The following is a 136,992-nucleotide window of genomic DNA, read 5'->3' as shown; positions in this document are numbered from 1 at the left end:
AATATATAATAATTTAAGTGCGGAAGCGAAATAAAAGTTTAAGGTTTACATTCCTTATACAGTAACTTAAAAGTACTGAACAGCATTACGGAATTAATTTTTTGAAAGAAACACCAAAAATAAGGAAACAAATAAAAAATAAAAAATATTTAACATCTACTTCTAATTTTCTTGCGGATTGAGCTCTGAAACCCGATTCTCTTGATTTAAAATGGTTAAATAAATTATGAGCTACACTAATCTAGTAAAAATATCACACTATATCACCGGCACTGAAGCAAATGTTGGTATAAAATAGAAAACCACTAATAGAGCATTAAATTTAGTAAATTTATTTATCAATTATAAAATTATTTATTATTCACTTACCATAGGAGAATTTATGAAAACAACCTATAAAAACAATAATACCATACAGATAATAATTTCATGAATAATCAGTAACATAGAACATATTATAAATCCATATCCATTAATAATGAATCAAACCATAACTGTTTTTCTTTTCACCAGTCTACTAGTATCCATGGGGGTTCATAGGGATGTCCCCGCTACATGTGAACTCTTTTCTTTAACAATCTCAATTACAAGGTCGTCCTCATACCCCGTTCAGTATGAGCGTCAAATTATTAAATCTCAATACCTCGTCTGGTATGAGGGTGAAACGGGTCGTCTCCATACCCCATTTGGTATGAGCGCTAAATTATTCAGTTTTTATACCCCGTCCGGTATGAGACAACGTTCACGGTATGAATCCCTATGTACCCGGTCCGTCCACCATCTCCCAGGATATCTGGTAAGGTTGTCGTTCTATCTGTTTATTTAATCACACCACTTTCTTGTTTTTCTTTAGTCTCTATTTCCAAATCAAATATAATCACATAAGCAAATAAACATGCATCAGGTAATACAATCATGTCTTAAATACCAAATCAAACAATAGTCACGTAAGGTAGTAATTCATACATTCAAACCATAAAATAAATCGATAAAAAACTATCATACTTTTAGACTGTGAAATATATCAACAGAGAACAATTTCCGGTTCGGGTTCTATAAACAATCAGTAATTAATTATGTATGTTTACTAAAATCGCACAAAATACCACATTATTATTTATTTAGACTTCAATTTTATTATAGGGAATAGGATGAGGGATCCTTACTCGATTTAACGCCGAAAAGCTAAATAGTTTACTGTGCCTATAGGCGGTCCCTAAGTTATTTGAATTTTTTATCCGGGAACTGAAACGCGCTTATAGTACCTACAAATGTTCCAAATAAACCCAAAATTAGTCCCACGACCCACTCGACCAATTTTAAAAATCCGACACGGCGGCTCCGCCGTACTCCAGGGACGGCGCGACGGCGGTCCGCCTCGAGTAAGCTGTTTTGGCCATTTTTGGCCGAATTCAGCCAATTTTGCATCAATCCCTACGATAAAACACACTTAAGGACCTCGGTTGGTAAAAAAAATACAAAAAATCGAAACTCACCAGCGGCGGGGCGCTCCGATGCGGCAGCTCCTTCGGCTCACGTTGCAATTGGGTGTTTTGCTCTGGTCAACCTGTAGAGAAAAGAACGATGATCACAACGGTAAAAAAATTACGTCAAACGAGAATCAGGAAGGGTCTCATCGGAGGCGTTTTGTGAAATTTTCCACTGTGGCGCCGCCGAACTTCGCAGGTATTTTCTGACCAATTGGCAAGTCTTTTCGCTTCGATTTGTCCATGGGTGAGCTTAAAGTTGAATTTCGTACAAAAGGGGAAGCTTTTACCTTTTTTAGTAATCGAAAAGGGTTCTGGTGTAGCGGCGAGTAGCGGCAGTCAGCTCCTCGGCGGCTGGATCGTCTTCTCTGGCGAGGGGTTCTAGCTACTAGGGTTAGGGTTTGGTGCGGATGGGGGTTATTTATATCCATCAGCTTTTGATATGGATCGTCCATCGCGTTTGATCTTGACCATCCGATCGCAATTAAATAGAAAGTGAATTTGGACCGTTTATCGTGATCCAATCTGGACCATCCATCACGATTCACTATTGGTCGTCCGATCACGTTTAGGAGGGAGTGCATCCAAGCCGTCCGTGAGCGCAGAACGGACCTCCACCGTTCGATCGCGGGCACGTGGATCGCCCACATGCCCCCCCCCCCCGGTGGCCTCCTACGTCAACGTCTCTGTCACTTGGCGCGTCTTGTTTGGTCAGGGCTGCTGACCTGGCGTTTGACGTGGTAAAATGTCTCAAAATTGCATTTTGGCCTCTGTTTTTCGATTTTTATTTCAAAAATAACTCCAGAACTCAAATTTTCACCCTTTTGTCCCAAAATTATTTTTAATTTAATCCTCCATCAATTTTACTCCATTTTTTTCATTAAATTAAAATAAAAAAACTACAAAAATTATATCTACAATTTAATTCAATATTTGAATAAATTTGGGTGTTACAACTCTTCCTCCTTAAAGAAATTTGGTCACTCAAATTTGTCTATCTCCCTCTCAATCAAACAGTTGAGAATATTGGATTATAAAGTCTGATTCTAACTCCTATGTAGCCTCTCTCGGTTTGTGACTCTACCATATGACTTTTATAAAGAGAATTTTTCGGTTGTGGAGTAATATACTTTTTCGATCCACAATGCCGACTGGTACTTCCTCGTATGATAGATCCTCTTAGAGTAGGAGAGGCTCGTGGGCCAAGACATTAGAGGGGTTCGGGTTGTACTTGCGTAGCATGGATACATGAAACACATTGTGGACTTTGGAAAGTTATAGAAGCAGTGCTAGTCTATAGGCGGCGGTACCAATTCTGTCTAAGACTTCAAATGGTCCAATAAATCAGGGATTCAGTTTTTCCCTTTTGCCGAACCTACTGATCCTCCTGAAAGGAGTGACCTTAAAGAACACCCGATCGCCTTTCTCTAATTCTAAATATCACTTTTGGGTGTCCGCATAACTCTTATACTTGCTCTGAGCTGTCTGAATATTCTTCCTAATCTTAACTATTTTGGATGTAGTCTCCTCTACCAGATTTGGACCAAACAGTTTTTTATCGCCTACTTCTTCCCAACAAATCGGCGATTTGCATGGGCGCCTATATAACGCCTCATACGGAGTGATGTCAATACTCGTTTGGTACCTGTTGCTGTATGAAAACTCTATCAGGGGTAGATGGTCATCCCAATGGCCCATGGAGTCAAGGACACAAGCTCGGAGCATATCCTCAAGTGTACAGATTGTTCTCTCTGACTGTCTATCGGTTTGAGGGTGGAATGCAGTACTCAGGGAGCTGAAAGCTATTCCAAAACTGAGAAGTGAACTTGGAGTTCCTATCGGACACTGCTATCACTGGTACTCCATGTAATCTGACTATTTTTTGGATATACAATCTTGCTAACTTATCCAAGGAATCGGTCATCCCGATGGCCAAGAAGTGGGAAGACTTGGTAAGCTAGTCAACAATTACCCAGATGGCATTATGTCCTGAGCGTGCCTTACGTAATCCTATCACGATGTCCATGGTGATATGTTTTCACTTTCATTATGGGATCGATAATGAGTGAAGTAGCCCGCCTGGACGTTGGTACTTTGTCTTGACTTGCTGATATACCAAATACTTAGAAAAAAAATCAGTTATATCTCTTTTTATCCCGTTCCACAAAAATCAGGGTCGCATACTTTGGTACATTTTAGTGCTTTTAGGATGCATGACAAATTTTGAGCTATGGATCTCTATTATGATGTCCTTCTTTAACTCACTGTCACCTTGAACACACACCATGTCCTAGAATATGAGCAACAAATTAGTGGAGATTTAAAATTATGAGCTAACTCCCTGTTCTGCATCTCTCTTGAGAGCTACTAGGGTGGAATCGGTAGACTGAGCTTTCCTTATTTTCTGGATTAACTCAGGCTGAACAGTCAGGTAACCCAAACATGTGACTCTTCTCAAGTCCTGAAGTCGTACCTGTTGTGCGACCCAATCTGTCTGCATTCTAAAATAATCAAATGGGCTAATGTACCTGCATTTTTTCTGCTGAGTGCATCGGCAACCACGTTGCCCTTACCCGATACAAGATGTCGCAATTATAGTTCTTAAGAAATTCTATCCATATTCTCTTATGCATGTTGAGATTTTTTTTGAGTGAATATGTATTTCAAACTCTTCTGATCGGTGTAGATCTGAAATACCTCTCCATATAAATAATGACGTCAAGTCTTCAAAGCGTGTATGATTGCGGCAAGCTCTAAGTCATGAGTGAGATAGTTTTTCTCATGAATTTTCAACTATCTGGACTCATAGGTTATGACCTTCCCATGCTGTATTAAAATACAACTCAAGCCTAGATAGATGGCATCACTGTAAATTGTATATCCCCCCGATCCACTCGGTAAGGGCAACATATGTGCAGTAGTCAGCCGCTTCTTTAGCTCTGAGAAACTTCTTTCACAATTCTCATTCCACTCAAACTTGATATTCTTCTTTGTGAGCCGAGTAAGGTGAGAAGCTAAACTAGAAAACTCTTCCACAAACATGTGGTAATAACATGTCATCCCTATAAAGCTACGGATCTCCTTAACTGATATCAATTTTTTCCAGCCGAGCACTGCTTCAACCTTTTCAAGGTTCACTGACACTCCATCCTCTGATATAATGTGTCTTAGGAAGGTGGTCTACTCAAGCCACAATTCACACTTACTCAACTTTGCATACAAGTCATTTTCTCTGAGAACCTACAAAATCTGAGCTAAATGGTGAGCATGTTCCTTTTTGCTATTTGAATAAATTAAGATGTCATCGATGGACACAATAATAAACTGCTCAAAGAATTGTCTGAAGATCCTGTTCATCAAGTCTATGAAGATGGTTGGGGCATTGGTTAGTCCAAATGGGGTGACCAAGAACTCCTAGTGTCCGTACCTGGTCCGAAAGACTGTCTTGGAGATGTCTTCTGTCCTGATTTTTACCTGATGGTAACCTGAATGCAGGTCTATTTTTGAGAATACTTGGGCACCCTGCAACTGATCAAAGAGGTCATCAATCCTGAGAAGGGAAACTTGTTTTTGATTGTGACTATGTTCAACCCTCTATAATTAATACATAACTTCAAAGTTCAATCTCTCTTTATGGAAAAGGTGACTCTAGCACCCCAAGGGGACACATTATGTCAGATAAAACCATTGTCCTACAATTCAGTGATATGTTTTCTCAGTTCCTTCATCTCAACACGGCTCATGCGGTAAGGAGCAACAAAAATAGGCTGGGTGCCTGGCTGGAGGTCTATGCTGAATTCAACTTCCTTGTCAACTAGCAGACCGTGTATTTCATCCGAAAACACATATGAAAAGTCTCAGACTATCGAAATCTCTTGAATATAAATCTCTTTCCTAGGTTTGCGTTGTTAGAGAAAACAGTAGGGTTAAAATACTTGACGAATAATAAAATTTATCATGAAGGAATAAATACTAAATAATTTTATTAATTTGTAAATGGCTCCTCATTAGGAGGATTGAATACAACCTTCTTGTTAAAACAATCTACGGTGGTGTGATACACCGCTAGCCAATTTATTTTTAAAATTACATCAAAATCTCCCGTGTCTAATTCTATCAGGTTCACACTCAATTTTTTATTTACTATATCTACGACACAAACCATGTAGATAACTTCTCCCAATAGTGTCATACTCCCAGCAGTAGACACAAATAACATAGAATCAAGTTTATCAGATAATACATTAAATTTTGATGCAAAAACAGATGAAACAAATGAATGCGATGCACCAGTATCAATCAAAATATGAACAAAGTAGTTACAGATAGTGTACATACCCTGTACCACGTCCGGGTTGGCTTCTGCATCCTACTGGGTGAGATTGTAAGTTTTGCCCTGGATATGAGGTCTGCTCTGATTCTAGTTCCTTAGGCACTCTCTCGTATAATGTTGGGCACTACCATATATGCGACAAGTATTGTTGAGATGGTAACTCGGTTGGTCCTCATGATCTCTGCCACAATGTTGACAGATCTTACCGCGTCCTGCCACTGAAGCCTGAGGGGCAGCTTGGATCACCGGCCTATGCCTCTTGTTTTGTTGAACAGGCATAGTAGGTGCTGGTCTGTGGGGTGGAGCTGAGGGTCTGAGGTTCCCTGTTGCCTAAGAGAGGGTGCGGAAGCTCCTCTCCACTGGTTGTGCCTTGGCCATAAAGGCCGAATAAGTCATACGCTCCAGTACAAATAAATGTTATTTGATCTTTTGGCAAATACCCTACTCGAACCTCCTAGCATTCCTGCCTTTATCCAACAACGTCTTAGGGGAGTATTAGCCCAACTCCAGAAACTTGCGGGGATATTCTGACACAGTCATGTTCTCCTAGACCAACTGTACAAACTCTATCTCTTTCAGATGTCGGAGATGCTCTGGAAGGTACTCTGCATGAAAGGCTATTAGAAACTGTTCATAAGTAATTGGAACAGGTAAAGTCGTCTGTTTGAGTTCCCACCAGTGGTCTACTTCTCCCACTAGCTTGTAGGTAGCAAGGGTGACTTTCTGTTCGGGAGCCACTCCCAAAGTCTCGAAGGTCTTCTCTGTCTTTGCTAACTAGTACTCGACATCTTCAAAAAATGATCTCTCTGCAAAAGTAGATGGGTTTAGTCTTTTGTACCATTCTATGTAGTTTGGGTCAATCATGGGATTAACTGGGTCCCGTGGAAGAGGGACTGGGCCATACTGAGGATAAACTAAGGGGCCATGTGGTGGTATTTGCTGATACAGTGGGGGCACCAGATTGTACGGTGGTGGTGCCAGGTGGTACTGTGGCTAGGGCACTGATTCATACTGTGGTGGTGTCAGGTAGTACTGTGGAGGAGCAGGGTCGTACCGGGGTGGCTCGGGATCCTCTCGCTATAGGGCTGACTCAACCTGTAGCAAGGGGGGAGGGTTATATAGCTTTCTCCTCTCCTCTATGCCCTACTGGGCAGTAATGAGTCTCTCAAGCATTTCAAATATCCGGTCAACATCTTTCCTAAGTGAACCATCCTGGGCTATTCGGTTTAGTGGGGGTTTTCCTCTCCTAATCTCTTTGTACTTGCGTTTCACAATGAATGATTGAGTGATAATTCATTGTTTTGGTGTTTTCCTAAGGATTATTGTGTAAGAAATGGGTCCGAGGAATGCGGATCGGATATCAACTGTAACAACCCCGGATATCCAAAAGGAAATATATAATAACTTAAGTGCAGAAGCGAAATAAAAAGTTAAGGTTTACATTCCTTACACAGTAACTTAAAAGTACTTAACAATATTACGAAATTAATTATTTGAAAGAAATATGACAAATAAGGAAGCAAATAGAAAATAAAAAATATCTAACATCTACTCAAAATTTTCTTGCGGATCGGGCTCTGGAACCTGATCCTCTTGATCTGAAATAGTTAAATAAAGGACGAGTTACATTAATCCAGTAAGAATATCACACTATATCACCGGTACTGAAGTAAATGTTGATATAAAATCGAAAACTACTAATGGAGCATTAAATTTAGTAAATTCATTTATCATTCATAAAATCATTTCTCGTTCACTTACCATAGTGGAATTTATGAAAACAACCTATAAAAATAATAATACCATACAGATAATAATTTCATGAACAATCAGTAACATAAAATATATTATAAATACATATCCATTAACAATAAATCAAACCATAATTGTTTCTCTTTTCACCAGCTTACTAGTACCCATGGGGGTTCATAGGGATGTCCCCGCTATACGTGAACTATTTCCTTTAATAATCTCAATAACAGGGCGTCCCCATACCCCGTCCGGAATGAGCGTTAAATCATTAAACCTCAATATCCCGTCCGGTATGAGGGTAAAGCGGGTCATCCCCATACTCCGTTCGGTATGAACGCCAAATTATTTAATCTCCATACCTCGTCTAGTATGAGACAACGTTCACAGTAGGGTTCTCTATATACCTGGTCCGTCCACCATCTCCCAAAATATCTAGTAAGGCTGCCGTTTCATCTGTTTATTTAATCACACAACTTTTCCGTTTTTTTTTTAGTCTCCATTTCTAAATCAAATATAATCACATAAGCAAATAAACATGCATCAAGTAATACAATCATGTCTCAAATCTCAAATCAAACAGTAGTCATGTAAGACAGCAATTCATGAATTCAAACTATAAAATAAATCGATAAGATACTATCATGTTTTTAGACTGCAAAATATATAAAAAGAGATTAACAGAGAACAATTTTAGGTTCGAGCTTCATTAGCAATCAGTAATTAATTATGCATGTTTATTAAAATCGCACAAAATACCACATTATTATTTATTTATACTTCATTTCTATGATAGAGAATAGGGTGAGGGATCCTTACTCGATTTAACTCCGAAGAGCTAAACGGTTTACTGCACCTACGGGCGGTCTCTGAGTTCCCTAAATTTTTTCTTCATGAACTGAAACATGCTTATAGTACTTACAAATGTTTCAAATAAACTCAAAATCAGTCTCAGGGTCCACTCGGCCAATTTCAAAAATTCGGCACGGCGGCTCCGCCGTGCTTCAGCGACGGCGTCACTGCCTGTGGCGGCAGTCTGCCTCGGGTTGGCTATTTTTTGCTGTTTTCGACAAAATTCAGCCGATGTTGGATCAATCTCTATGAGAAAACATACTTAGGTGTCTCGGTTGGCAAAAGAAAAATAGAAAACCAAAACTCACCTTCGGCGGGGCATTCCGGTGCGATGGCTCTTTCGGCTCACGTTGTAGTTGGGTGTTTTACTTCGGTCAAGCTGTAGAGAAAATAACGGTGATCAAAACGGTTACGCTGAACGGGAATTGGGAATGGCCTCATCAGAGGCGTTTTGTGAAATTCTTCGTTGTGGCGCTGCCGGGCTTCGTCGGTAATTTTTGGCCAATTGACCGATCTTTTCACTATGATTTAGCCATGAGTGAGCTTAAAATTGAATTTCGTGCAAAAGAGGAAGTTTTTACCTTTTTTAGCGGTCAGAAAGGGTTCCGATACGGCGGCAGGTGGCGTCAGTCGGCTCCCAGGCGGTTGGGTCATCTTCTCCGGTGAGGGGTTCTGGTGGCTAGGATTAGGGTTTAGTGCAGATAGAGGTTATTTATATTCATCCGCTTTTGATCTGGACCATTCATCGCGTTTGATCTAGATTGTCCGATCGCGATTAAATAAGAAGTGAATCTGGACCGTTCATCGCGATCCAATCTGGACGGTCTATCGTGATTTACTCTTTGCCGTCTGATCATGTTTGAATATTGTCGTTTGATTGCGTTTGGGAGGGAGCGCATCCAGGCTGTCCATGCGTGCGGGAATGGACCTCAGCCGTCGATCGCGGAGACGCGGATCGCCCTCGTGGTCCCCCCGCGTGGCCTCCCGCGTCAGTGTCTCTGTCATTTAGTGCGTCCTGGTTGGTCAGGGCTGCTGATCCGACGTCTGACGTGGTGAAACTTTCTAAAATTACGTTTTGGCCCATATTTTTTTATTTTTGTTTCAAAAATACTCACAGAACCCAAGATTTCACCTATTTTCTCCAAAATTATTTTCAATTTAATCTTCCATCAATTTTACTCCATTTTTTTCATTAAATTAAAATAATAAAAAAAACTACAAAAATTATATTTACAATTTAATTCAATATTTGAATAAATTTGAGTGTTACATAAACAACTTTTTAAACTCTTTTTATTAAGTATTTGTAGGATAAGCGCTATTTTTATTTTTCTTATCTATTTCGTTCTCGTATTTTTTTATTAGTTTTTTAATTTTTTTTTTATCTAACTTATCTTGTATATGAAATATTATGGTAAAATAACAATTATTAATTTACTAACTCATAATTACTATTTTTAATTACAAACTTTAGGTGTGTAATCGAAGTATATTCAATGTTAATATTAACAAGAGCATGGACACTCATTTTTTATGTTAAATATAGTTTCTATCGTAATTTATAAAAATATATAACGATAGTTTAATAAATATATGTAAATAGTATCAAATAAATGTAAGTATCATTAAAAATAAAAAATTAAATTCAAGACGATGAATAAATAATTTACAATTAGTAGATATTTAAATAATTTGATGAAGTATAAATCTTGTTTTATAAATTCAACATACAAATGTGAGAAAATTTATGAGGATAAAATTAATTGCACAACTGATTATTTAAACAAAATAATTTTTATTATCTGACATACTGTCTTGTTTTATTTTTATAAAATTGTATGTTTATATTAAATTAAAAATAATATTACTTTATAATTTAAAAATGAATATCATTATTTGAAGTTTGAGAAACAAGAAAAATTATCTAATGAAGAGTTGTGAAGTTCTTAAAATTGTATACTTATATTAACATAATTTTTAATATTTATGTTATTTTTTATTCTTTGATATTAATTGTAATAATGTTTAATGTAAGAAGGTGTTTAAGATTGTTGAAAAAAAAAAATGCTTAAAGAGTATAATGTCTTTATATAACAAAGCAATTATGCATTTTAATAAAGTATTAATAACAAAAAATGAGTTTTTAAAAAAAATATATTTACCATAATTATTTTTATAAGTTACATTGTTTTATATATTTGTAATATTAAAACAAATATAAATCAAAGATAAATATAATGTTTATATTTCAACTTCTCACTTTTAGGAATTTAATATCAATTATTTAAAATATATATATTGAAACATTGTGTGTAAACATATAAATATAAAATAAACAATGCTCAACACTATATAAGACCTCTTTTAACTCAACTTTTTTTACTTTTACTTTAGCATTTCGAAAGTAATTTTTTAATTATATTAACTAAATAAGTTATACTTTTTGAAGTATATTTTAATATATGTCAAATCTGTTATAAATAATAGTCAAAATTTAAATTTTTATTTAACATAGCTTGAACAGGGGATAGTTTGCATTTTGAATTATGCCAAAATAAGCGAAGGGGTTTTAGGTGTCGCCATTACCAATTCGTAAACCCCCGAACTGACCTTGGATCAACCCTCAACTGCCACAGACAACACAGAGCATCATGTTCTCTCACCTTAAATCTTCCCGAAAGTTTTCTGTTCTCTTCAACAATCGCCATGGTTATTTCTCTCTCTCTCTCTCTGTTCCTTCTCTCTGTCTGACACATTAACGTATAACTAACACAGCTTTCCTGCAGTTGCTCCACGCGATTCCTCCACTCTTCAAGCACAAGCACTCTACTCGACACACATTGTTGGGGATAAACCAGTTCTTGTAAGACGTTCTATTTATTTGTGCCGTGTATTTTAGGTTTTTCTTATCCTTCAAAATTACTATGTACTCCCTCTATTGCTCTATGGAGTTCCGTTCGCTATCTTCACTTTCTCTAATATCTTCTCCCCGGTTTTCGTCACCTGAGTAATGTTGTACTTACTACATGCAAACTATTTTTCATTTTTACATTACGCTGCTTACTTTTGAATGTTACGTTTTTGGAACAAATGGATTTTAGAAAAATTGTGAAGTTTACTCCTAATCTCGATTTTAGATAGAAGGTTTCAAACATAAAAATTGATTTTCGAATAAATTCTATCTGGAAATTAAATAATAAATCTTAAATTATATAAATATGCCAATTTGGTAATAAGTTGTGGTGTTTTTAAAAGAGGACGAAATAGGAGTTTAGAACACATTTGTTAAATATAATTACATAAAATATTGAATTTCATAAAATTACAACCTCGGTTTTTTTTTGTTGAATCCTAAGAATTTATTTACAAACGAATTCTTTGTAAAATTGGTTTGAAAACAAGATGAATTTTATTGTTCATTTGTCTCAAACATAGCCTAGTGTTTGCCACCTTGTCCTGTAGTTTGGCAATTTGATCGATGGGTTTGAGTTGCAATACCCGCAAAGAGTAATTTTCTCTATAAATTTGCAGTGTTGAACTTGGCCTTTGCAATCTGATTTGGGTTTTGGTGGATTAATTTTCTTTGTCATACTTTGTCAATCACATTCACTCTCAAGATTTTTTTTTTGCTGTCATTTCCATGGCTTTTTAAATCCTCATTAACGAGTCTTTTGTAAATCACGTTACCAGTTGAATTATATATATGCCCTTTACATTAACTCTAGTTTCCACCTGTCATTGTGCGGTTCTGTTGATTGGCTTCTAGCAATTGTTATTCTGTTTGAGCAGGTTCGTGACTTCATTCATTCGTCATTGTATGATCCAAAACATGGATACTTTTCACAAAGATCAGGGTCAGTTGGAGTGCTTGAGAGGAGCATTAAGTTCAATCAGCTTGCAGGTCATTAATTAGATTTCAGTTTTGGCTGCTTGTGACCTCTGGAATTTGTTTTTTCCATGTTTCTTTCTATCATGCAATTTGTAGTCTTGTTTTGTGTTATTTGATGCATGAAATTGAAATTTGGATTGCTAATTTTAAGCATTCAAATTCTAGATAAGTTGTTAAACAGTGATGTGGAGTATAGGTCTTCCTTGGTTGCTTTTGGCAGAATAGGAGTTTTGTGTGATATTAACTTTATTAGTTTCTCATTCTCCTTATGTGCATAATCAGATTAAGTGTTTGTCTTCCATTTAGTTTGGTTGTATGTGATCCTTGTTTGTGGCATTTGGAATGTGTGAATTATTTATGTTGCTCTTCTGCATTAGGTGTCCTGTTATCTAAGGTTAGCTCTTCAGAACATTGTCCGCTAGAGTATATTTCCTTTTACTTCATTGGATGTTTCTGATCATTCTTGAAATCATTGACATGTACTTTTGTAATAAATTTAAGTAGTTTTCTTCTGGAACTTTGTCCTTCATGGCTATAGAAAAATTTGTTGAAACAGTTTTCTAAGTTTGTCATTCAGTTTTTGTCTTGTGGATAGTGTGCTGACTATGCATTCTTTATGATCCAGTTTATGATAGAGATAGAATGCATATTCAATATGATCCTACTCTGGATATAGATGGACTATGTTGTTCTGACTTAATAATCTTGTGAACAGTTTATTAACACTTTGTCATATTCTAGGCAGGAATGCATATATGAATTACTTGGATAAAATCTACAAACAAAGTGACATAGCATGGTTCACTCCTGTGGAGCTTTTCAAGGTGATGCTTCTCTCTCTCAATTCTCTTGTGTTTCTGTTTGTTAAATAGTTTAGATATTATCAAGTTGATATGCTCCTGAAACCAGTGGTTGGATTTTCTTCTCTTTGTTTCCTTTTATGTTGAAAGATAAAGCAAGCGAAACCTTTCATGATAATCGCTCTCTCTCATATGCTTCATGCAGCGTGTGTATTAAGAGGTGTAGGAAATAACATATTGATATAGTTTTAGAAAATTTTGGTTAGTTTCTCTAATTTGTGTATAACTTTAAACACGTAATCTAGCTCTTCATATCATAGCCATTTTAAATCTTGACAAATTAAATTCAGTTACTTTTTCATGTTGTCATCTAGAAAAAATGAACTAGTATCTTTCATTTGAAGCAAGGTTTAAACAAATTTTTGTTAGCATTCCACCAGTATTGTAAATCTTGCAGTTCATACTTTACCTTCTATAGTTAATTTTCCTCTCCATTAGTGCTTTCTATTTCTGATTTCTAACTACCAAGAAAAAGTGGAAGAATGAGTTTCCTATAAAATGTTATGTTTGAATTTCAGTGGCAAGCATCTTATAAAAACAGTTAATAATAAAACAGTTAAGTTACTATTTATCCATAAATTCTTTGAAAGTGATGATTGATGATAAAACAAATATAAAATGCTCTAAAAATGTGAATTCACTTAGAAGAACCATAAAAGATTATCAAACAATTTATTTTTTAGAAATTGACACAACTTTGTAAATTTTATGCTATCTTTTTGAAAATGTTGTAATCCTGTCAATGACTTCTGATGTTTCCTTAAAAACTAACAAATACTATACACTTTGTAATTTCAAACAAGCACGATATTAAACTTATTTGGTGATTGCCCTTAGTTATCATGATTTGTGGCTATACCACTGTTCTCTCTCTCTCTCTCTGTATGGTCCCACCTGCACTGTGCCGTGGATAGATTAACCATTTTATGCAATCTTCAATTTTTGGTAAAAGATTCACATAAACCATTGTTCACTTTTGCTCTATAGTTATCAAAGCAATCTGGCAATCTTCTCTGTTAAAATAGCTTTAATGATTTCTTTTCAGTCTTTTTCCTCCATTCTTTTTCTCACTAAGGAGAGCAGTCACTATAGTCGAGCCTAGGCTGCTTACTAGCTGAGCCCTGACTTAATCACTCCCCTACGTTTCTGGGGGTTTCTGGGTACTGTCTTCTTTCATATGCTTTGCTGATTTCAACTTTCTCTCGTAGCCTTGGTATGCTCATGGAATTGCTGAAGCAATACTTCGCACTGCTAACCTCTCAGTTCCACTAAAAGTAAGCTATCTTTACTAATTTTATCTCATGGTCCATTGTATTCCTATTATTGGATTTCATAAGCTGATTGTATTTTCTTTTGTCTTATTAAATCTTTCTAGTTTAAATTTCCAACTTTCCATGGGAAAACTTGATTCTACATGCACACTTCATCTTAGATTTATGTCTTTTGGAAATTTGGAAATATTCTGCAGATGATTATGGTATATATATTTTGTTTTGTGCTAACTATATTTGTACTGATGATGTGCACAAGCACCTTGTGTATGTGGGCCACAATTCAAATTTATAGATTTCTGGTTTATGTTAAGCTGTCCAAATTCTTGTATTCTAACTGTTCCAGTAATTGGAAATAGCGATAAAAAAAGTGTTAAAAATAAAGGATCGAATAATTTTCTGTATGCTGATTAGCACCATTTTGTTCTTCCTCTATTGTCAATTTTCTATTTTGGATTTTCACTTATTTTGATGACTATTTGCTCTCTTTATTTCTGGATTTGTACCAACAGTGGCAAAAGCTGGTTCAACTGTATTCAATTCTTCAGACACTCTTCAATCTGGCAATCCAGTGACTTTTATATCTTCTCACTGCAATTTGAAAAACTTCACCAGACAAGTTATAAATTCTTGTCAAATTTCTAGAAAATAGTAGTTTCATAAAATCCCAAGTGCCGGTACAAGTATCCAAGTCGTTTAGCTATGTGGGACTGCACGGACCATAACAAATAAACAATTCGAGTCTTTTTAGATTCGTATCTTGGCATTTGTCTCATCAGCGGGGGTTGCTTAAGTTGGAGCCATTGTCTTCCTTGCCCTAGTAAATAGCTCTTTAGTAGCTTTGGATCATTGTAATAGTTATTCAGGTCGGTCAATAGTTGATCTCAGTGCTCACACTTTCTGTTAGAATCAGACTTCACCACTTTCAAAGGGAACTGTTATGAAGAATGAAGTAAGAATTTTATTGAATAGTAAGCGCTATATATATGTGTTTTATGAACAATAAAAAAGAAACACTATTAATTAAATGAGAAGAGTATAATACTAATATTACCCTTTACCTACTTACAATACAAATACACTTTCCACAACTCCTGCTCAACCTGGTGAATAGATGTTATCCATTCCTAGTTGCCCGCACACTTGCTTATGATTCCGGCTCGTCTAGTAGAGAGAGAGAGATTTTTATCATTAAAATGACATTTTTATTATTGTGTCTGTTTTTCCTATTTTACCCCTGTTCATTTATTCTTCTTTTACCCTTCTCCTGCATTACACCTTTAGAAGCTTTGTTATAATACCCTTCCCTTGAACAATTTTTAACCTTCTCCGAGTTGGAAATTGATGTCGAATATACTCACAGTCTTCCCATGTAAATTCTTCAACTGGAGCTCCTTCCCATTAGATAAGAACCTGATCCACATGCTGGTTGTTAGAGAGTGTGGTTTATAGTTGTAGGACTTGTTGAAGTTGCACTCTGACTAAGTCTTCATAAGTATTGGGAGGTAAATCTTACTTGATCACTTTTTTGCTCAAGATACATGAAATACGGGATGGATTTGTAAGGTTGTTGGCAACCTGAGCTTATATCCTACATTCCTAATCTTCTATACAACTTGAAAAGGTCTGTAGTAGCGAGGAGATAATTTAGATTCCCTTCTTTGTCTTACTGATTTTTGTTTAAATGATTGTACTTTGAGCAATACCCAGTCTTGAACTTTAGAACTTCTTTCACTATGATAGTTGTCCGCTTATTTTTTTTGCCAAGGATTTTGTCTTTAAAAGCTGTTGTTTAATAGTCTTATTAGTTTTTTCTCTTTCTGAAAGAGCATCTCCATTGAAGGTAAAACTGAATAAAGGTCTATAGTGTTTGAAAAATGCGGAGGAGCGCATCCATGAAGTGCTTGAAATGATGTCATTTTAGGCTTGTGTGGTAGGAGGTATTGTACCACCATTCGGCAATGATCGACCATTTAGCTCAAGTTTTTGGTTGTTGATTTGCCATGCAACGGAGATACATAATAAAATATTGCTTCAATGGTTCAGTCTGGCAGTCCGTCTGCAGATGATATGTAGAACTGAAGTGCAAGTTCGCTCCCACTATTGTCATCAGTTCCTTCCAAAATAGACTGGTGGACATTTTATCTCTGTCGGATGCTATAACTTGCAAAATATTATGTAATTTATGCACAGTTTTCATATAAAATCAGGCAACTCTAGCAGAAGTGAATGAGCAGTGCAGTGGCATGAAATGCCCATATTTGGCGAAGTAATCTATTACCACTAGTTATCTTTAAAAAAATCTACTACCACTAGTATGGTATCTTTTCTTTTAAATTTTAGTAACTGTTCGATGAAGTCGAGGGATATATAAGTCTAAACATTTGAGGGTGTGGATAAAGGCTGCAACAGATTCGGTATATTTGCAATGTTGGCAAATATCACATTGTTGGACCCATTGCATGATATAATTCTTCATGTTAGTCCAATAGAAATGTTGTTTGGCCCGCTTGTAGATGGTCCTGGATCCTGATTGTCCTCCCACAACTAAGTTGTGACAGTGTTGTAATAGTTGATTATGTAGTTTTTCTTTGTATCTAATGAAGGCTTGTTGCAGTCTCCCTTCTGTGAGTAATTGTTGAGTAAAGGGATCACTGGTGTAGCTATTGACCACTTCATCATCCAAGCAGGGGTAAAAGTGGGTACAATGTATACTACTTCCGTCGTAGGATCTTTCAGTTCTCTTATTGAGAGAGCATTGATTTAGTGTTCGATGATCCTTATTTGTGCTTGATAGTATAATTAACCCCAATAATTTTATGATTCCCTTCTGTTGTATCATCGATGACATTCTTTGATCTAATAGATACTTCAAGCTGCATTGATCGGTTCTAATGATAAAAGGGACTCCTTTCAAATAATGCTGGCATTAATTTACTGTATAAAGAACTGCTATGAGTTCTTTCTCATGCATTGATTTGGCTTGATTTCTGGGACTCAGAGCCTTGCTTAGGATAGGTTGATTGTCTTATATAAGAATTGCACCAATTCCTTTTTCATTGGCATAAGCTTTTGTAGTGAATGGGTCCCCGAATTTCGGCAGATTAGAGGTTACGGTTGTTTTTAAATGTTGAAAGGCTTGATCGGCCTCTGTGTTCCACCAAAAAGTATCCTTCTTCAACAAGTTAGTGGGTGGCTTGGCTATGACTCCATGATTTTGTATCAATTTGTGGGCTAGAAATCCTCTAAGGGGCTTTAATGTTTGTGGAGTCGACCAATTTATCATGACTTCAATTTTTTGGGGATATGTTTTTGCTCATTTTCTGGAGATAATGTGTCCTAAATATTCTACTGCGGTTTTAAAAAAATAACATTTGGACTGCTTGACATACAACTTATTACTTCTGAGTAGCTTTAGGATTTTTTCTAGTTGCTTGAGGTGTTCTTGCTTGGAGGTACTATAAATTAATATGTTATCAAAGAAAAGAAGGACAAATTTTTGCAGGAAAGTTATGAAAATGTGATTCATGATGGCTTGGAGTACAATTGGAGTATTGATGAGGCCGTATGACGTCACTCTGAATTCATTGTGACCTTAATGTTTCCTTAAGGTTGTTTTGTGGATATTTTCTTTCTTTACCCAAATATAATATACCTCGCTCGAAAATAAACTATAGATAATATAATTGCTTCGTGTAATTCACCAAGAAGATAATCAATAATAGGTATTGAAAACTTATCTTTTACAGTCAAAGAATTAAGTTCTCTATAGTCAACACAAAACCTCAGGTGCCATCCTTCTTCTTAACCAATAAGATGGGCAAGTAGAAAGGTTTGCAATTGGGCTTGATGAGCAAGTTGTACAACATTTTTGTATTTACTTCTCTATTCATTATTTTGATAGGACAAATATTTGAGGATATATATTTACTGTAGCATTCTCCTACGTTAGTGTGATGGCATGGTCGAAAACTCCAATAAGAGGCAACTCTCAGGTCCCTCAAAAACATCCTTATATTGGTTGAGTAATCCTCCTAGTGCCTTTTGGAGATATCCGGAGTTTGTATCTCCTTTGCTTTCCACTATTAAGAATAGGTTCTGCCCTCCATGGCTTGCTTTTGCTTGGTCTACTTCCTTGCTTTAGTTTTTTTTTAGTGGTTGACTTCTCATATGGGTTGTCTCCATTAAACACTATGAGTAAATTTAATGGTGGTTGGAGTGAAGTTGAATATCACTGGACTGAATTACGTCATCTAATCGACCCCCAATATTATATCATATATGCTAATGGAATTATGCAGAAGTCGTAAACAAACTTGTATTCTATGACACTTTCGGGCATTTAATGTGGCTAGATATTTTTGTCTCTTGGCTACCATCACCATTAATGATTTATTGCTAACCACGTGGTTTTTGATCTATTTGGCCACTCCCTCGTTTAAGAATGAATGCAAATTTCCACTGTCTTAAAGGACCAAGGTGTCATGCCCTTCCAATTTCCCTCGCATTTAAAGAGTACTCCCTATAGTGTATGGACAAGGTGCTTGTGAGGTTTTTCTTCATTCACTGGACTTTCAGGGATCTTTTCTTCGCAGATTTCTTCGTTAGCAACCTCTTCCATTGCCATTACCATTTTGCTTTGGCAGCAATGTCCTGGTAAATATCGATTCCCACATTTGTAATATGTTGTTGTTTTTCTAGGCTCCATTTTCCTTCTCATGGCTCTAGAAGTTCGTTCGTAACTTTTTGCTTTATAACCCTTCAACATATGGACAGTTTTGCCAGTGAAATACGAACTCCGAGATATTTCTATTATGGACTGTTCTTGGAGTAAGGTTTGTTTGAAAGTTTGGTTGAGTGAGTGTGGTTTAAGCAGTCTTATCATTGACTGTAATTCTAGTTTAAGTCGGCTAATGAAACTGGAAATTTTTTTTTTTTTGAAAGAGTAGGATTTTCTGCGTTCATTAAGGTGCAAATATGCTTGAAACGGTTTTAGTATTCTAGAACAGTTTTGGTTTGCATCAGCTTATTGAACTCTTCTATCTAATATTTCTCGAAGTACCGCCGAATCTGCATCACAACTCCACAAAATATTCCCATTCAAGCTCTTCATTTTTCAGCAACTGCCCTTGATACTATACATCTACTTTATATTCTTCTTCTCTTGGCCTACATGTGCCTCTCCTTGATTCTTATTGTATTCCCAATCTTTGTTAGAGGTGGTCAGCTTTCTATGAAAATTCCAACAATTTTATCTGGTGTGTCTTGGTTTCTTGTAGAAGGTACACCAAAGATTTTCCTTGTTCTCACCCCCGGTAGTTGAAGTCTCACTGTGATTTGATTCCTTCCTAGTTGACATGGTTTAAAACCTTTAGTTACCATTGCTAAGCCATCAATTGTGCGAGATTCAAGCATAACTATTCTTTTTCTTTCCTTTGCATTAGTTAAGGATATCACCTTAGGGATGATATCTCTTTATTCCCTAGGATTTAGACTCTCACCTGATATACTCCTCATTGAGTCCTACCATAAATTGGTATGACCTATCTTCCTAACAAATCTTTTCAAGAGTGCCACGTCTTTACTATTCTTCATAGCGACACTCTGACATTGATCAAGCTCCTGCCATAAGCCTTTTAGAAGGTTGGAATATTCTGTGATTGTTTTGTTGTCCTATTTAGTTGTCCAAGTTTTGACGATCATATCATACATCTAAGCTACATTTTTTCCCTCGGAATGAGTTTATCGTATTGAATCTTAAATTTCCCTTGTTGTAGGCAGATAACTGATTTATTAATCTCTGGTGCTATAGAGTTCTAGTGCTAGACTATAATCATAGAATCCTCCTCATCCCAAGCATCAAATATGGGCTCTTCCGACTTTGATCCAGTGCTGAGATGATGACTTAGTTTTCCTTTTCCCTTGAGAGTGGTTGAATCAATTGTGACTAACTCAAGTAATTTTTGTCATTGAAGTGGTAGGTAGCTTGGATTACCTGAAATTCGCCATTGTTATGTGTTGAGTTCTCCATTGCAAAATTTGTGCCGGTAGATTCAGATTTAATTTCCAACATCTTTCAAGTGAATAATTAGGACAATTAAGGCCAAGTGAAAAGTAATAGGAGCGAAGATTACCGGCTAGAACTTCCAAAGGCTGAGCACAGATGGCTGTGCGCTTTGGAGGTTGGGTGTGGAAGGTGGCACGACTGTGCAGGGAGCAGCAACTATGGACAGAAGGGCGGCCAGGGACAGGCGTGCAAGATGGAGGGCTGCGGGTGTGCTGTGCAGGTTGTGGGGCGCGCAAAGAGAGCTGCCTGTGCAACTGAGGTGTGACTAGCCGGACAAAGGCCGTGCAGGTGCAGACATTCTGTTCTGGTGGCTGGTGGCTGAGCGGCTGCGTCTGGTTTCTTCTAGCTGTGCGGTTTGGGAGCTAGTGCTGGCTATGAAGCCTGCCTTATAGGAAAATAGACGGTCTTGTGGTGGCGGGCGGTTGGAGTTTAGCAGCTGGCTATGAAGGCTGGTCCTCCTTCGGGTTTTCTTATTTTGGCAATAAAGATCAAATATGATTTTTAAAAAATGTTTAGGATTTTCAACCAAGAGGTCTAATACCATATGGAAAATGAAGTATAAATTTTATTAAATAATAGGACCTTGTATTTACAGGTTTTATGAATAATAAAAAAGAAACACTATTAAATATCTGAGAGTGGTGTACTACTACTATGTCTTTTACCCTGCTTACTAGATAAATACACTTCTTAACAGTTTTTATATGAATCTTACTGAACTGTACAGATGATACAGACACACTGGTTAGATTTGAGTTATTTGACTGGATTTGCAACGAAACTGCTGGCTTCTGATTTCTAGTAGCTCTGTTGTGATGGAAGGGAAAGTTACTGTTTTTTGTTGTCTTTTTTTTTGGGAGAAGAAAGAGGCACTGGGGTTTTTAGTTAAGGAGGGTTAAAGGTTAGGATTGGCTATGATACTCAATGAACATAATAATTTTACAAGTAAACAGAATGAGTTTTTTTATTCTCTTATCACTGCATTATGGATGCTGATCTACATAATGCCTTGTGACTCGTGATACCTTACATATGTGGGACTATTAGACTGTTATGTAATAGTCTAGGAAATGGAATAGACAAACACCCTTAACCATTTTGATCAAGAATTGCTCTTTGAATTTGTCAATATGTGTATGTGAATGTGGAGATGTTATGCTATTTTGCTTATTGAATTGTGTGGGGTCTTGGGATCACTTGTTGATTAGGATTTTAAATCTACTTGCTGAAAACATTGACTTGAACTTGGTTCTTTCTAATATGTGATCAGATATATGAAATTGGTGGTGGTTCAGGAACTTGTGCCAAGGGAATAATGGATTATATAAAGTTGAATGCTCCCACAAAAGTTTACAACAATATGTCTTACACGTATGTATGTCTTTGTCTACTATTTTCTCATTTAAATGCTTTCTCCAAATCTTGCATGAGTACTAAACCTAAAAGAAGGGACTCTTGAGTTATGAAAAGATTGGTTTTCTATATTATTCTGTCACTATCAATATCCTTTCTAAACATTATGATATGCTTTGTACACTGTGACTGGTAGAATTTCCCATCTATGTGACACATAGGAAGATTGAATGAAAGGTACAGAATGAGCAATTAGAATTTTTCTAACTGATAATGCTTTGGTTCTGATAACATACTTCGTTAATGTTATTCTTATAGATAAATTTCTTATGTAACATATATCTGTCCATTTGTCTACTATTCTCTCATTTACATGCTTTTTCCAAATCATGCATGAGTAACTGGTAGAATTTCCATATCCTCTCTAAACATCATCACATGCTTTGTACATGTAACTGGTAGAATTTCCAGCTATTTGACACATGGGAAAATTGAATGAAGGATACAGAGTAAGCATATTTCTTTGTAACTGATCGCATTTTGGATCTGGTAAGACACTTCATTGATGTTATTCTTACAGATAAAGTTCTTATGGAAAGGCAGTATCTCTGACTTAGCCCTTAGGCTGCCTAACAAGTCTTCATGGTTTTATGTCAAACACTCTCTATGCATAATCTTTTCTGTTATTTAATTGGTGGTTATCGATATTGGAGCAGATAAATGTGACATGTCAAAGCCCATTAAAACAGAACTAGGTTTGATTGCTATTATTCTGTTGCTTAGAAATTTGAAATTTTCATGATAATTTGATAATAAAATTCAATTAGTTTGGATGGAGCAGAATAATAGGATATTTTATGGCACTACCTTTCATATTCAAGTTCTATGGGAGCGAATGACATTTCTGGCCTCTTGTGGGCTAAGGCCAGCTGGCATTTTACTGATTTTTCTATTTCTGCGCTACACAAAAATTTTTGGTTGGGGGGATAATATACTGATTTTTGTTGGTTTCAGTTGTAACTACAAGTTGGGGTTCTTTTACTAGAATGCTATAGGAGAATATCTTGTCCTCAGATATTGTACTTCATCTTTTTCGGCCCTTAATAATATTTCTTTTCCTATTGAGAAAATAATCTCAACTAGTTCAAATCTCTTGTTGTCGTTGAAAGTTCAATCCAACGGTAGTTTGATTGCCATTTTTTCTGTTGCTTAGATATTTGACAATTTTATGATAATTTGGTAAGAAGCTTTAAATAGTTCTAATCACTCATTGTCCTTAAAAGCTTAATCCGATGCACAAACATTTCCCTTTATCCTTATGGATGATTTCCTAGTTGAATCTTCGTTCAAATTATCATAAAAAATCTGACTTCCATTTGGTATGTATACGCTTAAAGTTTGTTTACGTTGAAGAGTCTATCATGAAAATTTCCTCTTCTTTATAATTCTCCAACTCATTAATATTACTATTGTTATCATTATTAGTTAGAAAACCAGAACGAAAACAATATTGAAATTTGTAGAATTGGTAGGATAATTAAGTAATCATTATTCTTACTAATTCTACTTCTAAGGTCGTAGTATATTTATGTCAGGTTACAGAGTTGATTATGTAGTCTTAAAATTGGCAATGTCCTTATTAGACTATAATTCCTTTTTCTGTTTCCATTTCCTAGATAACAATTTCCTCCTCTATATATAGGTGTAATCTTTTGGTTTCAATATGAAATAGCATGATAATTTTTACTATAAACAAACAAAACCAGTTAAGAAGCAGTGTCACTACTTGAAAATAGTCAGAGATTCCCACTGTGCAAGGGATTTTACAGCTTTATCTGCCGCACTTAAAAGAAATTCCTGTGCAAGGATCAGTTAGAACATGAAATAGGGTAGTTGCTTCAAAGGGAATTCCATCTTTTATTCCCAGCAAGCTAAGTGTTGACCATACAGCCAATAGATTCAGGAGCCAAAAAGCCAAGAGTATCAGGAGCAGTTATAGGAATAGACATATGTTCAAATTGATTTTTTTTTAAAAAAATAACAGAACGAAAAAGATATTAAAACCGTCTAAGAGGTGTGATCTCCTTCTTAAAAGTAGTTGGAGCTTCCTACTGTGCAAAGGATTTAACAATTCTATCTCTGGAATTCAACTTGGCTTGGTTGACTCACTGTTATCATTTATTTATATATATATATTAAAGCATTAGATACTTGGGGACCATTAAAGTATAATGTTCAAACTAGATTCCGCAGTTATCTTGCTTTCCACTAGTTGATTATTTTCCCCTGAATATCATCTTAGATGCACATAATGAGCTCTGCCCTTTCTTGTTCAACAATTTGTGGTATAGATAATGATGAGTCATGTGACTAAATTAAACTAATTTATTTGTTGCAGCTCAGTTGAAATCAGTTCTTCACTTGCTGAAATTCAGAAAGAAACCGTTGGAGAAGTTCATAGTCATTTATCAAAATTCAGTTTAGAATGCCGTGATGCTGCTGACCAGGGTGGATGGGGTGCGGTATCTTTAACAACATTTGTTGTAGTTTTCTTCTTTAATTTCTGATTGCATAATATATGCTCTACATTATAAAACATTTCCAGTCTGATAAACTGCAGTTAATTTGAGTTTTCTTGTGAATAGGGATGAGAAATATTGGGCATCAATTATATTGCCTTTTCAGAAACACAAACTTGTTTAAAAATTAGGGTTCCAGATCTGACCTTATCGTATAGACCCAATCTAACCTAAAGCCACTGTCATTCAGCAGTGGGCTTGACCTGGTCTTGCTTTCCCTGAAACCTGACACAAATGAACCAGTACTTTGGGAAAGAAAAGGGGCAAGTAAATTAAAAAGGAAAAAGGGAAAACACAAAGGTTGATTGAGCATTTCTACTATTACGTAGATTATTCCCTACTTGGACACAAAGAATGCACGTGTAACAGATGTTCCAGGGGTACTATTGATGATTACATGACAATAATGCCTTTTCGCATCCCATTTGAAAGGCTTTGAATATTCATCTCCATACCTTGTGCTCACCAGGGAATTGAAAAGTAAGAAGTGCATGAAATTTAGAGTTTATCACTCTTGGTTACAAAAGTTAATCATGTACAACACTTTTTCTTCTAAAGAAAAAGTTAATCATGTCCAACAGGACTACTAACAATAAGAAAACAATAATAAGTACATGAAAGGGAAAAAGCAGAAAAATTACAATGAACAAGAAGACATGCTGGCATAAGTAAACTCACCAAAAATAACTTTCTGTAGGATCTCTGTCAACTGTAATAATAAAAATATAAACTATTAAGGAGGTCTCCTGATCCAATGGCATATATTACAGTATAAAAGCATGGTGTATCGGTCCAGTGCAGAGCTTATGGGGGCTGGCATGATGAGAACTGAGATGTAAGTTGATTGTTTTTTTTGGCATTAGCAATCAAAAGAAGAGAGAACTGAGATGGGTTGGGACAATGAATTACTGGTGTTTCAGTAATGAGCAGCAGATCAGAGATGATTGAGAGTGGTTGAGAGCAAGAGAAAGCTGAGAGCAGAAGGAAGGTAAGAGAAGAAAGATTGATAATTAGGTCTTAGTGGATACTCTAAGAGGGTAAAAATCCAAATCTTTAGCAGACAAGTTGAACTTGTCTTTTAAAATTGTGGGATATGACACTGGACTTCCAACTCCTGACATGGATGAATATGAGCTTTTATGGATAAATGCATGAGCTTGCAGATATTCATGCATCAGGATTTCAATAAGACTGAGAAAGACAGTCTGTCAGACTTAAAATACTGAAAGATGCATAATCTTTGGTAGATGGGAGGGGAGCTTTAAATCATTTACTTATATGCTTTTTTAAGTGTTAAAATTCAGTTTAACTGCTAATCCATCAAACTAGAGGTTAACATGATAATGCAACTAGGGGTGGAGTGTGATGGGACCAAGTTCTTGACTGAAAAGTTATCCTGTTGTCTTTAATCTAGTAATATTTGTGCTCTCATGTTCGTAAGATTTAAAAGACAGATTGTTCTAAATACTGTATACTGTCTCATTCTATAAGTTGCTTGTCAATGGTTCTACTACTGTTGTCCTGTCCAAACTCCTTCCCCATCAAATGGAGAGAGGGGGAAAAAAGAATGTCATTCGGCTTATTCTTCTTCTAATTTATCATGCTTCTGAAATCGTCCATCATGAATCAGAAATTTAAGCAGCTTTTGCATTTTTGATCAGGAGATGTGAAGGAACAACCTTGTTGGGTGATAATGCTTGAGGTATGTATTGGAGCAATCATATTGTTATCCAGAAGTACTCAAAACTCTATTGACATAACCTTGTTATTTGCTTGATTTTGTTGGTTTGCCAATCATAAGTGCCATCTAATGCCCGAACTATTATATCTTTCTGCTTACCCATATATCCATCTTTGCAGACAAACAAGCAGCTTTCCAGTAAAATGTTATTCCTTGACCTCTCTATACGCACACACATGCAAGCACGCATAATGGTCATAACAATAATTATTACCTTTTGATTCCTGAGCTTGGGATCGGGTCATGGGATGACCAAGGCTGAAATCTTGAGGCAAGTTAGCTGCTTGTTTTGTAGATTTCCACCCTTTATGACCTATATTGATAGGATTTAGGGGTTGGAGATAAACCTATGATGTATAGAGTTAAAGTACTCTAAAACCCTTTCTTTTTTGATAAACTTTTAACTGATTATTTTACTGCTGAAATTTTGGTGAAAATAAGTAGGAAAGCATCTTCTTCCTAAAACCTAAAATCTAATCACCATTACTTTAGCCGCGGAATAATAAAAAACTTTAAGATAAAAGATATCTAATCCTAACCTATTCTGAGTGCAAAAGTCTTCTTCCACAACCAAATAATTTCAAAATAAAAAAGAAAAGACTTCTGTTTAAACGGGAAAAAATTTCTGCAGTTTTTCCTTTAATAATATTTGTTGTCTCAATCTATTTCTAATGTCATGCTAGAAACCTGGTTGATTGTTTTGTGTTCTGCACAACAAATATATTTATTCCTCAGGTGCTTGATAATCTTCCACACGATCTAATTTATTCAGAAAATCAAGTTGCTCCCTGGATGGAAGTCTGGGTTGAGAAGCAAGCTGAGAGGTAGGCTGTGCAAACTCTACTTGTGCTAGTTTTCTTGTCAACATTTTATTGAGAAGGTTTATCTGTTGTCATTCTAAAACCATATAATTAAGAATTTCAACTTAGCAATCATTGCAATTGCCATACAACCTATGCACATCTGTCATTAAATCTATCCATATGCCTATACTTGTAAATCCTTATAAGATATAATGTTTCGTAATGTACAAGGATGAGGTAGATTAGTTGCAGTCTTCGTTGGTGTAATTATTTGGATGTTCCCATATATTTTTGATGCAGAACATAGGATTAACGCTATAATTCAGAACTCATACAATGTTCATTAGGACACCAAAAACTTAAATTTTATAAAATCCTCCTTACTTAACTCGCTATCAATAGAGTGATAGAAACTAAGATGATTGGGAAATTAAAAGAATGGAAAAACGTCACAAGAATATCTTGATAAATTGATCCATATTTTGCTCAACAAGAAGGTTGAAGACACCTTACTTAGTTGAGAGTAAATTCTCTAATTTTATTGATGAAAACTTGAATTCATACAATTGTGAATTGATGACCAATTTATAATGTAAACCATGTAAATAATAAGAAAAAACAATATCTTAAATTAATGGTAAAATTATATAGGAAAATAAATTTAAAATAGAATAGGAAACTTGTAACAATTAAGATGATTTCTATCTAAAATAGAATATATATGATTTCTTTTTTTAAATAGCGAAAATCTTAATTAATGGTGGCTGATTTAGGGGAAGTAATTGTGGAAAATTATGACCCCCATAATCTTCCCAAAATCCATGAGATTCAATCTCCCATTAAGGCATGAGATTTGTTTTCCTATTTCTCTTGATTTCCTATGAGGTTTTGGAAGGAAATTAAAGTGTTGGCAGATTCTTTCCTTAAATGGATGGATTGAATTATGTTTGGGATGACTTATGCTGTCCATGCTCACATCAGTTTTATTTGGAAATCCTGTTTCTATTGCTAAATGCATCTCTATATAATTGCAACTGGATCTCAATTTAGAGGTTCTTATCTTGCTGGATTTCTGTCTCCTCAATTGACAACTAACACTCTACTTCCTTTAAATTTTCAACTTGGGATTCCTCTGTTCATAGTGGAACGTTTTCTGAGCTGTATAAGCCTTTGCAAGATCCGTTAATCATGCGTTGTCTTGAACTTATTGAATCGGGGGGAAATCCTGCCACTCATAACAGTGCGAAGTTAAAGGCAAAAAGCATTTGGTCTAACTTCTTTCCAAAACCTAGAAGATGTTGGCTCCCAACGGGTTGCCTGGTAAGAAAATCTCCTAAATAGTTTTTTCATATAAATCTATCCATGGGAATAATATTGTCTTTGAATGTGCAGAAACTGCTGGAGGTTTTACATGCTACACTCCCGAAGATGTCTTTAATTGCTTCAGACTTCAGCTACCTACCTGATGTTAGGATACCTGGTGAAAGGGCTCCACTGGTTTCAACCAAGGTCTGTTGAGTTTCAAATTGGCTTAAATTAAATCTTGAAGGGTGCTTTTGTGTTATCGTTCCTACTTAGGATCTTCTTACGTAATTTTGATTTATATCTTAGGCTTGTTAAGAGAGAATCCAAAGATCTCTTCAGGTTAAAGAACTTAAGACATTCTAAGAGAAAATTTCTGCATATATATATATATATTTTTTCTTGAGATTGTTGTTCTGCTTTATACAATAAATCTCTCAGAAGAATAAAAACTTCTCCGGTTGGAAGCAGCTATCCTGTATCCTAGAAATCACTTTCACATTTATCCTAATAAATAATTGTATCACTAAATAGAACTAAACTACCAAATAAAATAATGAGACTGTTCCTGCAGGCATTATATATCTCCAGCCATCATGAGTCACTCAAGTAGCCATGTATTACTCACTTCAGTAGCCATGTGTCATCACTTTTAGCAATGCACCCACTCTATGTTTAAAAGCTGCTTGTCCTCAAGCACCCAAACTAGATCCTTACAAAGGAGTTGCTGCAAGGAATTACAAAATCCATTTGGAGAGGCAAGCAACTGAAATGGCAAATCCTTGAGTTTTTTTTTTTTTGGGAAAATCTTTGGCTTCTCTATCCAACGTGTTCAATAATAGATAAAACCCTTGGTGGACCCACTTGACTTCCTTTAGTTGCTGCCAACTTTTAATAGCACTTGCACAAATGAAATCACTATCTAGAGCTGTCAAACTTGACACCTAGAAGCTTCAAGACAAATAAAACAATAATTCCCAGATGTGCATTGTTAGTGAAGATTGAATTCTCTTGATAGGATGTATATTGTTTTCAGCTTCCTTTGCATCAGTTGGGACCAATTCCATATCTCTTTCTTCACCATCAAACTGATCAGCCGTCATCTCCAGCCACTATACAGACTAGATTTGGGGCAAAAATTCATCATTGTTAAAGAAATTGGAAAAGATACGGCAATCTAAGAGGGGGCACATGGGCATATCTGGATGGTCTTTTCAAAACCGGAATGATGCCTGATTCTAAGACAATGCATCTGGTTACTTCTGGGCCTATTGATTGCTCAAAATAATTCACAATGGGTTATGATTTCAGGTAACTTGGCAAGAAGCACACGTGCTAGTTTTCCTCCATGAAATTGGCACCCTCTGTAGTGGCTTTCATCTCCAACCACAGTTATGCATCACTTTCCACCTTTACCCCTTGCTCATTCCATTTTCTTCTATCATTACTTTCAATAGAAACATTTCATGTGGACTAGATTTGGGGAAAAATTCATTATCACAAAAGAAATTGAAAAAGGTACGAGGATCTAAGAAGAGGCACATGGGTATATCCGGACGGTCTCATCACAACCGGAATGACGCCCGATTCTAAGACAATTTATCTGGTTACATTAGATTCAATCGAGTCGTTAGGATAATTCTACTGGTTTGTAATGTTTTCTATTACTTCTGGGTCTATTTATTGCTCAACAAATGGGTGAAAATTTCAGGTAAGTTGGCACCTATGTGCTCTTCTTCATCCATGAAATTGGCACTCTCTGGAGTGGCTTTCATCTCCAGACACAGCTGTGCATGACTTTCCACTTTTACCCGTGCTCATTCATCTTCTTCTGTTGTTGCGTACAATACCAGCATCTTGGTGTTCTGAATGATCAGCATGCTGCTAATTAAATCTTTCCCTACAAACACTACCTTCTTAACTTGTCTAAAATCTGGCCTGGCATTTGAAAATTTTCTGGAAATTCTTCCAACTTTGTTGCTACTGCTTGTTGTTTGCCTTGTCTTGCTCCCATGCAAGGTGTCCTTTTGCTCAATCCTCTTGGTACCATTTGAGAAAATTCTCAATATTTTTTGGAGAGATCACAAGTCTCCCATAGCCTCTGATACCAAAAGTTATTATTCCCGCTTTTGTTCTTGTTATATGATTTTGAATAATAGTATGAGTTTGTTCAGAGAAAACCAAAGATGTCCACAACTTAAAAGCACTTAAGAAACTTAAGAGACCAAGTTTCTGCATATTTTTATTCAGATTGCTAGTTTGTTTTCATACAGTAAGACACAACTGCTCTTAAGAAAAATATCTCTGATTGGAAGTAACTATCCCGCATCCTAGAAACTGCATTCAGACTTATTAACTAGATAACTGAACAAAATAGTAACAACACTGTTCCAGAAGCCATGTTCATCCCAAGAGCCATGTGTCACTCATCCCAGTCGCCATCTAACTACATAGATGTAGTATAACTTTATGTTGTGAAATCATTGGGCAGAACATGGAAGTTATTAGGTTAGTTCTGACAAGTGAGACCTTATAATATCTTGCAGTCTTAAGTTTCAGTATCCCAACATGAAGTAGCGGGTCTTAAGATAAATATTGCACTTGTACTTGCCAGCATTGTACATTTGCTACTGCAAGGACATGCTTTATTATGAGTAATATGAGAGGATATATTTCAGTTATTATGAAATGTAGCGAGTCATATAATTTGAGAATATTGGCATTTATCTGTCAAAATCTGTCTATTTTCTAATTCCAGAAGATGCCTGGGAAAGGCATGTCAAAAGAATTTAAAACTTCAGAATTTTTATTTCACCTCTTTGATGTTTGATCTGCAGAAAGATGGGCGGAGCTCGGATTATAACAGTCATCTAGATGCAAAGGTTTTTCTTCCTTCATCTTTCTTCCACATATCTGACAGTCGTTCCTGCATAACTATGCTTAACAAACTTGATTCAATGAACTCATAAAATATCATGCCATGAAGGGATTAATTTAGTGGAGAATGAAAGATATCTGAAAGTGATGGCTCACATTTTAGAGATCACTGACTGATAATTTGTTGTAGTAATGTTGGGGACATTATAAACACTTTTGATAGACACTTTCTTGTCTTTTTAGTTGTCGACGGCATAATCTTGTCTCCTTATGTGGACGAATTCGTCTTTTCTTCTTTTAAAGGAAAAATAAAACAAAATTCGTTTAGTGATGTTTGATATCTCAGATTTCAAATCCAGACAGAATGCTAAAGAAAATTGCAATTTTTCCCGCTGCAGGGGGATGCTGATATTTTTTTCCCTACTGACTTTTGGCTTTTGGAACGTATTGACCATTATTGTTCTGGGTGGCTGAAACTCCAAAAAGATAATTCACCTAAAAAGGGGAAGGGGAGGCGAACAATTACTGTGAGTTCATTTTTTAGTAAGATCATATTCTATACTGGTTGATTTTTTGGAAAAAGCACGAGATGGATCTTTCATAAAGGAAAATGGATTCAGTCTTGTGATCAACTATACTCATTTTTTTGTTTTTTTTGCAAACCAATTTATCTAAATAAACTGGACTTGATGTCAAAAATGTGTGTCAATGCCAAGCAGAATAAATTTTGTTCGTTTCAATGAATAATAGATTTTGAATGAGGAAATAATTTAGTACTATAAGAAAAAAGCATGAGCTCAACATATATTGGCACAACTTTGGTTGTAAAGCTATAATGTTTTATAGCTTCAAATTAGCTATACTGTTGTTATACCTTCAAATTTGAGATGAGTATGATGTGATAGGCTTGAACCCATAAGCTTATCTTCGGAGGATCTTTGTATATGGTTTTGATAAGTCTGTAGGATCGTCAAATGAGAAGAATACCCTCAAATAGAAAGTGAATGGCAAAAGAAACAAAAATATTCCTTACTGTCTTCCTTTCAAGTAACCCACAAAATTGATAGGAGAATTAGGGAAGTCCACTTCTTTCAACCTTATGTGGAGCGCTGTCTCTCTCATGAAAATTCTATTGAAGCAAAATTTGACCAAAGAAAAGTAGAGCTACCTAATGCTATTGGCTTTATTTATTTATTTTTTCAAGTGTTTAATAGCACAGAATTATTTTGTTGACTGCTATGTTTTCATTAGGACTGTCTATATATGGTGATGTAGTCTAAGAATCAAAATACTTGGTGGAATGTCTATGTATAGTTTTTCATATTCCTGTATTCACAAGTATTGTAGACTCTTTTGGTGACTTCTGCATGTTTTATTGAAATTTATCTCTTTCTGCAGCTTGACACTTCTTCATTCATGGAAGAGTTTGGCTTGCCGTCCAAAACAAGAACAAAGGATGGATACAACCCACTTCTTGATGACTTTAAGAACACCAAATTCTATCTTAGTGTTCCAACACATAATATAAAATAGTTTTGATTCTAAATCTTTGAACAGCATGGTCATTTTATTTGTTGTCAGGGATATACATCAAATCTAAAGATGCATCACCCAAGCCGAAATAAATCTCATATATCAAAGTTCAAATGTCGATGTTCCCATGCTATAGAATATAAAGCAAAAGATTTGAAGATGAGAGGTTCATATCCTTGAGAATGATAAGCACGCACACAACGAGAAGCAAGAGTTGCCTGAGTGTACATCCAGGGGGGTTTCAGAATCTGGAAAATTTTTGTTCTTTATATAGTTAATTGTCTCAATTATGAGCCTGTTCAAGTTATGGTTCGGTGAACATTTCATTTTTTTAAATAGAGATTTAGGAATGGATTAGTTTCCTGCTAAGAGAAAGAAATATGATAAGTAATATGTTGTCTTTCAAGTTTTGCACGTCACCCATTGGAAACTTGAGGAGTTTCATCTCAGGGAGTTCCCAGTATTTATCATTCATTCAGATTAGTCAACATTTATGAATACACAAATTATATTCCTGAAAAGGTTGCCATTGCAGCGTTTTCTTACCCTGTTATAAGCTATATATAACTTGTTTGAGTTTCACATCTTTGTATAATTGATTTGATGACCAAGTGTCTGCTTCTTGTCACTTTACCCTTCATTAGATTAGTTTATATAATTAAGGCTGTAAGTGATTTTGGAAAGTAAATGAGATAAAGAAGATCATGGATTTAATCCAAGTGTTGTATAGTAGTAAATGTTATTTGGACATAATAACATTTCTTAATTGTCAATCTATCTGGTCAAGTCCATTCCCAAATCAATTTTAGTAGGGTTGGCGCTTAAGCCAGCCCTCTTTGTCGATGTAACTGATCCTTGTTAGCTGCTGCACGGTCTGAGGATTAAGCTTCTTTTCCCACCTAACTCGCCTTGAAGTGTCTGAACCAGATCCGAAACAACCATTCTCTGCAAAGGTTACCTGGCCTCTGTCAATTCAACCAAAGTATTGGTTACAAGACTAAAACGACAAAAGTTGGCAGTTCAACGAAATAAAACTGTGTTAGATTGTTCACAGAGAGAATTTATTCTTGAGAAAAATGGAGGGTTTATAATGAAGATATGATGAAAAATGAAAATCAGTAGCGGAACTAGGACTCTTCATAAATATTTGGTGTTGAAAATAAAATCAATCTGAAATTGGATCTTATTTGGGAAACGACTTACTCATGTCCAGCGAAGTGCCAAGCATCCCATCCTCTAGGATCTATAACACTGGTTAAATCTGATTTGTAGAAAATGACCCTAGCGTACTGTCTCCATGGTCTTCCCAAGAAATTGTTGCCAGTGCCAGTTATAACACAATATTTGAATACGAACCCAGTCTGATCATTAGGGTTAGTTCTTCCTTGTGCTGTGATAAATCCTGAAACTCCAGGCCCTAATGCGTTTCCATTTGTATTGATAACACAACTCTGAAACACAAACCCACTGGTTATATTCTCAATTATATGTATATTAATGGTTATGTGTATGTATAGATATATACATATATATATGTATGTGCTTGTACCTCATAAATGGATTGAGCACTACCAAAAATAAAATCAACAGCACCCTGAATGGTGCAACGATAAAAATAGTGACGACCTTGCTCATCCCACAAAGTGTCCTGCACACCTGAGAATTTACATCTATAGAAAGCAGATTTATCCCCTGCTATCAATGCCGCCACTGCTGGTACTCTTGGATTCTTGTTTGTCCCTCCCGGATTGTTATATGAATTCTGTTCCAATATAATCCAAGTATTTTGTTAGACACCATTTCAAACATAAAATCATCACTCCCTTTTTCTTTTTTTGTGGACTTGTATGAGCTTTCCAACAATCAGTTTACTGGCCCAAAAAGAATAACGTACCAATCCCACATCGGTAATTTAAGCTATATTTTAACTCTTTATTAAAACGACTACGTTTCATGCGTGCAACTTCCGGGGGTGTGGGTTTTGGAAATTGTGACGTGCTTTGATTAAACCCTAAACCGACTCTCGCTAGTAGAGAGTTTTTCTGCAAGGGTCTTTTTCCCGTGTTTCCCCGTGTGGTTAAAAAGAAACATGTGCCCCGCACGTGCGATTTCCAACGTGGACCGTACGACCTACGGGAGGTGAGCGGTGCCGCCTACACGCGACACGTGTCTCGCTGCCCGACAATGCTCTCACCTCTCGAGCACCCTTCTTTTAACCTTTTCTTATTCAATTTTTTTTACCACTGAAGTAAATTTAAAAAAACAATAAGAAATTAAATTTAAAGTATACTTAAAAAATAATAAAATAAATAATACTTCTCGAGTCACTAAATTACTAATCAAACTCATGTGGGAAGGCTCACTATATTAAAAAATAATAATAATAACATTTAATTACAATATGAATTTTAAAAATTACTTCAACAGTAAAAAATTGAGCCGAACATTTAAATAATAAAAAAGTAAAAACAATAAAGTTACCATAAAATGGATGCTTTTGACAACAATATTATCTGCCATGGAAGTAAAAGTAGGGCTCTGTGCAATCGACTGATGATCGTCCCAAGCCACAATAGTTCTCTTTCTCCCTTGTCCTTTCATAACTACGTATGGTTTATCGTAAGGAATCTTAACCTTCTCCCTACACACACATGCATTCACAATATTACCCATCTCAAAAACATATATATATATATATATATATATATATACACACACACATATATTTATATAGTATATAATAATAATACCAGTACCTGTACGTTCCAGTCTTGACAAGAATGATAACCCACTTCTTATTATTTGATGGAACAGAATCAATGGCGGCTTGTATTGTTGTAAAATCACCATGTCCTTTTTGATCAACTCTAATCACTCTCTGTCCTTCTACTCCAATATTCAAAATCACCAATTGAATTATACATAAAATGCAAATACAGTATTCAACCAAAACCCTCATTTCTTTGTTAAAGATGAACAGAAAGTCGTTAGCTTTAAATAAAATCATAATTGATTAATACTTAGAATCCTGTATATGTGTATTACAAATCCAGCATTAACTCTAAATAGCGTATCAAATTAGGAAATAAATAGTTTTTGTAATGGTGTTTTTTAAGAAAATTTAATTGGGTCAATCGAAATTTTCATGGGTATATTTTACATGTGATTTGTTTCCTTTGAACATATATTTTTTTTATATGGAGAAATTTTCATTTTCTTGTTTTCATTTTCCAACGAAATTTTAGTTTATTAATGGAATTTTTGCAATTGATTTTTATTATATTATTAATAGAAATCTTATATAATTTCTCTTTTAATAAGATTATGCTTTCTTATTGTACAATTAATTTTAAAAATTAAATTGAGAGAGAGAGAGAGAGAAAAAAAAAAATTGCATTAAGGGTTCTGCTGTTCTTATCAGATTATTAATACGAGAAACGACTTCAAATATTCTTAATTTCCAAAACAACAGAAAACATGCATCGAGGAAATTTCGTTCACTAATTTGTAATTGTAAGTAGAGGGAATTTTCTTCCTCGATCTCTCATTCATCGAATACCTACTGAATTTCGATCAAAGGGATTTGAGCCGCTACACAAGTTTTATACATGCACAAATATGTATGAAGTTATTTTGCTTTAAGAGTAGTATTAGACCTACAAAACCCAGTTATAAACTTATATGAGCTAATATAGATAAATAGTCCACATCAAGCGAACAACTTTGTGCATTTAGTATTTAATTTCTCTATGTTTTTCTCAAATGGGTTTGTGATAAATATGCAGGATGAAGAAATTCCTAATTTGTAAAATTGGTATACGTTTGATTTTTAGTATTTTTTTTTTATTATTAGTAAATTTATAAATTATTCAATAAATTTTACTATTAAATACATTTTTAAGTAATTATGAAAAAAGAAATATTATACCATATTACTGTATATTCACAAAATAATTTCTATAACGTCATTCTTGCGAAATTATTTTATTTTTTTGTTTTAATGGTAATGAAATCTATTATGTAATTATATAAAATTATTTCCTACAATTGAATAATGAATAGGCACTAATAATGCTTTTCTATTCATAACATGTTGATACGCTAACTATATAAAAACTTCCCATAAGGTTTTTTACAAATGGCTTTAGATGGAATATTGAATATCGAATGTCTCAATTTTAATGAATTGATTCTCTAACATTCTTTAAACCTATAAAATCACATCATCCTAAGTACTTTTTTTGTATAATCATATGCATAATAATTTTTTTTAATTAAAATGAGAAAATAAAAATTAAATATGACCACATAATATCACAAATAGGTTATCGGGTAATTGATTAACACCTGTGTTGCCAACTCGACGCAGTTAATTCCATTTGGATATCCCATATCATTAGATCGAGACCATATTCTTGGCCAATCAATAATAAAAATATTTTACATACAAAGAGTCAGACTTCAATAATTAAAAAAAAAAAAAATTCTACTCTTTTATTTCGTATACGTTTCAAACCCTTCAAAACATTTGAATCTACTAAATTATAGTTAATTAATTTCTAAATTTTAACATAAAATATATGACTTATTATTCTCATTGACATCGGATAAGTTCGTCAGTCGATATTTATCTTCGATCCTCTTTTGATGATTTTTTTTTTTAAACCATTCTGTTGATATGATTTTATATTCAAATTCTAAACATCTTGATGAATTTATTCATGTACGTAAATTATTTTGAGTCATATGCTCGGTATATCATTGATAAATAAATTTTTAATTAAATTAACAGACCAAAACTTGTGATATGTTACACTTTTGAAGTCTCGGGGTCACATTAATATATAAAAATAATAATTGGAACGCATGTAGCCGCCCATGGATGGTGGCATTTTCTTACTCTTGGAAAGTCGTACACACGTGAAAACAAGAATAAAAAAATTTAACTGGATTTACATATATAAATGCAATACGTGTATATATACATCGGCAGTTACAAGTATTAATTTCTGAATTGTATTTTATTTGAAAAAAATCTTCTAAAAAATTACAATTTGTAATTAGACAATCAAATCACATGACCTATTAATGCAAAAGTTTTTTTATTTTTATTAAAAAAAAAAAAAAAGAACGGTGCTCACAAGATACAAGTGATTTTTGGTAACCAAATTTTTGCCTTCATGGCATGTTATAACTTGACCACTTCTTTTTCTTTTCTTTTCTTTTATTATTAATTTTTGCAGTTATCCCCAAAAATAAAGATAATATAATTAAATTCAAATATATCACTTTGGTAATAATTCATACACTTTTTTTATATTAAAAAAAAAATTAAAATTAACTAACACTGTCATACAGCAGAACTAATAAGTTAAATTAAGAGTTGTTTATATCATCACTTTGAAAAATATTCTATTTTTCGTGATCTTGTTAATTACTATCGTAAAATTTTGAAGGTAAATATAAAATTTAGCACCAAAATTTATAGATTAAGTTATTGAAAAATTATAATAATATAATGATTTAAAAGTTACAAGATCGAACCTTATTAAGAATTTCGAACTTATTATGATGTTTGATTAAATGGATTTAAAAACTTAGTTTATTAATGTTTTGATTGTAATAAACAAATCGGTTATCTCTCAACGATCTTATTTGCATTTTTGGATGAAAAATTCAATCTATCTTTTTTTTAATTGAAAAAAAAAATTAGCAATACATAAACATTTCATTTGAGCTCAGTCCAATTCTAACAGTTTAATACAATATCACCATCTTAAACTAATTCACTTATGTATTGGAATTTTAAAATCAATGCAATACATAACCAAAATATCTTTAGTGGCTGAAAATTTAAAAATTCAAAGCTCCCATAAGTTGGACATCCTGTCCAAATTATGCAATCTACCGAAAGCTTATGATGTATATATTATGAATGAATTGGTTTAGTTGTTGAAAATTAGCCAATAAAAAGTATAAGATGGTCGAAAACCACCCTATTGCTATTTAGTTTGCAGTCTCTTATAATTCTAGGTTTTCAAAATTCATGTAAATCTTAGTGTTTATGTAAAACTTATGAAGTGTAGATCATAAATAATATAGTTCAGTGGCTAAAATTTGGCCCAAAAAATAGAAAACATAGTTGAAATCTCGATTTTAGTCTATTCACGTTTTCTTTGCAATCATCGACTTCAAAATTCATAATTTTCTCAATTTTAATCCAAATCATATAATTGAAATGTTTATGCAAATCTCAAGATTTATAGATTATAGATAAAATAGCTTGGTTATAAAAGATTGACCCAAAAAAAAATTAAAAGAAGATGGCCAAAAGACTATTGCCATAATAATTCTTTCATTCCTTGTATATATACATGTTTTTCGTTTGGATTCTCTGTTTAAATGTAATGTAATAAAGTTCTAGTTTAGAGTTTTAGAGACTTACATTCTTAGACCCATAATTCAATAATGATTACTTATTTTATGAAATAGCCCCACAAATTTTATGAAATAATAATATAATTTATTTTAGACCCGTAATTCAATAATAATTACTTATTTTATTAGGTTGGTTATCATAATAACTGTATAATAATTTTTTATTATCATATTCTGTAGTTTGAAGATTTAAACTTAGATAGAAAATTTGTTGATTCAAAATTTTAGAGGGAAGACATATCATGGCAATCCATATTACCAGGATTCTTGGTTAACGAGTACTAGACTTGATGTGAACATGGATAAACTCCTTGAAAGCACATAGTACAAGTGTGTTAGGGCAGTTAAGCACACCATTAGGCCTTAAAAAAAAGCATACTTCAAGTGCATTTTAATGGTAACTCTGGTAGTCAAGATTTTCAAATTTGATACTATTGTATTTAAATTTTACGTTATTGGTTTTGAGGTTTTGAAATTAGATTTAAAATAATTATATATTATATAAGAGAAAGAGAGAGAGAGACAGAGAGAGAGAAACTTGAAGAATAGATTGTACTGTGCTATTTCTATTGATTTAGTGTGTATTTATACATAATGGTCCTATTAGAATCTAAATAAAATTCAGCATAAAAATTGAGTTACAAACAATCTAAAGCAAATTGATTTTAACCTAAAGTATGCAATTTTTGTTTTTTCTCATCAGTTTAAAGTGTCGGGAAAACCATAGTTGTTAGCTGGTAAGAGTCCTTGCGCGCGCATGCGCATACATTGCGTTGTGCGGTGGAGGGACTCTTCCCCATGCACCTTGCGTATGTGTGTTGGAGAGATTCAACTCAAATTTTGTCTTATAAACGAAATGTGTCCTTTATAATAAATACATATATAATAAAAAATATGAAACCCTCCAATTTAGCTATAAGTGTTATCATTTCTAAGAAAAAAATAAAATGATAGTAATAAAATATTATATTGCTATAGTAATATTGTATCACTATATTATAATAACACAATATTACTATAGCAATACAATACCTATTACTATCATTTTAGTTTTTCTTGGAACAGGTGTTCCTTCATTTAGTCACAAATTAGAAGACTTTTTCAAGAAAAAATAAAACAACAGTAATACGATATTATATTGCTATAGTAACATAATTTTACTATAGCAATATAATATTGTATTATTATCATTTTTTTTTATAAATAATCAATTTAATGTGAAAGTTAATGCTTATTACAATTTAATTCTTAATATTTAGTAAATACAATAATAAAGATAATAGAGATGGTAGTAATAGTAATAGCATGATATTAACGTCAGTAGGAGAGGCAACATAACAATTATAATATTTTTATTAAGAAATACATGTAAGTTATAGTGTATTTATTAACTTCTTAAGGGATGAATAATACAACCAACCATAAGTTGAGTTGAGTAGTGTTTTATTATAACAATTAAAAATTATTTCTCAAACTCTTGTAGGGCAACTTATTTAATCTATTCTATCTATCATACCAAACATAATCTTTTCTTTAAATAAAAAGTACGAATAGTTCAATTAATCAATGTAGAAGAAACACAAGCATTAGAACTAGGTATTAAGATGAAATAAAGAACATAAACATCACAACCTCAAATTTACATCGAAAAGTTACATAACATAGATTCAAGAACCAACTAGAATAAATAGCTTTCTTAACTAAGGTCCTTGGATAAAAATTGGCATGTTTGATATTCTTCATGTTCTTTAACTCATGTTACTTTGAGACATCTAGTGTAATATGATGGTAGTGGTTAGATACATCATATCCAATTATAACATATTATATGTACTAATTTTACTGTACATGTAAATGTTACGAGTTAGAATTTAGCTTTATAATATTGAGAAAACGTGCATTATAAGTTAACTGTGACCAACTTATAATGTCTAATTTAGTGAGGCTGAGAATTTAACTCATTAATATATTAATAGGTGTGTACTAATTAAATTTGATCAAGTTTTAGTGAGTTTATTATTTTAATAGAAAAAATATTTTATAATGATTAAATTTTTTTATTTGAAATAATTATAGTATATTAAAAATTCGATATTAGTATATACATAATATATATGTCATTTCTTGACTCTACCAAAGCTTAATTGGTCTATTTTTCTTCTCACACAAGCATGCATGCATACTTTATATATACTAGAGTTTTGATATAACTTGAAAATTTTCCATACTCATGTATGCAGCTTTTCGTTGAAAATTAATTAAAGTTTATAAAAACAGTAATTAATTAGATATATGGTCTTCATATTCTTTAAATTTTGTTATTGAAGTAATAGAAGCAAATTAGAAATCCATTAGAAAAGCTTCTTTCAAAATTTAAAAGAACAAAAAAAAAAGGAAGTAAATTAAAAATGTTGCATGGTGAGAAATTGAATGATGTAAATTTTGAAAAAGTCCAAAGTTTCAAATGATAAAATGTTCGAGTGTTTAATTAGGTTCATGAAAAGAGTGGTAAAAAGCAAAGGGCAGAGCGTAGCAGCTTGTGACATCCATTAATAAACATGGTGAAAGTGAGGTGACGTCTTGAGGTGCACATTAATCCACTCAGGCTCCTCTCTCTCTTTCTGGTGATCTGGAGTCAAACCAAGAGACCTGCAGGCATGGACCCATTATATATATACATATGCGTGTGTGTGTGTATATACATATGTATATATATAAGACACAACTCACTTTCCCATCACACATATTTTTAGTCCCACAAATATCATCAACCCCATTTTTGATGGTGGTACCCCATATGCCTCTGTTCTTGACTTTATCATTTCCAGATTACGATCTTGTCTTCTTTTGTTCTCTCTCTCTCTCTCTCTCTCTCACTTTCCTATCTGGTTAGTCATGCTACCCTTAATTTGCCAATAACTGTTTATATATCTTATTTACCTGTTATTAACAATATCATTTCATCAATTAATTTTTACCATATGGGTTTGAATTCTACAAGGCTTCATAATTATTCCTGACTACTGTTTTCAGGTTCTGATTCCATGCCGAAAAATTCATTGCCAGTTTCTCTTCATATATGGAAGTGATGAGCTGATCAAGAGTATTCTTCCATTAAAGTAGCTCACACACACACACACATATATATATACAGACACACACACATATATATATAAGAATGGAGAAGGAAGAAACCTACTCGGTACAACTTTGCTTATTGTCTCCACTGCTGTTTGCATGTTTTTTTTTTGTTGACAGATCTTTTCATCTCACCATCTTGTTTTGTTTCTCCAAACCTCATAATTTTTCGCAGGCCAGTTTTACAGGCCTTGTAGATTACTCTCTAGATCACAACAACCAGCAACTCCACCACCATCATCATCATCATCAACAACAACAGTTCATAAAGCCGCAAATAATCGGGGAAACATCTGGTGATCATAACGACGGCGGAATGATTGATTATATGCTGATGAACAATCTCCATACACAACAACAACAACAACAACAACAACAACAACAGCAACAATTATCTCATGGGTTTTGTACTTCGATTTCTTTCGATAAACTAAGCTTCGCTGATGTGATGCAGTTTGCAGATTTTGGACCCAAGTTAGGGTTGAGTCCAACCAAGGTCCCTGAAGAAGAAACTGGGATTGACCCAGTTTACTTCCTCAAGTTTCCAGTCTTGAACGATAAGTTAGAAAATCATCAGTTGTTAATGGCGGCTGGCCCATCTGGAGGAGATACTGAAGAGAATAAGTTTAAAGGAGCGGGAAGTACTGGAAATAGGGCAGGAGTAGTGCTGTTACCCCATGAAGATAACAAAGAAGGTAGAGAAGATCAGGAGGAAGAAGCTAGGGTCTCTAAGAAAAATTCGGTGCAACAACTCCAGTTTCTTGGAGATCAAGATCATGATAATATCCAAAACAAGAACACTGTAAATGAAGGGAAGAATAAGAGAAAAAGACCAAGAACTATCAAGACGAGCGAGGAAGTTGAGAGCCAGAGAATGACTCATATAGCAGTTGAAAGAAATCGAAGGAAGCAGATGAATGAACATCTTCGTGTTTTAAGGTCTCTAATGCCAGGCTCTTACGTTCAAAGGGTATGCATATCCTTACTCACATATGCATATATATATATATATATGTGTGTGTACATTAAATCGATATATCTATTAATTAGATCATAGATAACACATTATAAAATAATAAAGTACGAGGAAAACACATGAGAACATAGTTCGACAGCTACAAAATAATTAAACAAAACAAATCAATCTTCTTCTTGTGATGAAGCGAAGAAAAGATTCAGATAGATTTGATGTGAGTTGCATTGGAAAATAAGAACAGACCAGCAAAATAGTTTAAATCACGTAAGAATTTTTGTATAATACTGAAGAGATTTTTCTGGATATTAATCAACAAACGGAAAGTGGCTATTTGTACACTTACACATAAACTGCACCTGCTAAAAATCAGTTCATAAATTCTACCACTATGTCCGCTACTTAACTAAGAGATACATGTCTAACAAATAGGAAAAGCCTAATCACAACTAACCAAACCAAGTAAAAGATACTTGACTGTAATTTTGAATCATTCTTCAACAAACTATAATTACAGGGAGATCAAGCATCGATTATTGGAGGAGCAATAGAGTTTGTGAGAGAACTAGAACAACTTCTCCAATGTCTAGAATCTCAGAAACGCAGAAGACTCCTTGGAGAAGCTCAAGTAAGACAAATGGGGGATTCGAGCTCCATGACCGGCGTCCAACAGCCGCCATTGATCTTCCCAGCTCCTTTACCTCAGCTCCCTACTGATCAAATCTTTGATGCTGGAATCCGGGAGGAGACGGCCGAAAACAAATCTTGCTTAGCAGATGTGGAGGTCAAAGTTTTAGGGTTTGATGCCATGATCAAGATCCTCTCAAGAAGAAGACCAGGCCAGTTAATTAAAATCATAGCAGCATTAGAGGATTTACAGCTCAACATCCTCCACACCAACATCACAACTATTGAACAAACCGTTCTCTATTCCTTTAATGTCAAGGTACATGTACATAGATATATATATATATATATACACCCGATAACTCTCCATATGCCTTTTACTGCTACATGGACTATTTGTATATATGTATAGTTTAAAATCTATATATATCAATGGTATATATAAATTATGTGCAGGTTGGAAGTGAAACGAGGTTTACAGCAGAAGATATAGCGAGCTCGGTTCAACAGATATTCAGTTTTATTCATGCAAACAGTGGAATGTGAAAGTGTAATTTTTTTCAGTTGATCGTTACACACATATATATATACATATTATTTATTAGATAAGATTATATCAATTATTTGTGTCAAGATAAGGCGATGATATTTTTTTCACTATATTGATTTGGTATCTTTTTTCTTTCTGTTGGGTTTGGATTGATGTACTGACATTTTTTTTTCTTGCAAAAACATATGTATAATAAGATAAATAAATACATGTCATATGTGACATTGTACAATTACAGCTCATATAAGTGGACATTAGTCATATTTATCAGTGAAATTAATTAATATTGTGAGACAATCTCATTGATGAATCAGTACTCTATGCTCTGACATTGATACATATAGAAACATACAGAAATTTTCCCGGAAAGACAATGATGCTGACTTGAAGGACCCATCTCTAATTTCATATATATACACATGCTAGACATAAATATTATACAGCCCATAATATATTATATATATTGAACATGTATACATGTATGTATATGACAGATCACTAGCTAGGGTGAAATGGACGAGGGAAAAGAGACATATATATACACACACACACATGAAAGGAGACAGGAGAAGATTTTCTTTGAATTACAACGAAATATTTGGAAGGTACAAACTGGAATAATGAGAAGAAAGTCAACGGAAGCTCGTACTTTGTTGACGTGGAATGACTTGGTCAGAATAGAAAATATAATTATTTGGTGGCATTATCAGGCTGGTGCCTTGGACATATAATTTTTATGGTGGGTCATAATTTGTTCTTCATTAAACTCGTCCTTATTACCTTCGTAGCACTTTTACATTCTCACCTTGACCACATTCTTCATCTAAAGATTGTTTTTTAAGCCCGCCCTGTTCATTTGAATCATTTTCTCAAAGTCTACAAATCGCATTAATTGTTTTAGCATTTTATGATGATATATGTACACATTAGTCCAGAAAGGTTAATAGCATGAGAAAGTGATGGAAAGAAATGAAAAGCTATATATATATATATATATGTATGTATGAAGAAGGAGAGATAAATCAGGTTACCAAGAAGCCTCTATTACCTTCGCTAATAGTGCCCATAATGATGTTATCGGAATAACCTTCTGCATATCATATTTTGAAGCAAAAGTTTAAATTTCTTGTTGGTAACTCGAAAAACATTATATATATATATATATAATCTTTCAATAAGATGAATTCAAATAAAAATTTATTTAGATCATTAGATCTATTGGTAGACTTTAATTGTTTGATGGTTAAACTAAAATGAGATTTTTTTTATAGTAAAATCTTATTCTAAGCAAATGATCATCTTAATTAAGTTAGCAAAGTAAAAATACCAAGTTCATGTCGAGCAACCATGAGAATATCAATATAAATGTTTAAGAACTAACAGTTTTAATTATATTTTTGAAAGAAAATTTTTTCACTCGTTATAATATTGTTTAAATATAAATTGGTTAACAGATATTTAGGGAGCTCTACTAAGATAAGGTCAAGTACAAAATCTTAATTATAACGAATACGATAACTACGAGCATATCTTACTTATTTTAGTTCAAAATTAGATATTTTTGTCACTTAAAAAGAGAATAGCATAAAGAGAAAATTAAGATAAAGGTGAAACTACCAGAAGAACTTTGTACAAATATCACTAAGCTCCCCCAAAGTACACAAATATTTTCGCATAACACATTTTTATATATCCCAATAGTTGATTTTCAGATCATTATTCATAAATGATTTTAAAAGATAAATAAATTTTATCCTGAGGACATTGCAAAGAAAGTTAACAAGCTTTTATTAAACAAGTATGATATCCCAATGGACATCAAACATTGTGATGGTGTACGACTTTTGTCATAAATTTGGTAAGGATAATAAGTTAGCCCCCAATTAAAAAAAATGTCTATCTTTGTTGTTATTATACTTATTATTATTATTATTATTATTATTAGTCTTACCCTAATTTTGGGCCATTGAAAATACAAACTTTCGTGAATTTTAATTTGACATCGTCATAATTTAGTTTTATTATATTTTTATTTTATTTTATCATGATGAAGAAGAAAGAAAAAAAAAAGAAAAAGATACAGAGAAAGAAAAATTCAAAGCAGAAGAAAAAGGACAGAGAAATATTTTTTATAAAAAAAAATACAAGGGAAGAGATTTTTAGAAGGGAGAAGGAGCCAGACCAGACCAGACTAGACCAGATATGCCCTTCGTTTTATCCCATTCGTACTTTAACCCGAGCACACCTCGTTTTCTTTTAATTGAAACGACGTTGTTTTAAGGAAGCTCATGGTCACAAGAAGACACTAAAACGGCTTCGTTTAACGGGAGACTTTGGAGGTTCCAAAACGAAGCCGTTCAAGCGTCGCTTAAAAAACTTTTTCTCGTTCTTTTATTATTGGGCAAACCTGACAGCTTGTGCTCGTTGCCCACATGACCAAAAAACCAGTGGAAAATGGGTGTAATGTATTATTCTCTAGCTGATACATATTCACGTTCTTGAATTGAAGTTTGAGTTTACTTCTGCTAGAATAAAAATACGAGTGATGGACAATGTTATTTTTGTGCATATATAAATCCAGCATGGACAGACATGATTAATGTAACGGCTCCGGAAATTTAGAATGAAATATGTGTATTAAAAATGTCAAATGCGGAAGCGTAATAAAAGTTTTGATCAACATCTCTTACACTAAAACTAAAAACGTGCTCAAAGTATAAAAAAACAAACTAACTAAAAGAGAAACTCGAAAATAAAAACTATAAATATAACTACGGAGTCTTTAGGCGTCCCCTTCGCCGTCTTCCTACGGAACGGGCTCGGGAACAATGTCTTCCTGATCTGAAATGGTTAAATAAGGAGTGAGCTACACCAGCCCAGTAAAGACATCACACTATCTCACCGCTACGGAGGTAAAGGTGGGTAGAAAACACAAAAAATCAATTGAGCATAATTTATAACAAATTCTTTTATCAATAATAAAATCATTTACTGTCCAGTTACCTCGGTGAGATCCATAAAACAACATACGAAAGCAATAATATTATCATCATCATGAAATCATATGAACTGTATAACATAATACTTATCACATTTTTACATTTCGATCATCATAAAACAGATTTCCTCTTTTACCAGCCTACTAGTATCTCTGGGGATCCATAGGGGGTTCCCTCTACACGTGAATCTTTAATATTTACCACCTGATTCCAGGGTCGTCCCCATAACCCCGTCCGGTATGGGCACCAAAGCCATGAACCTCAATACCCCGTCCGGTATGAGGGTGAAACGGGCCGTCCCCATACCCCGTCCGGTATGGACGCCAAAACACATAAGGTCTACATACCCCGTCCGGTATGAGAGTTCACGTTCCCGGTAGGGTTCCCTACGGACCCGGTCCGTCCACCATCTCCCAGGATATCCAGTTAGACTGTCCGCATTATCCATTTATCAATGCACGTAACCTTTTATTCTTTTTTCCTCAGTCACCAGCATCAAATCACACACAAACATGCAAACCAGTAGTTTATGCCAAACAAGACAACACACAACATCGGGTTCTCAATCATTCAACCTATAATCAATAAAACAGTGATATATGCACACGAAACTATGAAATGAAAACACCAGACATCATACTGCATTTAGAACTGTGAAATAGAACAAACAACGACTGACCGACAAATACACCAGACTCGGTCTCCATTAGCGACCTTAAACAATTTCACACATCTATTGATTCATGAAATACCGTTTTATCATTTATTGAACTTTAATACCATGATAGAAAATAGGGTGAGGGGTCCTTACCTGTTTTCGAGACCCGAAATAGGCTTTTCCGAGCGCCTGCGGGTTATTCCTAAATTTCTTAAATTTTTTTTGAAAAACTGAAACACGCTACCGGTACCTGCACGTGTCCCAAAAATCTCAGAATCAGACCTGGGCCCCTTTCGGCCAATATCGCAATTCCGGCACGGCAGCTCCGCCGTGCTCCGGCGACGGCGATTCGCCTCGGGTTGGCCGTTTTTGGCCGAATTCGGCCACACTTGCATCCATCCCTGCGATAAAACAACCTTAGGGCCCTCGGGGGGCCAAAAAATTACGAAAAACCGAAGCTTACCAGCGGCGGTGCTCTCGGGTGCGGCGGCTCTCCGGCGTGGTTCGTGTTTTGGTGATTTGGCTCCGATCAACCTGTAGAAAAAAGAATGGTGATCACGGTGATATAAAAATTGTATCAAACGGAGGCCGGGAAGGGCCTCATCGGAGGCAAAAATCGAGGAGGGGCGCGGTGGCGCCGCTGGGTTTTGGCCGTGTTTTTCGGCCGTTTGGCCGGGAGTTTGGCTCCGATTTGACCACAGGGGAACTCAGCATTGAAAAACGAGCCGAGGTATGAAATTTACCTCGATCGGCGGTCGGAAAACTCCCCGGTGCGGCGGCGGGTGGCGGCGGCTGGCTCCTCCAGCGTCTGGTTCGTCTTCTCCAGCGAGGGCTGGCGGCTAGGGTTTTGTGGTCAGGTGTGGGGGGGTTTATTTATACCCTTTGCCTTTTAATCACAGCCGTCCATCTTGATTTAATCTGGGTCATTCGATCGCGATTTAATTTAGATTAAATCTGGGCCGTCCGTACTTGATTGAATCTGGGCCGTCCGTGCGCGTGCATTTGGGTCGTCCGTGCGCGTGCATCTGGGTCGTTCGATCGCGATTTAATTTGGATTAAATCTGGGCCGTCCGTACTTGATTGAATCTGGACCGTCCATGCGCGTGCATCTGGGCCGTCGTGCGCGCGGGGACGCATCTGGACCGTCCGATCGCGCGCACGCGGATCGCCCACGTGGTCCGTTCCCGGGTCGGCGTGGCCTTGCCACGCAACAGGTCCTGGTTGGCCAGGGCTGCTGACTGGGCCACTGACGTGGCTGCTGACGTGGCGCTGACGGGGTACAATTTTTCTAAATTGCGGTTTGACCCCTGATTTCTGAATTTCTTTTCAAAAATACTCCCAAAATCCAAATTTTCACCTTTTTTTTCCAAAATCAATTTCAATTAAATCCAAATAATATTTTTACCCAATTTTATCATTATTAATATTTTTATATTCACAAAAATTAATTTAAATTAAATTAAATCAAAAAAAATAAAATAAAAAAAAAATTATTTTGGGTGTTACAGTTAATGAAAGGGGGAGATAAACACCAGAGAAGGTAAAGATTCATGATTTTTCTTTTTGTTCTTTACGTGTAAGTCATATGATTGTTGTTTGAATTTGGAGTGAATGATGTCTTGCTTAAATCTGGAGGATATTTGAGTGCTGTTGATTTTCATCTTATTTAGAGTATGGGTGTTTATACATTAGCTTCAAGCTGTAGTGAAGGACAGGAGATGAATCTAGTAATAATAATAATAATGATAATGCATGTGAATATGGGTGTGCCAAATTTGGGGTTGATAATCATACTTCAAACGAAATCAGAAAAAATAAATGAAGGAAGAACAAAATGGAGGCAAGATCTTTTGAACTACATCAATTTTCAAGTTTGGTATGTTTTAATCTCTCGCTCCCTTTTAATTTGTAATTTTATATAAATAACAAATTATGAACCGATAAATTATAGTTACACACGTCAATAGAGTCGGTAAAAGTAATAAATAAATCAATAAATAAAAATAATAATAATAGTTATAATATCGATTATACACGAAAGTATGTTAATCATAACTTATTAAGATAATTCGAAAGAAGGGTTCGTAACATTTTTTTCCACCCTTTAAACTTTTCAAAACTTGAAATTTCTAAAACCGTAAAAAACAGTTGATTTTATTTTATAACGTCTGATCTTATTTCTAATAAAATGTACGGCCACTCCAAAATCTTTAATTTTATAATCAAATAAGTACTGAAATTTGGGCATACAGAATAAAACAAATGTAAGGAAGTAATTTCACTTGGTCAACCTCACAAAAATATTTATCAATAGTTATCTACTATATACTTTTTTACTTTACTCTAATTTTAATATGTTACTTTATAATAAATAAGAAAGAGGTATCTCTATAGATTTTATATACTGAGAATGGTTTGAACATCATATTACCTCTAAAATTATATTGAAAGAAGTTGCTAAAGAAGAACCCTAAGAATCTTCACCAAAAATAAGGGATCTAATTAATGAAATTATCCCAATAAACTATTTGACAAAAAAAAAAAACCTCTTAATATCCAACGACAAGTCTGATATTAAAGACTTAATCTCTATAGTTATTGTAATAAATATTAAAGTTGATAAATAAATTTTCCTTAATTAAATTATAATCACACTAATCAAGCAAGCATTTAATTTTCATTTTAGCATTAAATTCTTATATTAAAAATATTATTATTATTATTATTTATATATTTATTATGCCAGTCCAATTTTGCTCACCTTAGCCAGTGAGCTCTTTGGCAGTATATCAAAGCTTAGAGGATATTTCAGCTGTATAATGTAAATATTGTGAGATGATAATTTAATAATTTAAAATTTTAATTTCTATATTTGATGATTATATAATTTGATATACTTTTATTTAAAATAATAATAATTATTTGATGTATATATGTATAGAAAATAATCATTTGATGCATAATTAAATTAACTTTCTTATAATTCTAAATTTTATAGTAATGAATTTTGTTCTTTAACCTGTCCAAGAATGAATCACAAAAATATTTTAATTGAAATCAAAATAAAATTTACTTTAAAAAATTAGACAACTATTTTAATTTAAATTTCTGCCATATTTTAATTATATTTTTGTTTTTATTCTGCGGAAATGAAATTTGAATTAAATTCAATTTTAAATAAAACCATTAAATTCATAAAAATACAAAGATCTCAGGAGTTACAGATTTCCCGCTGCCATATGAGTAACCACCGATATATATATATATACATACCTTTAAGTTTGACTATAAAAAAAAAAAGAGATACATACACACACACACACACACACATATATATATATATATGTGACCAGTAATATCGAACATCTGAAAATGAAGAAGAACAACAGAAACAGTACTAGGTTTAAACAGATGATAATGGTGGTGTGGGTGATGATGATGGGAAACATGGTGTTCGTTGTGAAATCATGGCCATGGCTACCTCAACCATTTAAGAAGTACCATGTGAACATCACCAATCAACTCGCCAACAACAAAGTATTAGACGTGCACTGTAAATCCGCCGACGACGATCTTCATCCGCACTCGCTCGCCGGCGGCCGGAGCTACCAGTTCGGCTTCCGCATTAACTACGTCACGACAACGCTCTTCTGGTGCAACTTCTGGTACGACAATTACCGTCACCATGCCGTTTTCAATGTGTTTGATGCTGAAGCCAAGTTCGTTTATCTACAGTGCAGAGATTACTGGTGCAATTGGGAATCAAGAGATGATGGGTTTTATTTGTTTGATGGCGAAACCAAATCTTTCAAGTTAACACACAAATGGGATGAAAAACATATATAATAATAATAATAATAATATTCACCTGTATATATATATATTATATATGTATGTATGTATGTATGACGTGAAAATATACATGTATCGGTGTACGTCTCTACTTTTATAGAAGGAATGAGGTGAGAACTGAGAGACTTGAAGGTATGAACAGTTTGAAATAATAAAATATGGTGATCTAATAATTGTTTTTTTTTTTTTTTTTTTTTTTTTGATGTACTTCAGAGGAGTTAAAGCATTGACTTTTTATGGAACAAAATATACTTAAATTTCAAATCTTTGATAGTACAAGATTAATATATATTTTATATTATATTATACAATACAGAATTAATATACACACATTTATCAGGTATTAAGCACATAGATTGTACTTCAGAAAAAATAAAAAGGGTTTTTGGAACGATACCAACCTCGACCTACCCATATTTTATATTTAATTTAAAACGTTTTATATATTTGATGTAAATATAATATTGTAAGTGTAAAAGATGATCATGCCATTACTACAATTTAATCAAATCTATTTGCTAATACAAACAATAATTTTTCTGAGCCTTCATCTATCTCTTCCTGGAACAGAATTTGTTTGAACAAAAAAAAAAAAAAGAAAAAGAGATTTACAAGATGGAGGACCCAACAACATAAAAACATGTATGTCATGACTTTGAAGAACATATAAAGATTGGAACATAATTTCATTCGAGACAGGAAGCATTTCAGTCCAAAAACAGTGACAAAACAAGGGCTGCTTCCGTCCCTGTATTTTTTTTAAACCCGGGGTAAAAAGAAATTTTAAGAAAAAAAAAAAAAAATTACTGCTACTAACCTAGAAAGGTACCCTCCGGAGGGAGGGTTCCTGTGCCAGAAATGTATCTCGTTACATCTTAACTAAATCCTGCATGCAGATCAGTGGCACATTCAAACTTCCCCATCCTCAACATCAAGTGTGAAAAAATACAAAGTACAAGCTAAAACAATTTGGCGATAACCACTAGTGACCAGCCACCCCAGGGAGTAGAACCGCACCGCACTTTGACGTGCCAATACAGATCGTTTCAGCATTAGCCGAGGCATTAGTAGGGTGCTACCACACCAGTTTGTTCTCCATTGAGCACAAGAATTTCTCCGACATTAATAAACCACATGTAATACCTACTGACAATCAAGCTGCATACTCGAAAGGCTGAGGAGGTTGAGGTTCTTCATCAACAGCCATGGCTGAGCCAGAGCCCTGCTGTCCTGTCGCTGATCCACCAGCAGGTGATGCAGTGGATGTAGGTGTGTCAGTCAGAGAAAGAACCTCAGGCTCAGCAGGACGCAAGTCCCTCAGGAGAACAAATCCAGAAGGTGCTAACTTCACCGGCATGTATCTGGTGTCTTCTAGAAATTTAATGAATTTCTCCTGTGAAGGCACCACCCTAGCCGGGTTTGTCAAAAATTCAAAAGAAGGCTCTGGCTCTGCCTTCTTCTCAGGTAGGCCATCAACCTGCCAGCCACATAAAATTTGGTCATTTTAAATATTAGAACATATAGCAAAAACCCATTTTCTGCTGCATTGTCACCAGATTTTAACAACTCTACAGAGATCAGCAGAATACATAGGATAATATATATTTTCTGGCTGACCTTCATTTGATAAAAGAAAATACAAAACCTGATATAAGCACAGACAGAAAGAATCAAGATGAACTAATGTACCTGCATAGAGTCACCATCCTTTTCACTAGATGATTTTCCTTTTCCAGTTGCACTAGGATATGAAGTCTCTGCAACAGCTGCCTTTTCCGCAATAGCCTTCTGCTCTGCCTCTTTCTTAGCCCTTGCTTTGGCCTTTGCTGATGTTGACAGAACAGCTGTAGGAAGTTTCACGGCTGATGTAGTGGTGGGGACGGTAGTTGGTTTTGGATACTCAAACAGCGACGGTTTTGCATGTGATAAGAATTCAAACCTCGGGACTTTCAAGTCATAGTTCAAACCAATAAAAGCTGTGGGGGAGAAAGACAAGCTTATGAAATAAATGAGGGGATACCAGTACCAAAATTGGCTGAAAACAGCAAGACCAACAACTGCCGTGACTTTATCATGCTTTGTCTTAGAAAGCAATCTTATTGTCACATTCCTTCCACCGGCATCAAGGATTCCAGAAGCCAAAATTGCTCCCATCTTGCTCATTGTGTCTTCATGCTTATCAAGAATTATCTTTTCTAACTGCCGCCTATAAGGCAAGTGACCCATGAAAATTAGCTTTATAAAAAGACAGAAAATAAACACAGAATATTATCTCAAAAAACGGAGGGAGGAAGTCAATTAAGTATTAGCCTAACAAGAAGACTTCGCAGCTGGGGATGGAGATCTTTTGGTCTATTCGCAATGTGATTAGAAACAAAAACACAAAAAAGGGGATGCACAAAGCATAATAGTACAGTACCTAAATGTGCCGACACGAGAATCACTGGCTTCATTAATCTGGACCATTACCATAGCCATTGCAATCAGAGCACCTTGACGAACAAAATCAACAACATCGGACGTAAGTGGCTCCAGCAATGATATAGCCTCGCTTAGACCTGTACCCGCACAAGAAATACCGACAGCAAGTGCTGCACCGTACCGAACATGCGGATTGTATGACTCAGATAGCAGGGAGACAATCCTAGGAGTCTGCAGATTAATAGTTTGGTGAGGCGACAGTACTATAGAGTTCCGCACCCAATACCACTATTCAGGTTTTTGGGGGCAGGGGGAAGCACATTGGAATAAAGATCCAAAACACTAAAGACTGATAGAAAGAATATTGGCATAAAAAATTACAAACAAAGGCATCAAGCAAAATCACATTGTGGAAATCTAGCAAGATGAACCCCAAATAATACAAACCTGCTCTGGCTCAGAGTACAAGACAAACCCAAGGGCCAGAACAGCAGTCCTCCTGACATCATCACTAACATCTGATACAGCAAAATGCAATAGCTGGCGGATAGCCTTGTTGTTTGCTGTTCCACTGTAGGCCAATGCCAGCGCATACATACCACCATAACGAAGGATGGGATCTTGATCTCGAGTCATCTGCTCAATTAATGTGTCTGCCTCCTCTTCTCTTCCATAAACTGTAAGGGCTATACCCAGTGCCAAACCCCTGCAACATATGAAGACTATTATTTCAGGAACAAGAATATAGCAAATGACCTCAGCACAAAACCAAAATAAAAAACCTTGATATTACCTAATAATCTTCTCATGCTGTGTCTCATGGGCATAGGCAAGCATCTCGCTTGCCTTCTCACTTGCAGTTCCAACCATTAGTAAACCCATACTGATGCCAGCAGCTTCACCAGCAACAGCGCTGTCAGTATAAAGAACACTTTTGATGTCATCATATATCTCTTCATCAGCAGTTCCTAAGGCCGCCAAACCTAGACCTAAGCATGCTCCATGCTGAATAACCTGCAATAAGAGTTGCCTACATGAATTTCCCAGTTGCTTTAAGAACATTAGGATCCGAAACCAAGCTAGCCAGGATGAGGAAAATAATCACCTCCACATTAGTACTGCGAAGACTATCACGAAGGAATTGTTTGATGCCCTCACCATGGTTGGCATGGATGAGTCCTAGGGCATATAGAGCACCACCTTCTGAATATGGACTACCGCCACTGCCAGCCCCACCCTGGGGCAGGTAAGGTGCCATCAATGACCTTCCTTGCTGTAGGTGGCCTCTGTGAATAACACCTAACCCAGCTGTCGCACTAAACTTGGCCCAATTGGTGGCCCTGCTCAACCAGTCCTGCCAATTGATAGACACAAATAGCGATACGCATGAACCAAGTCTAAGGGCTATGCCTACAACATGCACACATAGAATATCATAGAAGTAAAATTTTACCAGATTCTCCCTGAGAAATGTATCTACAGTTGTTCCAGCGTGCATTATTGCATTAGCATAAATAGTGGCACTATGGCATACACTATTTCTCATTTCAACAGACTGCTTAATTGTCTTCAAAATTAGAAGATCAGACCTATAAACAATCCACATTCATCTGAAGTCAATAACTTTTAACTATTTATTTCGACATGGAAACATTTTGTTAAAAAATAAACAGCTTTAAAAGCTCAAGTTCAATACTGAGTCGTCGTCAGTCTCACTTGTTATGGCTGTATAAGAACTGCAGAGTCAATTGTATTGATGTCTCTCCAGATAAGATTCCCTTGATTTTTGTCAGCCTTTCGGCATAAATTGTTCCTTTTGGATCTGCTTCACGCACAATTGTTGAAGTAGCTGTTCCATCAGTCATTTGGACATCTCCTGAAGCAGTGGAATTTTCATTTTGAGCAGAAGTTGTATCTACTGCCTGGACTGCCTCTGCAGGTTGAATCTTTGGCGTAGAAAGCCGATCTCTCACATTTAAGAGAAAAGCCTGGTGCTCATTCTCCACAAGATCAAACGCAATTTGAAATGCCAATAAAGCATCATCCTTATTTTCCGAATGAAGAAGCTTTTCCAATATGGTTGCAACATCTTCAGGTTTATCCAAGAACATAAGACACTGGCAAATGCTTAAATAATCTGGAGAAGCCATCTTTTGATATACTTTAACAAGAAGACAGAGCACCTGCACAGATAAACAAGTGCATACAATTGTATGCCAGGCATCCACTGTTCAGGACTTTAACAACCAACCATCACAACAGTGTCAGACAATATCAAACAAGTATTCTACCTACAGACATTTCAATACATATCAAAGGACTGAGGAAATATCGGTCTGTCAATAACTCAAAGCTTTCTCAAATTAGCAATAATCTACTTTCAGTCTACATTCGGAACAAATAATCTTCATTTGTGGATTTCATCTAAAATTTATATATTTTAGCTACTAGAGAATTGGAATCTCTTCATAGAAGTCAATATCTTACTTCCGAGTGGAATTGAGATAATATATTTCAAATTCAGACTGAACTCCACTAGAAATTCCATAGAATCTCAATTTTTATCATTTTGTAAGGGATTTTCATCACCTCATGGTTAAAAAATGTGTGGATTTCCAAATTAGTTCCATAAATAAAGTTCATTTATCCCGAACATAACCTGAGTTATAATCCCATAATCATGCTATTAGGTGGAGGAAAAAAGAATTCATGAAATCAGTATCTCTACCATTACTTCATGTTTGTTAAAGTACCAAGCAGGGAAAGCAAATTCTCAAAATATATATATATAGAACAAAAGCGCTCAAAATATATATATATATAGAACAAAAGTGCTCAAGAAATATATAATAGAACAAAGACTTCCTCCACTAAGTAATTGTCCAAAAAATAATTGTAGATCATTTTTCTTTACAAGCTTTAAAGAGGAGTAAATTACATATATTCTCCAATACTAATATCATCTAAAATATACAGTAAACTACAATATTAACTGCCTTACCTCGTGTCTATATTCTCTACGATTAACGAAGGAATGAGACACATTTATGCAATATGATAAAGTTCCCTGGACATTGTCACTCTTAACAATTGCTTCCTCAAGTTTATCCAATCTTCGGCACTCAATTGCAATTCCCATTGCTTGTTGGTATTTCCCATCAACAATACACCTAAAGAACAGAAAGCCAAGAGACTATTTGAGCTAAGAAGATAAAATTGATACAAATATATATATATATATATCAGCATACATACTTATCAAGCATTCTCTCCACAATCGCCTCCAACCGAGGGTCCACTTTGGCTGCCTCATCATTTGATTCCAATGCCTTTGACCTAAGACTGGCATATTCATCTATAGCCTTAGCTGTAAACAAGAACAGACACCTTTTAATGGCATTAAAATGATAGTTCTATTCCCCTATTCGCAAAAAAATGAGATCGTCCTATTACAACCTATAGATAAATTATCTCCCTCAAATTGCTTTTATCCCACAACTTTCTCCACATTTGAGTTATTATATATGTCATAAGTCATTTCTCATATGAACACAAAGTCCAATATCTTTTCAAACTGTTGGACAACCATTTTGAAGTTGTCCAATAACCCCCAGTCCATAAATCTGCTATTTATGATTTTTATCAATCCAATAAGGCCAGCTACTCAAGGTTTGTCTTTTAAGTAGAGTACGCTACCTTTTCTTCCTAAAATCAACAATTACCCCCTCTCACTTTATTGGAAACAAAAATATGCATTCTCGTACACGTAGTTCATAATAAAAAAAAGTTCAACTTAATACGTTCAACTAATATCCCACCTCCATGGCCCAAAGAAAAAGTATCCAATAATCCCAAATGATCTAGTGCGCACACACACACACAAAGCATATTCACACAAGACAAGAAACTAGAGCCTAATATCATTCTTACCAAGAAGGGTGTGAATGTAATCAGAATCCTCTGAAACATCAAATAGGGAGCCAGCTCCAAGGGCATAAGACAATGAATCATTAAGTTCACCTAAGTAGTAAAAAACCTGCAAAAGAAGCAATTATTGTGAACACAATAAATATTTCAAGAATCAAAAAAAAGAAAAGCCACTGTTCTTTATTTTTGTTTTTAGGTGCTAACAAAGAGATACTAATCCATTATAAAGCAGAAGACATGCAAATTCAAAACTCTGCAAGAGAATTACAGCAGACACATCTAACGAAGGCCAATCATCAAACCATATTACCTTCAATAAAAAGAAAATATGGAAAAAATGATGCTGGGGATATCAAACAAATTTGCTTTTAAAGAGAGATTAAGTTTAAACCAAAAATTGCATTCTTCATAGGAAAACTAATCTAAGAACCCAGAATTCTAATTCCTAAAAGAGAGTTGAAAATTCAGGATATAAAATTCCCAACAATGTATTTGATGAGTTGTTATCGTGTATTGAATTTTTCATACTTAGATAGCAGTCCCTCAGTACCTTGTGAATAATCTTCATAGAAAACGTATTTCTAAGACAAATTCCTCATCTAGAAGGACAGCATGCATTACCCAAACCTTATAAATCTATAACACAGTTAATATTCCAAATTTGCATAAAGGCATGCCAGAAAATTTTGCTTACGACTTAAATTGTCATCAGAACATAATCTACAGAAGGACCAACGTAAGTGCAAAATAGACCGCCTATACCTATAAAGAACCATTCATGCATAACTAAAATGATTCATAAAATTTTATTATTCAGCAATCATGAATAAGAAACCCTTAACAGAAATTTTCTGCACATACTTGATGAACCTACCATATATCCATTTGCAAGCATTTTGATCTGACTAATTCTTACAAGACGAACATTCGAAAAATAAAACAATATTTTTAAAGTAAATACATTTTGGCACACTTCAACGACTCCTAGTAATCTCTTCTTTAATTTTCCATCGACACGGTTATGTTGTCTCCTTCCTTTTCAATTTCTATGAATTTATATACTTCTATTTTTATCTTCTTTTGAGGATGGAATTTAACAAGTTGTAAAGACCTAAAACTTACCTTTGAAACAAGCAAAGCAGCAAGTTGTCTCTGATGCTGATCAAACTCTTCATCTTCATATAAACTTTCTCTGAATCACAAAAGTAAAATAAATTGATTAAGTGAGGTAACTTTACATCTTAATATCAGATCTCAAATAGCCGGGCCACATTAAAATAGGAGAAATTTTGAGGTCTGGCAAATTTATATGCATGAAATGACAAGTACATCAAATTTTATAGTAAAAAATTAAATATAAATGAACTGAAACAAAAAATATGCTGCCCCCAAAACCAAAAAAGAAAAAGAACAAGAAGAAGAAGAAGATACAAGTGGAATCAAATGAAAAAGAAACACAGATAGGAGGAAGAAATGTACTCCTCAACCTAATAGAAACTTTTAATTTCAGGAGTGCACTGGCCAGATCGTGCATCCATTTTTACTGCAAACATTTCAACTTCAAACCATAGGAAACTAGAAATCCAAAAGCAGATAAAATTATAACACTGGATTCTTCATGTACTAACTATCAGAGATAGCTGGAAGTACCAAAAAGTTCTTTGGATGATCTGAATCCTCCAATAAGAGCTAGTTATTACATGAAGAATAACACCATTTCACATTTCACCTCCCCGACATTCAAAAGCACAACCACAACAAGCTCCATCTTTCACTAAACATTACAAACTAATCAAGTATCGGCGTGGACTCACATTTCGAAGCTTAAAACCCAAAAATTCAAATCTTTTTCGCACCCTATTCAATAAAGTCCAGTATCGAAATTACTCGTCTTTAACGAGGACAAAACGGCACTAGATACAGAAAGTTTCAAGGTTTAACTTCTCCCTACCGAACCAAACAGATCAAAAGACACTTTCTAGGAGATAACCATCAAAATTCAGAAGATGATAAGACGAAAAGAGAGAGAGAGAGAGAGAGAGAGAGAGAGAGAGAGAATACATGATGGGGACGCTAGTGGAGATCTCCGGCCAGAACTGGTCAACGAAGCTGTTGAGATTTGAGAGTGCGTGCAGCTTTAACGAGGGATGGGGCTCGTTGAGCATCGCCAGCAGTCCTCCCGCTGAGCTCACCATCGTCGCCGCCATTGTTCTATCCTTAAAAGCCCCTATAAAATTTCGATTCAAAGATCTCTCTAAGATTAATTGCACGAGTTATGGTGTTCCGAATTTAGGAGAAGAAGAAATTCGAAACCCTAGCACAGAAGAGTGATATCAGTCTCGTGCACAGAAAAAGAAAGGGACCTGAAATGTTAATACTTGGTTTCTTTATGTGATGGGTTTACGAATCATTTGCAAACTTACCCAACAAGTCAAAAATAAATAAATATAAATATAAATATATATATATATATATATATATATAGAACTGCTACGCAACCATGGCGTCATTACGTCAATCCGGTCCGGTTCACGTTTCGCACCGGTTTGATTTTTTTGTTTTTTATTTTGGTTTTATTCTTTCTCCAGCACTTTTTTTTATGTCATCTAATTCACCCTTCACATTTTTTTGTGATTTTATAAATTTTTGGTGTATAGAAATACTTTTTATTTTCAAACATGTATTTAAAAATATTTTAATAGTTAAATATAAAATAATATTCATTATATTTTTATCACTTAAAATTATATCTGTCGTTTAATTATTTCAATAATATTTTTTATTCACGTTTAATCGAAAATAAATATCATTCTCGTTATGTAATAAAAAAATTCAAAAAATTAAATGTTCTCCGCTTTAAATTTAATCAGAGTGTTTTAGTACTTCTTCAAACTTGTTTATTCATTTCAACCATAAATGTTTAAATTTTTTTAATGGCTTCGAATTTAGATTCATCAAGTCTATATAATTAAATTTAACAAAATTATTTATAAAAATTACAAAGTAAGATTATTTACTCAGCTAGTATATTTTGTAAATATATAGTTATGAATATTTATATCAATCAAATACAACAATCATAACACGGTTTCTCTCTTTTTTTTTATTAAAATGATTCTCAATTGTATTTCTAATTAAATTTGCAAGTACTAAAATATTTAGAAGATATTGATTATATTAGATTTTTTAAATTTACCGTGTAAGTTTATATGTATAAATTATTGCGCATGAAATGCTATTAAGTTAATTGTGTATAGTTATAAGTGATCTGATACAGTTAATAACATATTAAGTCTTAATGTATAAAATTAAAGTATAAACTTTATTTTATATATAAATATTGAATATGTAATTCATAATTTTGTGATCGGTCAATTATGAATATAAAAAATTTACAAGCAAAAATTGTTTATAAATAAACGGTTATGGTCCTCAAATTATAAGTATAATTTGTTTTTTTATTATGATGTATTATCACCATAAATAGAAAGAGTATAATAACTTAAAAGATTACATGTTAATTTGAAAGATCTATCGCATGATGATTAGATTTATTCTATTATAGATTCAAATACACTTATATGTTTATTCTCTTTTATTCAGTACGAAATTTATTTACAGTTTTATTTTTAAATTTAGTTAATTTAATTCTAACATATTAATTTATTTTTAATAACTCATAAGTCATATTTTTATTGATATAATATAATCTATAGTGCCGTATGTAATTTTATTTTCACGAATAGATTTTTATATTTAAGTGAAAGAATTAAAGATTCAAGACTAAAGAAATATAAACTATTTATAGTTGAATAGTGTAATATTTATTTCTTAAATAAATGTTGATTCTATTATTGAAAGAAAAGTAATATCTTCTTCATCTAATACACAAATTAATTTAATTATTCATAACACGTGAAGCATAATACACTTTGTTTAATTTTGAAATTTATATTTTAGTAGACCTACATCTTGAAAATCTATAATTAATGCGATAATTTCAGCTTCATCATTCGCTCGTAAATTTATCTTACTTTAATTTATGCTCTTCAATTTGTTTTCAGCTACAAATCTATAAAAATGTATAAAACATATGGTATATATAATATCAAATATATTTTTTCAACTAATAAACTAAATCAATTAAAAACACACTAATATGTATTTTTAACTTATAAATCTTTTAAATATATCTAATATATTTACGAGCCAGGAATAAAGCATATATTATTGAATGACGTGTGTTACATAAAATACATATATTTATTTCTTATAAGTTGATTAATATTAAATTATATTGTATATAATTATTAAAATAATTTTGTATTAAGAATATAATCAATTGAGCTTTATCATTTAGTTAAATAAATTTCATAACTTTTATGTGCTTAAAAATAAAGTTATTCATCTCAGCTAAATTAGTAAGCACGTGAAAATATGATAAAAAATTTCAAAAGATAAAAAGTTATTAGATTTGGTATTTTATGTTTACTAAATCATTGATAGTTTTTTTTTTAAATTTTTTTTTAAAGAGTCTCTTTCATATTAACTGACATTTTGTTTATTTTTTTTTTTAATTTGAACAAAATTAAATCATAAATATTTCGATTCATACCATATTAGACCAAATTATTTAGTGTAATTTTTTATTGAAACTTAAGTGATGTTCGATCTTACTTCAATCTAATTTCGATCTCGATCCGAAATGATTTGATCTGATCGAGTTTGGTACGTTTATACATTTCAAAACAAAAGTAACAACCATAGTGTTATCCAATGATAATATGCAGAACAAACTAATTGTTTGCATATTTTTCAAGTGTTTTAGGTGATAAGCAAACATATCCAAATATTGATATAATATGTATTTAAAATAATTAAAAAATATGATTTTCATAATAATGTGTAAAAATATAGTAATATATAAAATATAATATGTTTTATATAATTTTAAAATTAAATATTTCTTTATAAGTAAACTTGAATACATCAAATATGATAATTTACGATAATTAAGTTAAATTTAATATCGATAAGTTTACTTTATTTATAAAAAATAATATATTTTTTCTTAATTAAAGTAAGCAAAACGGTATACTACGATTATCTAATGTTTTGATGCTCAATAAAAAAATAAAACTCTTTCATTTTTAACATCAACCTAAAGATTCTAATAAACACATGAAAATGTAAAAAGAACCTCGAGAGGAATTAGTAGGCAGCCATTAATGAAGATCCAAGTGTCAATTCGTGGCAACAAATTCCCAGAAAGTAGAGAGAAAAACCCAACAAATGCAGCACCTACCCATCACCCATCACCCATCACCCATCACCCTATTCAACACAATCATCTCTCTCCCATTTACTCATACTTAATTATCTCCGTCACCCTCATTTATTACCAGTTGCTTTCACCCTGTCATCACCCCCTTCCATAGCCCATAGACTTCTCATCTTCCCTTTCAGTTACCCTTTTCTCCACTTTCCTGATTCAGCACGCAGAAACAAATGGGTGGTGATGGCAAGATCTTCACTCTGGCTCAAGTCTCCGAGCACAACAACCCCAAGGACTGTTGGCTCATCATCAGTGGCAAGGTTCTCTTTTTTAGTTTTCCGGTTTCATTCTTGTTGTGTGTTTTTTTTTAAAAACAAATTTCTTATATGGGTGTGGTTAATGAATCACTACTGTTAAATTCAACTGAGTGAACTGGTGGGTTTGTGCGCTTTTCTAGATTTGGTTGCTTTGTGTTGGTGTATCAGATCGGTCATTTGGTTGATTCATTTTCCGGTTTCGTTCTGCCATTTTAATCGTTTAATTTAATTTGATCAATCTTTGACGTGTTAAGGAAAGCATGTGATCGAGTTCGAGTCTTAGTTATGTCTTCAGTCGTGTGATCTTCTTCCGGTCTCTTGCATGGGCATTGCCGTGATTCAAATTTGAAGTGCTGGCCAGAGTTACCAACTTACTACGTGTATAAATCACAAAGCCCTTATTTTGAGTTTAGATGGAAACCATTTATACGTTCTTCTAGTTTAAAATTAGTCTTTATATACATGTTCCCCTTACATTTGTTTGGGATGTAACTTATGGATTGAATTCTGACTTTTAAGCTATTCAAGTTACATGGTAACAAAACTGCCATAATAACATATAAAAAGTTTACAGAAACTAAGTGAAAGAAAGGGAAACTTAAGTAGAAACAGACATGATTGAATTGGAGAGCAAAGATATTTCCTGTCCTCAGTTTAACCTTACCAAGTTAAAATTGTTTTTTCTGTATACAGTTGTATTCTAGAGGTGCAAGTATAGGTTTTCCAAACAAGAAGATGCGATCGTCCTTTTCAACTAACTCCACAAATCGTTTTTTTGGCTTTACCTCGTGTCTAAATTTAGTTGCTTACTGGAGTCATTGTAGGTGTTCTTTGGTCATTCTTTCTGTTCCAGGTTGAATTTAAGTTGTTTTCATGGTCGTTAAACTGCTGAGTACTTTTAAGTTTCTACATGTTCTAGTTAGACAGTGTTTCCTAATCTCCCTGAGATTTTAAGCTGTTTATTAGGGATAAGATATATGCGGTTTATTAATGTGGTATCTACTGCCTGCCCCTATTGCAGACAGCTAGAAATTTCCATTTTCACTTAAGTCAAGGTGGAGTTTATGCAGCATAAAACCAATCTACACAGTCCTACATAAGTATGAGTTTAATCTTGCAAAATTATTATTTTGATATGTTTTTCTATCAAAAAAAGATGATATGTTTTTTTGTACTATGAGCTCTGCCCTCATTGATGACAGAGTAATATCACATTTCTGCTTTAATCTATGACAGAATTTATTTAAGACAAAAATGGTATCCATATGTAAATTTAAGTTGAGAAACTTTAACAGTATTATCATTTGGATCAATATATTGTTTGATCCTCAACTGCTTCTCTGTTTTCCTATCCTTACCATACATACTATGGCTTATCAGATTTGCACTTTTGTATGTAGATGAATGAGGTGCATGCATGTGCGTTTGGGGTGTGTGTGTGTGTGTGTGCAATTTATGTCTCTGTTTCATTAGTTCTTTCATCACATTAATGAATATCATACTATGGCTTATCAGTTTTGCACTTCTGTATGTAGATAAATAAGGTGCATGCATGTGCGTTTGGGGGGGGGGGGGGGGTTGCAATTTATGTGTCTGTTTCATAGTTCTTTCATCACATTCATGAATATCATACTATGGCTTACATAAGTTTTGCACTTCTGTATGTACATAAATGAGGTGCATGCATGTGTTTTGGGGGGGGGGGGGGGGGGAGTGCAGTATGTGTCTGTTTCATAGTTCTTTCATCACATCTCATTACATGACTTTTAGTTTGCAGGCCAAGATTTTAACTTTTTTACCCCATTTTCCTGAGAAATTATTTGCTGTTATGCCTTCGGATTGTTTGCTTCTATACATAAAATATACTTCACTGAAGTAGAGTAACAAACAGTTGGGAAGGTTCATGATTTTTATTAGCTTCAAGTTAGTTGCTGCAGTTTACTTTGAAATTGGAGCTTTCAGATGACTTCCCTAGCAGAAGATGCATTATACATGCATGCTATAAAATTGCAAACAATGCTGAAGCTTCATGACCAGATTTATTATTTTTGTGGTTTGGTTTTTGGAATGCACGGAATACTCTTTGTGATACCTCTAGTTCAGCCAGATATTGTTGTTTCTTCCCCTTTGTAAATTACTATAATCTTTCCATGAAGTGGCTTCATGAAGTAACCAAATGTTTAGGTATCACAGCTCCTCACAGATTCCATAAGGGATGAAGCATATATATTGATGGTTCTTTTTTTTTTTACATCATTAGATGTATTGTGAGGCTATAGGTTTATTAAAAGAAACAAGTTTATGATACATGTTCTTGCTTTGTTTCTCTTGGGAAGAAAAAAATAAAAGAATTCTTGTTGTTGCCTCCCTTGATTCGTATGTTTGAATACACTGATGAAAAGCTCAAAATTTTGAATGCTACTTGCTTCTTGGTGATTTTTCTTTTTCATTTTTCACTTATATGTTTTCCCGTTGTGCATAAGATAGTTATCAATATCTTGCATTTGTATATATGTATATACTATATATATATATAGTTGACCGAGAATGTTGTTTTATGGTTTATAGTAAATGTTAAACAAACATATTTTGCTGTTTTTCTACCTTGAGGTATGATAGGATAGGTGATGTAGGAGAAGTAGGGTTTAAATCAACTTATCCTATGATGATACAGAAAAAGATGGAATTTAGATGAGGAACTAGAAGCATATGAGAAAGACTAGGTGAAATAGGGGATTAAAGTGAAGAACTACAGGGGAGTACAATAAGCAAAAAAGCGCCATAACTAAAAAGATGATACTAGATAGCGGGAAATAAAACCCTTGCTATAATAGTGCGATACTGAATAGTATGTATATTCACAAAGCACCAAAAGGGTGTAAACTCATGCAAAAGTTGTTACAAATATAACAAAATATCAATGAGGCCTCATAAGTCCTTGCCTGAGTAAAGCAGTTGATCTTCAGTTAAAAAACTCAGGGTCTGGAACCAAGAGTCTTTAAATCTATGAAAATTATCAACTATACTCTCAAAAACCCTTCTATTCCTCTGCTTTCAAATAATGTAAATGATAGCTGAAGGAATAAGCCTAACTAACTGCTTATCGCTTTGAATGCCCCTCCATTACTGAAGCTCCTCTCTGGTTGAACCTGCTATGAACAAACTTAGACTCAAAAACTATAAGCCGAAGACCATAAGGGTGCCCAAACAGACACCAAAAGAGAATGTGTTTACACGTCTCAGCTTCATTATTGCATATGTAATAACCATTTACCAAAATATTGCCTCTCTTGATCAACTTATCCAGAGGGAGAATGTGTTCTTGAACTGCTTCCTAGACAAAAAAAAAGCCATCTTAGGAGCCGTCCTCACCTTCCACACCAGTTTCCTTGGAAACCACTCACTCTCCACTCCATTGTAGATATGTTATTGACTTGTAAAATTTTTTATAAATGAGTGACACTCTCTTGGCGCTGACACATCAATATAGGTCTTATACTTTTATTTCAACGAAAAAAAAACCCTCAGTCTCCACCTCCATTCTGGTAAGAAATGAAGGTATTATGATTTGACTGAGAAGAGTGTCTTAGAACTCAGAATCCGATGGTTTCCTCCTTGCTTCCATCAGAAATCACTACCTGGAAAAGCATATTGAGGAGCCCCATATGATCATCAACCTCTCAGTCATTTAGATTTCTTGTCAAATCAACTGCCCAAGTTCCACTTCCAAGGTAAACATCTTTCACTTTAATATCCTTGTTCTGGGCTATATCAAAATGTGATGGGAATTTCAAGCAGAAAGCCCGCCTTCAATCAATTGCCCCTCCATAAACTCACCTCTCACCCGACCCAATGCTCCATCCAGTGCAATTCTGAAAGACCCCCTTACTCGTATTAATTCTCATCCAACCCCACACCGTACAGCCCCTTGGGATTTTTGGTGAACCACCCAGGTTTCTCCATCCTAAATTTAGCCCCAATCACCTTCCTCCAGAAATTTTCTCTTTCTCTCATGAATCTCCAAAGTTATTTACCTTGAATAACCATATCGAACTCAACCAAAGGCTTCACAGCCAAATTGCATTTGAATAACCATAGTGAACTCAAGCAAAGGATTCATAGCCAAACCGTCTTTTTGATGTAGGTGTTTCACCTCATCCCAGAGTCACATGGTGGTATCACCTGTTGTCATTGAATCGCTTCTAATCTCTTTGCTATATTCACATATACTGAATAGTAGTAAGAGTTATTATAGAAAGCTTCTAAGATTATTTCAACTTAGGATCTTGTTCTTCATCAGCTTTGATTATGCGTCAGTTAGCCTGGTTGGTTTAGAATGTACAGGGTCTTTCGTATATTAGATATATCTATTTCATTAGTTTTGTTACTAAAGGTTGCATCAGTATTTCCAATGGGAGGTAATATTAGCTTTAGCAACTAGCAATTCAAAAGATCAGAACTGTAGTTCATTGAATTTCTAAAGAAACTTCCAAATGAAATTTGGGTAGAGCCTTTTTTATAGTACTACAATTCAAACATCATAACTGTAATTTTGTCCAACTTTATTAGGAGGGATGCCGTACGATCTGAGTGAGTGTCTCTCTTAAACCTTTTTAGGTATTTGGGTAGAAGCCCAATTATTCTTATTTAAGACTATTAAATGCCCTCACAGGCTTTTGGTAGTTTATGGTTGGGGGGAAAAGAGATTTTTACATTTATGGAGCTCAGACCTGGTATAAAAACTCACCTGTGAGATTGGGATCTTAAAAGCAGAATTTTCAAAATGTGTTGAAAAGAAGGAGCTCGTTAAATAATCAAGATCAACGAACAACTATATACCATGATAGGCTTTCTAGGTTCTAACTGGATACATCAAAATAAGCACAAATCGTGTGCCGCACAGATATTAACTAGAAGACAAATTAATATAGTTCCAATTTAGCTTATATTACTTCTGAGCGAAGAAGATATTTGAAACAGAAAAGTAACTAAGTAAAAAATTCCTATGCAGATTTATGATTATAAGTGTTTGACATTAAGTTCGGAATTAAAAATTACCCGACCTCTCCTTCATTTACATTTCTATCTGAGGCTAAGGAACTTGAAGCGAAAACTAGAAAGTTTACATATAATGACTGGACCTGCATGGGGAGAAGCCATTTTTTTATGTCTCGCTTTTCTATACATTACGATAGGGTTTTATTCATCTATAGCAAAATACAAAGAAATAAATAAATGAACCATGTAATGAAAAAATAATGAATTATTAAGATAGTAGAAAAGGTTTCTATGTTGGATTTAGGGGAACTTGTTGATATGTTAATTGATTTATAAATTTTGTTCATGGGTGGCATCCTCGTGGTGCCTGTATTAATACAATTTACACTTTACGTTTAAAAAAAAAAAAGATGGTAGAAAAGATAAGTGACTGGAACTAGACATTTTCTCTTTTTGTTTAGCTGTATAAGGAATCTAATGAGAGTGTGGAAGAGGGAGGATTTTCTATGTATATTTTTGTCTTTGCACCTATATATATTGGTGAATTGTATGTGGAATAAGCTATACCAGTGATATGTAAATTCTTTTTGTGCATGGATTTTGCACCCCCTCGGTGCATGTAATTGATGATGCACTTCACACTTTTAAATATATATATATATGGTATAAAGTTATTACATAATTAAAAAAAGAATATTTACACCGTACTGAAAGAGACTGATGATACAGCAAGGAAAATGAGGATCCTGGAGTTATAACAAATATTCTGGAACTATGATAATCAATAATCCTCATCAAGATGGTGCATAGATGTCCCTCATGCTCATCTTGCAAATCAATCCATGAAATGATTCACTCTGAGGCCTTCGTCAGCAAGTTGATATGCGGAAGTCACATGGTGGATTTCTGGACCATCGCTGTTGTTTTTTTATTTTGATGAAATGTTTGTCAATTTTGATATGATTAGTCCTGTCATGCTGAACAAGGTTATATTCAGTAATAATTGTTGCTTTTGTCACAATATAGTGCTGGACCATTTCTGTTTAACATCCTTGTTTCTTGTAATAATTTATGCAAGTAAAGTAGTTTGCTTCCATCTTGTGCCATTGCTTTATATTCTGCTTTTTATACTAGATCTTGTAATCACATACTGTTTTTTTCACTTGTTTAAATAACCAAGTTATTACCTAAAAAAATATAATAGCCCAATGTATATCTGGGAATTCGACGAATTCTTTTATCATGACATCATGTTTGGAAAACAGTAGGCCATTTCTTGGAGTGGACTTCAAATATCTGGGAATTCGATAAACTGCCTCCAGCTCCGGTTTTTATGCCCCACTTACAACATACACTATGTCCAACCTGATATATTATAAGTGGAATAATCTCCCAGGTAGTGTTTAATACCTTCCAATTTCAGCCTGTGATTGGTTCCAATGGGAGGGTCACAGATCTATTACCCAACATATTAGTTTCTTCAAGAAGATCTAGGACATATTTATGCTGGGAGATGAAAACTCCACTTTTCGATCTTGTCACTTTGGTGCCTAGAAAATTAGAGTTTTCCCAATCTTTCATCTTGAATTCTCGAGTTAGAGACCCTTTTGGTTTTGCTACTTTTGTATAATCTCATGTCGTATGTCATCAACATAGACAATGAAGTATAGTAATCTTACCATCACAACTTTTGGAGAATAGAATGTGATCAACATTGCTTTGGTGATACCCAAATGAAGTCTTGGCATTACTAAACCAAATCATGTTCTTGGAGATTGCTTCAGTCCATAGAGTCCTTTCTTCGACCTGTACTCTTTCCTATTACTCCCATCGATCTCAAACCCTGGAGGAATATCCACATTAACTCATCTATATCTCTATGCAAAAGAAATTTTTAACATTAAGTAGTTGCAAGTCTCTGCCACAATTAGCTACACATGATAAGAGTATTTTTATAGTATTCATTTTGTTGACTGGAGGAAACATCTCTTAATAGTTAACCCAATTCGTTCAGATAAACCCCTTCTCTGTTCATCAGGTCTTAAATCTATCGACAATTCGTCCAGTTTTATGCGTTACAGGAAACACCCCCTTGCAACCTACTAGTTTTTTTCCTAAAGGAAGGTTAACAACTTCCCGTGTCACATTTTTCATTGAAGTTCTTGTCTCATAATGCATAGTTACTTTCTACTTTCAACTCATCAAGGCTTCCTGCCAACCTTGTGGAATAGAGACAAAAGACAATGTTGATATAGAGGTTCATTAATAGTGAGATATGGGAGACAAAATTAGGTAAAAGATGCTTAATGCAAGTACAAGTTCCTTTCCAAACTGCAATAGAAACATCAAGATCATTAATACTTGAATCTGGGTAAAAATTAGGAATAGCAATGCACTTACCGGATGCTTCTCTAGGTAACTTAATCCACTATCCACGTTTGGATAGTTAAACTTTGCTTTACAATCTTGTATCTATTGGTGTAAGTTCTCAAATCATCCTTGTTTAGTTCGCTATGGGCAAGAGTGTTCGAACCATTATTCTTTTACTAGGATTTGAATTGTTATGGATAGGGAAGAGCGCTTTTGATGAAGAAAAGTTACCTTTTCTTTCTCTTTAGTCTCCTCTTGAAGAGTAAACTGGAAAAGAGAAAGATATGGTTCATATTCTCAAAACATTATATCCATTCTTACAAATATTTTCCTCACGGAAGGGTAATAGTCTTCATAGTCTTTTTGTGTAGTAGAATACCTAATAAAAACACACCTGAGCACTCAAGATCCAATTTTTCCACGTGTCTTGTATGAACAAAATAGACACACCCAAAGACTGTAGGAGGGATAATATGGAAAAATTGATATCTTGCAAAAATTTTTGGGGATTTGAAATGCAATGTTCTCGATGCTATTCAATTGATAAGATAGGCAGCTTTCAACATTACATCCCTTCAACAGGACTCTGGAACACTCATGTAGAACATGAAAGTCCTAGCAATCTCTAATAAGTACTTATTCTTTCTCTCAAGAACTCCCTTCTGAGGGGCTAGTATTGATATACCTAGGTTGGTGCACTATCCAATGGAGGTCAGTGTACTAACAGAAGACCCTATCCATTAGAGCCGAGAGTTTTGAATTTGGTGTCGAACTGGGTACAAACTACTTTATGAAAATGACATATAACAAGAAACTTCTTTTGTTTTTTGCATGTAAGAGTTATACCCAAGTCATTTTAGTATAACAGTCAATAAAAGTAATAGCCTACGTATATCCAGACAGTGAACAATTTAGTAGGAAATTTACATGCATCATAGATTAATGACTCTGAATTGCATTTTTAAGACATAATAGGATAAATTTACTTTTAAAGAAACAAATGATGATCCTAATCTTCAATATATTGGATAATGTTTTGATTAATGGATACCGTTTTCCCAATCATATCTCCGGTTCTATATGGAATCTAATAGTTGTTATCCACTAACACATGAGGCCCATCTTGCAGTTTACCATGGCCAATCAATTTCCTTATTTTCAGTGCCTGAAAAACACAGTAAGGTAGAGTTCCACTTTATAATTTAAGTCATTTATGATTGTACTTATGCATAGAAAATTATTAGGAAAAATTGGGGCTTGTATGACAGAAGATAATCTAATGGAAAACGTACAAGATAGCGCTGGAAAACCAGTGATAGGACCTTATCATTGCCTAGGCATAGTGTATACTTTTTCAAAAAAGTTTGAAGAGCTTATCATATGGTAATAAGCCTCTGAATCTCTAATTTCACATGTTATCTTGTTATTTTTTAAGATTAGTGAGAATGTCATACTTGACTTTGTAAAGTTAGAGAAGGTCGCTGTAGTCTGTAGATCAGTGTGAGTCGAGTTGTTGCGGAAGACATTTTAAGGTTTGTACTTCTTCATCGGAAAAGCTTCCAGCACTAGAGGTTTATGGTTCAGATATGTCAACAATCTTGGACAGGTTAACCTTTGGTTGTGAGAAATAATTTTGGTTACCACCATTCTATTTGACTTGACATGAAGCTTCCAGCAACTCTGTCTGGTATGTCATGATTTATCATTATAATTGAAAATCAGGTGAACTTTTTTTGAGCTACCTTGGTTATTGGTCCTTTGCTGTTCACGGGCTATGCCAGAGACCAAGTCTACACCACTTGGATGGATCATAAACTTTTCTTTGATCCTCCTCTTGCTGAATGTAGAACTAGGCCTGTTGTAATGAAGGTGATGGATCTCGACCAAGAACCTGAATCTGGTTCTAGTCATATTCCATATTAATGCTGGCAAGAAAGTCAGACCCTCCATTAGTTTCTAAAAATTGAATGCATCTGCTTGGCAGATTATGGTCAATATGTCAACTTGTCTGTTGTTTGATTTTCCTTTGGAAATTGAAACATTATCCTTTAATGGAGTCTGTGGTTCTTTTTGCTGGAAATATAAACAAATTAATGGAGTCAATGCATTTCTGAACACTGGACGTAAATGGGAAGGTTGTGAACCCACAGTAATGATGATTTTAGCCTATGATTTGTGTTATGACTTTTTAGCTGATTCCTTATCCATTATAGATGCATGCTAATTTCTTTTATGCAGGTGTATGATGTGACAAAATTCTTGGAAGATCACCCTGGTGGAGATGAAGTTTTGTTGTCTGCGACGGGTACAACACTTGCTGAAAGCTAGTTCAAGTTTTCATTTTAGAATGGGAAGCTGGTTCACGTTGACTTTGTTTCTAGCTATTTCTATATTTTCATAAAAGTTATCCATGTATTTGTCTTGCAGGGAAGGATGCAACTGATGATTTTGAAGATGTGGGTCATAGTAACACCGCAAGAGAAATGATGGACCAATACTATGTAGGAGAAATCGATGCTTCAACCATCCCCAAGAAGACCGTGTATAAACCTCCAAAGCAAGCTCAATACAACCCGGACAAGACTTCTGAATTCATTGTCAAACTCCTCCAATTCTTAGTTCCTCTTGCAATCTTGGGGTTGGCAGTCGGGGTTCGCATTTACACCAAGTCAACTTAAGGTCTAGATCCTGTAATTGTGATACAAAACCAGTACTCTATTTATGGTAACTATTGAGGAACTGTTTTTGTTGCTCCTTTATGTTATTGCTTGCAACTTGCGATGGTAATACCAAAAAACTACCTCTTAATTTTCGAGGTAGAGTAACTCTTCTGTTTCCTTTTCTTTCTTGGTTTTCACTAGTGCTACTCTTAAAGGTGAAAGGAAATGCTCAGGAGGTAACCAGTAACAGTTGCTGTCGTATCCCTTACTGGGTTTCTAGGTGTAGTTAGTTTAGAGCTCAGAGTCAATGCTGAAGGCAGATAAAGAACTAATGAGCCATTTAGATGTCAGTTCACTGCTTGCATATCATCTCAACTTAGTGTTTCTCAAAGAATTTGAAGCAGGAAAACGCCTGTACTTTGCTCACTCTAGCACTTCTCAGTACCCACCTTAATAAAGATTACATTGCAGATTGTTTCAACTTGGTGATGACAAATTTTCTGAGAGAACTTTGTGTGTAATATGAGTTAACAGAACTAAAAAAAATGCCTAAATTAAAGAAATCACATTATCTGACCTTTATCTGTTTTAGGTAATGTTGTTTTTTAGATGGGAAAAATCGATTTATCTTTATTTGAAGATTAGAAGCCTGTTTTCCTCGTGTCTTTGTTCTTGTATAATTTTCTTTTTTTGGGAATTTTAGTGGCATTCCTTGAATGTATCCTTCTTGGCTTCTTGCTCTAATTTGGCACATTGAATCAATGCTGTTATTTTCTACTAATTGCTTTCTTGGCATAAGAAAGTTACAAAAGCATTTTATCCACAACACCAACATTCTATATCACAAAAAGGTAAAAGATTTTTCAGCTTGGCATCCAGGGACCATGATTCATCAAAAACTCTTATCTGAAAGTTCAAAAAGCACCACATAATTGTCATCATCAACACAGAAAGTTATATGACTCAAAGCAAAGGATTCAGCTAACCCCAAGAATCATAACTTGCAATATATACATATATATAACCAAATCCTTTTCTGGGTATTGAGAAAAAGCATCACGTTATGGTCATCATCAATACAGAAAGTTTTCTAGGACCACATATACGAATGACATGTAATATACATGCAACTGCAACATCACCACTAGTATATGTATACATATATTTGTTTCTTTGTATTAATTGGCACGAAATAAAAACTATCAATTTTTTGCTTTTTAAGACCCAAAAAGGGACAGTGCCCTTGTAGAGGGCAGGTTTTGTTTATAGTTCACACATAGTGAAAAGATACAGAAATGTCCAAAGTAGTGATAACCCACTTCAAACAGATCAAGAAACAAGAAGAATCCAAAATTTATTCATCAATGGGTCAACTTTGTCCTACCATTTTTTTAACTTGATCACATCACCACATGTTTTTTAAGATGTGAAATTGAGAAAGAGCAAGTGTCAATTGTCATTCTACTCGGTTTGAGACATGGGTCAAGTACTACTACATTTTTTTGCTCATTTAGATCTACCTTTCTTTCTTTTTTCTTTTACCTTTTTTTTTTTTTTTTTCTGAAAGTAAATTATCAATATCATTTTATCAGCTCCCAGTAATTACTTTTAGTAATTATCAATGTCATTTATATGTGCTCATTTGTTTGTATACATGCATATATAATTTTTTAAAAAATAAGAATTTAAAGTATTTGTACAGATGCATGCATTGTTTTAAAAATTTAACAACTGAAAAAATGGTTTCAGGTGTCAAACAATCAATGGGTATCAAAATTATTACTATAATTATTGGACTTAAATACACATACACATACACATAATTGGACTCATTTTTCAAGCTATATATAATTTTTTTTTCAAACTATGAGATTACAACACCAAAAAAAAGAAAGAGAAGATGTCAATTGCACAGAAGATATTGTTAGGTAAAAAGGTAATGTACCTTTGAACTTCTTTTATTACTTTGTTTGAATTTGAAATTTAAATTTTATATTAACTAATAATAATATATATATGCCGACCTATTTATTAAATTTCATCTCTTTTTCTGCATGTTTTTTCAAATAATTTTTTATAAAAAAAAAAAAAAAAAAGAGCAACAGCCATAGGTGCATGAAGTGTTGGTAAATGGCTGCTTGAAAATTAGATGACAAAATTCTTTGAAACAAAGAAGGGAGCACTTTGGAATTTGAATTGACTTTCTAAGTCACCGTATTATATGTGTGTTTCGAAATTCGTTCAAACTTAAAAAGCTCTCTTAATAAAACAGCTATCTACATCAAATTCCCATTACCTATCTTATGTAGAGTAATAACCTGGAGTTCATTGAATTAATGTTTTAAAAAATTTGAACTAATACAAAAATTAACTAAATCAATTATTTATATTTTTTAACACTAACACACCAAAAAAAAAAAAAACAAAAAAACAAATCCACATGATGGCTACATAAGATTCTATCAACAGATCACCAGAAATTTAGCAGCCCCCACCACCATCACCACTTGCAGCAACACCACCCACCGCCCATTCTCACATTATTCCTTGTATTATTAAAAAAAAAAAAGGTGACTGGCAGCATTCATCAACTCAGCATTAAAAGCTTGAAGAGAGTTCCATTGTCTCACATGGAGACATAAAAGCCAAAACTCAGCTGATCATCTATATACATAAAACATGGTAAATGATAGAGGAAAAGACAATATAAAGAAGTGAAGGGGGGGTGAGGGGTCATGTTTATTCCAAAGAGCTTTTTAAAGATCCATCAGTACAAGTATAGACAGAGATAGAGAGAGAGAGAGAGAGAGAGAGAGAGAGAGAAAGAGAAAATTACAGTACAAAAGACAAAGAAAATCTAGTAAAATTTCTGTACCAAATTACACTGATTCACCTAATTAAAAACTCATCCTAAACCCTGATTAAAACCCAGTCTCCCCCCTTCTCTGTCTTGAGATGATCTGTTAGACAAAGGACTTCCATTTGTATCTTGTTTTTGTAACACTCATAACCTCTGTTATGTTACAGACCATTAGTCTACACATTGTTTTTAAGCATCCTACTTTCTTTACAAGTAAATAGAACAGGCGATGGAAAATGGAAATAGCGCCATCACCCTTATAATTAATAACTAATTCCTGCTGGTTAAAAAATCTAAGCTCAAATCCCAACTGAGAATTTGCAGGAAAGTAAGGCCTGATTCAATGGTCTAGGGGTCCACCTTCTCCCATTCATAACGTCCTGGGAGCGGCTTATCATTCACTGGATCAAAGTTGTACCTGCAAATAAACCTCCATTACATATCACCTCAACCATGCACTTGCAGGCAGCATCAAATCAAATTAAACAACAATATTTGGAAATTTTATCACACTCATAAAGCTTGGAGCAAATAAATGTAATATACTATACTTCTCAATAAATTTTCTCTGCTGCTCTTCTTCCGCACCAGAAAAGAACTCGTCCATTTCATGTGCTGTTGGTATGTACCGTCGCGATGAACCCTGTACCCTCCTGTTTGTTTCAATTGAACTGGCAGGCCTAGTTGTAGAACCTGGGGTTCTTATGGTGTCTGGGTCCCTTATCAAACTGCAAGGAGTGGATTCCCTGGTAGTCCTGTTCAAAAGAATAAAGGCTATTAAATACACTACGGAGCTGCTGGTAGTTTAATCAACAACCCATTATAAAAGCAGACACTTCACTTTGATAATAAGCTAAAGACATCAACCATATCTTTCTTCACCAATCATGCAGGATAACTGACTAATTCACATGCACCCCAAAAGCAAAGCAACTAACCAAAGATTATACAATATCTGAGAATGCTTCTTATAATAAGATTAGATTGCAGAGTCCTTTTTAATGGTGGCATGCTTAAACAGCCAAAAACAAACAGCTATCAAATATGGAAAAACATGTATATAAAAATCATTAATTTCTTACATTTTACTTTTTGTCTTTTCCCAATGCTTCTGTACCAACAAAATTACTCCCCCTTTTCTTAAGATATCTTTTATCATCAATATCTAAGCCGAAAAAAGGATATTTTTAAAAAGAAAGAAGAGCCCAGACATCAACAGAGCAACACCAACAAGCTGCAAAACAAATTCTTGCTTCCTCTTCATCCCCGTGAACCTATTTTTTGTCCTTATTTCCCGTTTAAAGAAATAGAGCCCCTAGTCCGGCAAGCATCTTATTTCATATCTCTGCAAGGTGTCCCTTGCCCTTGAAACCTTTGTGCGCAAACAAAAAAATAGGTAAATGAACTATGCAATGCCAATCATCTCAAAATATTCCCTCAAGCACAAGAAAAGTTTATTTTGAAATCCATGTGATTAGAGCCATGGAAGTTCCAGACATATGTGAAAAGGAAAGAATTTTGAATCAAACAAATAAACCCAACAATCTTAGTTTCAAACACAATTTCTCTGTTTAGAACAGGAATCTCCAAGAACCAAATCTCCGTTAAAAGACCACAGCCACCGTAACCAATATTGATTTAATGTGCAGAGAAAGCTATAGGATCCAGAGGGGGGAAAAGGAGGTGAAATCAATAAAGTTGAGAAGTTTTAAACAGAAACAACTCTAAGAAATTGAGTCACGAGAAACTTGTTTCCTACACAGGCTAGGCACAGAAGCAAATAAGAGAAAGAAAATCAAACTGAATAACTTTACATCCCCAGAATAGGATATAAAAGTCTATAAAAGATACTGTCAACAAAATGCGACCATCAATTAATCCACCAAATAAGCATACATTAAGCATTTATGTTTTCTTGTCTTTGCCTTTTAATTCTGAAAACACTAAAATGACCAAAACAATGGGGGCAGGGGTGGGGTTTGGGGAAGGAAGCTATTAAATTAAATTCTCAGGTCATGAAAGAAAACGCTCATGAGAGAACAAGAAGAATAATAATAATAATTATTAATAATAATAATAATAATAGAACTGAGAAGTCACAGCTTTTAGAAGTAGGATTTTGAATAAGGAAAAAAGCAAAAGTTACCCTCAGTTATTAACCTCAGGATAAGTAAACCAAATACCAGCCTTAATTTATGTCAGGTGAAAACAATTGTTTCCTCAGATCCCAAACAAAGGAAAATTGAAGCTTGAATCACACAAATTCCTCACCTTTTTCCAGTTTTAATTCATTCTTCCCCCACCAATCAAACTGAGTTCAAATAATTATAAATTCATGACATAGAATCCCTAAAATTGAAAATCATTTGTACTCGATTTTTTCCTCTTCAAAAAAATATAAAGATCCCGTTAATTCAAATAGATTTAAAAATTAAAATAAAATAAAAATTTCACCCTTTCGATCCCCTCACTGTGTCAAAATTTTCCCACTGGGAAAACACATTCAGAAGACAATGAATCCCCAAAAAACTCATTCAGTAAGGCAGCCATGCAAAGACGATAAACCGGAGAGAAAAGAAAAATTGAAAAGGAATCGGACACCCACCTATCTCTACCTTCAATCTCCAAAACATTTTCCCCAAAAGAAGCCTCAACAGCCAAATCCTTGTTGCTATCATCGTTGTTGTTCTCCTGAACCATCGCCTCCTCTCCTTTACCCGACCCGATATTATCGGTATCAACCTCATCCTTCTTTTCCCCAACCGAACCGGACCTAGCAGACCCGGAATCTCCCTGGCCCACCCGCAACCTAGAACCCGCACGAGAATTCGAATTTTGCTTATGAGCCTTAGGGTTTTGGGTGCAGGTCTCCTTGACCGCCTGTTTTTGCCGCTTGGACTCGTGCAGCCCAATAGGCGGCTTCTCGAGCCGGCGGCTCCGGAGCTGGAGATAAGAGGCATCGCTCGAGGTTGTTTCAGGTTGAGGCTGAACCAAAGAGGTGGTGGATTTTTGAAGACGCTGAAGAGCTAGGGTTTTCGCCCGAGTCCGAACCCCGAGAGAGGCCTGAGAAAGCTCCATTACAGCTATCTCACCAGAAGCCTTCGACTTCCTTATGTATTTGCCCATTTTCCTCCTCACCGTGGCTGGTCTGAAGCTTATAGCTCACATGGAGAGAGAAGAAAGAGAGCGAAAAGTGGTTTTTGCAGTTGATTGTTAGAAGAGAAGAGAGAGAGAGACAGAGAAAGAGAGAGGCAGAGAGAGGAGAAGATGAATATAAGTAGTGAAGAGGAAGAAAAAGGTAGGGTTGGGGGGGACTCCTACTTCTCTCCACTGTACTTTCAATTTCTCATGATATTTTCATTAAATATTATTATTTTTTTCCCATTTATCTGTCTAATTTAATTTCTACTCACAAACTAAAAATTAATTAAAAACAAATATAAAATTTAATAATTAACATTATGAATTAATTTTTTTTCTCAGTTCTTTTTTTACTTGGATTCACATGAAATTATTTTCCATACACATTCCTTCATTTGTGATCTTAGATGGCTTAATCTCTTATTATGAACTAATGTTTGGATGCACTTAATTATAATGACAAATGTAGATGATAATTGTTTTCTAATTATTTTTTTACGATCGTCTAATTTTAGATCAACTGATTAGACGATCGCATTTAAAATTTTGTAGATCATCCGAATTTTAATTTTTTTATTTATAAAACTAAATGTAAGATATTAAATTATAATCAGATCTTAGTTGCCTTTAACGATCGTTTGATTATAAATCGCATTCAAGCCAACGGATTTTAGATTTTCAGTTATTTTACATTAGTAATATTATTAAAATTTTGTAAATTATCCGAATTTTAATTTTTTTTTTATAAAAATAGATATAAGATATTAAATTATAATTAGATCTCGATTGTCTTTGAAAGTCATTGATTTTAAATCGCATTCAAGTTTATTTACTTTAGATTTTCAATTACTTTATATTAGTAATATTATTAAAATTTCTTAGATCATATGAACTTTAATTTTTTTATTTATAAAAATAGATATAAGATATTAAATTATAATTGTGTGATTGTCAATTGTCTTTAAATCGATCGTCTTCTGATTTTATATCATACTTAAATTATTTTAGATTAAAATTTTTATATCATTTTATAATAGTAATATTATAAAAGTTTTGTAAATCATCATATCTTAAATTACAATCGGATCTCAATTATGCGCAACCTACAGTGTGAAATGAAGAAGTAAAAGTATATATTAAGTTCAAACATTAGGATTGAATTGGAGTAACATAACTTCAAGTTGTATTTCACCTAAATGTTATACTTTAAGTTACATCATTGAATTTTAAGCTATTTATACTTTTTTTTTTAGTTAACTTAAATTACAGGAATCGTAATATATTGACATTAATTAATTATTTTATGCAACAAACAAATTGTCTAAAAGAATTTAAACCTTACTTATATTCACACCAAAATATGTGTTAGTAAAATATTTATTATTTATTCATTTAAACTATTAAAAATTTATTATAACAAATCCTAAAAGTCATAGTTTATACATTATTATAAACAAAATTGATATAACCTTTTAAAAGTTGAATTTCTCTTTGATAAAATGGGGAGAGCTAATAATTAAAGATATGTAGTTTATGAATTATATATATATATATATATTCATCTAAATTGCTGACCATATTTGACCTTTTAGTTCAAATAATTACTTATGAAATTTTTGAGCTAGACATTTAGTCCATGCACTCCTCAGATTCTATTTACCTTCTAATTTGAGAAAAAACTATGATAAAAATATTTAGTCCTAAAAAACCTTAAAAGATATATAATGTATTTTTTTTAATGTGTAACATAACTTATTTATATTCTCCATACCTAAACTATAATAAATCATTCAACAATTAGTCCATTTTGATTAATATTATACATAATTGTTTTATACTTTTTGAAATTTCGAGATTAATGATGTTATGGTATTATAGCGACGAATCTATATAATAAGTATAATTTATGATAGATATTATGCACTTTAGTAAACTTGATCTAATAATTAATCTTTTAGTAATATGATTTTTAATATTTTAAGAATTATAATATCAGTTAAAGATTTAACATAGTTATTAGAATACTGATAGTCGGTTTTAGATAACTGGTTTAAACTAGTCATGATAGGAAAATTTAGGTGATAAAAATAATAATTGTCTCGCCATGAGTGTCAATTTATCAAAAAATATCTTAAGGTTGAGAAACTCTTAGTTTTGAATTCTACATAAGAAATTAAAACATGAAAGTCATAAATTATAAGATTTTTATTTGGTATATTGATTTAAGTTTGGCAAAAAAAAAAGATAGAAATAAAAAGTAAAGTTTAAAAAACATATGTCATCCTCACTAAGGGTCAAGGTACTTATAGAGGAATCTTGGAATAAGTTATGTTAGCATAAATAGATAAGAAACTAGATGTATACCAACAAAGTTGTGTCTTTGAAGTTGAGCCTTTTAAATTAGAGTTTTTGTATGTACACAAAGTGACACTTAAGAATCGAAATGATCTTATTACGGGAGATACTTTTAAGAGGTGAAACAGTTTCAAAAGATGAAATAATCTTATAAATCGAGATAGTCTTATATGAATAAAAAAAAAATCTATTTAGATTAATTAAAAGAACATAAACTATAACACACGTAAAAAATGAAAACAAGGTATTTGTCCATACTCATCAATTATAATCTTTTTTTATTATCATTGATGTTATATATAATTACATAATTTAAGACAACTAGAATAATATATATTATAATATGATGTTCTCTAATGCCATCCAAGCACTAAACCACCAACCCTAATACTAAACTATAATATATTTGCATTATAAGTCAAAGTAACGTTGTATATTTATTATTTATTAAATTGAATAGGGTATGTATAGGATAAATCAACAATTTAGAGGGTGACTATTAAAATTTACCACATATATATATATATATGGTTATTGAATACAAAAGTGTGTAAAAAATGTTTGAAATTATGATTTTAGAATTTGAAGCTTGAGAATTCATTCTACAAATTTAAATTCAATCTTCTTTTATTTTCTCCATACAATTTTCGAAAATTTCAAAAATAAAATGGATTCATTTTTTTATTGACTAGAAAATTATTGTCCTTGCAATACGAATTGAAAACCTCATTAGACTTGAGAGATTCTCTCCTTATCCAACTGCTCTTTTATTGTCGGTGCCTTTTTCTTAATCTCTCATAAATTTACTTATTTATTTCTTCTTGTTACTATTTAACAAATAAATTTTTTACTCTTAATCTTTATTTTTTTTTGTGAAAAAAATAATTATAATTTTAAATTTCATACTTTGTTTGGTACAATTTAGAGTAATTGGTTTTTCAATAAGTCTCAATTTCTTAATTAAAATTTTTTAAAAATAAATTGTGATTATGTGTTTAGTACTTTTATTTTCTTTAAATAAAAAGGTAGGATTGAATTGTAAATTATGCATCGTTTGTCACGAACAATATATTAAAAATAATAAATATATTATATTAATTTTTGTGTACACAAAATAAATTTTTTAAATAATTTTAAACACATTTCACTTTAAATTAAAAGATTCCAAATTTTATTAGATAAAACTACGTATAAAATAAAAAAAAATATTAAAAATAAGGAGCATGTATCATACTATAATCTATAATTTAAATACTAAAATAATAATCTATCTCCCAAATATGCGATAATGTACTTAATTAAAAATCAACCGTAGGGAATTCTTGTTTGATTATGTTGCTAATTATTGCTGTTATCATAAAATAATGCTTTTTAATGTATGTATAAATATTCGTTTGTTAAATATTAAATAATTTTTAATATATGTGGGCCCCGTAAACAGTTATTATATCGCGAGATGATATTTTGGGGCAAAGCGTATGAGAAAGCCGAGTCACAGTCATTGGATACCCTATGTGAGTGGCCACGTGGAAAGTGAGTTTTGAATTTCTTTTTTTTTTTTTTTTTTTCTTTGGGTAAGATAACATCTTCGCCATCTCCACCGCCGTTAATTGGGAAGTGTGATTCACGTGCTCGTAGATCACGAAAGGAGGCAACAAATGTTTTTCGTGGTGAAAATTTCAAAATTCTTTTAAAGCTAGTTTTGAAAAGGTCCCTTTTTATTTATTTATTTATTTATTTTTCTTTTAAATCCTTAAAAAATATGTATATATAAATATAAATATAAATATAATATATGTGTGTGTATATAAAATGCTCTCGTGCTGTACATGACTCTGAATGAACCTGGTGGCAGGCTATCAAATTGGAAAAGTCACTAAATTCTATTCAAACAAATTTTCTTGGGCAAACCCAATTTTGTATTTATTAGGAATTTTTTAAAAACAAAGTTGACAGAGTTTGAATTGGAATAATTAGTGACTCGATTTAATTGATGGGATTAACATAAAGTTGAGTCTTGATTGATTTTTGAAAAAAAAAAAAAAAATCAAGGCTTGAGATTTGTCTACTTGGTAATTATCCTCATTTAGAAATAAATTTTATTGTGTCTAGACAACCAAATAATTTCAAAAATTTATGGTTAATTTTTGCAATAATGTCTTGAAATTTAAGCATTTTTTTTTTATTTTTTTTAAAATTAGTTTGATAAATCCTTGCATTTAAAAAAATTATTATTTAATACAAAACAAAAGATTAGACTTTGTCTCTTAAGATTAAGAAAAAAATGTCTTAAAAGTTAGGTAACACATGTTATCTTTTTCTATTTGTTGTTTTATTTCATCTAATGTAGGCAAGGTACTCCCTAGTTGATTAATAATTGATGCTTTATTTATTTATATATATAATTAATTAATTAGCTTGGCTAAATGACATATATCTTCAATTTTTTTATTAATATAATAATTAAGTTAATTTTAGTTTGTATTAATTCATCTAAAAAGTTTAGATACTTGAATTTATGACAAATGTTGCGTTTATATTATTTTATTTATAAAAAACATATCTATATAGAGAATTAGAGCTTATAATTATATATATTTATTTTAAATATGTAAATAGACTAATAAATATTATAAGTTTTGCCTTGGTCTTTTTTAAAAAATTACATTAGTTTGTATGCTATTAGAAAGCAACAATTTTAATCACCTTGTTTTTTTTTTTAACCAAACTATGTGTTCCAAAACTTAAAATTTATAATCTATTAAAAATTTAATCCCCACATATAATTTTCAGTCAAATAAGTTTTTTTGTGGGAAAAGATTGTTGCTTCAATAAATAGAATTTCTAAAATTATATCATAATTGCTTTTACAAAGTAGTTCCCTTTCCCTTCGACTTCAAAGAAATGGGTACCTGGGAACATGACGCAGCGACGACATCATCATTAAATGAATTGACGGTTTCGGTAGTTTTAAATTGACTGATCTTAACCCTCATAGCTTGGAAACAATCTTAACTTGTAAAATAAAAGACTCTGACTTGTTCACGTTAATACATTACAAACTTAAATTTTTAACTCTTATCAGTTAATATAAATTATTTTGTACTAAAAAAAAAAACGCATAAAATAGAAGTAAAATAATGACATATGAATTGTCATTGGACCATGCTCCAAGGAGGTGTTGCTGGGCCTCCTACTAATCCCTCCCAGGGATTTTTCAAGGTGGCAACTTCAATGACTTGAGTTCCATCCTGGTTTAAGTCACTTTGACAGTGCTCCTCTGTTTTTTTTTTTTTTTTTTTTTTTTTTTCAATTCCCTCGTAATCATCTGTTTACTTGTCTCTCTTCCTTTCTAATCTCTTTACTTGCTTAGAAAGTAAAGGAACAAGAGAAATGCAAAGAAATTTTTTCTAGTGTCTGATGTTATGAAGCAGGAGGCAGAGAAGAAGTTGAATAGTCTTAAATCCAAGGATCAGAAACAAATCATCACAAGGATGTTTGGTGTGCAGCGTGGACGGGTGAAGAAATTGCAGGAGATTCGGGATATGACCAGTGAGCAACCAAAGAATTTGACAACTGACTCTTAATAGTTTGAGATTGAGAAAGATTATTTTTCCTGATTCACTAAACACCCTTTTTCTAACTACAGAAAATACCTAATTTTTTTTCTCAGAATGGAAATGAAAAAGATAAAAAAAAAAAAATTACCAAGGGGATAATGAAAATTTAACATAATTAATTATCCTTCACAGAGAGTTTTTCTAACTTATTTTTGCGTACGATTATGAAAAGAAAACATATTTTGTCCCGCCCCTAAATAATTTACAATAGATTTTAAGATGAACCTCACGTTCATCGTATGGAAGTTGGAGGACAGAGTTAAAGAAATGTCCGCAATGTCAATTATTGACAAAAGTTAACCAGAAGATATTTGGTATCATAATGAAAACTGAAACACTGAACAAAAAAAGAACATGCTTTGTGGTTGGTAATGCAAAATTCAATGAATCATGTTGCAGGCAAGGACAAACAAACTAGTCTCTATCCAATTCCAGTCAAAAACATGACATGAGGTCTTGTTTCTTTTCTAATGATTTGCTAGCCCAAAAAGCCAAGGAGGATGCCATCAATAAAAAGCAAATACTTGCTTGGTCCTTCAAAAGTAGGGAGATCACATATATAAGAGGGTGTTATTGAACCCACATACCGCATATGTCAGTTTGGAGGCTGAAAAGGAACTGGCGATCAAAATAATTTTCCTGCCTACGAAGATTTATTCCTCATGTCCTTCGGGCTGTGTCATATGTGGCACTTTTAATGAGGCTGAACCAACAAATAAATAAATGAGATATGGACTTTCTCCAATTGACAGTAATGCATATAAAGACAGGTATAATATTCAGTATTTACATTTGAAATGGAGCAGCTAACACTACAGAAACATAAGCACTAATTGGACAACAAGAGAGAATTGAAGTTGGGTTAGCAAGGAGAATTAAATTACATGAAAAAAGCCATGAATCTAGCTAAATGATTTAATTAGCTTGGTCACTGATTTCCCAATGAGCAATGATTTAATAAACATATGTACTAGAGTGTGTTTTCCTCAAGTTTTAGCTAAAAGTGATTAAATAGCGAGTGAAAATTAATTTTCAGCATGATTTACTAGGAAAGCAAATGTCAAGTCCTAGTTTGGGACTTCAAGAAATGCAGATCCTAAAAGACACAATCAAAACTGTAGGCCCTGGTTTTAGAAACTGGAAAAAGTACAGAAGAATTTATGTAATCTACCAGTTAGTGTACCTTTGCGATCTTCATGATCAAATTTGTGAAATGGAATCATCAGAATCATGTTGTAGATCCTCCGGGATATCAATTGACAAAATTAAAGCAGAAGTATCCTCCACATCATGAGAACCATCTTCTGGGATTTGCTGAACTTCAAATGATAAAATGGAAGCACGAGAAGCATCCTCCATATTGCCTGGAGAGTCTGGACCTGACAGAATAATTGGTTCAGGACGTGCAGAATTCAGCCGGCGAAACAATCCACTTGGAATTTTCGGTGATAGAACTTCAAACTCATGTTCCGGCTTATGCTGCTGATTAAATCGTCCAGGAACATTTGTCGGATTTCTGTAGCATGCTTCACACAGATCAAAGCCGACATCCTCCACGCAGTCCTTGCATTTGTACCTCTCACCAATTAGTGGAGACATCTGCAAAAAATCTTAAGATGCTGGAATCTGTTCAATTTATTCTCCAATCAGAGAACACAAAATCATGATAAAATGTTTGACTGTAAATGATAATAGCTGGTACAGACAAGAACTTTTAACAGTCAGAAACCAAAACTAATGAATATTTCATAGCCATTGCAACTGATAATGTAAAAAATCTATTATACTAGCTTGCCGAGAAAGCCATATTTCTGACGGAAAATTTTTTAGTTCTCTAGTGTCAAAATTATTTTAAGACACTTTTACTCATTCAGTGGATTGTGTAAAAGGGCCTGCGACATGTAAACAAGATAATAATATTTCAGTCTAGCTCCCAATTAAAAATTCTAGTCTAGGATACCTAAACTTTATCTAGATTTCAGACTGTCAGCAATCTTCTCTGTCCCAAAAATTCTCAAGATTCAGAGAAAAATGTTACAAAATTTGGCACATTGATCAATTTGCAGGAAATCATTTGGATGTATCATGTCTTCCAAACTAAACCGAAAGTGTCTTCCAATATGAGAATCACATGCTTTATGCTAGGGACAGGACCAAAAAAGGGAGTACACAAACGATAAATAAAACCAACATTTTCACTATTAAAAACTATAATCTACTCTGGAAATTACAGTAGTATGACAGCAAGTAATGACATTACCCCGCAAGAATCACAACCCACTCCAATGTGAACCTTAGGGCCCTTATTGCCCCACCACCATGAGGAGTAAACATCAGAGAGAACCGACGACAATGACTGGGAAGTTTGTGGTTGAGCTTGTCCTGATCCTGAAATCAATTTGCTCTAAATCTTGGTGCCAGATAAATTATAAACAGATATTGAGACAAAAATACACAAGCTCAGATACAAAAACAAGTTCTAGGATCAAATAGGATATTACTTGGCCTGGAAAAGAAACAGATGCAGCAGCATAAGAAATTTCTCATAGTCAATAGATACACATCCAAAGAGCGTTGTAGAAAACATTACTAGGGTGGACGGATTTATCATTTTATGGTCTTCTATTTATATAAAAGGAGAAACCCATTTTTTTTCAAAATATAAAAGGAAAAATATTATTAGAGAGAAAGAGAAAAGTACAAGAGATAGAGGATAAGATATCCTCTTACATAACAAGAAAGAAAAAAAAAGAAGAAGCAAAGAACATCCTTCAAAGCAAGAGAGCAGCCTATCCATGTTTTACAGAAGAAAATGTGAACTTCAAAACAAACCATGAGACTTAACTTTATCTCATAAAGATTTATAAGCTATAAGCTTAAGCTCTCCAACAACGTATAAAACTGATACATTTTTGTAAAATAAGCTGCTAAAATGTTTGGTTATAAGCCATTGGGTAAATTATCAAATTAGTTCCCAAAGTATAGTGTTTACTACAATTTGATCTCTAATATTTTTTTTTGTTGCAATTTGGTTCATGATGTTTTCCATTTGTTTAAATGTCTAGTTTCCTTTCACTTCCTAACTAAAAATGTTAAAATAGTTAACCCATGTTTAGATGCTTTAAAAGATAGACTAGAAGAATGACATTCACTAACTAATTAAATTATTATTAATTTATTACATTAATTAATTAGTCAAACTTATTCATTTGAACTGTTTTTTAAACATCCAAACATGACCTAACTGTTTTAACTTTTTCCATTCAGAAATGGAACAAAATTGGATGTTTGATATAAATGGAAAAACGTCAGGGACCAAACTGTAATGAAATAAACAAATGTCAAAACTTCAAAGATTAATTTAATAATTTGCTTAAAGCTATATTAATACATTACTTGTTTGGCAAATATATACTTTATAGGCATCAATTCTGTCCAAATGACAAAATGTACATCCTTAAAATGAGGAATAAAACAAATTGTATAGAGACACGATTTTTAACATTGTTGAGGGTTAGTTCATTTTCTTATTTGATCAACACCAACCTGTTAGAAAACTTATAGGCTTATCTAACATAAAAGTCAGATCTTGTAAGATTGTTAATAAAGAGAAAACGCGAAAAGAGTGGCTTAGCAGCTTATATCTTGGACAACAACAATTTGTAACTCTTTAACAATGGTCTAAACTTGATTTCGCCTTTGGTAAATAACAAAAAGCTTGTAAGTCATACAACTTATTAGTTCTTATAAAAACATTTCTAAAAAGCTATTAGCCTCGACATTTTTCTTTAAACATGTTATAAGTCTTAAGACCCAGAAGGACACTGTAGAGGGCTAGGTGTATTCCTTTCTGTTATTTTGTTTTCTATTACTAACATAGCCGTTAAAATTTAGTAGGACAGGTACCAGTATGAATTAACAACTGGAATGCCAGCTGTAATGTACTTGGGCACCGAGTGTGTTATTTTTCTGTTTGCCAATGATTGAACAGGTAGTAATATTGTACCAAGCTGACTGTAGAAACAGACTAGCAAATTGGATGACAAATCTACCTAGTTTCTATCCTCTCAAACTCTTTTTTCCCCGACCCTTCTTCCTATGCTAATGTCCCTAATCCATCTCTCTTCGATCCTAAAATATCCTAAAATTTTGCCAATACATGTTTCTTGCAGTTGTTAATGAATCTGGTGCTCGACAATCTGGTAGCGGAGTTGGTCGATTTGGGTGAACTGATAGCTTTCATTATTAAGGTGGCCAAGAGTAAAAACAAGGCTGCAATGACACTTTTAGTTTTATTTTATTAGGTCATGACATGATAGATTTAGAGGAGATTGGAATAATCATTGACCACTTGATAAATATCTAATTATTTTGTATATGGATGGTACCTCCTTAGTACCTTGTCTATAATAACATACTTCTTTTATTTCAAAAAGAAAAAAATAATGGACTCACAAAGGAACTAATCAGGTAGAGGACTGTTATGGGTACTATTATGGTGTATTAGGAGAATAAATAATGTGTTAAGGGGGTGGATGGATGTATTGGGAAGAATAAGTCAATATGTGTTATGCGTAAAATGATGTGTTAATGACCTGTGTATTAGAGAACAAGTTTAGTTAAGGTGAGGGGATAGTTAATTTTGACAACAATTTCTTGCATAAATATTGGGTTTCTAACTCGAGAGATCGTTGATTTCTCTCTTAGCGAGCTAATATTTAAATCAAGATAGGTAAAGGATGAAAGACACAAATATCAGAAAAGTCCGATTAATTTTCACGTTTATCGCCCCATAACAAGTCCCATAACAAGATCCGTTAATAGAGATGGTAACAATTTGGTATCAAAACCAGGAGTTATGGACGAATTGCTATCTATGTTCAAGTCTTTTTCGAAGACTTATTAGGAAGATCATGGACAAGGTCATTTCAAATTTGAGATTTTTGAGTAGATGTTTGGAGAGACTTTATATTTGCAAAGCAGATCAGACGGAAAATGGAAAAGGCAGTAGGCAGCCTCGCCGCCAGCAAAACCGCAACAATGAACATGTGACCGATGATGCTGCTCCTTTTATTCCAAGGTATGCTAAATCAGATCTCACCATTTTGGTGGTTTTGTGGATCCCCTTCCTTGGATCTGTCACCGTGAATATTTTTTCTGACATCAAATCATTGATGAAGAGAAAGTCTCCTTGGCTCTTTCCATTTGGACGGGAAGCACAGTTGTGATTCTTGAAATTGGAGATAGACCGGCCAGCCCTGACTTGGCATGAGTTTAAATACTTGCCATCTACGATTTCAACCCCCTGATCAGAAGTAAAAAATTAGGGGAACATTGCCAGTTATGGCAGCATAGCACTGTGGCAGAATCTCAGTGTCAGTTTGAACTTCTCTCTGTGCAAGCCAGTGCTCTCTCATTAGAACAGAAAGTGGAAATTTTTCTAAGTGGATTTCAGGAATATATTGCAGTGGAAGTGGATTTACAAAATCCACGCGATTTAACAACTGCCACGAGTCTGGTGCATTGTTATGTGTTAGAATATTACAAAATATATTATAAAATATTCTTATGTAATTATTGGCAGATTTACTGGCATTAATAGGATAATCTATGTTTCCACGTATAGTTCCTTCTTCTATGTATACATACCCCTAGCCCTATGTAATGAGATACAAGAGAAATATTCAGTATTTTTCCCCTAATTCTTTAAGAGAAAACATCACTTCTGAATCATAATTGATGAATTCACCATCTATAGAAGCAAAAAGTTTGAGGGAGTCCAGAAAACATTAGCTATTACTAAAAAGTCAAATTAACTGGCAACAACCATCATTTATCAGTTTAAAATAGATATGTTGGAAGCTCACAAAATTCCATTATATTACCTAATATTTTAAAAAATGTATGAGTAGTATCATTAAGTAAATTCAATTTCTCCACCCTTCAAAAGATAGTTTTTGAACAACTAATTACCAATGGCCAATAGAGGGACTGCTAAGATATTAGTTGAAAGATTTCTATGTAGTTCAATTTAGTCCTTCACCTTTATCAAGACAAAAAAATTAATGGTTAAAATGATAATAACACCTAAGCATAATCCAATGTCCAGTTAATTATATCAATATCACCAAAAGTTCTACTGGCAAAAAAAAAGGAACCAAAAAAGTTATAGCTCATGAACTCCCATACTTACGATCAGTTTGTTTGAGTAGAGTCTCTCGTCTCTCTGCATAAATATCAGGAAACTGCTCCTCTAGGAAACGCTCTATAGTTAGGCAAACACTTGGAAATCCATTCGGATGCAAACTTTGACAGACTTCACATTTAATGATTCCACTCTCTGATCCACATATACAAGATTCACAATAGACTGTAGAAAGGAGAAAAATAGAATCAGCCTAGCAAATACCCATGTTTAAATGAAGACAACCGATCAAGACAAAAATAGGTTACCGTGGCCACAGTTAAGAACAACAGGTCGAAAGAGTAACTTCTTGCATGCAGCACATTGGAAATCAGAAACAGTAACTTGCTTGTAAGCTCCATGCTCAATATCATCCTCAAGCAAATTATACTTTTGGATTGTTTCATTTTCAGCAATTTCAGAGCTATTTGAAGCTCTCTCTGATCTTACTGATGAATCATCCTGCTGATGCATTGTTTCTCCTGATGAATTTCTATTTGAAGATGATTCCCCTTTCTCTGAATAATCTTCTAAATAAGATTTTGCCGGGAAATTGGCATGGGAAGGCTGATGAATGTCCAAGATATTCGATTCCTTACTAGGGCATGATCCAAACAACTTATGAGTCGCAGGTGAGAAGTAGCCGATTTTCTTTTCTTCTTCTGAATGATCAAATATGTGAAGAATAAGGAACTTTCACATAAAGAACCATTGAAATAAAATAGACTAGTAACCAAAACTGAAAAAAATATTATAAAAGCTTCATCATCATGGTTGCTAATACAATGAGATACACATAAGTAAAGATTCAACTACCACAAAGCAGCCATATGGTTTGCAGATTAAATAGGTGTTTTCCAGATATTACAATTCAAAGTTTACTTAAAAACCATAATTACATCTTAAATCATCACTTTTTGAAACCACCATTCCAAATAGATAAATCAATCTAAATCCAATAGCCATTATCTGATCACTTGGGAGAAATGCAAATGTGTCATCACATGAACAACACATGACAAGAAGAAAAATGACCTTAAGATAGTAATAATACAAGTATGTCATTGCACCATGTCAGAAGCACTGGATTTCATGCATAAAGGAGCTACAGTACATGAAAAATCAATACTTCTGTGAAGAAAATCAAAAGGTCGATTTTTTCTTTAAATAAAAAGTGCTTCTTCATATTAGAAAATAAAAAGGTCAAAAAATTAGCAAATCAAATGATGATTGGTTGCTTCTTCGTAAGTTGCCAACCACATCCCTGCTATATAGATGGGGTACTAAACCCAAGCAACCTTTTAACCCTTTTTTGTTGCCTAAGATAAACAAAATGTCTTCTTGTTACTATTTGTTTTAACCATATATTTGTGGTCATTGATGATCAAGGCTCCGCATCAATAGTTACTATTAGGTAAGGACTTACGGCTCCCTGGAAGTTGACAAGGAATGTTCTCATCATTTTCGACCCTATGGTCAAAATAAAATGGCATTTTGCAAGACTGTTTTTCTTGGCTTGCTTTTCTGAATGAATAAAAGGAAAGGAAAAAGGAGATGGCAAATTCTTTGCATAATATCAAGTAAGACCCTCCCCAAAATGGAGGATGAAAAGAAAGGAAAATTCATCATTTTGTATCAAAAGTTGCGATGCAGTCTACTACATAAACAAAGATCACTCCTAGATTTATATAATCTAACTATTACCAGAATTGCAAACCCCATCCAATGGGAGTAGGCACAAGAAGGAGCAAAAAAAAATAGAAAAAAAAAAAGAAAAATAAAACGAGAATCCTTCTGCTGATAAAAGAGAAGAATAAAGCCGAAGGTTGACAGAATCACAATAACTACCAAATGAAACCTAATTAAGATACCGGTTAGTCGAGTTGAATTAATAAGGCTTTTTACTATTTACAGCTGAAGTTGCCGCTTTTTGTTGCAGCACGATTCAACTATTTTTGTTTTATTTGTATTTCAAAAAATAGTTATTGTGTAGCATTATAATAAAATGCAAATTATTTTATTTCAAATAACAATTTACATAATATAATAATTTAATTTAGTTGAATAGAAAGTTACAGTGTTGGGTTGAGAAAGCACTCAAAATCTTACTAAAAGCAGAATAGAGAAGCTGCCATAGACTGAAACAAATAAAGCCTAATATATCTCACCCTCAGTTTTGTTTTATTGCTTGCTGTTTTTGCTCCTTTAAGAGTTGAAAAATTGGTGAGTTCACATGTTTTTCTCTCACCTGTTAACGGATTAAATTATAGGAGTAATTTTTACTTTCCATCATTTCTGTAACGTACCCTACAACCTATAATTGACTCGTCATTATAGCAAACTTGTAGATGGAGCTACAATTATGGATAGACCTCAAATATAAAACTTTAACTTATATTTTCCATTATCTTATTGTTTCTAGACGTATGATGAGAAAATAATTTCTGAAGTCTATTTCTTCCAACAATAATTTTTTTTTTTGTTGAAATAAAATTTCTTCCAACAATAATACCCAAAAGAACCTCATCATATGTAAAAACAAAAAACAAAGTCTACAGGTAGGTTTTAGCATATTAGTAAAAAAATCTAGAACTTTCTGTACCTACTAAAAAAGGTAGCAATCCATTAAGAAAAGGATATGTGTTTTCTTACTGAAAGTAATAACATGGTCTCTAGAAGCATCAAAAATGGTAAATTGAATTCAAATACTCACCTCTCACTTGTCTTTTCCTGCTTTCATAAGCTACAGGATACAACTTCTGCAGCAAGAGATGTAACAATTGACAAATACTTGGAAAATGGTTATATGGGTGTCGACATATGGGACAATGGGACTCATAGCATATGCTCATAGCTTTGTGCACACACCAAAAACATGACAAGTGGCCACAACCTGTAAACATGGAAAAATAATGGCTTCGTAAAAGTTTATGTTATGCATCAATTCCCCATTCCTGCACTTCAATTCTCACTCACTTCCCACAAGATTTACCTCACAAAAGAAGGAAACAAGATATTTTTCCATCAGACACGTTTTTACAATAAATATAATTTCCTCTTACCCAATACCACTGGCTTGTAAAGGAGATCCCTACAACATCAAGGGAAACTGTTTTAAAACATTATATGTACCCAATAAACGTAAACTCTAAGTATATTAGTAAACTAGCAAAAAGCCAAAGCTCCACAGAAAAAATTCCAATACGGGATAGGCAAGCACAGGTTCATAGATAGCAATTGACAAATTAACATGGTAATCTTCTTATGCCTTGTTTCCTTTTTGATTTTCCTTCCCAAAAAAAAAAAAAAGAAAAAAAAAACCATTTCCTCCCAGATGTCTAACTGTTGAAGCATCAAAAGGTTAACTGTTTAAACTAATCTGAACAACATGCAAAATTGAACCCCCATCTAAATCACTAGTAATTTAGAAATTAAAATTTCAAATGATCACGTTAGACTAGCCTCTTCAAATGAATAGTAGCTAAAACAACCACAACGTAACGCCTAGGTACGTAAATGCAGGAAAAAAAGTAGACACTGAAATTATCACCTAGTTCCTGCTTATGTTGAGAGATCCCGTACAACTACAAATAAGATTACCTTCCTTTTGGAGGCTTTACATTACAGAAAACTCAAAATAACAAAGAATTTTACCATTCTTTATTAAATTCTCCAGATATTTAATTTCCTCATATTTGACCAAATATTTCAGAAAAACTCATATCTTAGTTAAGGTATTTTGTCGTTCATGTATTTGTTGCATCACTTGTATAGCATTTAAGGTTATTTAGATTTATTCCGTATCAATTATATGGACCATAAATTGCTAATTTTTACTCATGATTTTATTAATTGACATTAATTAGCAATGTGTCACAAAATTTGTCCACAGAAATTTAAATGCTCAAATTCCTTATGATACTGGAGTTGAGCCGTGCACTATGAACACGGTTTTTTCTTTTCAGTTCTACGTAGGTTTTATAATCTCATTTCAATTACATTACTTAAAGTCTAATCACTCTGATTCACCAAATTCACAAGGTTCCAATCATGAAGATCCTGGATGAGACTGTGTTGCATGATCAAATGGTTCATATGTATATATAAATACATGAATACAGGTAGCAACACATTCTTGTACATATAAGGCTGTAAAAATCCAGAGAATGAGAGGGAGGAAGAACACATGAAAATGACTTACAGGCAGATACAGCATTGAAATTCATCAGGAAATTCTTCAGCTTGAAGCACATTTTTTTCTTCTTCTTCTGCGATTAGGGATTTCTTTTCTTTGTCACCATCATTAGCAGCAACTTTGCATTTCTTGGTGTTCTCCATTTGAAATTGAGAAAGAAAGCTAAACAAAAAAAGGACGGAGAAAAACACCAAGGAGATTATTATAACCCTAGCAGGGAAAAACAAAGAAGCAATCTGCAGGGATTATGCAGAAACTTCGAGGGAAGAAGAGAGGGAGAGAAAGGGTGGTGAAAACTCAAGCAAACAAATGAAACAACGTGTAATCCACCGCTTGCCAACAGCAACACAGGTGTAACTGTAAGCTATTTTACAGGAGTGTTTTCTGTTAGTTTTTTAGGGTGAATTTTAAAAGGCTAAATATTTCAGTAAAAAGTAAAAGTTTAATGTTATTTATAAATTTTTTGTGCCTTAAAATATTTTTCTAGTTAATAAAAGTTCATAATTATTTTGGCAACGTTTTTTTAATTTTTTTTGTGTTTTAAATTAAGTTATGAATTAGCAAGCTTATAAATTCATGCAACAAGATTTTCAATAAAGAAAATGCTAACTTAGAACAAGTAATTATTCTTAATGCACTCAAGTAATTCTAAAAAATTGCAATTTTAAAATTTCAAATGTTTGAAACATAATAAATTAACAGTTTTATAAGGTTCACTTTTAACAAACATATAAATAGATTAATAAAATATAATATAATATAATATCTAAGCTCATGTACAATTTATTTTCTAAAACATTAACGGGGGTATATCTCATTGAATAACTTATTAATCATAAAAGTTATAAAATCGTATATTTCAAATTGAGCCAAGCAGCATTATAACACGTGTGAAGTATGAAGGGTAATCGTTGTTTTCTAAAAACAAAATAAATGAAATAAAGTTTGATTATAAATATTAAAACTTATCCATACGTTGTTGACTTTTGCTAGGGAAAGACCATTGACAGTTAATAGAGAGAAAATTGTTCCTTGGAAAATACATGCGTGAAATTTTTTGTTTTAAGTTGATAGAAATGACAATTTGAATATAAAAATTTCTAAAAGAAATAATGATTATTTACAGAAATCTGATTTTATAACGCACAAATTCATATTTTTTGAGGAAAAAAATGCAGATATAAATTGCCCACATTTTTTTTTTTCTGGAGAGATATTGAATATATATATATATATATATATATAAATTAACAGTGACATGGACGTGGACAAGATTTAAGCAATAGACAGGGGACTCAAATTAACAGAGAGTCCTATGATTTTAACAGAATTAACCGCTAAACCAGGTTTAAATAACTTTTTGGGTATATTTTCAAAATTGAAATATGTTTTTGCATATTAGCACAAAATTTAAGTGATGTCTAGATAAATCTTTCTTTATCCATTCACTTTTTAATGTGGTATACCAAAACCCAAGACATGAGAATTAATTTTTGAAGAGAAATTTATCATATGCATATTTCAAAGAAGAAAATAGATCATAGACATTTTCTTGCATTCATCTTCATCCTCACATTAACTTCTTTATAATTATTGGATAATCTTCTTCCCTAAATAAATAAATAAATATATATATGTATATATACAAATGTTTAATTCATTTCTAGCTGCATCAAAATCCCAAGACGCCCAGACAAAGTAAAGAGTATCTCAATATCAACTCAGGTTTGCATAAATGTCTCGATCACCCAAAAAAACGAAAACATTTAAAAAAGAACGCAAAACAACACCACAACCACCTAATACCAAGGGAACCTCCTCTTCCCCTTATTAAGGAAAGCCCAAAAAAAAATGCATAATGATCAGATATTGGGTTTCAGTATTTAGGTATTTTTCCTGAAAGTAGCCCGAAGACTTGATACCAGTGCAATGAACCACAGGAAGGCAGCAAGTTATTTCCAGATCTTCACAGATTTGTCATGACTAGCAGAGGCAACCATACCAGTTTGTGGTGACTGCGCCAAGGCCGATATTACACATTCATGAGCTGCAATTGTCATGCACTTATTCTCAGCCATGTTCCACAGCTCCAGAGACTGCAACAAGATTAGTGGTGAATATAAAAAAAATTAGTCGTTTGTTAAGAGTTATGAAACAATTGGGTACGAGCCCCAGTTATTGACATAGTAGTTGAGGACAAGATTCCACATCATCCATCAAAAGAATTAGGAAGAATGTTCATCTAGAATCCAAATGTAGCAATCACCTCAAATCAAGCTCAGAAGTTAAAAGGAAGTCTGGCCTTATCTCCAAGACCTTCTAAAATGTAATCCATGACATAACCATGTAAAACTATTTGAAATGCTGTTGAAACCTACTAAATGCATTTGCATATCAACTTTTGACATAATTGAAAGGTAATGGCTGAGTTTGGTACACGAAAATATTTTCAAAACCGAATTTACCAGTCAAAATCCAAAGCAACAGGTCATCTTAGCCCAGGCCAAGTGGTGGGTCACCCCACCATGGGCCGGCCCATTTCCAACAGATAAAACCTGATAAAAAAGAAGAGGAAAGGCCCAAGGCCTTGGAATCGCTTTTTAAGGCCCAAGGCCTTGGAATCGCTTTTTAAGGCCCAAGCGAAAACACCCATTATATCTACTCAGCGGATCTCTTTAAGTTTGCTTACTCAATCTTCCAAGCTAATTTCCTCTTCCTCTTTCTTATCTTTGGCTCCACCTCTGAAAGGTGCCACAAGAGCTGTCTGAGTTTTGGAGAACCAATGTGCTCTTATAGCAACCTGAGTGAGGAGTCCTTACACGTGACTACTCTAAGCCAGCTAGAGACTGTTTTCTTCTTCTTCATGGTCGTGTCAGTCTTTTTTAAAAAAATAATTCATGCTCGTGCCAGTCTTAGCATCTCAGATGATGATCATTAAGTATAAGAATAAGGCTTCAACTAGTGAAAAGAATCGTGGGGGGAATGAAAAGCTTAGATGTGGAAAAATCAACAAAGATGAACAGTTGATAGGGTCCACCAAATAAAGCCCAGTGGATGTTCCATTAATTTCTGAATCTGATTGAGCTCTGAAAAAGTGTAAAAAAATGAGTAATTCGTTAAGGAGTAGCTTTGATGGAATTGAGAGGCAGTTTACACTCTTCTTAGCAGACTTGAATATTGCTTGTCTACTGGAGATAGTGGGTTAAAAGCAGGAAACAAGAAAACAGAGAAAGGCAGGTAAAGCCAAGGAGATGAAGAGATTGAATTGTCTGGCTAATTATGAAAAATGGATCAAAGGAGCAAGGGAGGCAAAACAAATGTGTCCACTGTTAAACGGGGTTCCAAATGATACAGGCATAGTGTAATATATATTTCCTATATAGTTATTTGCCAGTAGGCCTTTCTTATATAGTAATGTTTTCTATTCATAACCATCTGTTTCTTAGCATAGAGATTCCTAAAATACCTACCTGCATTTTCTTTCTAACACAATAAATAAATACATTCATCAACAGCGACCAAATTTGATCCATTCTGAGATGGCCTAGGAACTTTTCCCAATTGTCTCCCGTGTTGATCTGGTTCACAGTTGAGGTGCTTGTTTGGTAGGTCTTTGGCGATGGATAATTCTTCTTCTACGTTAGGGTAATTTGACTTTCCATGATCAGAGAGTCTATTGGGCTCGAGTTTTGTGGTTGTTTGGATAAAATCAGTTTGCTTGGGGGGGCTACTGTTAGTCATTTGCTTGTATTTGGTGTTAGTAAGATAACTTCAAACTACAATGGAGACCAAGTTGGTTCCAATTAGATCAGGTGGTGGGTTCCCCAAATTACTACTCGATGTTTGACTGAAAACAATTACATGCAGTGGCCTAAGTTAGTAAACATGTATTTACAGGACAATGTAGTCTTATTGATCATACCCCAATGACAATTCATTGAAGTTGGATAATGGCAACAAGGAAGATTCACAAAATTGCAAGTCTCCAATGGAATTCTGTGGAGCCTCACATTGCTAGTTTATCTGCCCACCTTGATTCTTGTAAGGAAATATGGGATTATACCAATCTTCTGTATGCCAGCAACATGATCCGTCTGTATGATTTGTCTATGGAACTTCACAAGGTGAGAAAACTATCCTACAGTATTTTCTAGACTACAACAATTTCGTGAGGAAATTGAATATGAATCAATCCATAACTGCTGGTGAAAGCCATGCAAAGGCAAAGAGAGCAATTAGTGAATATGCATATCACGGCTGGATTACAATCAGAATTTGAGCTTGTGGCTCCTAAATTTCAGTAAGTGTTAACTTCCTTCTTTTGCTGAAGTCTGTGCATAATTGTGGCATACTTCCTGTAAGGATATGACCTCCCTCAGATATAAATGGCAACTCTGCTTGGTTATCCCAAGAGAATGGTGGTGGCCAAATGAGAGGGCGTGGTGGTTGTTTTGAAGGTTGTCATGGTATCTATTTTGAAGGTGGTCATAGTGGATGTGATATACAGCCGAAGTGCCCTCATTTTGGAAAAGATGGTCATAAACATGATCATCGTTAGAATTTGGTTAATAGTGGTACACCACATCGAATAGCTAATTTTATTACAAATATTTCTGAACCTCAAGGCTCGATTTCTATGCTGTGGGTTGAGTGAATCTGGTGCCATGATGGTTTCTAAGGATGAGTCCTCCAGATTCCTTGAATGTCAAGTGTCCCAATAAGCTTCAACTTCTATTGCCTCTCTTGTCCAAATAGATAACCATTCAGCTAGTTTCTCTTTTATTCCTATACCATAGGGTGAAAGATTCTACAACCACAAAATAAGTTCAGTTCTTTTACTACTGTTCAACCGATTCCATCATCTCCAACAGCTTTTATAGTTTCTTGGCAAATAGGGGTGTAAAGTTGTTATTGATGGTGTAAAGTTGTTTTTTAATTAATTAACTATATGCCTAAAGTCTTGTATTTTATTCGTTTACAATTATCTTGCTATTACATGGCAAAAGAGATTGGTGAAGGACGTGAATCTAAGGGCTTGTACTATCTAAGCTCTTCCTCTCCAGCAGCCAGTTCTGTAGTAGTTGAGTCACTCCTCTTCAAACTCACAGTTTTTTGGGTCATCATTCTTTAGAGAGACTAAGGAAACTAGCTCCTTTTGCTGATATATCTAATCTCGATTAGTCTTGCCAGATGTAGAAACTAAGAATTTTTGGTTGGAAGCTAAGGCAGTACTTTAAGAAGGCAGAGGTGCTTATAAGGTCAGCCCTTGGAGGTGGATTGCTAGAGATTGAAGCATCTTGATTAGTTTATCTAAATTCACTGTGGGTAATGATAACAAGGTCAGATGTTGGTGTGACCATTGGTGCAGTAATGCTTCTCTCAGGGACTGCTTTCTGCGTATTTTAGCAACTTCCAATTTAAGTAGACAAGGGTTAGAGATTGTTTGTTGGTGTTTAGTGGTGGAACCCAATGGAATGTCACTCTACTTCGAAATCTTAATGATTGGAGAAGTGATTGGATATCTCTTCTCTTTGTTGTAAAAGTCCGTCCTATACCCTCCCAAGGACAATGGTATTTGTGGAAGGTAGAAAAAAGATGGGAAATTCTCTGTACAATCTTATTAACATCATCTACTGTAGACCCTATTCTATACTATTTTCCTTTAAAACAAGTTTGGAAAGCTAAGGCAGGCCCCAACACAGTCCTTTTCGCAAACAACATGAGAAAGTATTTTAACGTTGGACAACTTAATAAGAAGAGACTCAAAAATAAAATCAATATATACATACACATACGTGTATATATGTAGTATATATGGTACATTACGTAGAAGTTCTCAAGGTTTGGATATAATTATACCCTAATCTATTGTTTTTGAAAAATAGCTACTAGTCATTTCAGTTTACATTATAATATGTCCAATTTTCTTCTTTAGATTATAATATGTCCCTATCCACACTTCCAAATTCTTCTTTGATCTTACTGTAATTTCAGTTTACCATAAACTAAAATCCTTTTTTTTTTGTTTTTCCAAAGAGAATCGTTTCTTGTGGTTGATATATGGCACATATAATTTAATGTATGTCTAGCAGCTGGGCTAAAATTGGCAAATATGTTTGTTCTACAAGGACTACTATATTACTTCTTTAAAATAGTAATGATACTGCAGATACATGCAAAGAAATGATCAAAAAGGCTGTATTGGCCAGAAAATTGGGAATTCCTATCATAATGCATGACTACTTAACAGGAGAATTCACTACAAATATTAGTTTTGCTTATTATTACTGAGGTAATGATCTACTCCTTCGCATCCATTGTGCAATATATTCAGTTATTGATAGATAGAAAAATCATAACATGCACTTTCGTGTACTAGCTAAAAACTTACGATTGTTTGATGGCTCTAATTATTTAGGAGAATATAATATTTTTTTATAGCAAAAAAAATCTGGATAGGAGATATTTAGATTGGAGAATTCTCAACTTTTGTCTCAAAAACAAGGTTGGATATTGAATCTTGGGTTAATGTCGATATTTAAGAGTAACAAAAATATTAAGACTGGAGTTAATAATTATCAAACTATTGATATAAGAAGAAGGATCTTTTTTTTATTTCACAACCATCAAGATTGAGAAATCAAGCCTTCCAATCCAAAAAGTTTCTTTTCTAATTGGATGGGAATTATGCCCAAATGTCAAGAACCTCCATGTAATTTTTACAATAAATATATACATATAAATATGAGCACAAAAACAGAAGCTAGAAAATATTTTCCTATGTCAAATGCAGTCTTTATTCCATGGGTTGTCTGAATGCAGATCAGGAATTAAACAGAAAGAAATTAACTGACATCTAGTCAAAGAGTAAAATTGATATCTCATAGCCAAAAGCAAACATAACATCACCTGATAGCCACCAATGACCAAGAGAGTAGAATAGCTTGGATGAAAAACACAAGAGTGGAACTTGTTTCCACTAGAACTGAGTTCATGAATGCACTCTCCTGAAGCCAGTGACCATACTTTTACAGACTCTTGACTAACAGACGCCAAATAATCTCCATTTGTATCCCAACAAACAGAGTGAACTTCAGTGGGATGCCCCTGAAAAACAAAAAGATCATCTATGAATTTCAGTTACTCCAGATGAAAGATGAAAATTGTCTCAATTTTCAACAATGCCAATATAGATGTGCTGATAAAAGATTTGCCCTTTCTAAATATTTATGGTGCTCGACATGCTTGTACCTGTAGCAGGAGTGTCCGCCTATCCGTCTCAACATCGAAGATCGATACAACATTCTCTGAAGCTGCAGCCAGCAAGTGTCCTATTCTTGGCTGAAATCTAACTTGTGAGCTACCTCCCTGCACCAAATGACTAAGATTTAGGAGAGAAGAAATTCAATCTAGATAGAGATCTAAAAACATAGAAGAAGAAAAATTAGAGGAGAGTTCTAAGGCTAGCCTTTGAAACACGGGCACAAGAATATTGATTGATGTTCCAGAAGCGAATCTCATTGTTACCATCACAAGAGCAGAACAGTTCACTTTTCTTAGGGTGAAAATCAAGGGACATTACAGGTGATGTATGACCTGCATATGTCCGTATGCTATAGCTTGGCTGCAAAATCAGCTAAAGTAAGTGCCAACTGCCAATGGAATAAACTGAAACAATTATTGGTGTTAATAAACATGAAGGTTCCCAGAAAATTTCCTTTCTAATATTTTTTTTACTCCTGCAAGGTAAAAATTTACCTCTGAAGCATCCCAAACACGCACACTTTTGTCAAATGATGATGTGGCCAGCTGAGTTGAATGTGGTCTGAAGCAAACATCTGTAATTATATGAGAATGTTCTTCTGGAGTACATTCAGTTTGCAGCGTTTCCATGTTCCAAATAACAACCTATGAACATGATAAAGTAAGCAGCTACAGAGTACATGAAAATAACCAGATCTTTTTCCCACAATTTGTTTAAAAACCCTCAAATTTCAACCCTTTAGAATTCTTAGAATTATTTACCAACTAAAGGCATGGATGTCCCTGGAAATCTAACACGTAAATTCAAGGAAATAATTAATTTATAACAAACACCTTCAATCCTTTCACAACCCTCAGCTTAATAACCAAATAATGTTACCAAATTTCAGCATGCAGCTAAATGAGCTTACAGCTAAACTCAGTAGTAACAGCCTATGTAACAAAAAACATTATCCGTTTATGGAAATGTGATTATAAAAGAATAACAAACCATCAAGAGGTGCCCAAAAGTACTTATGTTTCAAATTTTTTTTTGCCCTATACATAGGCTCATGGGATTTTCTAAAAGCATTATACCTTCTTGTCATGTCCAGCACTAGCCAATAACTTCCCATCTGAAGAGAAATGACAGCAAATAACTTTGCTATTGCTTTTACGTATTGAACCCACTTCACCAAAGCTGAAACCTGTGACGAAGAAACAATAGCTAGGATTCTGGTTACTTTAAATAGTCATATATATAAAACTACAAGTACAAAAGGATAAATACCCTTGGAAGTTTCAGCAGCATGCTCAGAAGGGTTTCGTTTTAATGAGCCAAACAAATCCCTTCCATCTCCATCATCAGGTGAGAGAAAGGATTCCACATTATCGTCTAAGGAGCCAACATCTCCAAAATGGTCCATATCTTCCTGCAGTATAAAAATTTTAATTTTTAAAGGAGAGAAGCCTGTTTGTTTTACAAGAACTACAAATGGAAAAGGGTTCATATGTCCACATGACAACCTTGGAAATTAAAATTCTTGGAAATAGGATTCCTCATAATTCTCAGTCAATTGATGCAATGAGGAGAGATACCTAGGTGAAATTTGTAAAGACAAAAGTTTTCATTTGAATGTTGCTTTGAAGATGTTATGCTTTTTAAAACTCCACCCCCAACCCCCCCACCCCCCCTCCCCCCCCAAAAAAAAAAGTTTCTCATCATTTAAGGGAACTGTTCACTACAATAAGATTTTGTCCACAATCAAGATGATTACAAAATGCAAAATGATTAAGTACGAAATTATTTTTATAAAGGGAAAATAAATTGTAACATAAAACTCCCATTCTAAGTTTTTTAAAAAAATAAAAAGTATAGTTCTATTAACAAAGCACCAAATTGGTGCCATCCCATGTACAAAAAAATCACATATTACCCAAAATCTTTCACCCTATACAAATCATGCCCCAATATTAGAGAACCAAACAAGTGAAACCATGTATCCCTAAGTTTACCCATATCCCCTTCAACCCCTTCAAAAACTCTTCTATTTCTTTATTTCCAAATAATCTTAAATATAGTCAACAGAATTAAACCAAGAAATCTACCATTTCTACCAATTCTCTTCCAAGCCCAAATCTTCTCCCTAATTGAACCAACCATTACCCAACTAACCCCCAATAGTCCATAAACCATAGACCAAATGTGTTTGACTGCCAGGCAAAAAAGTAATAAATGGTTACACGTCTCCGCTTGGCCTTTACACATATAGCAACAATTCCCCAACACCTGCCCTCTCTTTCTCAACATATCAATCGTTAAAATGGCATTCCTGCTGGCTTCCCAAGCAAAGAAAGCAAATTTGGGGGGAGCTTGAATTTTTCATATTTGTTTTGCTGGAAAAGAGGCTATATCCCTTTTCCCCATCCCCAAAAGTATCTCATAATAGAATTTGACCAAAAACACCCCATTTTTCTTCGATTTCCATAAAAGCTTGTCATTTTCCACTATTACTTTCAGATTTGATAAAAACAATAGAAGGCTCTCATACTCCTCTAACTCCCAATCATTATGGTTTCTCATGACTGCTACCTCCCAACCCATTCCACTTCTACCTCCACCCAAGGCCTCTTCCACAGTCATGTTTTACATAACACTAACGCGTATATTCTTGGGAATCTCTCCTTTAGACAGCCCTCATCAGTCCACACATTATCCCAGAACTTAATTTTATTACCCCTACCCAACTTCCATCTTGTACACGACCCCCATCTCTCGCTTTCCAAACAAATATTCCTCCATAGACCTCTCCCCTGCTGTTAATAGGAAGAAGAGAAAGGCCAATTCTTGAGAATTCTACTTCTCAAGAATTTAATCTCTTGAGAACAAATGGTTCATAAGAATGTAAAACTTTAGCCAAAAGAGAAACCCTAGCTGACACTTCTAACATGTAAGTGTGAGTATTTAATGTAGGACAGAGAGCTCGAACAGAACACTCGAGAAGAATTAATAAGAAATCAAAAACACGATATCTCTGTCCCAATAATCAACTCAATATCTCAATAATGTTGAATAACAATAACTATAGTCTGAATAACAATAAAATGCACTGCTAAGTTGTATTGTTTCTAGACATCCGACTATATCTAGAATGATAAATAGGAAAATAACAAAAATATCCTAACAGAATAAGAAAAAATAAACTTATGCTAATTCTTTTGAAGTACATTAAATGATACAGGATGAGTGTAATTAAACTAGCTTGTCCCGTAGATGATTTGGAAATAAAACAGTTCACTTGGAAATAGAAGAAATTTAGGTCAGAAGATGAAAAATAAAGGTAACCCGAGTAAGTTAGAGATTAAGGTGAAGAAATATTAGGAGAGGAGATTGAATGGAATAAGTAAGAATAACAATCAAAAACAGCAAACACCTGAGAGAGGCAACAGAAAATAAAAATGTAGTAAAGGAACTTTTAGTTGGTCATCATTTACTCTTTGTTATTATTTCACTGGTCTTTACAAGAAAAATATTAAAACAATTAAAGAGAAAATCAAAAGCTCCTATAACTTGAAATCTCCTTAAATAATCTAAATTTCTAAATAACTTAAAATCTAACCAAATAAGCTAAACAACTAAAAAACACTAAATAATAAAGAAGGCAAATATCAAATTTAATCCCCAAACCATAGTCAATTGTTAAAGTTTGATCCTAAATGTACTTTTTGTTACAATTTCGTCCTCGAACTTCTAGATTTATTTTAAAGCATTGCATTTGTCTAGATTTAAACAGGAAAACAGAAATACATTGATTCTTGTTTGGTAAACGAAAAAATAACTTAGGGAGGGAAAAAAAGGAAAAAAAGAAAGATCAGCATCTTCTTCTTCCTTCAGCTCTTGAATATTTGTAAATTCATCTCATTCCCAACTATCACCATTTCCACCTGCATTCTTAACCATCATTACTTGAAATTCCCATCCGTTAGCAGAGGCCAGTTTCTTCAGCTTCAGACCACTGTTTGTGTCCCGGAAACTCAAGAAAACATAACAATTTAAGAAAACAAAAAAAAGGCAAACAAGGTAGAATGCAATACGCGCAAACCGGTCCAATAACCTCTCAACTGTAGCTGGAAATTCAAGGTTGAAATTTTAACCCACTTTTCTTTTTCTACTGTTTCTCGGCATCCAAACAGAAATCATGGACAGTGGTAAAGCAACCGACGGGAAAATGAGAGCAACAAATCAAAATCCTAATTATTGTTTCTTTCTTTGCAGTGTCAAAGTGGCGGAAGACAAGTATAGAAGGTCTAATACCAACTAATACAGGACAAGGATCGGTTAAACTAATTTGTCCACACAGATCAGTTGGAAGTAGAAAAAAATTTAGGTGAGGAACTGAAGTGTAAAGGTAAAACCAAAGAAAGTGGAGATTAAAATGAAGAAAGGAGAAATAAACTGAATGGGATAGATTAGACACGACAATGATCAGATATAACAAACGCAAAGCAAGATAACAGAGAATGAAACTTTGCAAGAGAATTTTTACTTCAGTATTGTCTATTCTTTGTTAATAGTTTGATACTTACAACAGTTACCCGCTATATTTTGATGATATACACTTACCGCCTAATTTTTGTCAATTAAAGTCAACATAGCATATTTCTAAAAAATGTGTTAAATACCCTTCTTTATATATTATCATGTCTTTAACATTTCATTTTTTTGTAATTAATATTTTTCAATTGATATTAAATAACTAAAAAATTTAATTAACATATAACTATTATAGAATTACTTTGAAATATTTCAAATTTTATTTTAAAGTTTATAATTAATTATATTCCAAAATTGACTATTCAATTGGTATCCAATACCAAAAAAGGTTTAGGAGCAACGGAACTCCTAATAGCTCACAGTTAACTAAATTTGAGTGGTCATCTAATATTGGAAGGGTGTTTAGTATTGCTGAAAGAAATATGCTCAAAGCAATAAAGCACTTTAAGTTACGTAAAGAAAAAAAACAAAGCAATTCGCATTTAGATAAAGTGTTGATTGTAAAACATAAGCAGTTATGTTTTGTGAAAAAAAAATTAATTGAAAATATATACCTATTGCAAATATTTAATAATGTATATTATCATATTTATACATTGTTAATTTTGAGTGAATATCAAGAAAAAACCTTAGTAAACTTCATAGAAAACTAAGAACATAAAGAGTTAGAACGAGATGTCAGAACCTAAAAAAACACCCGCTCTTTATGCTACCAAATACAGCTATTAGAACAAAGTTCTTAAAGCTGCTTTCAAGAGGAAAACTAGCAATCGTAAAACACCCTCTGAGTTTTTCAGTATTAATACATTAATAGTTTATACACTCAAGAAAAATACATTAATATTTTATATAAACTAACAAATTTGTTATTAATTTATATCAATACTACTTATTAATATTAATATATATTATTTTATATATCTATATATGTTAATTACATTATATTTTCTTTATTTCTTGTTAAATGAATTAATTTTACAATATAAAAAGAAAAAAGATGTCATATCTTCTGTCCTTTTAGTTCAATTTGATATATTTTATTAACTTTCGGGTAAGTATATAATTTTAGAATATCGAGGTAAGTGTATAATAGAACATAGTTGAGGGGATTTGTGTGATTTTCCCTCTCCTAAAGTTTAGCTTACTTATCTTCTGGTTTGAATAAGATAGGAAGAACGGATACCACAAATCCTTTTAACTTCTTCCTTTAGTTGAAGTTAGCAATGTGCCAAAAGTACGTACCAGTTGGTTTGTGGATGACGCAAGACCAGTTCCATCAGAACCATAGATCATCAGGCCTTTCGACATGTTATTGACATGCTGCAAGTTGCCTGATATAGCAACCCCATCAGCTGGAGTATGTGTTGAAGGAGTTGATGGTTGAGAGTTAGGGGAAGGACCAACTGTGTTCGCGGTCCCAGTACTATTAGCAGGTCCAGAAGACGTAGGCCCCTTCCTTTTTCGGTTAGTCTATCACATGATACTGAGAAGCATCAGTTTACAAAAAATGGCTGGAAAATGTTACAAAGTTATAATGTTAATAGCTAACTGGAGCTTCTTAGACATGAAAAGCTACAATCAAAGCTCAAACAACTGATTCAGAAACCAATCTTTAGTCTAATGGGAACAGCAAACGAACAACTTTGTTACATGTGCTGAAAGTAAAGAAAACCTGTTGCATTTGCTGTGACTGCAAAGGATCTTGTTGTTGAGAAGAAGACTGTTGTACTGGTGGCATGTTGATCTGCTTAAACCAAAAACATAGTTAAAAAATAATAATAAATTGATTGCATTTATGGTTAGCATTTTTGTAATTACAAGACACAGACACGAATAGATTGAACTTCTTGTATAAACGGACACATGAATGCAAGCATGCAAGTACACCCCTGCAAACAATAGATGTAAGACCTAGATTATTTATCCTATTAGGGCTCACAGAAACTGTAGCTTCACTAGAAAGGGTCTTCCTTGAACCTTTCTACTTGCTAATACACTTGTCAGGAAGTATATATGTGTAGTTTACTACATAAGGTTAGATGTAATTAATTTAAGTATTTCGTTTCCTATACTTAAAGCTGTGCATTATAAGACTCAATCATTCAATAATAAAATGTAATATTCTATTCTTCCACATTGTATCAGAATTATAGGAAAAATATCATAATTTTTTTTACAAATCCTAATCAGTATTCATCGCCGAAACAAAGCACAAAATTTTAAACACGGCTGGCCTTTGTAGCCAGCCACCCATCACTAAGAACCGGCATTCATAGCTGGAGGAAACTAGCTGGTGCACAGCCCACTGCTGCTGACCAGCAGCCAACCCACAGCTGCTGCCTAGCTGCACAACATGATTTTGGCCACACCAGAAGCCCACCAGCTGCCAGCCAAGCTGCACCAGAGGTTCAGACAGCCCAACAGCCCCTGCACACACCTGCTTCTTGACAACTAGGAACTGTCTTATTCAGGCACAGAGATTAAATTATTCAAATAAAATAAAGTCCCATTTGACAGGTGGCAGAAAAAGAAACTAAAACTTTTAACGTGCAGAAACATAGAACAGAACAGAAAATAATGACACAACATACTGAAAAATGGAAGAATAACTCAACTTATCAAACTACTTAGGCTCTATGTTTTTTTCTTCTTTCACTGATACACACTATCAAAAGGAAAAATTTCTCCAATGCTCATAACAAAGAAGTTATACTTTTTCCACGTGGGTTGGAATGAATACTTCACACAAGTCGCTAATCACCACATGACAGGAATATATGCACAGTAGCAGAATGAGAAACTCAAAAGAAGACAGAAAACTTAAGTACTAGCAGGATCCTTTACATGCATTCTGATGCTATTATAAGATCTTGTGAGGCTACAGTGCTAAATTTTACCTTCGATGAAGTGGACTGCATTGGAGAACCTATAGATCCATCATTTGCAGTGGGTTGGCCATCTTTTGCATTTAAAGGGCCTCTAGGTAATGCTGAAAACCTTCGAGGATCTACATCTCCATATACTGGTGAATTACCAATGTTTCCTTGTGCCTGGACCTGCGCCAAGACCTGTTGTTGTTGCTGCGGCAAAAGCTGAAATTGATTTGCACTCTGTAAGAAAGGTTTCTGAACTTGTGCACCTAAACCCGGTCGAATTTGATCAATGCCCTGAATAATTTCAAAAGAGCATCTGTTAGTAACAAGCAGCCAGATAGAATAAACAACTGAAGGAGAAATGGCACTGATGCACTTACAGTTAATGGCCACCCCTTCAATGGAAGACCTCCAACTCCAGGATTCAATCCTGGGGAAAAGAAAAGGCATTAATCATAATACAGTTTTAACCATGACTTAGTTCAACAATAAAAGAGACAGCAGTGATTCGGTTTGGTGCCATTTTGAATTTAGGAAAAATTTTCCAAATACGCTCGACTAAATTGATCAAATTTGTGATTAGCTATTCCAGCCTCCTTGTTGAAGTGCTCTAATTCAACCCTCAGCTACAAGCTAACTTTAATTTTAAAACTAAAATTTTTTTAGGGGAAAAAAAAAAAACCTTGTCTGATGACTTTTGTCACCAGTTGGTGATTCAGGAAACTACTATTCATTGCATACTCTTAAATTTCAGTCAGTAACTATTTATTCTGCTCTTTACTTGAATAGAAAACCACTCATGCTTGCAATGATAACACATCCTTCTAGGATATAACTTGATATCATTGTTATATATAATAAATCATAATGAAAATAATCAATCTCTTCTGGCATCCCTCCACCATAAAAATTAATCAAGGTTTATAAAATAAGAAGAAATAATCTTGTTTCTGATCAACGAGATGGGATATTCACTAACACTTGATGAAAGCCAAGAGGAAGTTAGGAACAGCACATAGCGTCAGGACCTCATATATAACTTCCCCAACGTGTTTCAAAGCAGGGAAAAGTGAGAAAAGTCATGGTCTCATATGTAATCCCGGAAGTAATTTGTTAAGCTCCATTTGATGTATATATATATATGTGTTTTATAGAAAAATGACTTATATTTTGATCTCATTAATTTAGTTAGATGTCACTATAATCATAACCAAACAAAAAACCGATATTTTTATCCTTTTTTGAATTATACCAATTTGCTTAATCACATTCATAAATAACTGACTGTTTTGGGTTTGGCAATTTACTTCAGAATCCACATCGCTGATGGGAGATTAATTTGGCTTCTTATAAATCCATAGTGAAAAAAAATCTACCCAAATCACTAATGTAATACCTTATTAGAAACTCATGTTTTGCCCTTTTTTATATTCACTTTATTTCCTATTAAGACTAGGTATCCTTTCAGAAAAGACTTGTTACCTGCATTTCCCATTCCAGGTTTTGATTGCATGATTCCCTGGCTGTACATTGAAGAAGGATCCATAGGCAATGACCTCTGGGAGGCACTCAGGTTAACTTCACTTTTGATGTCCTGGAAAAAATAATTTTTAAAAAAACTATTATAAACAGATAGGCATTAGATATAGAGCATTAGAGGAAAAAGCAGCGGCGGACACAGCAACATGTTTTACAAGTAATTACAGTTGTTTGTTGAGTTTGTGCCTGAATTTGCTGTAGTGCTGCAGATACACTTCCGTGATTTCCTTGGACCAACTGACTGTTTTAGAGAGAGAGAGAGAGAGAGAGAGAGAGAGAGAGAGGAGTTAACAATGCCCAAAGAAGGCAGAAAACTGCAAGCACGAGAAAATATTAGATGTGAACGCACCTAGGATGACTTGCGGCTGGTTTTAAAAGGGCCATCCTAGCATCAAGAAGGGGTTGGGATGTCTCTGAATTCATTGTGTTTGGCTGCTTCATACGTTCTTCGTACATTTTTGCTGCCAGTGCACTGGCATTAGATTGTCCAAGCATTCCTTCAGAAGTTATAGCACTTACAGGACCACTAAGTGAAGGATGATTCGGATCTCTACGTTGAAATTGAGCTTGACGCATTAAATGAAATTGCTGCATCTGCATTTGTTCTTTTGCTTTAATTTGTTGTGCCTACATATCAAACCGTTGGCCAAGGATTGGGCAAGGAAGAGGCCACATTGAGTTGCAGAACCGGCTAGTAGTTATAAGAGACCTCATTAAAAATGAATGAACCCACCTCAATATATGCTGCTGCAGCCTCTGAATGTTTCTCATTTGTCCTGGCAATGAAGATGTCCCAGAAAACAGACCACCATTCGAAAAGAAACCCACCAGGGGCATCAATTGCTGCATATAGAAAGCTAGTAGTTACAGATATTGATTATCCAAAGACCTTTATCCAAATATGGTCCAACCTAAACAGTCATTACATCAATGTAACCAATTCGAGTAACTGAATCAGAAAAGTCAAGATTCAAATTGATTTATACGGATAAAGATCAAAAAAGTTATGAATTAAATTAAGATATCACAATCTACTTAAACATTAATGGCACATACTATATTGCATGCTGATATTTCATTCAAACACAGAGTCAGCTTCATCCGTTCATTCGTTTCAAAGTAACTTTTCTTCATTGAATTTGTTCATACTCCTACATAGTTTTGATCATAAACCACCCCAATTTAATAATCACTGGCAGAGCAAAATAGTGTTTCAGAATATATTACCTACTGGATCCGCCGAGACTTTCCCTTCAGTCATAAACGACTTCGCAGTGGCAAGCAGTTTCTTTTTCATCAGATAATCATAAATGTAGACATCAAGCCTAGCAACGAAGCAACAGACACAAGACAGAGGGTGTAAGCAACTTACGATAGATGAGAGAGAAAGAGAAAGAGAACAGTTAGCAACATTAGATTTTACATCTTATCTGCTTCCCAATTGCTCTGCGCCATCGCCTTAGCCGAATAAGCAAACCGACTCTTCAAAACTAAAGAAGAAAATAAAAGAAGCACAATTCAATTACAGAATAGAAAATATACGAACAATAAATAGATAATGTAAACACAAAAACAGTTCCATCGACACAGTGCGCAAATGCAATTGAATTGAAACTACATTGATAACAACTGACCTGAAAAAGCTAACAATTATGGTGGATCAAATACCACATTACCAATATCAGGATCGCTGCAACAGAGATCTTCACTGATCAACCATTGTTTTATATGTTCAATTTAATCACTGCCTTTCAGTAATCTTAAAAACTTATTCAACAATCAAATTACAATCGAAAGAGAACCAAACAGAAGTGTAGCACGTTCTCTTACCTGTTAATTACTAGAAGATGGATAATTCAAAAAGCACCGAAAAGGTATTTAGGGTTTGTGATTCGGGAGTTGAAGAGTTGTTTTAAGCTCGGAAGTTTGGAACAGCTCAAACACGGAGAGAAGAGAAGTTTGAATAAGCTGCAAAGCTGAGGTGCGGGTGGAGGTTTTGATCCAGACCTCAGGCCCAGACTCCGAAGCTGCTGTTAACGAATTAGCCGAGAGGAACAGGCCGTGAAGCCCATTTGAAAATTTCATTCTGGTGAGTCAAATATACAGTTCGACGGTCAATGATAGGGGTAGGACAGTAATTTCATTCTGCCCCAACCAAACTGGGGGCAGAATTTACGGTGACGACGTGATCACCGTCCGATCTAATCTCCAGTTTAAATAGGAAAGGATATTTTGATAAGGACGGAAGCCACACTTCCCTTGCTTTATCATCCCTAATTACATAATATCAGTGTTATATAAATTTTTTTAAAAAATAGTAATAATTTGGTGAACATTCTCAAAATCCTTAATTTGTGGAATGAATAGGAGGTCTTGTAACACACGGAAGTGAATCCCGGGACGATTAATCCAATCGTGTTGGTCCATTTTTTAAAAATAATACACAATTATAATATAATTGAAAAAGTTAAAAAATCAAAACATAGTAAATAAAAAATAATAATAATAATAACTTATTAAAAATTTTAGAAAAAAATTAATAGCAAAAATGTTTTTTTTGTTGTTAATTTACTTAAATTTATACGATTTTAATATTTTAAAATAACGGTTTAAGAGTGATTATCTTATTTATGTAGATTATTGTCAAAATCAAAGTTCACAATAAGAATTTATTTAGATATAATATTTTAATATGCTAACATTTAGATGTTTAATATGTCATTTAACATAATATAATATTCATCTTATTAGTTTTTTCAATAGTATTAATTATTAATATGGCGTCAAATGTGATTTTATCGATAATATGATGATTTTAACTTTAAAATTATATAAACATAGAACAAGCTTTTCAATTATTAAATATGAGGTCCAAGAACATTAAATCACTTATCGTATTATAGTATTATTTATTATTCATAATTGAGATTTTTTCCTAATAAGATATTATATGTTAGAAATGAGTAATGTGCATGTTGTAGGTTTTTAAAAAAAAAGATAATGATAGCAGTCTCATCATTAATCATCATTTAAATTAATAATCATAAAAATATAAATAAATTTTAAAAATATATGTTTCATCTATAGTATTTTATTTAGAGTAAATGATAGTCATCCTATTATTAAATATAATTTAATTTAGTCATTACAATAAATTATGTTATAATATAAAATCTGATATTTAATTTAAAGATTAAGTACACTTTCAACTTTAATGAACTCTTTTGTGAAATATTTTTCATAAAAAAAAATATATATTTTAAAGATTTGTATACTTTTTTCTTTGATATTATACGATCGTTATTATTATATTTATTGTAAAAAATATTAAAAAAATGATGATTATATTTTATTTTTAAAAACATAATATTAAAAATTGCATCTTATCTAATTCATACTTTGATGATTATTCAAATTCGCAATATCATTTGTCACTTTTAATAAAAAAGAATTATTTGTTTTGGTGATCATTAATGTGTGGGACTTATTCAAAGTTTGGATCAACATGTGTTTCTAGTTTTTCAAAGTTCTTGTTTGATATTAACATTGTTATGGATGAGTTATTATCAATCTCAAGTTTATTATTTAAGATTTATATTAAAGAATTCAAATGTTATAACAAGATCAAAGTTTTATGGTAAAACCTATACATATATATATATATATATAATTTCAGTTATTTTTTTTTTTATTTACTTATTAATTATTAGAATATTTTGAGCTTTTTAGATTTATAAAACAATAAAAATAAATATTAAATCCTTTACATTATAAATAGCACTGTATTCGAAGGATGACAATAGGTGAGTTCCAGATAAATTTTACCAAACCAAAACATAACCTATTTGTATAAAAAGTAAACTTTAAGCTGCGGAACTAGGTAAAGAAAAAATTTAATTAAAAATACAGATAATAACAGAGCCAATTCAGAATAAATTTTACTAAACTTAAGTTTGACATGCTTGTATAAAAAGTAAACATTAATTCATATCGAACTTGAGATGACAACAGGACGGATTTCCAATAAATTTTATAAAACTAAAAGTGACTCGCTTGTATAAAGAACAAACCTTAACCCCTCAAATTAAGTTAAAAAATAAAAAACTCAGCTAAAAATATAAATGATAATAGAGCAGATTTAGGATAAATTTTACCAAACTTAAAATTTGACCCACTCGTATTAGGAGCAAACTTTAACTCGTATCGAACTTGGAATGAGTTTTAATTTTTTTAAAAAAATTATCGGAGTGTGTTGGATTTACGAATTATCCGATTTGAATTTAACATAATTAATTTGTTACTTTAATATAAATAAAATTATATAATATACCTATACTTATCAATAAAATATAATTGTAATTATCAATATATTATATTATATTTATAATATAGATATAAATATATTTATAATAATAAAAAAATTTAAAAAAATATATATATACATATATAACAGGTTTAAACTGTTCAATAACAAAATTAATAAAATGGGCCAGATTTTTTGAGAGAATTATCTATTCAAATAAATAAATATGGGCCGGATTTTTTGAGTTTAGTTTTGACTGCTGTACAGTAAAAGCCCATTTTACTGACATGCCCTGGCTATGCATTTTTCCGCTCTACCCCGCAATCGTTGCGGCGCAACGGCGGCCACCACTGTACGTCATTTCTCGAATAGCTTCATTATTCTCTTCTTCACAAACCCTTCCTTTTTGTAAAGTAATTTATCTCCCTCAAAACACTCACTTCTCTCAGCAACAGGCTACACCACTAGCTGCTCCTTTGGCCGCGGAGATCATTCATTTTTCTCTCTATTCTTCTCTCAAAAGCTCTTGCTCTTGTTTCGAGAATCAGCGAGTCTCGCTGAAAATCATCGGAGCATACATTCAACGACGGGCTATGCTCGAGATCATACAATTGCGTTTATAGCTTTTCAGGAGCTGCGTGAATCGCTCGATCGACGAAGCTGGAATTCATTCTCTAGCAGTATTCGGCAATTGGTACCTTTGCATTCCCAGTGCTCTCTTTCTTTATTGTTTTTGCTTTTCTTTTCCCGTTTTCTTTTAAAAGTTCAGCTCATTGCTTTATTCACATCGAAGTAGCCTTCACGGTTTCTATTCGTTCGTTTTCGAGCATTTTTCGGATTCCAACTTATTGACGCATTTTCTTTGTTTTTTCGATTGGTTCGTTTTAATTTCTATCGTTCGTTATTACGTTCCACGTTCTTAGAACTTTTTATTGTTATTATGATTGCATTGAATATGACTTGCCTTGAATGAAAACCTGTTGGTACTCTAGTTTTGTATTTCATGAAATCTATGGATAAACTTTTATTTGATGTCAATCGAGGATTGCATTTTGTCGAATCTTTAGGTCACATATTATACACGGCTTGGTTCTTTTATAATTATTTGAACTTTGGGTTCCTGTATGCATGAAGATATAGGTTTGTGTTTTCTCCCCTAGTGGCCTATTTTGATTTATATGCTAGTATGGGCTTTAACAGGATGGGCTTATTATTTTTTTGGAACTTTTTCTTTTTTATTTGCTGAAGTAATAATGTTAGTTTGATGCTTGTTGAGAAGAATTGGTTTTACTACTTGGTTTTATGATCGACTGGAATGTATGTTGTGTCACAGAAGTTAGTGCATGATTGTTGCACAAATTCTGTTTCTGTGAGTTAGTTCATGGCAGATGGTGGATGGTATTTGAGTACTAGGGCTGATAATGTATTTGCTATTTGGGCACTATAAATAGACTTGGTTCAAGGTTAAATGGTGTGTTCTACTGGTACATGAATCTTTTAGATTCTAGTTTCATCTTTTTATATTCAGTTTAATTTTGACTAGTGCATAAAATCTAGTTTCTAGTTTCCGTAGAATTGTTTAGTTCAGGGCTTCTGTTATCAGTATAGTTAAGAATGTGTTTGTTTCAGTCAGTAGGACTATTTGTTCACTATGTTTCCTAAGAAATTACTGACGTGTCTCTTTTTGTTCACTATGTTTTTTGTTCCTCACTATCCAAACTGTGTTTTAATCTCATAAATGCAGGGAGGTCAATTGTGAGAAATGCAGTCCCTTCGTGGTGGTCTTCGTCTGCTTCAAAGGCAGAACTTTGCCAGCTCAAACATTGCCCATTTGAAGTCCACAAGGGCATCCTCAGTTACTAGCAGCACTACTACCCGAGGACTGAGCAATTTGGAATTTAATTCTTCAGCTCCTGATGGAATTGTTTCTTCAAAATCTATTGATTCTTCAACACGTTCCTTAGAGAGTTACTTGTTTCCCTCACTTACAAAGCCAGCTGTTTGTTCTCCAGTATCATTTGTATGTTTATTTACTTCCCTTGTGTATTTTCAATTCAGAAGTAAATGCCCTTTTATGATTACTTTTGTATGCAATTAGCACAGAGTGGAGCTTGTAATTGACTTATATCCAGAGGCTTCTCGGGGACAAAATCACAAAATCATATGTGATTTTCTTCTGCACTATGTTTGAGAGCTTGGAGGGTAATGTAGAATGGGGATATTTTAAGTAAAATAAATAAGCTTTATTTAAAAAAAAAAGTAAAATAAATAAGCTAGGGAATGTAATTAATCTTTATTTGGTAGTTAATTACAATAAAGGGAGTAGGGGAGGTTTCTGGCTCACCTTTTTCTGGTTGAACAGGGTAAAGTAAAGTTGCGGTTTGGTGAGAAAATAATTCCTCATTAGAAAATATATGCTGCAAATTATAACAAAAAGGGTAGAGATATTATGGAACTGTCCCAACCCTCCAGTTTTGGGTGTTGGATAATTGAGGATATAGAGGGGTGATAAGTGGTTTAGAACCTCAGCTTTGTCCAGTATTATCCAAGCTTGTAAACAGGGTTCGTAATAGTTTGATTTTCTCATTAGAAGAAAATAATATGATCTTATCATTTCTTTTTTATTTTGCTCAGTTTTGGATCAACTAGTTTTCTGCATTTATGTTTGATGATTTTCTACTGAATAAATTTTTGTGTGGTATTTGGCAATTATTTCAGCAGACAAAATATGGATCTGGACAAGAGAAGTTGACTTTGTCAAACAGTTACAGTAGGAGTTCAAGGTCTGCCTCTTTCCAGTTGGTACCAGGGATGCCTCTTTTCTCTAAGAGGTGCATTACAACATTGGAAGAAATTAGTCAGAAGGCTTTACGAGATTCGTCTGCAACTGGCTCTGATATAACTCCACGTATCAAATTCAAGAGGCTTGATAAAACGGCCAGGCATATAATGCAGGTCAACATGCCTTTTTCGCCATTAACTGAGTAACTTTAAGATATTTCTAGACTATCTGGCAGTTATTCAATATTGTAATTTGCAGATTATAGATAAGGAAGCTGTAGAGGAAGTCAGGGAATACAGAGAGATACCTGATATAAAGCCTGGTTACATTGTGCAACTGAAAGTGGTATGGCTCACTTTTGTAAAGGGTTATTGAAACTTCATCTCAGATTCCTTATTGTTTTGTACGGGGAAATGGGGGAGTAGTGATTCAGGAGACAAAAGGATGCATGAATTCTATGCTAAGCAACTAGTTATTTTTCATTACCAAAAAGCAACTAGTTGATTCTCAATATTTTGATCCTTTATATGAGCAGGAGGTACCTGAAAACAAGAGACGGGTTTCCATTTTGAAAGGCATTGTCATAGCAAGGCGTAATGCTGGTATTAGCACTACATTTAGGATCAGAAGGCTAGTGGCTGGAGTTGGGGTTGAGTCCCTCTTCCTCTTGTAAGTAATCTTTCTTTTCTTAGAGAACCTCTGTAAGCAGTCTTTGGTCTTATCTTTAGTAATTTTGGTAATTTTGCATTTGTTAAGCAAGAAAAACAAGAGCTAGATGGTGGATTACCATGTTAGGTGTCCAATGCCCCTCCTAAGTTCTAACCTAACTCTGTTCAGTTATATTGCAACTCGACTATAGTTCTCACTTTGGATAGGCCAGATGATACACGTTCATATGGTGCTTGTTACCATGTGATCTAATCCTTGGCAGTTCAATCCTATATTTGGCCCCATAGTTGGCATTTTCTGGTATGCATGATCAAAAGAAAATGGTGCTTTGGTTAGGAATAACCAAGTATATATGATTTTCAGAATATTCCCTCACAGAGGGCTCTCTGATGGTGTCCTCTTGTACGCTAGTGAGATCTATCTTGGTTGCCATGTGACTCATTTGCTAAGCTGCATTGTGACTTACTGTTCAGAAAGATATTTATGGCCTAATGTGCAAGGCACTGAACTTGCATAACTGCATAACAAGAGTTCACTGCTGTGCTGGAGAGGTGATTTTGAGATGCCACATAATTTCTTTGGTGTTTTGCCATTTACATATTCCCAAGGATTTTCCAGTACATTCGACATCTAAGAGCTAATTACTTTTCTGGCAAAGCTGAGAAAATAGATAATATCCCTTAGTAGATCGGTCATCAAGAATTCAGGATGGAGAATGTCTTTTTTAAAAATTATCACGGTTGAGAATGAGAATTCCATCTTGCTATCTCATCTTACTCAAACACCTTAAAGAGCGCAATCTGGAGCTAAGCTATATTTTCTTGTCATACTTTTTGTATCAACTTCACAAAGGTCAGCCTGAAGGATCTATTTTCTCCAGTCATAGTTTGTATTCACCTAAATGCAATTGTGTGTTTTCTTCAAGCAATGAGCACTGATCCACCCTTTTGATTACTTACGTCTTAATTCACCAAGACCTTCAATTTGAATGCGAGTCTGGTGTACTCGTCTTTATTGGCAACCAAGTAATATAAATATGTTCTTGTTATTAGCACCACTTTAAATTCTCATAAATTTTGCTGAGCTTAATTTTATATTTGTATCTTTTGTCAATTTGTATAACATCTATTTTGTTATTTTACTTTTATTAGTTGTTTCACTACCTGATAATTCTGATTTTGTGGATGTACATATTATGAAATTCCAGTTTAATCTCAATAATTATTCATCAGGTCTACAGGATTCAAAAACAGTTGAACCTATCTATCTCTCACTCTGTGCACCTAGTCCTTTTGTCTTAATAAATTGCTCTCTTCTTGGTCTGATGTCAATTTAGGCTCAAAGTCCTGGCCATCGAAAGATGTTCAAGAAGATGGGATTAATTGTTAATTTTATCCAACTATATCCGTTAGCTACAACTTATTCATTAGTCTTTTTTTTCATTAAAATTAGGTCCTCAATTATCAGGAAAGTTTCAAATTAGCTATTTTTAGTAATTTTTGGGACTTAATTGTAACAAAAAATGAGTAAAATTTTTCTAATGTTGAACGTGTGTTAATTTTGGAACCGAACTGTAAGATAAAAACATTTTAGAAACAATTTGTAACAGCCTTAAATTATGAGAATATAAATCATAATCAGTCCACAAAATTAGTGTATGCAAAAATTTAGAAGGGTGGCTCAATTGGTCATAGAATTTTCTCTTGGTTACTTAATTTTGAACCGTAGGCCCAATATACTGAAGAATTGATTCTCTTAAATCTCTTAGTCTCATGGTGAATAAACCAAGGAGATGGACTTTCTAGGGTCTGCAGAAATTTACCTGTAAACCACCTTACCATATAATGAAAGGAAGCTTGGCCATTAAAATTTCATTAACTTGTTCTTGTTCTCTGTTGAATACTATCTCTTTTCTTAAATATTTACACTAATCAGTACTAAGTTATATTGTCAGTTTGCCAAGGAGCTTTAATCATATGTTAACTCCTAAATTGAAGATTTTATTATAGTTACTAAATTGTTTGCCAAGGGGCTATAAGCATATCCAGAAGTGATTGTTATAGGCACATTTGCTGCTAAAGACCAGAAATTTCTTTTCATTGTTTTTTCATATGCCATTTCAACATTGAACATTATCTCATTGTCTGTTTTATGGTAATGTTACCGTCTGATCCAAATGACGGAATAAATGAGTCTTTGATGACAGGTATTCCCCAAACATAAAGGAGATAAAGGTGCTGGACAAGAAGAAAGTGCGGAGGGCAAAGCTCTACTATCTAAGGGATAAGATGAATGCACTCAAAAAACAGTAGATTGGCTTGATAATAGTGGATCACTTAATTTAGATATTTTTCTTCTTAGACAAATGATGTCTTTTGTTTTCTCAAAATTTATCAGGTTTAATGCATGCATATTTGAATATGCTGGGATGGTGTTTGAACTTGAAACGGTGGAGATGGGAGGCTGAGTTCCTTTGTGTTATGCCGGAATTGGTCAGTGTTCAATAAATCTTCACTGATTCAACCCTTTTTCTTTTGCCATGAAGCGCATATTAGCAAGGATAAATTGCTAGGAGGGCTTTCTTCTCATTGGTTTCATGTAGGTGCAATCATATTCATAACACCAGTAGATATGCCATTTTTAAGCATGTGGTTTTTTCCCCCAACTATGCCCCACCTCTTCTTTCCTGTTCTTTTTTTTTTTTTGCCTTGAATGAAGAGAAAAAAACACAAGAATCAGCTCATAGTAAGCCCACACCCAGAAGGCTGTCATCGAGAATATTCAAGGACAGGGGCAAACCTGTGCTCTGTGGAGCCCGAGGTCATCAAGGCTGGTACAGAATGCGATTGGTGAAACCCTGAGCTGGCTGGTCAGGTAATAAATGTTACATATGTTGACGCCGAAAGCTTTAGCATGATTCTTCCAAACCAAGTGCCAGTTGTGAAGATGATACTCCACTCTAAACGAATCAACCTTTGGAGACTCATGCACACAAATCATGAAGAGAAGATTGCTTATGCACAATTGAGACAATTAGGAAAACCTGTGAGGCATCTCATGTGGCCCTCTTCGTCATCAAATTTATTCTCTATAGGCAAACTTGAGAAAATGTTTGATATGCAGTGGCCTTGACCTGCCATATCATAATTCGAAGTTTTACTGCAGTTGGGAAGATCATGGTGAGCAATGAGGCCGTAGATATAGCTAATAAGAAAACTCGGTTAACATAATGGGTCACCGGATGCTTGGTAGAAATTTTTGAGGAGTCGCCTTAATAGTTGCTGTCTCATGACAAACTGTGGAAGACACAAAGGCACGAACCTCATCCAAGTATCGTGCACCTGGAAAATTAATAATGTGTTAACTAGAAATAAAAAACTAACTAAAATTAAACAAATTTTGAACTTTCTAAAATAAATGTCTTCATCTTAAGATATATTATACATATATAGCTGTTTAATTAAAGAAGTAAAAACAAAGATTAGGACCCCTAGAAGCTACCCAATCTATAATGATGAAAGTTAAAGTCAAATGTTTAATAAAAATTAGTGAGAGCAATAAATAAGCACGTGGATGGGCAAGTTTGATTAGGAACGAGTTAGACAAAGCTGTAGTTAAACTATTCCTTCAGCAACGTACTCTGCATGGGGATGATAATTGCCACATCGTCTTCACGCGGAGAGAGCCAAGGGCATTCTCTCTTAATTCGTATGGTTGGTTTCCCCATTTAATGAGATCACGTTAGGTGTTTATCAATCTCTATTTGTATATGTATAGCTATCTACTTACTAGCTTTTATTCTGACAGGTTCATTTTCCCTCCGAAAAGGAAGAAAAGACTCATTCATGAATGTCAAAAGATGAGCTTATCAAAACCAACAGTCAACAGAAAAAAAAAAAAGAAAAAATGAACAAAACCCCATCAAGGCGAGACCAGCAGAGACTTCATTGGCGATTTGCTTTTGACGAGGGCGGTTGGGGAAATAAATAACCTGTCCAATTACAGATGAGCATCATTTATTCATGGAAGCGTGGCAGTTGGGGTATCGTTGAATATTTGAACCTCATTCTATACTTCCCTCTCTGTTGTCCTTTGCAAATTGCAGCGCTGGAAAATGGCGAATAGTTATGTATATTTATATATATCTATACGTTCCATCATTATATATATATATATTATCATACTACCCATTTCACGTCTAAGCGAACTTCACTAGCTCTCTTGTCTGCTTACAATTTTGAAGCTTAGCGATGAGTGTTCTTCTTGCTCGTGTTTTGTCAACTTGTCTGTGTGTAGTCCTTCTCGTCCATGGTTTAGTAGATGCTGATGAGAATGCTGGCGGGGTCAAGGATGATAAGCGCGTGTTTCCTCGTCCAATTTTCTTGAAGGGAGGAGGTCTTGGCCATGGGATTTATAAGAAAGGTTTTGGACATGGAATTGGCGGCGGCATTGGTGGTGGGGGTGGCTTTGGTGGTGGGGGAGGGTTTGGTGGTGGAGCTGGTGGAGGAAGTGGATTTGGTGGTGGTGCCGGTGGCGGTCTAGGAGGAGGTGGTGGTCTGGGTGGTGGTGGAGGAGGTGGTTTAGGTGGTGGTGGAGGTCTAGGTGGTGGTGCAGGCGGTGGGTTTGGCGGCGGTGCAGGCGGTGGGTTTGGCGGCGGTGCAGGTGGGGGCTTGGGAGGTGGCGGTGGCTTGGGTGGTGGTGCAGGTGGCGGCTTAGGAGGGGGACACGGGCTTGGTGGTGGAGGTGGTCTAGGCGGTGGTGCGGGTGGCGGGCTAGGCGGTGGTGCAGGTGGCGGGTTAGGCGGTGGAGCAGGTGGGGGCCTTGGAGGGGGACACGGGCTTGGTGGTGGAGGCGGACTAGGCGGTGGTGCAGGTGGTGGGCTGGGCGGTGGTGCAGGTGGTGGGTTGGGTGGTGGTGCAGGTGGTGGGCTTGGTGGGGGACACGGGCTAGGTGGTGGGGGTGGATTAGGCGGTGGTGCAGGTGGTGGGCTAGGCGGTGGTGCAGGTGGTGGGCTAGGCGGTGGTGCAGGTGGTGGGCTAGGCGGTGGTGCAGGCGGGGGCTTAGGGGGTGGAGCTGGTGGTGGAGGAGGACTTGGAGCTGGTGGTGGTGGAGGACTTGGAGGTGGTGCCGGGGGTGGTGCAGGGGGAGGTTTTGGTGCAGGTGGAGGTGGTGGTCTTGGCGGTGGAGCTGGTGGTGGAGGTGGTTTTGGTGGTGGTGGTGGTTTTGGCGGTGGTGGGGGTGCTGGGTTTGGTGGTGGTGCCGGATTTGGAGCTGGCGGTGGTGGCCACTAAATGCTAATAATGTTTTTAAGTAACTCCTACTAAAAAAAAAAATTGTGTTTTATCATTAATTCTTTGAAGCCGTTAAGAGTGGTGTCTGCGAAGATGCATGAGAAAAGTGTAAACCAGTAATTAATCTGTTTTTATTCTCTTCTTGTTTCTTCTTTTGATTGAAAACCGGTTAGGATGACTTGATGACACCTCTCACTCTCTCTCTAAATATATATATATATATGTATATATGTATATACATACATAAAGTTATTCTCAAATATATAGGTATAGAGTTAAGCTTATTAGCATTAGGGTGGTAATAGGATATATAAAATATTGGGTTTTTTTGCACTTCCCAACATGTTTATCCAAAACTGTAAATACAAATGATTTAAGTTTTTAAATTGGTGTTGCTTGAAATCAAATTAATGTTTACAAATTTTAATATAAGAATATAATATTTAAAATTTATGCTAATTTTTTTTTTTAATTGTGACAAGTATAATAAATTAACATTTATTTAATATTTTATTTATAAAAATAATATTTTAACTAATTAATTAAATTAATAACAATAAAAAATATGTCTAATTATATTGTTAACTTAATTGATTAGTAAAAATTATTTTTTGAATTTTTTTTAAAAAACTATCTCAACATGGTATTATTATCTTAAATTTTTTTCTATTACATAATAGAAATATTTAAAACAAATTAAAAAAGTAATAAGAAGTAAATTGTAATAAAAATCCTAAATTATAACAAGTGAGAACTAATTTAATAATTTGTTTAAAATAAAAATTTCACAAAAAGTTGTGGAATATATTTCTAAGTCTTTATGAAAATTCATTTATACATGAAGTTAAAAGGTATAAATAATTAAAAAATTTTAAAAATGAGTAGAAACTACATTCCAAAATAACTATAAACATACACAACGATTTAAATACAAGCAAAAACACAAAAGAGTAGACTCTTATAAATTAAAATTTAGAATTAAATAACAAAATTGATTCAATGGAATATCCTAAAACTTTCACAATTTATAATACATACATATATATATATATATATATTTAAGGCAATTATTAATTAATTAATTAATTAATTAGGTGGGGTTGATGATACATATTGGGGGCCATGTGCTTTTGACAAGACAAGTGCAAAAAACACCACAAAAACGTTTGTAGTCATGGAATTATTCCCCAAAAGCTTTAAAGCAAAGCTTCTCACTCACTCTTCCCAATCCCTTTTTCCTTACTCCCTTCAATCAAAACCCTAAATTCCACTCATTAATTTCATTTCAATTCAATTTTTTTTAAATATATATATATATATGTATATATAAGGAAGTGTTTTCAATGAAATCCCAATTAACAATTCACATGCAATCTGTCCGTATAGCCCAAATTGGAACTCAGAATATCTCATCTCACATAAACAACCATATGAATAAGCCAAAATTTTTTCTCTTCAAAATTCTAAAAATAAGAAATTAAAATGAAAAAAAAAAAATCAACCATATATTTTTTGTGTACCTACTTAATATTAATATTACAACCCCACATCATATCTATTCTTTCACTAATAATGCTCAATATGGATACTCACATATTAGATTTCATACATATATATACACATAATTACATAATTGTAATCCTTATTAATTAACTTCACTTGTAGAATACTATAATTGAGAAAATAACTAAGATTGAGAAAAATATTTACGTACGATTTCATTTACTTAATTATTTGTTGGATTCTGGATTTGGGCCGCTAGGAACTTCGTGGGTAGCTGATTTGAACTCATGTCCATCTCGAGACATATCGGTACTTGTTGTTGTTGTTGTTTTCATCGTAGAGTTGATAGTAGTAACCACAATTGTCGTTGATGATGATGAAGACGAAAGCGATGTAGATGAAGAGGATGTACGGTTTGCGGGCATGAGAGTTTTGTGTGTTGAAGAAGAAGAAGAAGAAGAAGGAGGAGGAGGAGGAGGAGATAGGCTAGGATGAGAAGAAGATAGAAGAGGAATGATATTTGAAATAATCAAGAGAAGAATAAGAAAAATAAGTTGGGATGATTTGGGTGCCATGAACAAATAATAATATAAATATTATAAGTATAAAAACCCAAAACCCACCCCCAATAATCCACAAGGGATCAATATCCATCAAACGCTGCCTCCTCCAAGGTTTTGGTTAATTCCAAAAAACAAACATGGAAATCTTGCTTATTTGTATGTATATATATGTGTATATGTTCGCACACACACACACACATATATATAACACAATAAGAAAAGTTGGCCCAAGTTTTCAAATCCACACTTCTTTTTATGCATTCTAGCCGTATGAATATATATATATATATATATATTGGGATGGGGGAGAGGTTATAACCTGCCTGCAAATATCAGTATTACCCTTTTTCATTTACAGCTAATTTTCTATTCAGAAACAATTTTAAAATGCTTATGTATTCAAAAGTCAAGATTCATTTTAATTAGTGTTAAAAAGTGAAATTTTACATTAACCAAATAGAAGAGTCTACAATAATTTATTCACATATTTGGAATACCATATAGTTTTAGATTGTTATAACATCATGTTATAATTTAATATGATTTTAGATCGTAACTTAGTCGATATATTTGGTATGCTATTTGTATTCTGTGTTGTCTTACATGTTTTACCAATTCTTATTTAGAACATAATCTAACAATTAATGTTAGTTTGAGAAAGAAATTAACATGCTGTTTTGAAGATGGCAAGGGAATCATGGTCCTATAAATATTAAAATAAAAGAGAAGGAAGAAATATTGAAAGGGTGAATGAGAGAGGAGACATTCTCAAAATGGAAATATGAAATAAATATATAAGAAGGAAAAGATAAACAAAATAAGAGTGGAGTTATTTGGTTGGCTGCTTGTGCAACAAGTCCATCTCTACTCCCTCCACACACACAAAGGACTTACACTTAAGGGTAAACCAATTTTAATTTACATTAAAAAATACAAAAAAGATAATTTTTAAATTGATAAATAATTTAATCTCGTATCTTTTATCAATATTATTTAATTTTTAAATGGGTCAAGTTTTAAATTGGTAAATGAATTATATTCGTATCTTTTATTAATGAAATTTAATTTAGTCAGATTAAATTTTAAATCGATAAATATTTTTAATAAATAATAACATGTCGAAATTTTACTTTTTCTTAAAAAAAAAAAAAGAAAAAAGAACATAAGGAGCAGATTGGTAGTTGGCTGTTACTTTATCTTTTTAAATTTTTCTAATTAAATATTAAAAAAGAAATTGAAATTTCAAAAAAAAAAAAAAAAAAGAAAAGAGAGAGAGAAAAAGAAAGCAAAGTATCATATCCTCCTCTCCTCAATCATACTTTTTTCTGCCTGTGAAAATACTGCCTTTGTCTCCATGATCTGTTGCATTGGGTCCCCACTTTCTTTTTACTCAAATTTTGTTGTTAAATTAAGGCCGTACAAATTAATACTGGACTCCAATATTGCAATCCATTGTAAAAGTAAAATTATTAAATTCTCCTCTTTCTCTTTTACAGACACATTATATTTAGTCACCTACTAATTTTTAATTCATGAATTAATATAAAAATAATAATAATATTAATTACCTAGTGATCGGAGTATCAATAAAATCAAATATTATCCCGCAGATCCACAACACGGTGGTCCGATCATTGTGTAACGAGTGGAGACTGATATATGAAGAAGTTACTTGCTGATTTATTTTAACCCGTTTCTAACGGGATAAATAAAAATTTATTTTAACTTGTTTCTATCAAGGTAAACAAAAGTTCATAACGAATAAAGATTGACATATGATAAAATTATTTACTAATTCATTTCAATCTATTTTTAACAGAGCAAATAAAAGTTCGTAATGAATAGAAATTGATATACGAAGAAGTTACTCGTTCCAACTCATTTCTAATAAAATAAATAAAAACTAGTAGACAAGAAAGTTACCTGCTAATTTGTTTGAGCCCGTTTCAAACAAAATTTCATAATCAAATAATTTGCGGGAACCAGACTGAAAATATACGGGCCTATAATTATATCAAAGTACTGAGAGTTTTTTATTTTTTGTTTTTCTCAAGAGTCAATTATGATTCTGATATGGTTGGTTGAGATATTGAAATTCTACAGAATATATATATATATATATATATATATGAAAAAAGAGTTAGGGAAATGTCAGATTTTCTTTTTTTCCACCACAAATCTTTCAAAGGTCATGTCAATTAACCAAGAATAATGAAGTGGGGAAGCCTAAGAGAATTTATATATTAATTTTCTTTATGAAATTTCAAGGGTACTAATAGAATTTTACAGTTTTACACTTTTTTTTTTATAATAAAAAAAATAAAGAATATGTTAAATTAAATTTTTAGAGTATATTAATAAGGGAAATCTAGTCAAACATAATATTTTTTTTGCTTATATATATATATATTATATTTTACTAAGATAAAAATTAACTTAATTAGTTTAGTTTTAATAATATATTAATAAATAAGTTTTAAATTTTATTAAATCGAATTTTATAAATTAATTATAACTAATCATTATACATTTATAAAATAGTAATTTTTATATTTTAAATTAAAAAAAAATTAATAACTAAATTAATATACTTATAATGCTATTCTAAATAAGTAAATAATGATAAAATTACATCAATATTACATTAGAGGACATATGTTAATATTTAAATTCATAAAATAATTAATTAAATGATCAATTACCTTAATACTTTAAATTAATAAATAAGTATAAATGTAATATAATCCTGTAATTGAATCTCTTCCTCCAAAAGGAGATTATTTTAAGTTAAATCCAAATTTACAAAAACATGAATAAAATTAACATATTTATTTTATCCTCGAATATATACATAAATTACCTATTTTACCCCTTATATTATATTACATTACATTTTCTTTTTCTTTTCCAAAAACCATTTGGATTCCTTGTCTTTCTCCAATAAAACGTGTTTCGCCTGTCTACTCTCCTCACCGCCATGTCTCCAAGTGATCAACCTTCTTTTTCTTCCTTCAAAACATTTTCTCCAATTTATATTTTCTTAACATAATTTGAAATCCAAACATAATTAATCATGCTTTTTTTTTTTAATAATTCTATTGTGGAGTAATTTTTTTATAGAATATAATATAATATGTATTCTTTTTTTTTTTTGGTAATTTTATCTTAATGTAAATTTTTCTTCTTCAAGAATAAATTTGGAGATTGATTTGTTAGGTCGGTATGTGTTGATTATGGAGAAAAAAATCGAAACTGTATTAATAGTGTAACACCCAGACCCAATATTTAGATTTATAATAATTAAACTATAATAATAATATAAATTAAAAAATTTTAATTTTAATTTTTAATTGAATTTTTAAAGAAAATTTCGCTTCGGAATTTGATTTTAAGCTTCCACACATCCATATTGGAGCCAAAAAGCTAAAAAGGAAGCCGAAAATTGTGAGCGGAGCTCAACTGAGCCCCCGCGACTGCGACCCAAAAATCGCTCTGGTGAGGTCGATCCCGCTTCCCGTTCCTTTCAATCTTTCGATCATTGAATTCCTAACACGTTTTTTGTGCAGGTTGACCGAAAGAAATCCCCAGCCACGAGAGAGGAACGGCGGAGCCCCAGTACTAGAAAATCCCCTCCGCTAGTGAGTTTTGGTTTTTCCTTTCTTCAAGCCAACAAAGACCGCCTAATCTTGTTTTTTGCAGGTTTTCATACAAAACTAGCCGAAACGATCAGGTTGAGAGGAGACACCACTGTGGGTGGCGGAGCCGGTGCCGGAGCACGACGGTGGCACTGTGCTGGAACCCTAAACTAGCCAAAAAAAATTAAAAATCCTTATTTTTAGCCTTTTTAGAGTATTTTAGAATACATGACATGTTTTTTATTTTCGCAGAAAAAACTCAAGAAACTCGAGAACTGTCAGGAAGTGCAATGAAAAAGACGATGTTTCAGACACTGACCAGAGATAAGAATCTACCACTCTTTTTTGTTGTTACGGTTAATTAAAGTTTAATAATAATAACGGTGTATTTATAAATATTAAAAATTCTTAATTAATTAAATACATGTCATCAGTGGAGTCGGTAACTAGTCAATATATAATTGTCCTAACTTATCTGTATTATCTATTTATTTCTATACTGCCTAAATTGTTTACTGTTATATCGTGTGCTTTAATTTATTAATTTTAATTGTCTTCTCACTTATTACTTTATTTGTCTATTTTGTTCATATGTAGCACCCGGAAAGGAGGAGGAAAAAAAAAAAAAAAAAAAAAAAAAAAAAAAAAAAAAGGGGGGGGGGGGGCACGTCAGCAGCCACGTCAGCAGGCCCGGTCAGCAGTCCCGGCCAACCAGGGCCTGCCACGTGGCAAGATCGCGTCACTCCGAAAGGAGCCATGTTGACGATCCGCGTGGGTGCGATCCGACGGCCCAGATCAAATCGCGCGATCGGACGGCCCAGATTCAAACGCACGGACCGCCCAGATTCAATCAAAAACGAACGGCCCAGATTAAAACGAAATGAACGGCTGTGATCAAAAGGCAAGGGGTTATAAATAGAACCCCCACACCAGACCACAAACCCTAGCCGCCAGCCGCTCGCCGGAGAAGACGAACCAGAGGCCGACCGCCGCCACCCGCCGCCACTCGCCGCCGCACCGGGGAAATTTCCGACCGCCGATCGAGGTAAATTTCATACCCCCGACTCGTTCTTCCCCACTGATTCCTCCTATGGCCAAATCGAAGCCGAAATCCCGGCCAAACGGCCGGAATACGCGGCCGAAGCCCAGCGGCGCCGCCGCGCCCCCTCTCGGTTTTTGCCTCCGACGAGGCCCTTCCCGGCCTCCGTTCGATGCAATTTTTATATCACCGTGATCACCATTCTTTTCTCTACAGGTTGACCGAAGCCAAATCACCAAAACACGAACCTCGCCGGAGAGTCGCCGTACCCGAGAGCGCCGCCGCCGGTAAGCTCCGCTTTTCCGTGATTTTTTGGCCCCCCGAGGGCCCTAGGGTTGTTTTCTGACAAGGACCAATGCGAGAGTGGCCGAATTCGGCCGAAAACGGCCGAAAACAGTCAACCCGAGGTGACTCGCCGCCGCCAGCGGCGGCGCCGTCGCCGGAGCACGGCGGAGCCGCCGTGCCGGAGTTGCGATTTGGGCCGAAAGAGGCCCTGGGCCTAATTTGGATTTTTTTTGGAACACGTGCAGGTACTGTTAGTGTGTTTCAGTTCCCCGGGAAAAATTCAGGGAAAATTAGGGACAGCCTGCAGGCGCACTGTGAATCGTATTCGGATCCCGAAAACAAGTAAGGACCCCTCACCCTATTTCCTATCACGGTATTAAAGTTCAAAATGATAAAACGGTATTTCTTGAATTAACGCATGTGTGAAATTGCTTAAGATTGCTAATGGAGCCCGAGTCTAGTGTGATTGATGATTTACTGTTATTTGGCCTGTTTACAGCTTTAAATGCAAAATGAGGTTTGATGTGTTCATTTTACAGATTTGTGTGCATGTACTACGTTTTTATTAATTATGGGTTGAATGACTGAAAAACTGATACTGTATGTTGTCTGTTTGGTATGAATTACGATTTGCTTGTTTAAATGTGAATTGATGATGCTGATTGAGGAAAAGGAAAATGAAAGATTGTGTAGACTGATAATTGTATTATGGGGGTCAGCCTGACTAGATATCCTGGGAGATGGTGGACGGACCGGGTCCGTAGGGAACCCTACCGGGATTGTGGTCTCACATGCCGGACGGGGTATGGAGATCTTATGGTTTTGGCGCCCATACCGGACGGGGTATGGGGACGGCCCGTTTCACCCTCATACCGGACGGGGTATTGAGGTTTATGGTTTTTGGCGCCCATACCGGACGGGGTATGGGGACGGCCCGTTTCACCCTCATACCGGACGGGGTATTGAGGTTCATGGTTTTGGCGCCCATACCGGACGGGGTATGGGGATGACCCTGGAAACTGATTATGAATGTTAAAGGTTAACGGGTAGCGGAACCCCTATGGACCCCCACGGATACTAGTAGGCTGGTAAATGAGAAAAAAAGATATGTTGTACAATGATTGAATTACAAGAGGCGTGATAAGTGTTATGTTTTACAGCTTAGATTATTCAATGATTATGATAATGTTATTGTTTTTCTCATATTGTTTTCATAAATTCCACCAAGGTAAGTGGATGGTAAAAGTTTTATTATTGATAAAAGGTTTTGTTGTAAATTATGCTCCATTGGTCTTTTTGTGGTTTTCTACCCACCTTTATCTCCGTGACGATGAGATATCGTGATGTTCTTACTGGGCTAGTGTAGCTCACTCCTTAATTAACCATTTCAGATCAGGAAGACATGGTTCCCGAGCCCGTTCCGCAGGAGGACGACGAAGGGGATACCAGAGACTCTGTAGTCATACGCATAGTTTATTTTCGAGTTTTCTTTCTTAGTTAGTTTAACCTTTTATATTTTAAGTACGTTTGTTTGATTTTTCGTGTAAGGGATGTTAACTGAAATTTTGATCTCGCTTCCGCATTCGATATATTTAAATACTCATTTCATTTTAATATTTTCCGGGGTTGTTACCGTTGGTATCAGAGCCGCATTTCCTCGGACCCATCCCTTACACTATAGTCCTTTAAAGAAATACTCACCGATGGGTCGTTACTCAACCATTCCTTGTAAATGCAGGTACACAGAAATGAGGAGAGGAAGGCCCCCACTAAACCGAGCGGCCCAAGATAATTCGCTTCGGGAGGATTTGGACAGATTATATGAGATGGTGGAAGCTCTCGTAGCTGCCCAGCGAAGGCAAGAGGAGAGAAGGGAGTTACCCGGACCTCCTCCGCTAGCGCAGGTTGAGCCCCCGTTACAGCAGGCTGATCCCGAGCCACCCCGGCAGGAGCCTGTTCCTCCACAGTACCACCCGGCACCACAGCCGCGGTACGACCCGGTACCACAGCCACAGTACCAACAGGTACCGCCACAGCATATTCCAGTGCCCCCACCCCATCAGCAGGCGCCACCACAGGGTCCCCCAGTTCACCCTCAGCCGGCCCCAGTTCCTTTACCTCGGGACCCCGCTCCCTCCTTGATCGACCCTGGCTTCATAGAGAGGTACAGGAGACTGAACCCTTCTACTTTTTCGGGGGGATCCTCTTTTGAAGAGGCCCAATACTGGCTGGCGGAGACTGAGAGAGCCTTTGAGACCTTGGGAGTAATTCTTGAGCAGAGGGCTGCCATTGCCTCCTACATGCTGGTAGGGGAAGCAGTACGCTGGTGGGAGCTCAAGCGGGCCACCCTGCCTGTACCAGTTACTTGGGAGCAGTTCCTAGCGGCTTTCCATGCGGAGTATCTCCCTAAGCACATCCAACATTTAAAGAAAATTGAATTTGCTCAGTTGGTCCAGGGTAATATGACAGTGTTGGAGTATGCCCGCAAGTTCCTGGAGCTGGGCCGACATGCCCCGGAGACATTGTTGGATGAGGGCCAAAAGGCCAGGAAATTCCAGTGGGGTCTCCGCCCGGAGATCAGACAGCACTTGTTGGTGATGGAGCTCGAGACATATTCGGCAGTCCTGGCAAAGGCGCAGATCATAGAAAGGAGCTTCGACACCCGCCCTCAGCTAACGGGAAGTTCCCGACCTTCAGCCCCGCTCCGCAGGCCAGCGCCTACCATGCCTGTCCAACCCAGTAAGAGACCCAGGCCTGCCGTTCAGGGCCCTCCTCAGGCTATGGGGGCAGCTCGTGGGAAGATCTGCCAGTACTGCGGCAGGGATCATGGGGACCGACCCTGCTACCGCCTCAACAACACCTGTCGCATATGCGGCAGTGCCCAGCACTATGCGAGGGAGTGCCCTAGGAACCAGAATCAAGGGAGGCCTCCAATCCAGGGCAGAGTTTACAACCTTACCCAGAAGGATGCCGATGCAGACCCAGACGTGGTACATGGTATGTATACTATCTCTGGCCACATTGCTCATATTTTGTTTGATACTGGTGCATCACATTCTTTTATTTCACATGTTCTTGCTTCCAAAATTTGTGTATCACCTGATAGACTAGATTCATTATTGTTTGTATCTACCGCTGGGGGGGAGACATTACTAGGAGAGGTTGTCTACAGGGCATGTGCCGTGGAGATAGCAGATAGGAAATTGAGGGTAGACCTGATAGGGTTAGACACAGGGGATTTTGATGTAATCCTAGGAATGGATTGGCTGGCGGCGTATCACGCCACCATAGACTGCTTTAATAAAAAGATTGTATTTAATCCTCCCAACGAGGAGCCATTTACAAGTTAATAAAATTATTCGGTACTGATTCTCCCTAATGACAAATTTTTTTTTTCTTAATTCCCAGTGCGTTGATATTGTATTTTCCCTAACTAGGTAAACCCAAGAAGGAAGTTTGTATCCAAGAGATTCCAGTAGTCCGAGACTTTCCAGACGTATTTCCGGATGAACTGCCCGGTCTACCAGGGGACAGAGAGGTCGAGTTCACCATAGACTTACAGCCAGGAACCCAACCCATCTCGGTAGCTCCTTACCGAATGAGCCGCATCGAAATGGAAGAGCTAAGGAAACAAATCACTGAGCTACAAAACAGTGGCTTCATTAGACACAGCATTTCCCCATGGGGTGCCGGGGTTACTTTTGCAAGGAAAGGAGATGGAACGTTGAGGCTGTGTATTGATTATAGAAGGATAAACAAGGTAACAATTAAAAACAAGTACCCTCTCCCCCGGATTGATGACCTTTTCGATCAGTTGCAGGGTGCACAGGTCTTTTCTAAAATAGATCTACGATCAGGTTACCATCAGGTAAAAGTGAGAGCAGAAGACATCCCCAAGACGGCATTCCGAACCAGGTACGGACACTATGAGTTCTTGGTTATGCCGTTTAGGCTAACCAACGCCCCGACCATCTTTATGGATCTAATGAACAGAATCTTCAGAGAGTTTTTGGATAAATTTGTCATCGTGTTCATCGATGATATCTTAGTCTACTCAAAAAGTAGAGAAGAACATGCTCATCATCTTGCCCAAGTCCTCCAGGTACTCAGGGAAAAGAAGTTGTATGCAAAGTTGAGCAAGTGTGGATTTTGGCTCGAGCAAACCGCCTTCCTAGGACATGTTATATCGAAGGAAGGGGTGTCGGTGAACCCCGAAAAGGTTGAAGCGGTACTTGGTTGGGAAAGGCTGACAACAGTTAAGGAAATTCGCAGTTTCCTAGGGATGGCGGGTTATTACCGCCGGTTTGTTGAAGGGTTCTCCAGTCTAGCGGCCCCTCTAACCCGACTCACAAAGAAAAATGCAAAGTTTGATTGGAATGAGAACTGCGAAAGGAGTTTTTCAGAATTGAAGAAGCGACTGACTACTGCACCCGTGCTGGCTCTACCGAGTGGATCAGGA

At 34.3% G+C, this 136,992-nt stretch overlaps 11 protein-coding genes across 24 annotated transcripts; 6 read left to right on the top strand and 5 right to left on the bottom strand.

Annotated features, from left to right (window-relative positions):
- Positions 1–10,942: 10,942 nt before the first annotated feature.
- On the top strand, positions 10,943–33,278 carry LOC110813960 (NADH dehydrogenase ubiquinone complex I, assembly factor-like protein (DUF185)). Of its 7 annotated transcripts, none has more exons than XM_022041254.2 (14): positions 10,943–11,130; positions 11,208–11,284; positions 12,211–12,322; positions 13,052–13,134; positions 14,379–14,444; positions 21,779–21,879; positions 24,260–24,378; positions 26,102–26,142; positions 26,917–27,005; positions 28,127–28,304; positions 28,377–28,493; positions 29,598–29,677; positions 31,124–31,168; positions 32,562–32,741. In XM_022041254.2, the coding sequence occupies exons 1-13, from the start codon at positions 11,073–11,075 to the stop codon at positions 31,158–31,160; spliced, it is 1,158 nt and encodes a 385-aa protein (XP_021896946.2). In that variant the 5' UTR covers positions 10,943–11,072; the 3' UTR covers positions 31,161–31,168; positions 32,562–32,741. The 7 variants fall into 7 exon arrangements, with proteins under 7 accessions (XP_021896946.2, XP_021896945.2, XP_021896944.2 ...); XM_022041253.2 differs by lacking the exon at positions 32,562–32,741 and adding an exon at positions 31,562–31,690; XM_022041251.2 differs by lacking the exon at positions 29,598–29,677 and adding an exon at positions 31,562–31,690 and having other exon boundaries at positions 10,946–11,130; positions 32,562–33,278.
- Positions 33,279–33,381: 103 nt separating this feature from the next.
- Positions 33,382–35,655, bottom strand: LOC110813957 (Pectin lyase-like superfamily protein). Its single transcript, XM_022041247.2, has 5 exons — positions 35,453–35,655; positions 35,178–35,337; positions 34,246–34,458; positions 33,900–34,147; positions 33,382–33,661 (listed from the first exon to the last, which is right to left on the bottom strand). Exons 1-5 carry the CDS (start codon positions 35,653–35,655, stop codon positions 33,502–33,504), a joined length of 984 nt encoding a protein of 327 aa, XP_021896939.1. The 3' UTR covers positions 33,382–33,501.
- Positions 35,656–41,840: 6,185 nt separating this feature from the next.
- FMA (basic helix-loop-helix (bHLH) DNA-binding superfamily protein) lies at positions 41,841–44,532 on the top strand. 2 transcript variants are annotated; one of them, XM_088215393.1, is made up of 5 exons: positions 41,842–42,022; positions 42,168–42,336; positions 42,448–43,242; positions 43,763–44,191; positions 44,329–44,532. In XM_088215393.1, exons 2-5 carry the CDS (start codon positions 42,313–42,315, stop codon positions 44,416–44,418), a joined length of 1,338 nt encoding a protein of 445 aa, XP_088071519.1. In that variant the 5' UTR covers positions 41,842–42,022; positions 42,168–42,312; the 3' UTR covers positions 44,419–44,532. The 2 variants fall into 2 exon arrangements, with proteins under 2 accessions (XP_021896890.2, XP_088071519.1); XM_022041198.2 differs by having other exon boundaries at positions 41,841–42,022; positions 42,168–43,242.
- Positions 44,533–51,297: 6,765 nt separating this feature from the next.
- On the top strand, positions 51,298–51,925 carry LOC110813956 (S-protein homolog 8-like). The gene has a single exon (XM_022041246.2). The coding sequence runs from the start codon at positions 51,452–51,454 to the stop codon at positions 51,923–51,925; it is 474 nt and encodes a 157-aa protein (XP_021896938.1). The 5' UTR covers positions 51,298–51,451.
- Positions 51,926–52,598: 673 nt separating this feature from the next.
- LOC110813955 (26S proteasome non-ATPase regulatory subunit 1 homolog A) lies at positions 52,599–60,667 on the bottom strand. Its single transcript, XM_088215392.1, has 13 exons — positions 60,341–60,667; positions 59,402–59,471; positions 58,283–58,388; positions 57,608–57,719; positions 57,354–57,522; positions 56,069–56,535; positions 55,806–55,941; positions 55,458–55,706; positions 55,146–55,366; positions 54,800–55,058; positions 54,351–54,583; positions 53,621–54,137; positions 52,599–53,408 (listed from the first exon to the last, which is right to left on the bottom strand). Exons 1-13 carry the CDS (start codon positions 60,484–60,486, stop codon positions 53,085–53,087), a joined length of 3,009 nt encoding a protein of 1,002 aa, XP_088071518.1. The 5' UTR covers positions 60,487–60,667; the 3' UTR covers positions 52,599–53,084.
- Positions 60,668–63,540: 2,873 nt separating this feature from the next.
- Positions 63,541–74,064, top strand: LOC110821775 (cytochrome b5). Its single transcript, XM_088215391.1, has 3 exons — positions 63,541–63,874; positions 73,478–73,544; positions 73,667–74,064. The coding sequence occupies exons 1-3, from the start codon at positions 63,788–63,790 to the stop codon at positions 73,915–73,917; spliced, it is 405 nt and encodes a 134-aa protein (XP_088071517.1). The 5' UTR covers positions 63,541–63,787; the 3' UTR covers positions 73,918–74,064.
- A 2,542-nt stretch (positions 74,065–76,606) lies between these two features.
- On the bottom strand, positions 76,607–80,023 carry LOC110821802 (cyclin-dependent kinase inhibitor 5-like). The gene is made up of 3 exons (XM_022051754.2): positions 79,365–80,023; positions 77,311–77,514; positions 76,607–77,177 (listed from the first exon to the last, which is right to left on the bottom strand). The coding sequence occupies exons 1-3, from the start codon at positions 79,883–79,885 to the stop codon at positions 77,108–77,110; spliced, it is 795 nt and encodes a 264-aa protein (XP_021907446.2). The 5' UTR covers positions 79,886–80,023; the 3' UTR covers positions 76,607–77,107.
- Positions 80,024–86,134: 6,111 nt separating this feature from the next.
- LOC110821786 (E3 ubiquitin-protein ligase PRT1-like) lies at positions 86,135–96,614 on the bottom strand. Of its 2 annotated transcripts, XM_022051735.2 has the most exons (8): positions 96,261–96,614; positions 95,122–95,150; positions 94,773–94,952; positions 92,329–92,721; positions 92,069–92,245; positions 88,136–88,263; positions 87,059–87,474; positions 86,135–86,578 (listed from the first exon to the last, which is right to left on the bottom strand). In XM_022051735.2, the coding sequence occupies exons 1-7, from the start codon at positions 96,395–96,397 to the stop codon at positions 87,076–87,078; spliced, it is 1,443 nt and encodes a 480-aa protein (XP_021907427.1). In that variant the 5' UTR covers positions 96,398–96,614; the 3' UTR covers positions 86,135–86,578; positions 87,059–87,075. The 2 variants fall into 2 exon arrangements, with proteins under 2 accessions (XP_021907427.1, XP_088071516.1); XM_088215390.1 differs by lacking the exon at positions 95,122–95,150.
- Positions 96,615–97,895: 1,281 nt separating this feature from the next.
- Positions 97,896–114,658, bottom strand: LOC110813954 (transcriptional corepressor LEUNIG_HOMOLOG-like). Of its 5 annotated transcripts, none has more exons than XM_088215386.1 (19): positions 114,294–114,653; positions 114,098–114,171; positions 113,887–113,953; positions 113,691–113,788; positions 113,197–113,306; positions 112,813–113,090; positions 112,629–112,704; positions 112,407–112,518; positions 111,305–111,354; positions 110,949–111,218; positions 109,724–109,795; positions 109,294–109,521; positions 104,788–104,929; positions 104,595–104,704; positions 104,013–104,162; positions 103,723–103,878; positions 103,506–103,622; positions 103,164–103,361; positions 97,896–98,350 (listed from the first exon to the last, which is right to left on the bottom strand). In XM_088215386.1, exons 3-19 carry the CDS (start codon positions 113,916–113,918, stop codon positions 98,207–98,209), a joined length of 2,343 nt encoding a protein of 780 aa, XP_088071512.1. In that variant the 5' UTR covers positions 113,919–113,953; positions 114,098–114,171; positions 114,294–114,653; the 3' UTR covers positions 97,896–98,206. The 5 variants fall into 5 exon arrangements, with proteins under 5 accessions (XP_088071512.1, XP_088071513.1, XP_088071511.1 ...); XM_088215387.1 differs by having other exon boundaries at positions 114,098–114,166; XM_088215385.1 differs by having other exon boundaries at positions 114,098–114,153.
- Positions 114,659–117,078: 2,420 nt separating this feature from the next.
- On the top strand, positions 117,079–122,744 carry LOC110813990 (uncharacterized). 2 transcript variants are annotated; one of them, XM_022041290.2, is made up of 6 exons: positions 117,079–117,460; positions 118,511–118,786; positions 119,488–119,721; positions 119,807–119,893; positions 120,084–120,217; positions 122,424–122,744. In XM_022041290.2, the coding sequence occupies exons 2-6, from the start codon at positions 118,529–118,531 to the stop codon at positions 122,527–122,529; spliced, it is 819 nt and encodes a 272-aa protein (XP_021896982.2). In that variant the 5' UTR covers positions 117,079–117,460; positions 118,511–118,528; the 3' UTR covers positions 122,530–122,744. The 2 variants fall into 2 exon arrangements, with proteins under 2 accessions (XP_021896982.2, XP_021896981.2); XM_022041289.2 differs by having other exon boundaries at positions 119,485–119,721.
- LOC110813991 (uncharacterized) lies at positions 122,571–125,696 on the top strand. Its single transcript, XM_088215384.1, has 2 exons — positions 122,571–122,709; positions 124,025–125,696. The coding sequence occupies exon 2, from the start codon at positions 124,468–124,470 to the stop codon at positions 125,506–125,508; it is 1,041 nt and encodes a 346-aa protein (XP_088071510.1). The 5' UTR covers positions 122,571–122,709; positions 124,025–124,467; the 3' UTR covers positions 125,509–125,696.
- Positions 125,697–136,992: the final 11,296 nt, after the last annotated feature.

This window comes from Carica papaya, chromosome 3 (genome assembly GCF_054855325.1).
Source record: "Carica papaya isolate Zhongbai chromosome 3, ASM5485532v1, whole genome shotgun sequence".
NCBI lineage: Eukaryota > Viridiplantae > Streptophyta > Magnoliopsida > Brassicales > Caricaceae > Carica > Carica papaya.
Note: the sequence above shows the minus strand (reverse complement) of the source record. Positions and strands in the feature narration are given on the sequence as shown.

Excerpts from the sequence above, each read along its gene's own strand:
- LOC110813960 (XM_022041251.2), top strand. The coding sequence starts at position 11,073 with ATGTTCTCTCACCTTAAATCTTCCCGAAAGTTTTCTGTTCTCTTCAAC. Across the intron at positions 11,131-11,207 it reads TCTCTTCAACAATCGCCATG|TTGCTCCACGCGATTCCTCC; the intron begins GTTATTTCTCTC and ends GCTTTCCTGCAG. Across the intron at positions 28,494-31,123 it reads CTCCACTGGTTTCAACCAAG|AAAGATGGGCGGAGCTCGGA; the intron begins GTCTGTTGAGTT and ends TTTGATCTGCAG.
- LOC110813957 (XM_022041247.2), bottom strand. The coding sequence starts at position 35,655 with ATGAGGGTTTTGGTTGAATACTGTATTTGCATTTTATGTATAATTCAA. Across the intron at positions 34,459-35,177 it reads TCAAAAGCATCCATTTTATG|AATTCATATAACAATCCGGG; the intron begins GTAACTTTATTG and ends ATATTGGAACAG. Across the intron at positions 33,662-33,899 it reads TGGCACTTCGCTGGACATGA|AGGCCAGGTAACCTTTGCAG; the intron begins GTAAGTCGTTTC and ends TTGAATTGACAG.
- FMA (XM_022041198.2), top strand. The coding sequence starts at position 42,313 with ATGGAGAAGGAAGAAACCTACTCGGTACAACTTTGCTTATTGTCTCCA. Across the intron at positions 43,243-43,762 it reads CAGGCTCTTACGTTCAAAGG|GGAGATCAAGCATCGATTAT; the intron begins GTATGCATATCC and ends CTATAATTACAG. Across the intron at positions 44,192-44,328 it reads TCTATTCCTTTAATGTCAAG|GTTGGAAGTGAAACGAGGTT; the intron begins GTACATGTACAT and ends AATTATGTGCAG.
- LOC110813956 (XM_022041246.2), top strand. The coding sequence starts at position 51,452 with ATGAAGAAGAACAACAGAAACAGTACTAGGTTTAAACAGATGATAATG.
- LOC110813955 (XM_088215392.1), bottom strand. The coding sequence starts at position 60,486 with ATGGCGGCGACGATGGTGAGCTCAGCGGGAGGACTGCTGGCGATGCTC. Across the intron at positions 55,367-55,457 it reads TTCGCAGTACTAATGTGGAG|GTTATTCAGCATGGAGCATG; the intron begins GTGATTATTTTC and ends CTCTTATTGCAG. Across the intron at positions 54,138-54,350 it reads TCTCGTGTCGGCACATTTAG|GCGGCAGTTAGAAAAGATAA; the intron begins GTACTGTACTAT and ends CTTGCCTTATAG.
- LOC110821775 (XM_088215391.1), top strand. The coding sequence starts at position 63,788 with ATGGGTGGTGATGGCAAGATCTTCACTCTGGCTCAAGTCTCCGAGCAC. Across the intron at positions 63,875-73,477 it reads GGCTCATCATCAGTGGCAAG|GTGTATGATGTGACAAAATT; the intron begins GTTCTCTTTTTT and ends TCTTTTATGCAG. Across the intron at positions 73,545-73,666 it reads AGTTTTGTTGTCTGCGACGG|GGAAGGATGCAACTGATGAT; the intron begins GTACAACACTTG and ends TTTGTCTTGCAG.
- LOC110821802 (XM_022051754.2), bottom strand. The coding sequence starts at position 79,885 with ATGGGCAAATACATAAGGAAGTCGAAGGCTTCTGGTGAGATAGCTGTA. Across the intron at positions 77,515-79,364 it reads GAGATTGAAGGTAGAGATAG|GACTACCAGGGAATCCACTC; the intron begins GTGGGTGTCCGA and ends TCTTTTGAACAG. Across the intron at positions 77,178-77,310 it reads CAGAGAAAATTTATTGAGAA|GTACAACTTTGATCCAGTGA; the intron begins GTATAGTATATT and ends GTTTATTTGCAG.
- LOC110821786 (XM_022051735.2), bottom strand. The coding sequence starts at position 96,397 with ATGGAGAACACCAAGAAATGCAAAGTTGCTGCTAATGATGGTGACAAA. Across the intron at positions 95,151-96,260 it reads TTTCAATGCTGTATCTGCCT|GGATCTCCTTTACAAGCCAG; the intron begins GTAAGTCATTTT and ends TTGATGTTGTAG. Across the intron at positions 94,953-95,121 it reads TTACAAGCCAGTGGTATTGG|GTTGTGGCCACTTGTCATGT; the intron begins GTAAGAGGAAAT and ends CCATGTTTACAG.
- LOC110813954 (XM_088215388.1), bottom strand. The coding sequence starts at position 113,918 with ATGGCGCAGAGCAATTGGGAAGCAGATAAGAT. Across the intron at positions 113,091-113,196 it reads CTGCAGCAGCATATATTGAG|GCACAACAAATTAAAGCAAA; the intron begins GTGGGTTCATTC and ends TTTGATATGTAG. Across the intron at positions 112,705-112,812 it reads CCAGCCGCAAGTCATCCTAG|TCAGTTGGTCCAAGGAAATC; the intron begins GTGCGTTCACAT and ends TCTCTAAAACAG.
- LOC110813990 (XM_022041289.2), top strand. The coding sequence starts at position 118,529 with ATGCAGTCCCTTCGTGGTGGTCTTCGTCTGCTTCAAAGGCAGAACTTT. Across the intron at positions 119,894-120,083 it reads ACATTGTGCAACTGAAAGTG|GAGGTACCTGAAAACAAGAG; the intron begins GTATGGCTCACT and ends TTATATGAGCAG. Across the intron at positions 120,218-122,423 it reads GTTGAGTCCCTCTTCCTCTT|GTATTCCCCAAACATAAAGG; the intron begins GTAAGTAATCTT and ends CTTTGATGACAG.
- LOC110813991 (XM_088215384.1), top strand. The coding sequence starts at position 124,468 with ATGAGTGTTCTTCTTGCTCGTGTTTTGTCAACTTGTCTGTGTGTAGTC.